Consider the following 121,896-nt stretch of genomic DNA (forward strand, 5'->3'; position numbering starts at 1 on the left):
AAAGCATACCTAAGCAAGACAATAAATGGAACGGAGAAGGTATCAATGAAAAGATTTGACAGATATGACTACACAAAGATGGAAATCCTGCACGACCAGGACACCATAAACAAAGTTTAAAAACAGAAAAATCAATAACAGATAAGGAGAAAATGTTTGCAGCAAACACAGTAAATAAATAAATAATCGTCTACAGTATAGAATTACCACAGTTGATTTTTTCTTTTTAATGGCCAAACATCTTAACAGAAAACAAATAAAAGAAGGTGAAAGTTATGAACAGATTAGAAGAAAAGAAACACGGATCGTGAGCAAATTTGAAATAAGCTCAACCTCATTTAAACTCTAAAGAGACTAAAGTTATTTACAGCAAATTTTAATAAATAGTGGTAATGCAGAAAGAAAGCAGGAGAAAGGGCACTTTACATTACCAAAGTGATTATAAACACCTAAATATAAATAAATAGGTACATAAATACCCAGATATCTAAAATCAGAAATTCTAAGAATCTATCCTCAGAAAATATTAGTGCCAAGATTACAAAGATATGAGCACCAAGAAAAATTTTTTTCCTTCAAAATTGTTTATAATGGCCAAATTAAATAAAATAGATCTTAAATGTACATCATTAATGGGCTGGTTCTAGACATTATGGTAAAGTCACACAATGAAACATGCTAACTCTTACAAATGAAGTGTGTTGACTTAGACACTCTTCAAATTGTATTATTGATGCAAAGGCATTAATGACATTAAGATTACTTTAACTTGATTACTAAACTTGAGACCTGTGACCAAAAAACACATGTAAGCAATCCTTGTGTGCTTTTAAACTTAATTTTTTTACTCTTAGTCACAAAACTAAAAAGTAAGACATGATCATTGTTGCAAAATTAGAAAATACACAAAAAAAGAAAGAAAAAAGATTTTTCATCTCCTGGACTTTCATCTATAGACCTCTTCAAGTCTTACTTTAATGAATATACATACACATGTGCACACAAATTTACTATTTTGAATCCTGATTTTTTTCACTGTAAATATTCTTCACATATACAATTTCTGATAATTACATGACATATTGGGGGAATTTGTCATAGTTTATCTAATCATTCCTTCCATTGTCTGACAGACTTTAATTTTTCACATATATTAGACTATATGTATATGTCATATATATGAAGTTAATTTTTCATATATATTAAAATATATGTGCATAAGCCATATATATTTTGAATATGTGTATATAAGTCATATATATTTTAATATAATGAAAACTTAACATCTCTGTCACAATAGAAGAAACATATATATATATATAAAATCTTTGATAAGATTCTCCATCAAAACACTCTGTTCAATGTGCATCTATAAATACGTCACAATGAATTCCACTCAAGTGCAACTATAGTGCACCAATTTAAAATAATAACCTGAAAAAAAAAAAAACCACTCTGTACGTTTTCCCTGTATGATTTAGGATAAAAGTAATTGAACAACCCGAAAACTGTTTGTTCAAAGCCGAGCTCCGCCACACTGCACGCTGACCAAGAGCAGCCCATGGCTAGCCCATGCCTGGCAGTTGCTACTGAGTGGACAAAACCTCCCAAGCCTTCTTTCAAGCATCAAATTCTGCAGACACGTGTGGTTTCAGCTAATCCTCAGAGGGTGAGATGCCTAAAATGATACTTCCCTGTACAAGGAAGATGGCATTAAACTTAGAAAGTGGATGATTAAATTAAATTGCACCCATACATAACTCAGGTCCCCTTAAACCAGTCATCCGACCTCTCTGAGCACCAATTAACATGCTTGCAAAATGATCTCTTCTGTCCTTCGACAGAGCTGCTGAGAGGACCAGCCAACTAAGTTTTGAGGTTGAGCTTGAACTCTGTACCAAGACAGAGGTTTTACCAAGACGTCTGGCAATAAAACGGAAAAGGAAATGTGTTTGTGCCAGGCGACAGCTCCCTTCAGGAATCAGTGTCATCAGACTCTTAGGCGCACTTATCACTTTATCAACTCTCTGGCACGGACATCTCCACAAAGCCAAGAGTAACCAGAAATGGAACTTTATTCTGAGTCCAAGGGAAACGGGGCTACATTTTTGGAAAGGAAACAAACACCTGTTGTTTTCCTTTGGTCTCAAATATGGTTTGGGGGTTTAACCTATATCTTGTCTTCACATCACACCTTGAGGTTCTGCAGTGGAAACTTTCAGGAGTGGAGGTCCCAACATCCCCATGACCCCATCATTGTGCCCCATTTGTCCAGAGTCGTGAATGTCTGAAAGTGGTTTTGTACCATGTGACCTCACCCCAAGTCACAGATAATTGGTCAGGAAACCAGCCGCTTGCCCAGGCTGGTCCAGAGTATCCCTGCAGGAACTTGTGAGAAGCCGGCCTCACTGCAGACTGAAGCTATAGGCTGAACCCTGTGATGGAATAATAACCTTTCCCATTGGTTATTAAAAGAGGGATGTTTTTGGTATTCCACTGACTTCTGCCCTCACTCAGAGGACAGGATTTACGAGTCGTGGTAAGACTAAAACCATGTTATGTATTTTTGACTTCTCTCTCTCTCGTGACCTCTCTCTCTTCCTTCCCTCCCTTCCTCTCTCTGGTTACTGTCTTTGTGATCAAGCACATAAACAAAGAGTAGACAAATTCACAAAACATTGATGCTTGTCATGAAGAATTTTCTCCCACGTTGCACAGATTTCTAAAAAGATATATAGTGGGCATTCAGATCCACATCCCCCTAGTCTCAACCAGCTGTTTTTTAAATTTTGTAAGCCAACAAAATGAGCTTGTGGTTGAAGAAAGCAGCATGCAGGTGAGGTAGGCAGATCACATCCTAAGCCAACAGCTCGCTGGGACGTCATGGAGAACACGCTGTGGGTAGCTTTTTCTAAACACTGGAAGTAGAGAGAGGATTTTTCTAGCTGCCAACCAGGCAACGAAAGCAGGACCCATGGCAATTCATCCTGTGTCACCAGTGTGAAAAGTCCCCAGTAAATATTTTTAAATAATGATTTTCATAGTTAAATTTACACAGGCATTCTTCCAACCACCCAGCAGCCCCGGCTGAGAAGCTCATCTTGCTGGTAGGCAGGTGGGATTCTCTGAAGAAAGAGAGTAGAAGAAATGAGAGGGGACATCATTCTTGTCCCTTGTGGCTTTCCTACTCCAAGTTCCTGTTGTCCTGAAGTTACATAAGACATTCCAGCAGCCTTATAATAAATTGCCCTTTGTTTTGTTATTGCTAAAGTGGGCTTGAAGGAAGGTCTGATACTTTTTAACCAAAGAAGTCTAAATCCTACTGATAGATATTATTACCCCATTTTTCAATGAGAAAATGGAAAGTCATTGAAATTAAGTAACTTGCCCAAGTTCAGTGGTTTTCCTCCCCAGGTTTGTCTAACTCTGAAGTCCAGGTTCCTCCTGCTGAGCTGAGGCGGGCAGGTTGTGCAGAGCTGGTGGCAGCTGAATCGCCACAGTGCACTGCCTCTGGATCTCCTTGCTCTCTGCAAGAAACCACCTAAGAAGAGAATCCCACTCAGCATCTGTTACTCCAGTACTCTTTTGCCATTCATTGGTCTTTTTATGTTTCTGGTCAGAACTCAAGCTCTGCCACCAGGCACGGCCCTGAAATCTCTGGCTAATGGCAGATCATGAGAGAAGGATTTGGAAGCAAGAGTTCTTATACATACATCTCCTCTCACATCTGAGGCCAGGCAGGGTGCCGGCTGTTCAGCCAGGTATTATTTGTCTGTGTCCTTGGAGATAAACAGCAAGTGGCTAACTTCACCCTGCCCGTCTGCCAAAAACCAACACACTCTATCTTCCCAACCATCTTTTCTCATGCACAGGAATTTCTGAAATGAAGGAAGGGTGTCCTGCCATTGAACAGAATTTATGTATCTGAATTTTATAGATTTTTGTGGAAAGCATAGATCATCCATAATCCTATCATCCTAGCATTACCACTGTTTTAAGAATTTGGTACTTTTTTCTTCCCTGTTCATTTTCTTATTTCTCTAGTTCATGGAAAGCTGTTACCAGAGTATCTGATTTTGCAACACATTCTTTAAACATTGTATCATAACCCCTTTCCACTTTACTGGCATGTGCTTTATGCCCACAAGTTCAAGGACAGGTCAGTTTTAAGACTGCAGTATTACTAGGATGGACATTTGCACACGGTTTCTCACTACCCTGTGTCTACTGTTACTTTCTCCAAAGGCCAATATGCTTATTATCAGGAGCTAAGCCAAGCATCCTCTGGAAGCCAGGACAGGACCTAGGAACAGGATATAACCCATGCACAGTGCTTTGATCCTTGTAAAAGAAATGCAGGGGCATAGGAGGATAGCAATCTGTTCACTGTGCAGAGGCCGCAGACACAGTCTGGGTGCCAGGCCACATCAGCACCAGACATTATCGCCGGGCCATGACCTTGGCTCTCTGCCCCCTTCTGTCTCCTTTGGTCCACTCCATTTCTGATCTAGTTCTTCCCTCCTCCTCACAGACCCTAACTCCTTTACCATCATTTCCTCCTGCTAACACCAGCCAGGAGAAACTTCCAAGCCTCACAACCAGTCACTCCAGTTCTTCCCTCAGCTGGCGCACTGGGGTTCATTTATTCTGTTCCATCAACATTTATCAAACCTCTGCCTTGTGTCCTGTGATGCTCAAAGAACTAGAACTATCAGAGTAAGAATTAGATTTTTTTTAATGACCATTCATACAGTTTACTTTCTAGGGTCGTTCTAATGTACATTTATTTGAAGGTAAGGCTGTTTCCAAATACCACTTTATTATTAAGATGGGGCAAAACTTAGAAGGATGTAAATAGTTGAGGAGAGAAGCTTCTAGGCTCCAAATGGCCAAACTATATATAAACCCTAGCAGAATCAAAAGCCTGCCTCTCCTCTCCTCTCTTCAAGCTCTCTTTCTGTCTCACCGAGTTTATAACACGTCATAGATCTGCTTTAATGAAGGCAGGGTAATGGGGAGTGAATAGGGACTGTTCTTCCTACCTTAGCCCAGAGCTGGGTGAGCTCTTGAAGCAATATGAGTACTCGCCAATAGAAAACCAATCCCATATCCCATTTGTAAATAAGAAAGTGTCAGCTTAAAGAGAGGAATGTAGGGTGATCCAAAAGAGGTTCCAGCATTCACCCAGAATCTGGTCATTATCATTCAAGCTGTCAAAACCTATAGTTCTCTAAGGAGAACTAAACTATTTCAACTATGGGTAGATGGATGGATGGATGGATGAACAGATGGATAAATGAGTGTTTAATCAATGGAGATTAAATTCCAACCTGAGTTTTGGTGGGGTTTCGTTTGCTTACCATTGAGTGGCAAGAGCTTTTTCCTCCATATTTTTTTTGGTGCATTATAATTACACACAATGGTGGGATTCGTTGTTACACATTCTTACATGCTCACAACTTAACAGTATAATTTGGCCAATATCATTCCCCAGGACTTTCCCTTTCCCTGGTCCCTTTCCTCTCTTTTTGGCTTCTCATGAAATTCACCTCTCACCCATCATTTCCTTTTTCCTCTCTAACTTCCACATATGAGAGAAAACACACAACTGTTGACCTTCTGAGTTTGGCTTATTTCACTTAACATAATGTTCTCATGTTTCATCCCTTTTCCTGCAAATGACATAATTTCATTCTTTGTGACTGAATAAAGCTCCATTGTATATACTAAAGGAGAATAAAATTATGGCATCTGCTGGTAAATGGATGGAGTTGGAGAATATCATGCTAAGTAAAATAAGTCAGACACAAAAAAAAACAAAAACCAAATATTTACTCTGATAGGCGAATGCTAATTCACAATAAGCGGGGCAGGAGACACTAGAGAAGAATAGAGTTATATGTACCACATTTTCTTTATCCATTCATTTGTTGATGGACACCTGGGCTGGTTCCAGAGTCTGGCTATTGTGAATTGTGCTACTACAAATATGAGTATGCATGTATCACTATAGTATGACAACTTTATTTCTTTAGGATAAATACTGAGGAGTGGTATAGCTGAGTCATATGGTGGTTCCATTCCTAGTCTTTTGAGGAACCTCTATACTGATTTTCATAGTGGGTTGTACTAATTTACTACCCCATCAACAGTGTGTAAGTATTCCTTTTTCTCTACATCCCCTTCAGCATTGATTACTGTTCGTATTCTCGATGGTTGCCCTTCTAACTGGAATGAAATGAAATCTCAGTGTCGTTTTGACTAAGCTGCAAGAGTTCTGAAAAAACTATGGACACAAATCATTTATCATACATACTTGTTGCAAATATTTTCTTTGAGTCTATGACTTACCTTTTCAATTTGTTCACAGAATCTTTTGAAGAGCAAAGTTTTAAACTTTGATGAAGTTTAATGCATTAGTTTTATGTTTAGTGCCTTCTGTGACCTGTTTAAGAAATCTTTGCTTCCCTCAAAAACATGAAGATTTTCTCCTGATTTTGGATTTTGGGGGGTTTTGTTATTTTGTTTTGTTTTTCTAATTAACTTTTATGGTTTTACTTTCACATTTAGATCTAAGATCTTAGTTCTTTTTAAAATATATATAATACAATACACAGGTTGAGGTTCAATTTTTGCATGCAGATGTATAGTTATTTCAGTATAATTTGTTGTTATTTATTTTTAAGTTAAAATTGTTTAGAAATCAAGCACTGCATGATTCACATTCTTGAAATTTGGTGAGACTCCCTTCATTTCTGCAGACAGGTTTTATCACATGAAACTAATAAATATTCTCCCGTTGTTGGCTGCAATGCTCTCTAAATGTCCTTATGTCAAATTTGTTGATTCTATCATTCAAATTTTGTATATTATTGCTGATTTTTATTCAGCAACTGACTTTTTTATCAGCTACTGACATAAATGTAATAAAAGTTTCCTACGATTGTGGCTCTATTTTTGCTTGATATATTTTGATTCCACATTATTAGGTACACATAAATTTAAAATTTTTAGAACTTTTTGGTAAATTGAACCTTCTATCCATATGAAACATTCTTTGTATCTCTAATTATTTTGTCTTAAGGTCAGTATCTTTTGATCTTTACATAGCTTCATAATTTCTTTTGCTAGAATTCTCATAATAAATATTCCTTTCATACTTTATTCTAATCTTCCCATATTGCTGTGTTTTTGATATGCCTATTGTAACCAGCATAAAGATCAGTCTTCATTCCAAATTTAACAGTCTGTGTCTTTTAATTGAAGTATATAGTCCGTTTACATTTGCTGTAAATACTGATAAACTTAGGCAATTATATTCATTTCCTAGGACTGCCATAACTAGTATGTAAATTGGATGACTTAAACCATAGATATTTGTTTTCTCACAGTTCTCAAGATTAGAAGTCTGAGATCAAGGTGTTGGAAGAGTTGACTTTTCCTAAGGCATCTCTTCTTGGCTTTCAGGTGTCCATCTTCTCCCTGTCTTCCCAAGGTATCTCCTCTGAGTCTCTGTGTTCTGTATCATCTCATTATAGAGAGATATTGGATTAGAGCCCACCACAATAATCACATTTCATCTTTATTACTCCTTTAACGGCCCCACCTGTACATAGCATTGCATTCTTAGATAATGGGAGTTAGAACTTCAACATATGAATTGGGGGGACCAAAATTCAGCCCATAATAGTAGTAAATATGCCATAAACTAGATTAAACTACCATCTACCAAGTGCTTTGCATTTGTTCCACATATACCTTGTTCCCTTTTGTGTCTTTTCTCAACTTGATTGACATTTTTATTATCCATCTTTTTTCTAATAGTTTGAAATTGTACATGCATTGACCATTCTTTCAGAGTTTCCCGGAAATTACAACAGGTACCCTTTGACTTATTAAAGTATAATATTAGTTGATGCTTTTATTCTTTCTGGATAATACAAAAACTTTAGAATACCTTCTATTTATTCCCATTCTTATGTTCTTGTGGGCTTATATTTTAGTTCAAAATATTTTCAACCCCACAATGCATTTTTGTTGCCTATGCACTCAATTTTAATTTCTATTTACTCACATTGTCTCCTAGAAACAAAATTCTCTGCTTCACTTATTTTTCTATCCTTGTGCAACATACAGAAACAGGGGTGTTTATCCTCTAGTGAAATGGGCAGAGGCAGGACAGAAGTTCCAAACCCTTTCTAAAGTTTTAAGAAAGGAAATACAGAAGTCAGATGAAATGTTGGTATCAAGAAGTAAGTCTAGAATGAGGTAGGTTATTAGAATACTCCTTAAAGACATAATTTCCACCCTACAAGATGACACTGGTTAATTTCTATGATGTTTATTTTGCTGTGTTGGTAGAAGAAAGGTTCACAGGAGCACACCAGGGGTGAAGGAAGAGTCTGTAGATGGCATCAGTGGGCTCCACAAGACCCAAAGGATTAGCTGGGTGACATAACAGCAACTGAACTCAGAGATTGATAGACATATGTCATTCCCTAACTGAGGTTCCTGGATTAAAGGAGCCCATAAAATCGGAGCAGAGGCCCAGTAATCACACTAGCGACAGCAGAGCGTGTGTCCTCCATATTTATGAATTCTGAAATGATAAGATTCAGCTTCAAGCATTGTAAATAGTGTCATCCCCGGCTCGCGGGCTTGTGAGAACCTGTCAAGAGCTTGGCAACTTGTGAATATTCAGCCTCAATTAATGTAAATGAGCTGCATGTTGAAGGCAAAAGTATCCCTTCCTTTGCCAACTCCAAACCTTGTGGCTCTTTACCAATAGGATTCTAGTAGTGAAACCAGCAGAGACAGCCGAACGCTGTCTTCCCACCACAAGCATGTGGGAACATTCTGGAAGGGGCCACGCTGCAAGTCTGGTATATTAAAACAAGGGTATCGAGTTTGCTAAATCAGCAACAATTATGGTATGTTCGAGGCAGAACTGCAATGTGAAGGCAGGGAAGGCCAATTCACATCACAGGCTTGGCCTGCCTTCAAGTCTTAAGATCAGTTAAATAAAAGGTCTTTGCCTGTCTTTGGGTTTTTTCCTTCTGCATAAATAAGGACCAAACAAAGGACCTCCTCAAAGATACCTAAAATGAAGAAATATTCAAAAGGTCAACCCTATTCATATAATTATTATTGTAAGTTAACATTTATTCTGTTTTCCAAAGGCCAGGCATTCATTGTATTCAGCTCTTAGTGTGCATTATATTATCTCATTCAAGCATTGCAACAATCCTACCATACACACCCGAATATCCCCATCCAGATTGCTGCAAGGTTGAGTCCCTCACACAAGGTCAACCATACAGAAAGTGCTAGAACCAAAGGTCAAATATGACTTCTTATCCCAAAGTTGGTATCTTTAACCATTATGCGAGGCAGCACAGTATTATGGAAATAATCAAATTAATTACCCCTGTTTTATCTCATCTCACTACAAAGTTCCAAAGGATGTGCACTCAACGGAGGCCACATTTTTCAAATCCATGATCCAGCAAAGTTCCCGCATGTGTTCCATTCTCCCCTGCCTTCTCCCAGTTCCGGATTTCCCACCTCTCCTGACTTCTTGCAGAGACAGAGTCCACCTGAATGGAGAAGGACAAATGTGAGGAATAGCTTTTAGGAGAATAAAACTATCATTAAAATGTGTGCAGGGTACAAAAAGTGTGGAGACACCTGACATCTACATAAATGGTCTGGCAATTCACCTGACTCATTTGTGTAGCAAAATTACTTATTTCAAACATTGATCTTATGGGCCTTTCCTCTATTTTTAACAGTAAAACTATTTTATGCTCATTCCTTCATGAAGAGGAAAAGGGTGTATGTAAAGAAGGAAGTAGAGAAATAAATTATATTCTCCTGGCTCTAATGTTTTAAAAGCCCATGATGTTAGAGGCCTAGAAAGAACTCTCAGCCTAGATGTTTCTTGGAAAATATCTTGAGTAACAGTAAGGCTGTGTAGGAGTCACACAAACAGGAACAAGGAAGTCCATGGTGTTATGCTTAGGCTCATGAGGGAGGGTCAAGATGTCTTATCCAACGTCCATGTAACAGTGTTATGCTCCCAGAATTTAAATATAATCTCAGGAGCAGGAAGAAACCTTAAGTTAGCTAAGGTTAAATTTTTCCACCTTAGTGAAACAGGGGCTTAAAACAAATCAGACTGAATTTCAAAAACACATCCTAAGTTGTTTTTTGGTACACTCAAGCTTCTGGGCTAAGGGTCACACCTGTAAGGGTACAAGGAGGGCACAGAGCACAGACTCCCACCTCCGAGGAACTCTGGGGAAAGGAAGAGGCTCAGGCCCCAAATGTGGGAGATTTCTGGACAGCCAAACAGACCATGCTTCATTGCCGAGTCAGCCCAGATGAAAGGATGATTTGTCTCCTTACGAGCATCCCAGAGCAGGGACGTCAAACAATTTCGAAACACTTCTTAAGGAAAAAGCCAAGATGTTACATAAAGTTCAAAGCCAGTTTACAGTCCAAGGCCCACACCTAACACTGATCCCCTTCCAAATGCATTGGAGCCTTATTTCCCTGGAGACAGAAAGCTATGCTTTTGTGCCCTGGGGACATTGTTCACTTTTCTCTCTGGGAGGAACTAGATATGCTCCAACAACCAAGAAAGGGACAGATCCACAGACGCACCTGTGCTGAATCTGGTCCCCTCTGAGAGCAACATCTGGTTGCACTGCCCTGAGTTTGAATTCTGCTTCACGTACACCCTGGTCTCAGCTGATGCTCGAAGATAAGGCGGGGGAAAGAGCAAGAGAGGTGCATCTTGCATTAGTAAGACGTTCTTGACCTTTCTGTGCAGAGCAGAAACAGCAGCATCTGGGAGCTTGTTAGAAATGCTGGACCTCAGGCCTCCAAGCCAGGTCTGCGTCGTATGACTCTGCATTTGGATTCCCAGGTGATTCAGAAAGCGGATTAAAGCCAGAGAAGCACTGGTCTAGGGAGCCAGTCCCAGGCTTCTGGAAAAATGGAGACCACCTCCATTGCTCCAACAGGAAGAAACCCTCATGGTGAGAGTGCTTTGAGATCAGATGATTGGCAGGGCGGAGAGCAGGCCTGGAGTTAGTTGACAAGTCCAAACTCTGGTGTGTTTATTTTTAGCTACTAACTGGAGCCTTAAGCAATGTGCTCTTTGGACCTCAATTTTCCAAATCCGTGAAATGAGATGATGGTAAAAATGAATTTTAATTCCCAGGGTTGTAAAATGAGCTGAAACAAAATACATAAAACATTTAGAATAGTGTTGGGTGCAATAAACCCTCAATAAATGTTAGCTGTCATTGTTTTTAGAAGGAAAATGTCTTTTTTTTTTTTTTCTTTTTGCTATTGTTTTGTTTTGTCTGAGGTTTTAGTATTTTTGCTGTTGGTGGGGAGATTGTTTCTGGTTTTGTCTTGTCTTGTTGTGCTTTCTGCACTTTGGATATCTCACAGAGAGCTGACGCCATCTTGGCGATTCCCTCTGTGTCCTTCCTTCTTAGGTGTGGAAAGGTAGCGAATGACTGCCTGCCTCTGACAGGCCCATGCTACCTGGTAGGCCAGGGAGCCAGCTGGAGGGAGGAACAGCATGAATGACCCTTTCTCAAACTTGACTGGTTCCTGAGGCATCTTCTTTACTTTCCTTAACCATCTCCATATACACCCTTATGTATTATTTTTATTTAAATCAATGTACAACAAAGGTGTTTTCAAAAGCCACATCCTAAAGCAACAAATGGTATCTACGACCTCGGCAGTTTAACACGCTAGCTATAATCTCTTTCTAATCCTCGTTAAAGTGAAACCATAACTATGGAAACAAATATGTTCACACCTGCATAAAAATGTCACTCTGAACTCCTTAAAGTTTCTCTGTTCCTGGCTTAGCATTTCCTTAGCTCTCGGCTGTGGTTCTAAATGTTTTGACATCAAATCTCTCCCCCCAGGTGACTTGAGCAAACCTTTTGTTCCAGCTTATCCTGCTCAGCTGAGGACCAGAGCCAGCAAGTGACTTGCCCAAGAAAACACAGCCAGTGCAGGAGCAAGAGAAGCTCAGATCCCTGCTTTCCCATAATACTGCCGGCAGAAGTGTCCTCACTCTCCCAGAGAGCACGCAGACAACAGCTGTGTCTATGTATGTCCCTCTTCCTGCCCTCCCTGCTTGGTGACTTTGGTCTTCTTATTGCTTAGATTCCTCTTCCTTTCACATCTAATGCAATTGCTGAATTCATCCAATCATCCCTCAATGTTACCACGTTCATTTTGCAGGTTTCCCCCACCGGGGCCCAAGGCTCTAGGGTCATGGAGCTTTTCTCATATAACCAAAGCAGCAGCTCCATCTTCCTTCCAGCCTGCTTGTCACAAAGCACTTGCCACGCATGAGCCTCGGGAGCTGACACCTTCCTCCCTAAACATTCCAAGCTCCTACAAAACCAAGGTGTGAGCCAGCTCCCATGCAGGACAGTCCCCAGTCTGAGTTTCTCTTCTCCATGTTTTTCTCCTCTGTGAACCATCCCATCCAGTGATTGTCTAGCGATTCTTGACGTTAATTAACATACGAGGAAAGAGAACAATTTAGCAGTATCTGTTCTGTTTCATGGCGGGCATGATAATGTGCTAGGGTGCTGTCTTACCAGCATTCAAGTCAGTTAATATTTTTGGAGGGCTCCGGACAAGCCACAAATGTTAGAAGCTGCAAGGTCACAAAAGTCAGATGTGGCATCTTGTGGCCCTCTCAAAAGAGGTGACCATAGGGTCACCCTGTGAAACAGTGCTCATTATCTGAATTGTGGATTCTCAGTGGGCAATATTGTCCTTCTGGGGCAAAAAAAAAATATGATTCTCAGAGACAAAAATATTTTAGATGTTACAACCCTCCCCAACAAAAGCTCATTCCTTAGTATTTCATTTCTTTCATTGAGGTAAAATTTAATTGTAATTTTAATTAATTTAATTACTTAGTCAATTAATATAATAATAGTTAATAATAATAATAATGGTCAATAATAATTAAGTTTAATTTTTTTTCTTGAAAGGGTAATAACAGCAAAAAAGATGGAGAAGCATTGGTCTAAATGAAATAAGCATCCAAACACACTTCTCCTTTATTCTAGAAACTCTGATTCTAGTATCTATCCTAGAAAGTATCCCTAGAAGAAGCAGAAAAGCAAAGACATTTATAACTGCATCATTGTTTTTAGTAGTAAAACTACCTAAATGTTCACTAAGCACAAATGGTTCAATATGGTGCATCTGTACTGTGAAATACTAAAAGGGATGAGGTAGCTCTGGAAAGGGAGGAGCTGACTTGGGGAGGCTTCCAGGTCGTGTTATCAGCTGTAAAGAGCAATCTGTAGGATTCAGTCTTACCTGAAGAGACTGGTTCCAGGATACCCAAGGAATCTTCTCCTCCCAAAGCCCTTGGATGCTCAAGTATCTTATATAAAATGATGTCTTTGTATATGACCTGCACACATCCTTCCATTACTCTGAATCACCTCTAGAGTACTTATAATGCCGAATACAATATCAGTGTCATGTACCTCTGCCAACAGTGGATATTCTGTATTGTTGAGGGAAAAAAGACAAGAAAAAACTCTACAGTGCTGATGCTTTATTATTTTTTTCCAAATGTCTTCTACCTGCAGTTGACTCTGCAGATGTGAATCCCAGGGCTACCTGGGCTGACTGTATATTCACAACGACATTTATGTTAACACAAACCCACACCAGCTCAAAGAGTTTCTATATGTACATGTGTAGATATAAATACAAAAGGAAGTCAATGGAAAGTCTCACACCAAAGGGACAAACTCAGGTTTCCCTTGAGGATAAAAGGGAATTTGACATTACCTTCAAATCAAGGGCTTTTTATTTCTCTCTTTCTATGGACTTTGTTTTTGGTCTTCTGCACCCAAATAGCCATGAATAATTCATATAAATTAAGAATAATAAATAAATATTTATAAAAAGAAGTCCTACCTTGTCTCCCTAGCATTAGGAAAGATTTCCCCATCTGAAGGAAAAAAAAAAGATTTCTTCTAAAAGACCTGCCACTTGATTTCTAGTGCCACTGGAAGTTCAAGCCTGTGGGCTTCAGATGGATTCAAGATGTATCTTCTTTACCACATTATAGATAAGTGACACAAAGACATGCAGAGTCTTTGAAAAGATAATCTCCTAAGGTCTGAAGTAATAAAGCAATCAAAAAGTAAAGAGCGATGGATTTTACTTCCAAAAAATGAAACACCGGTGGCCGTCACTTCTGGAAGGTGGTTTGCAACATGTACAGAAGTGTTAAGCTTGCTTACCTGTTGACAAGCCATCACAGTCCCAGGAATTACACAGAGATGCTTATTGCTGCTTGCTTCAACATAGAGAGAAGTCAGAAATCTCTTAAAATTTTGTTAATAGAGGATTAGATCTGCTAAATTACAGTAGATATAGAGTAGTTCCTCCTTTATCCTCAGATTATACCTACCAAGACCCCCATGACACTTGTCCAGATACTAATAAACCCTAGCAACAAGCACTGCAGTAGTGTGACAGAGAATCTGATAACAAGACAGCTACCAAGTGACTAACAGCAGGCAGCATCTATGGCATGGATACCCTGGACAGAAGGGTGATCCATATCCTGGCTGGATACAGTGGGACAGCGTGAGATTTCATTGTGATACTCAGAACAGTGTGCACTTTAAAACACATGAATTGTAACTTCTGGAATTTCCCATTTAATATTTTCGGACAGTGGTTGACCTCACGTAACTGAAACCACAGAAAGTTGAACTGCAGCTTGGGGAAAGAGGGATACTGTGTACAAAGAAACCCTCTGCATTCATTCCCAGCGATGATCCACATTTATCGACATGGAAAGAGATCGGTGAAATATTACTGTATTAATAAGTAGTTTAGGGATGCGCACATAGAGAACAATTGGATTTAATTTACACCTATGTGTGTGCCGTGGGGAGGTTCTTGGAGAGGAACTTAGTAAGATATTAACCGAATTTACCAAGTCATTTTGACCTCCTCCTTCTGTACTGTTTTGTACAGAGCACTTGGATGAGTCTGTGATTTCTTACAAAAACAAAATTGCTATTTGAAATAAAAATAACAAGTGTATAACTATAATGAGACAAAACAGAAGAGGGAAAATGAGAGATGAGTTTAGTATTTGGACACAGTGTAACTAACGCACAAAGGGCTCAACATGGAGAATCGGTGGTATAGATCCTAATCCTGGCTCCTCCTAGAAATCCCTCTTTCCTAAACTGTAAAATGGTGATACAATCCCAGAGGTATTTTTGTAAGGATTAGATAACTATGATAACAACAATATCCTTACATCAAGCACACTGATAACCATGGATAAAGAGAAGATCCTAAACGGATTTCAGAGGGGACTTTTACTAACCATGGATAAAGAGAAGATCCTAAACAGATTTCAGAGGGGAACAATAGTTGGAGAAATCGTGATGATATCAACTTCTCAGCCTCAAAAACCTGACGCTAGAAAAACAGTGGAAGAATTCCATGGTTCTTACACGGCCATTACCAATTCCAGAGAAGATGTTTATGTCAAATTATTAAAATACTTCCAAGAGATATAATTTTTAGTGAGCAAGATGCAGAACAGTGTAGATTGTTTTTTTTTTTTTTTAAAGATGGAATGCATAGGTATGCATAGACTCTTCCCGGAAATCATACAGAAACCGGTAAGAATGCTACATGCACCTGTACTATTTGGAATTCTTCGCCGTGATTTTGTCCTGCCTACTCAAATAAAAATGGATGGGGAAAAATTTACATTCAACCTGAGACTAAATCCATAATAAATCACCCAGGAAATAAAAGATATGACATAAAACATGTGTATGATGATTACACCTGCCAGAGTGTCACTGATTCTGAGATGCACTTTTTTCCCACACATTAGCGTCTCTGAAATTAGGCCATGTCCCATCCACAGTGTGTTATCCATCTTGTGATAAATCAGACTGGCAGGAGTGTTTCTTATATAGGGGACATGAAATAGTGGGTGCCTTACAAGTAATAGCACATTAGAGTTTTTGTGACACGTGTATATTTTTATCCACTGGTGCATAACAAATGACCTCACAACTTAAGGTTTAAAACACCGTTGATTATTTCACAGTATCTGTGGGTCAGGAATTCAGGCACAATGTAGACTCTCTCAGTGTCATTCAGATACCAAGTCCAGCTGCCACCTGGGAGGGGTGTCATCTCAAGGTTTGACTTGGGGAGAATCCATTTCCAACTCACTGGCGGTTTGCAGTCTGCTTGGCTGAGAATCCCAGTGCTTTTTGGGCCATTGGCTAAAAGTAAAAGTCATTTCTGTGCCACATGGGCCCCTGCATAGGACAGCTGTCTACCAAACAAGAGAAGACAAAAGAGACAGAAGTCACATTTCTTACATCCCAGTCTCAGAAGTGACATCGTATCCCTTCTCCTGTTTTTCTATCCATTAGCCCTAAGTCCCTAGTTTCAGCTCACACCTCATTACACAAGGACATGGAAATCAGCAGGCAGAGGTCTCCAGAAGTCCTGGTGGAAGCCACACTGCCGTAATGTGCTATGTATATTGACAAAAAATAAAGATTAAAAAGTCCATTTGTCATGTTCTTGGTGCAAAACTGACAGAACGGGAGGAAAAAGCCTGTGTTCATTGTGTCACTAGTTTCAGGCAAATCTACCAGTGTGCTCCCTTGAGGGACTGAGATGAATCCCAGGAACCTTGAGGCCTCTGTCCAGAGCCAGGCCACACTCCCCACACCAACTTAGGGTCAGAAGGAGCAGTGACATCCTCAGTCTGTGGGTGACTCGGGGCAGTCATGGGGACAGTGGGCCACCAACTGCCAAGCATCATGGTTGAAGCCACAATGCCACCTGCCAACCCCTCCCTTGCGTGGATTGTGCTCTCAGATGAGGGCAGAGAGCGCCTGAAATCTTCACACCTTCCAACCTCTTGATCCTCTGCCACAAATCCCTGGCCCTGAGCGAAGCCAACCATTCACTTTCTCTGTTCCTGCTCCCAGGCTGACAAATACTGCTGGAAGAACATTCTAAGATCACGCTCACTGGTTCTGCCACAAGTCAGGTTTCAAAGTCTGAGTTGGGCATAGGCTGAGGCTCCTGCGAGAGAACTTCCTTTCTTGTCTCCCTTCAACAGCAAGAAAATAAGCACCTGTGTGTGTTCAGGCAGATGGTGGATGGATGGATGGATGGGTGGATAAATGGGTGGGTGGATGGATGGGTGGGTGGATGGATGGGTGGGTGGATGGATAGGTGGGTGGGTGGATGAGTGGGTGGATGGATGGATGGATGGATGGATGGATGGGTGGATGGATGGGTGGATGAATGGGTGGGGTGGATGAATGGGTGGGCAGATGGATAGGTGGGTGGATGGGTGGATGGATGGATGGGTGGATGGATGGGTGGGTGGATGAATGGGTGGGTGGATGGATGGGTGGGTGGATGGATGGATGGATGGATGGGTGGGTGGATGGGTGGATGGATAGATGGGTGGGTGGATGGGTGGATGCATGGATGGGTGGATGCATGGATGGGTGGATGAATGGGTGGGGTGGATGAATGGGTTGGTGGATGGATAGGTGGGTGGGTGGATGGATGGATGGGTGGATGGATGGATGGATGGGTAGATGAATGGGTGGGTGGATGGATGGGTGAGTGGATGGATAGGTGGGTGGATGGATGGATGGATGGATAGATAAAATTCTTAACAGAGAATACATAGACTATGTTCCTTGTGATGTACAGAGGTACATTACAATATATCAACATATCTATCAACAGAGATAGAAATAGCTATGTTGAGATAAATATATACATATAAAATAATGTGTCTAGAAATACAATAAATTGCTCAAACACTCCTTATTCTTTCATGAACAAGACTTCCTCTAAACTGTCATTGCTGTGTTTGGAATGTTCCTGCAGGAAACCTTACTGCCTGACTGTTCTTTCATTGTTGCTACCTCTATTCAAACATCCTCCAAAGGTCTTCTTGGACACCCTCAATGCATGGAGGTGCCCCAGGGCAGAGCGGCAAACTCAGAGAGAGTGCTCTGGAATATCTGGAAATCTCCAGGGAAACTCCATGATAGTGGACATCTGCTGGACACTGAGAATCCTGGTTGGAGGTATTTGACAGTTTCAGCATTACGTCACTGCATTCCTTTTGATGACGTTCTGTTTTGGCAAAGTTGGGTTTGGGGTAGCTGATATGATTTTAAAAATAGATAAATAAGCATGGAAATGGTGCCCCATGGAATTTAACGAGGAAAAGGAAATGAGGGTGGCCCTGTTCAATCTGGCTCTTCGTTCGGGGAATTTGTGCAGTACGCCACAGTAACACAGTAAGAAACCTCGGGGTGTAAGAGCCAAGTTAAAATATATTGTCTTTCTATTTATATGCATTTTTAAAATGGTTGCTAAGTTGTTAGGACATGAATACTTATTACGATCTTGGGAGCCAACTGCTTACTACACAGGACTGATTCTTTCCCCTCAGATGCTGTGATGCTTTGGAAGAATAACTAAGACACTGAGGACTCTGGGAACCTGGAGTGTTTAGGAATCTCTGCCCGAGACGCTTTTCTCCAGGGGGATCTGCCTCTGCCCAGCTCTTGAGAATCACCATTGTACTTCGTTGCAACCATTTAAGTAACGAAGCATTTGGAGCCGTGCTCACCATTGTCCCTCCTTGGGGTGGGAGCATCTTCTGTTCATCACTAGCATGACAGAAACAGCATGGCACCCGGAGAGAAATAGGGAGATGCCAAAGCCTGAAAGAGGAAACTGTGGGAATGGACCCCCTGCGCCAAGGAGAGACCTTACAAGCAGCAGCCCCGTGAGCTGTCATGGAACTCCAGACACGGGGAAACTTCTCAGCTGAGGAGACAAACGCCACCCAAAGTGCACACAAAGCCCTGTCCAGAGTCCCAGCCTGCACCTGCCCCTGCTGCTCCCGGGAGGACCTGCTTCTGGGGCCACAGGACTAGAGCTGGTGAGGAGCGGGGCTGAGCAGGAACGGGAAGATGCCCTCAGGCAGTGGCAGGGGTGGGCTGCTCTCTGGGATTCCCCGGAATACCTGGCAACTCATTTGGATGAGGGTCGAGGGCTGGTGGGAACTGGGTGGATGGACTGCAGGCTATGCGAGGACAAGAACCGGGACCACTCTCTTTCGTCCCCAAGTCAGGGCTCATAACACAGCAAATGCTCCTTTCTTGCTTTGGTCTACAAGTGGCTCTCGGTTTCTCTCTAACTCCCTCCTGAGGCAGCACCGATATTTCCAACCCATCAAACTCAACACTTCTCAAAACAAACTCACTGACGTCTCCTCTGTCCTGGAACGTCCTTTAACGTCCCCTTATCCTTGGCGTCTTGTTTTGTTTTGTTTGAGATGGGGTCTTGCTACGTTGCCCAGACTGGTGTCAAGCTCAGGGGTTCCAAAGACAAGGCCGCCTCAGCCTCCCCACCTCAGCCTCCCCAGGGGCTGGAACTACAGCCTGCACTACCATGCCTGCCTCGCCCATGTGCTTGGGGCATTACGCCTGGCATCCAGGAGGTTGAGCCGCATAGAGGTGATGGGTGCCGGCTGTGTCCTCTGCCACGACCTGGGACTCCAGCCTTCACTTCCCCAGGTCCTATCCTCACACTGTCCCGTCTCCGGCATTCCTCTCGGACGCTGCCTGATTCGGGCCTTCCCTTCCTTCATCCCGACCCATCCTACGCGCTGCTCTCTAAACCCAGCTGGTCACTCCTGCGCCCAGAACATTCCCACTGCCTCCCACTGCCTCCCACTGACCGCTGACTTCCTTAGCAGAGCTGGCGGAGGCTCCTGGTGCCGCCGGCCTCCACCTTCAGTTCCTTCCGCTGCCCTCACCGACGCTGAGGACCACCTGCCCTCCCGGGCACATCTATTTCTGCTCCGGGATCAGGACATTTCTCCTCTCTGGTGCTAGACCGTAAGTTCCTGGGATCCTCAGGTTTGTGATTTGCCTTTTTATCCCGCGTCCAACACAGTGCCTGGTCCCTGGATGGGGTACTTGGTTTCGACTCCAGGGGAAGGGCTTCAGTTAGGTTCTACCTCAGGACTCTGCCTTCCTCCAGGACGCCCCGGGGGAAGAGGAGGTGACTTACCTGATCCAGGAATTTGGTAAAGGATGGGCGCCCGTGCTGAGCTCAGCACCCCTGCCCTCTCTTGGAAGAACCAGCCCCTGTAGGAAACCTGTGCTCTCTGGGTGCTCTCCTTTGTTCTTGGCCATCCAGAGGATTCTTGGGACAGGATCCTCTTGCCAGCGAGGCCTCTGGTTTGGATGAGCAATGTCAGTTTGATCCAAGGGACCATGAAGAAGCCCTTTGGCCAGATCCAAGCTGTGCCTCGTGACATAGGGCTTTATGAGTAACAAAGGCAATATTTTTATCTCCATCTGTTTGATTCTTAGGTCTATTTTTTAATTCTTTACCATTAAGCCAGGTTGGAGGGGTGTTGGTTGTTTTTGGGTCATCTGAAAACTTCTCACAGACACTATGTGTGCCCTACATGTGTCTCGATTTAACCTATTTGCATTCTTTTCTGGAGGCCGATTCTCCATTTGCTCAGCCTGAGTAAGACTGAACCCACAAAGCCTTACTTTATAAACAGTGTAACAGTAACGCAGCGTCTTTCAACCCAGAAAAGTTCAACCTGGGATTTGAGAAGCATCATTTGTTATTTGACACACAGCAGGAGGTTAGGCAGAAAAACAAAAATAGATTTTCCATGTCAAATTTCCCTTCATCTGTAAACTCTTCCCATCTCAAGGAAATTTATAGGTTTCTAGCTTTCTTTCCCTTTGGTCATCAAATTTAATTTCCCATGAGTTTTGTTTTTGTTTGTTTGGTTTTTTATTTTTTAGTTACTATTCTAAATTTGTAAAAAGGGTCCCTATTCTTCATGTTCCAATCGCTCAATTTAATGCCCCACTTCTAATTCGTTCTTTTCTTCTACCCTGAACTTCCCTGACTCAGTCAGTTCCGTAGGTGACTAGATCTCCTGCTTCTCCAAGAGCCACTGGGGGATTTTGTGTTTCATTTGAAAACATGTATCGGCTTTTTCTTTTTTTGTTCTTCACTGAAGCTTCTTCTCTAAACACACACCTTTCCCTTCCGCCTCCAGGGCACCCAGGACACAAGTTCTCCATCCTCCTCCATCCCTCCCGTCACTCTCCCGCCTCCCTGCAAACAGTCCGCCCTCTTGGCTCTAAAGAAGCTCTCCTCGTTAGTCTCCAGGACACACAAAAAACTGCCAAAGCTTAACGCCAAATAATAATAATAATAATAATAACCTGATCGATAAATGGGCAAGAGAACTGAACAGGCACTTCACGGAAGAAGAAATACAAATGGCCAACAAATCTATGAAAAAAATGTCCCACATTTCTAGCAATTAGAAAAATTCAAATTAAAACTACATGGAATTTCATCTTACTCCAGTCAGAATGGCAATTATCAACAATACAAGCAACAATTAATGTTGGCGAGGCTGTGGGGAAAGAGGTCCACTCATACATTGCTGGTGGGACTGCAGATTGGTGTAACCACTCTGGAAAGCAGTGTGGAGATTCCTCAGAAAACTTGGAATGGAACCACCATTTGACCCAGCTATCCCACTCCTCAGTATATACCCAGAGGACTTCAAATCAGCATACTATAGTGACATGGTCACCTCAATTTTTATAGCAGCTCAATTCATTATAGCTAAGCTACGGAACCAACCTAGGTGCCCTTCAACAAATGAATAGATGAAGAAAATGTACTATATATACACAACAGAATACTACTCAGCCATAAAAAAGAATGAAATAATGGCATTTGCCAGTAAATGAATGGATCTGGAGACTATCATGCTAAGTGAAATAAGCCAATCCCAAAAACCAAAGGTCAAATGTTCTCTCTGATATGCAAATGCTAACACACAATAAGAGGGGCGGAGAGAATAGAAGTTCATGGGATTAGGCAAAGGGGAAAGAAGGGAAGGGAGGGGGATGGGAATAGGAAAGACAGTAGAATAAATCTGACATCACTTTCCTGTGTTCATATGTGAATACACAACCAGTGTAACTCCACATCAGGTTCAACCACAAGAATGGGAAGTCATACTCCATATATGTATGATATGTCAAAATATAGTCTACGGGCTGGGGTTGTGGCTCAGTGGCAGAGCGCTTGCCTAGCATGTGTGAGGCACTGGGTTTGATCCTCAGCACCGCAAAAAAATAGATAAATAAAATAAAGATATTAATATTATATATATTCTACTGTCATGTATAACTGAAAAGAACAAATTTTAAAAATTTCTCACTCTGTCTGTGCCTCACCTCAAACTACCTTCGCTTTCCACTGCCTGCCCTTGACCATCACAATCCTTAAAACACCACTCCCCTCATCCCACACTTTCCTCCACATCCTGGGACTGCCGCACAGCTCCACGGCCCTCCGCTGCCAACCCAGCCCCTCCACAGAAGGAACTACTCTCAGAGTCCACCAGCGATGTCTTCACCATTGCACTCTCAAGTCTTTTTATTGGGTCCTTGTTCTTTTTGACTTCTTCGCAACATTTGGCCCTGCCAATCACTTTCTGACTCCTAGCTTCTTGTGCTCCTTTCTCTCAGTGCTGAGGTTCAGTCCTGGGCCATGATGGACCCTGGGAAGTGCTTCAGCATTACTAATGGAACAAGCGCCCAGCCCCTCCCATGCACAGCAGACTCTTCCCCTTCGATAATGACCCATGTTCTGGTAAGTGTCTGAGTCTGTTTTCTTTGCTATAACAGAATGCCTGAGATGGGGCGACTTATAAAGAGTAGAGATTTATTTTTGATGGACAGTTCTAGAAGCTGGAGGTCCAAGGTCAGGCAGCTACACATGGTGTGGGCCTCGGGCTGTGTGGTCACATGGCAGGAAAGCAAAGGGTGAGCAGCTGCGTAGAAGGAGGAGCTGGGCTCACCTTGTAACAACCTGCTCCCACGAGAATGGCCCACTAGTGCCTCTGAAGGAGCTCATCACCTCTCAATGCATCCCCACCTTCCAAACTACCACAAGGGCATCAGATTGCAGCATGAGTTTCTGGGGGGACAACCCACGTTCGAAGTACACCAGGCAGGCATATTATCCATTTCTGATCGGTGGTAAGAGATCTCCAGGGGGACCTAAGAAACACTTTACTCCCCAAAAAAGAGGTAGATACTAAGAAAACTATTTCTTCCTGACCCTCCCTTTCTTCTTGGGATGTTGTTACCTAAGAATAAGAAGCATTGAGCTGTGACAATCTTGCCATCAGGAGGCAGAGCCGAGAGCCAAAAAGCCCACAGAGCTCTGACATCAGAGAACTGCCAAGCTGGTCTTGCACCTCCACAAACTTGAACGACAGCAAGTCTGGGTGGAAGTATGCAGGGACTGGCCACCTTTCTGTTACTTGCAGCCAAACACACTGAAGCTTTCCTCCACGGCCCTCTGTCTCAGGCCCTTCCATAGAAAGCATTGTGCTTTCCATGCTGACCTCAACAAAATTCGTATTGCCGAATCTCCCCACCCCCAGCCTCCTCAGGCTCTCCACATTTCCACCTGGATTTCATACCATCAGCCTCACATAACATGTTCACCTCCAGACTCACCAGTTTTCCCCTCAAGTCAACAAACTCTGTGCCGTCTCCATAAAGATGAAGAATCCCTTTGAGATCTGTTAGAAGAATGTGGATTCCAGGAGCTTCGGGTGGGAATGTAATGCAGAAAGGTGAAACAGAATTTAAGATGTATATCTTAACACGGCTTAGCTCTGCCTGGTGTTACGCATTTCACAATAGTAAGTTTAAAACAACCCGGAAAAGACGTGAGGTGCACGGAAAGCGGCCAAAGATAGAGACAAGAGGGAGCAGTCGTCAGACCATGAACCACGCCGCCCTGGAGAGTCGGGCCTCTATGATGTAAAGAGGGGAAGATCTGCAGCTACACGCTGCACCTTCAGGTTCACCCTTTGCATTAACTTCAGCAATGGCCTGCAGGACCGATCAGAGGGTGCAAGACTGAGGTGAGTGAATCAAGATCAAAGCCCTCTAGTTGGAAAATAATGAGGCCCAATGAAGACTCTGCAAGAAGTAACGGGGAGACAGAATTGAAAAGTAAGAGAGAATTTGCCAGACTGTGGGACAGATCAAATAGGGACAGTGAGGGAAAGAGCATAAAAATGAGAGATTTGGGTTGAAAAGGTAGTTAATGGCATAGGAGATCATGTAATTGTTGTGGGTCAACATAATGGAGTAGCCTCCGCTTCCTCTGTAGCAAGGTACAGTCACATGACTCTGTTCCCACCAATGACGTGAAGAGGAATGTGTGAGACTTCTAAGAAAACTACTTCAGCTTGTGTGACTCAAAGGGAGGTAGACTCTCTTTAGTCTTTAACTTTGCTACTTTTATTCTGCCCAGGCCAGGGATGTGCTGGCCAGAGCTCCGACAGCCATTTGGTCGACGTCGTGAGCTTGAAAATGGAAGCCACATGGTAGGGTAGCAGAGCAGTAAGACAGACGGGTCCTGGGTTCCTAATCACTACAGAGCTGCTGTTACCAGCCTTAGACTGAGGACCTCCAGACCTGTTTTACATCAAAACCATTGGTGGAGTTTTAGGTTTTATGCACCAAAGTATAATCCTCACTGATATATCTCATGATTATCCATGCGTAGGTAATGCCTGACACCAAAGATTCCCTCTTCTTAACATGCTTAGTCCTCCCTGGTTTGTTGTTGCTTTGTGTGTGTGTGTCTGTTTTGTTTTAATCTCAGTTGGCCCCAAATAAGGCTATATTCCATCAACATTTCCTCCAAAATACTGTTCATTTCTACCGTCTTCCCATTATGGTTTGAAAGTGGTGACGATCTTCCAGAAAGCATCGGTAGGATAAGGAAAGAAGAATAAGCCCAGATGTTTGCTCAATGCAATGAGCAGATGAAGACAAAGCCACCAAAGAGACCTGGATGGCTACCTGCAGCCACATTCTGCTACATTATAAAATGGCAAGATTGAAACAGCCAGCCAACCGGGAGGACCAAGCACAGGAACTGGAAAAAGAATTGCACCAAGTGGAAAGAACGTGTCAAACTTGGAGATGGGCCACTCCAGGGAGTGTGATTCAAGCAAGGACTGGCTGCCTAGCAGCGGGAAGTGTGAGTGGTGGACAGACAGCTGGAGCTGTCAGCCTCCTCCTGGTCCTCCTCAGCCTCTAAGGCTAGAACTTTCTTGGACTATCCCAAGAATAAGTGAGTAAGGGGAGTGGCAGCCAAGGTCACTTCCTCCTGTGGCAGCCCTTCCAGGGATTGGGGTCTCCTCCCGCAGGCACGTTGCTCCCACGCTGTGGGATCCGCCTCACGGTCGCCTGGCTCCCTCACCCCAGGAAGCCTTTTGCTCTCTTAATTGTAGTTCAGCATCTGCGTGCCGGGGAACTCCCCTAGCACAGGGAATACGAAGGAGTTACACGAGTTAACGTGATTTGATCAAATAAGCATTACATCATTTAATTTCAAAATGAAGAGGTGGGAGGTTAGCAATTTCCTCAACCAACAAAAACTACCAAATACTGTTAATCTCACTCAATGCATTTCTCTCAGTTAACGTGCTTAGTCCTCCCTGGTTTATTGTTGCTTTGTTGTATGTGTGTGTCTGTTTTGTTTTAATCTCAGTTGGCCCCAAATAAGGCTACATTCCATCAACATTTCCTCCAAAATACTGTTCATTTCTACCGTCTTCCCTTTATGGTTTGAATGTGAGGTGTCCCCCAAAGCTCCTGCGTTAATGCAGGAATATTCAGAGGCCAAACGATTACATTATGAGAACCGTGACCCTAATCAATCCTAGTTTGAATGGACTACCTGCTGGTTACTGAAGGCTGGTGGGGCACAGCTGGAGGACATGGGTCTTTCCTGTAGTCCCTTCCCCTCTCTCTTTCTGCTTCCTGGTTACTGTGAGTGGAGGAGCTTCCTCTGCCACACCCTTCCACCATAATGTTCTGCCTCTCCTTGGGCCCAGAGCAATGGAGTCAGCCAACTACAGACCAAACCTCTGAAACCATGAACCAAAATAAACTTTTTCTCCTCTAAGTCATTCTTGTCGGGTATTTTGGTCACAGCAATGAAAACCTAACACACTTTCTTCCCGCGTTTTATATTTGCATTCAAATATTCCATAGGGATAAACAGTAAGTTTGAATCAATAACATCACAAACACAGGAAGTCATTCGAACCCCTGTCTGTGTGTTATCACTACCACACAGATCTGGCTATGTTACGGTATAGAACACAATCATTCCACACAACTCCCTAGGGTCAAGGCTTCATGTGAGAGAATGAACCTAAAGACAGGTACTAAACCTGTTCCCAGGATACAATGCCCAGAGGGATTGTCAATAGAATTCATTGGAAAGATTCTTGTTTCTGAGAATCCAACCGTTTCTTTCATCAAGACAGAGGTTCATTTTACCTTTTTCCCTTTTATGTCAATCATCATTTAGTTCAAATTAATCTCCCCAGAAAAGCACATATAACTGCAAATCTGTTGGCACTTCATTCCTACAAGACAATCACAAAACAAGTAAAAACAAAACAAAACAAACAAAAAAAAATCTGCTCTCCCCAATTCCAGAAAGCCACTATTATTGGTATACTATTACAACTGATGTTCTCTTACAGGGCCCACTCATAGACTAAACCTGGCCTCCCACCCGTTTTTATAAATAAAGTTTTATTGGAACATGGCCATTTCCATTGATTGACATAACCCCTATGGCTGATTTTATCCTACAATGACAGAAATGAGTCAGTGCAACAGAAACAACCCAGCCTACAAAGCCTGAAATATTTACTATGTGGCCCTTAACAGAAGAGATTTTTGTTCTAGTTATAAAAAATCTTTGTGTGCTCTAACATTTCAGGCATATACCCATTTCATGGGCATTTTAACATGTCAACATCACCATTAATAAGTGTCACTCTGAAATCAGACACAGCTTGTTGAAGATCATAGTGCCTGTTGGCCTTTTCCTTCTATTAACAAGTGATTATTATTTTTTAAATTAATCTAATTTTTAAAACAGTGTCTTCTACCTAGATGACACAGAATCTTGAGTCCAAGTTTAGATGTTCAGCCCTGTTATGAGTTTGTGGTTCTGAACGTCAAGCTTCAGAACAATAACGAGAGTGAGTCCCCAAGAGAGACTAGAAATTAAACTCTACAGCCTTAAGAGAAATGAAAGAGACGGTTGTGTCCTGACGCCCATGTTTTCCTTCCTTTCCTCCTCTCTAAATAAAAGAAGATGACAGCCTTTTAAAATGCCTTTCATCCCCAGATCTTTTGACGTCACACATCTTCCTATTTTTAATAGAAAAACATCTTCTAAGAATTCCCCAGTGAATCATAGCAGGGGGAGGAGGCTGCGGTGACAGAGGGCTGCTGGGTGTCCACAGCCCCGTAGGCCAGGGCAGTGGGTAGGTTGACGGGAGGCCCAAACAGTGCCCGGGATGAAACACGCGACACACGATTCACTGGGGAAAGCCAGGGAGAGGTCACAGACCGCCCCAAGGGGAGTCCAGGGGGGCAACAGGCTGACAGAGGGCAACTTTGTCCCTCCAGGGGCTGGCCCAGTGGCACCTGGCCTCCCTCCTGGTGTTTTCTGCAGTGACCGCCAGCTGGACATTTCCTGGCTCCTCCCCACTGTGCCCTCAGTTCCATGCCGGGCCCCACTCAGGGAGGGGTTTCTGTCTTGGGCTGTGGAAGCCAAATCGGCATCAGCATCGGCTCGGGTGGATGGCCAGCATCCCGGGAGCCACTGTCCTGGGGGCTTTCTACGGATACCCTAACTTGCCCTGGTTCCCAGTGGGCATGAAGGAGAGCTGGTGTCCTTCCAGGCAATATGCACCTGGACCTTCCAGACCAGCTTGTGTTCCCAGGCTAGGTTTGCGGGGACAAAATGGGGGCATTTGGGGACATGTGTTTTACCATCCACTTTTTCTTTAAGGACAATATACTGGGAGATTGCAAATGCAATCTGCTGCATTAGACAGAGTGGGGACAGAGAACGAGTCTGCTTGGGTCAAAGACGCCCCAAAGGTAAAGTGTGGATTTCTGGTTACCAGCTGCCCAGTGCCCCACTGTCAGCTGGGAGCTCTTTGAATCTTCCACAGAGTGTAAATGGACAGAGGTCTCTTTTTGAGGATTTCCCCCATCATCTGAGCTTCTTTCTCCTACTCCCTCCTACTCTAAGTGGATAAAATTGCTTGAGTTTTGTGAACCGAGAGTTCAAAAGTATCTTCAAGATGACAAAGTTGTTGCTTGTCAATGGAGTCTCACATTCTTCGTATGTCCAATACTTTTTTACCCTCAGAAGTAGTATAAAGATCTTTGCAGGAAAAGCATTAAAATACTTGCAATTAGGGGTGGAAAAGGGAACAAGAAAACAGATTATCCATAAATCCTACTACCCAAAGAAACCACAAAGAAACCACGATGTTGCTGTTTATTTATATACGCAGGGGTTGGTGGGACTCACCCCTCTTCCCACTCTTCCAAAGATGTGTCCACCCGGAATCCAGTTATGAGTTAGACATTAGACCAAGGAGCTGGTGAGTGAGATGCCAAACTTTTCACAGACATATATGCATAAACGTTTTTAGTGGCTCAAAATAATTGTTATCTTTAACCCACTTTCTTTATTGTTTTAGTCAGCTTTTTTCTGCTGTAACTAAAGGAACCGACCAGCACAGTTGGAAGCCTCCGTGACCCCCTAACTCTGAATTCCTGCAGAACCAGCACCATGTGGTTGACACCAAGGTTTGGTGCCATCTTGAGCAGTAGCCAAGCCTCCAGGGATCCTGGCTATAGCAGCTTCTGAGTGTCTGGGTGGCTGAGCATACCGAAAAAACTTCCTAGGCCCCCTTGTGCAAGAAAAGTGCCCCCCTGGTCTCTTCTCAAGAGAATTTTCACTTTTACTCCCTTGAGCCTGAGACAGATGCGGTCTTGCCAGCTCCTGAGATGCCCTCAGGTCATCTTTGTTTTTGTCTCTGGGCAAAGTTTTTAGCATTTCTTTAGTGGTAGTAAAGTCTTTAACAACTGCAACTTCCTTAGCCCCAGTTTTATTCTGGCCTTTCAAGTCCATGTTTTTCAAATATTTCTGCTCTGCTTTCTGCTCCTGAATATCACAATAAACTTGGTCAAAAGCTGCCAGCAATATCCATGCCACAACCTGAATGCTATGCTATCTAGAAATTTCTTCCGCCAGATGAAGAAGTCCATCACTTTTTAAATCAGCCTCACAGGAAGTCTCAGGACACAGGCAAAATGTTGACAACTTCTCAGCCAGATCATAACAGGAATGGCCTCTAGTCCAATTACCAATATTGTCTTCATTTTCCTCTAAACCCTTTTGAGCCCTCTCTTCACTGTCCACAGTCCTTTTGGCATTCTGGTTTTCTGAACTCCCACCAGAAGCAGCCATTAAGCTCTGCTTACAACAACCTAAAGCATTTCTAGCTTGCACTGCTAAGCATCTCAAAATTCCTCCCACCAATTCCAAAAAGCTCAAAAAGCTTCTGAACCACACGGTTAGTTTAGTCACAGCAAAGATCCCACTTCTTGGTACCAATTTCTGTTCTAGTCAACTTTCTCACGACTGTGACTAAAGGACTTGACCAGCACAATTGTAAAAGAGGAATGGTTTATTTGAGAGCTCATGATTTTAGAGGTCTTAGTCCACAGAAGGGGGGCTCCATTTCTCAGGACTCCAGGTGAGGCAGAGCATCATGGCAGAATGTAGTGGAGGGAAGCTAATTCACTGATCAGGTTAAGACTGTTGCAACCCAATCATTTCTCCTCTGAACCTTCTTCCATTTTCTCACTCATGTGTGGGCTTTTGGGGGGACATCTCACATCCAAACCATAACACCCATCTAATAATGTAAACATATTTCATGACGATAAATAAATACAGCTTTATCTTACAGAAAAACCACTAATTTTCTCAAGCAGTTCTCAATTTTCAAACCCAGAGTTTGTTTCAATTTCTCTTTCTCTACAGAAACAACCATTCTTTATCTCAATGATTGTGTACACCTTTAGTCATTTTCTTAAATTTTTAGAAATGGAATTCAGTGCTCAAAATTTGTTCCAGTTCTCTGCCCACTTTTTTTGTTGTTGTTGTTGTTGTTGTTGTTGTTGTTGTTTTCAGTTGAGGGGGAGGGGACCAGGGATTGAACTCAAGGTCACTCGATCACTGAGCCACATCCCCAGCCCTATTTTGTATTTTATTTAGAGACAGGGTCTCACTGAGTTGCTTAGCACCTCACTTTTGCTGAGACTGGCTTTGAACTTGCGCTCCTCCTGCCTCAGGTTTCTGCCCAGTTCTTAATCTCCCAGTTCCAAATCTGCCCTTCTTTTTTTTTTTTTTTTTTTTTTTTTTTTTTTTTGCGGTGCTGGGGATCGAACCCAGGGCACTCTACCGACTGGGCTGTCTTCCCAGCCCCAAATCTGCCCTCCTTTACCCTGCCTGCTTAAACCATATAGCAGGACCCTGCAGCGCTCCTCCCTGACCAGTTGGCACAGTGACAGGCTTTGTCACTAGAGGGCGCCAGAGGGCAGGAAGACTCCCCTGGGTCCCAGTCCTCCATTTTGTTTCAGCATGGGAGCCCAGCAGCTGTATCCCCAACCACACTCTTGGGCCACACTCCCTCCCGCTTCTACCCTGTGCTGGTTTCCACTGTAGCTGTACCATGGCCACAGGCATCTCTCTCCCCATCCCGTCTACACATCAACATGGCCAGCAGTGGTACACTCATTCTCTACAAAAGGTCTAAATTTAAGCATTGGGTTGGGGTGGGTGCAGCTTCCGGAACGCAGTTCCTTCACTGTCCACTCTTCCTCAGCCTGGATTTGTACTTGTGTTGTTGTTCTTGCAGCTTGCTACTTCTTCTGGATCCCTTAGAGGTGCTTTATCGCTTTCACTAGTTAACCCTTTATTAAATTTTTCCTTTTCCAATAATTGGTATGCTCTCAGTCTCCTGACTGAGCCCTGACTGACACAAAAGCCTACAGCCATTTATATTACCAAATTAACTTCCTGAACCATTGCTCTGATTTAGAACTTCTTCCCCAAGTCTTAACCAATTCTGGATAGTTTCATTCCTTTTTTTTTTTTTTTTTTTTTTGCAATGGAAAGCAAAGAAAAAGCGTCCCTCCTCAATTGCCTTAATTTGTATTTCTCCGATTTATTAGTAGGGTAGACAGACAACGATCTGAGTATGTTTTGCATTGAAAGAAGTCACATCAAAGCAACAATGGTTACTTTTAGGAAAGACAATGGCGTAGAGGAGAGAAGGAAGAGACTGGATTACCGACTCCAAACCCTGTATGTTGTCCAAATATCTTCAAGGGAAAATATTCATGGGTCTTTTGTGTATAATTAAAAATAATTACATCAGGAAAATAAGCAGCCGCTGAGCTCCCTCCAGCTACACACTGCCCTTGTGGTCAGAGCTGTGGCCTTCTGCTGCACTTGGAACCTGGTCATCCCCACCGCAACTCGGGCTACGGCTCCCCAGTGCTCCTGTGTTGAGGCGGCCGGGCCTTCAGAGGCATTTAGGATCATGCAGAGAGTTTTTTTCAGGGAGTCCAGATTAGTTCTGTCTAGCCTGGATGCAGGTTGGCAGAACTGGCTGAGTTAGGGCCAGAGGAGGTTGAACCAGGTGGGTTCAGCTTCCTCAGCTCACTCTCTTGCTTCCCCTCATGCCATGGAGATATGCTCCTTCCTACTTTTCCACCATGCATAGAGGAGCAGGTGGCCCTCACCAGCAGTGAGCCAGAGAGGGACACTGATCATGGATATAGTGTGACCCAAGAGAAACATCTTTCCCTAGGACTCACACCGCCTGGGTAAATGGAGTAAGCTTTGGCAATGGTTTATCCAGACATGATCCTTCAGGCATCAGTGTTGGCCACTGACTTGTCTCTCCAGAACCCCAAAGGGAAATAAAGACTCAGCAGAGGCACCTGTCATGGTAGCTATGGTCCCTGTATTTTCTGGGATAAGAGAGTCACGGTTTCTAATACCTTGTCTCATTGTAAGACCATGTGGAAAGTCAGGAAGTGGACCCTAAGTCCAGATCTTCATTCACGATGTGGCCACACTTCCAGGGAGGAACTTAAGGAGAGCCTAGAGACCGTCAAGTCCATTGCCTTTCCTGGCTACCAGGTGGACGCGGAGGAAGCTGTGAAATGCAGGGCGTGGTCTAGTGCTAGAGAAGAAGAGGCTGGCTAGATCAGCACAGGCTTAGCTATAGGCACTGTCCGGACCTGAGACTACGGATCACCTCTCACTTTTCAACCTTGCCTCCAAATTCAAGAAACAAAAACACCACTAAGAGAGTTAAGATGATCAGTTAATTTTTTTTTTAACGTTTAAAAAATGAGAGTTAAGATGATGTTATTCCACCTGTCCCAACTGCAATGGATAATTCTATGAATCTCGATAAGACAGAATCAAATTCATTTAATGCAACAAATTAGCCAGCTACTCTAGAGGCCGAGGCAGGAGAATCTGAAGTTCGAGGTCAGCCTCAGCAACTTAGTAAAACCCTCTCTAGAAATAAAATTTTTTAAATGCTGGGTGTATAACTCAGTGGTAGAGAGCCCCCTGGGTCCAAATGCCTAGTCCCACAATAAAAAACAAAAACAAAATCAGTTTAACTTAATAAATATTGTATTATCATATTGTACATACTTGAATTTCTTCCAGGCAGCTAACAGAATTCTATTGGGCTGAGCTGCGTAGAGAGGGAGGGAAACAGCAGCTGGTGGACACAGAGCAGATTGTCCTCCGGGTAGAAGGATTGCAGGGGGCAGTGAAATAAGGGAACAAGCATGGTGGGTGGAGTTTGGGGGGTCAGGGCCAGGGGACAGAGGGGGAAGAGGAAGCCACATGTGCAGGACACATAGATGTTCAGAGAGTAGGACTCTCACCTCTCCATCAGAAGTTAGCGAGTGAAGATCTGCGCTCCTTGTCAGGGCTTTCTGGAGCTGAGTCTATTTTAAAAGTTGCATCGATGTTCTGAGACTGAACTTGGAGCCGCAGCAGAGTTATTTGTTTGTGTTATGTTTGTTGAATGTTTGTCTCACCCACTTGCTGTAAATTCGTATCATGGATTCGGAGCTGCCAAGCCACAGCTAAAGTACTTGTAAGACATGATTTTCTAGAGACCCCAAAATGTCTGAGAAGAGCTGGGCTGTCCGGGTAGCGAATGCTGAAACAGGAACACAATATTGTTGTGCCGGCCTGGCAGCTAAAGCCCTCAGGATTTAGCTCGGGCACAGATGCTGCTCAGAGCCATGGAGCCCCGTGGAACTCTTCCCTTTCCAAAATATGGGTCCTACTGGTATTGTTTGCCCTCTATCATATATGTATCTCCTCTAAAAAGAAATAGCCAGGTGCAGTGGCACATGCCTGGAATCCCAGCAGCTCAGGAGGACATAGGAGAATGGCAAGTTCGAAGCCAGCCTCAGCAACTTAGCAAGGCCCTAAGCAACTTAGCAAGATCCTGTCTCAAAATAAAAAGTAAAAAATTTTAAAAAGGGCTGGGTTAATCACCTCTGGGTTCAATCCCGAGTACCTAAATAAATGATAAAAAGAAATAGAGCTTTTTTTCCCCCCTATACTAAAAATTGAACCCAGGGCCTAACACATACCAGACAAGCACTCTACCATGGAGGTACATCCTCAGTCTTTTACTCTTTTAATTTGTATTTTTAAAACAGGGTTTCACTAAATTGCCCAGGTTGGCCACAAACTTGCAATCCTCCTGCCCCGGCCTTCTGAGCGGCTGGGATTTTAGGCATGCACCATCAGGCCCAGATAGGATCAGTTTGTTGACCCTTATTAACCTGCTTCACCTTAACAGAAACACCCCTATCCCATCTCCACTGTCCCTTTAAGAAAATAAAATATGAAAAATGTTTGAGAAGATAGAGACATTTAATCTGATTTAAATATTATACAGTGTATCTGTGTATCAAAATATCACATGGAATTCTATAAACATGTACCATTCTTATTTTTTTAAGTTTCAGTTAATAATTTAAATTTTAGAAAAGAAACTAAACTAGCCCAGAATAAAGGAAATGTTGTAAGTACACAAAAAAATAGAACATGAACAACAGCTGTAGATCAACACCCAAACTGGTCACATTTCAACATCATATGATATAGTCTTCAAATTCTTTTTTTTTTTTTTTTAGTGCTGGGGATTGAACCCAGGGCCTTGTGCTTGCAATGTAAGCACTCTACCAACTGAGTTATATCCCCAGCCCTTCAAATCTTTTTTCTAAGAAATAAATCATTTCAGATTCTCTCACTTTGATCCCCTAGACAACCACAAAGCTGAATCCGCTGCTTGCTATGGACTGAATGTTCGTGTTCCTCTCAATCTTAAATGTTGATGCCAAAATCCCTAAGGAGAGGGTATTTGGAGGTGAGGGTTTTGGGAGGTATTTAGAGCATGATGGTGGAGCCCTCGTGAATAAGATTAGTGCCTCTTAAGGGGATGAAAAGATCAGAGCTCCCTCCCCACCCTGTGAGCGTACAACTAAAGATGGTCATCTGAAAACCAGGGAGAGGTCCCTCACCAGACTCTGGATCTGCCTGCACCTTGATCTTGGACTTTTTAGCCTCCAGAACCGTGAGAAATTTCTTAGTCAGTGGTATATTTGTTATAGCAGCTGAAAGGGACTGAGACGGTGTTCATCATTCTCATGCATACTTTTATAATTTTACTACATATTTATCTATTAATACCAAGAATCATTTTGCCAGCTTTGATGCTTATCTACATAGAACCGTACCACTACACATACTCACATACATACACACATCACATGTAAGTATCATATCCTCATATAGCTTGAGGATGTATCCATGTCAAAAACTAGTTACACTTCTTTCATTTTAACTTCTGCATCCCATTATGTGACCATACCATCATTTATTATTTTGTGGATGAACATCTACTTTCTTTCTGCAATTCCTTGCTATTCTTAGCCAGACAGAGGGAAAAGTTCTTTTGGATGGAAGTATGCATCTTTTTTTTTTTTTTTTTATTTCACTTTTTTTTCACATAGTTAATTGAATACTAATAATGAGGTCAATAAAGTTGATCTCATTTTTTTTTTTTAACATACAGGTCTGTCAGTTATAACACCTGTGTAGACTCCTATGACCACCACCATGAAGATATAGAACAGTTCCTGCACACCAAACTTCCCTAACACAGCTCCCTTGTGGTCACAGCTTGGTCACTGTCCCCATTGCCAGATGACCACCACCATTCTTACATGTCTAGGATATCACATAAATGCAACCATAAACTATGTAACCTTTTGAGGTTATATAGCATAAGGCCTTTAGGCTGTATCCACGCTGCTGTGTCTATCAATATTCTTTTCCTTGTCATTGCTGAGTCATACTCCATTATATGATGTGTGACAGTTTATCTAGGTGCCCATGACAGGACATTATTTCCTATTTTTTCAACTATTAATAAATCTATAAACCCTTACCAGGCAGGCTTTTGTACATACATGAGTTCTCAGTTCATTTGAGTGAATACCGACTGTGGACCACCAGGTCATGTGGTAAGGATGTGTTTATCTTCCAAATTGTCTGCCTCTTTATCAGTTCTCTTTCTGTCGCTGGCTTCTAGTCTAATTCTAATATGGACAGAGAGCATAATTTGTATGGCAATGATTCTTTTACCCTTCTTTAATGCTTGTATTATAACCCTGGTTAATAGTCTATCGTGGTAAACATCGTGAACACTTGGAAATAACATGCATCATGCTGCTTTGAGTGGAGTGTCCCGTACATGTTATTAGGTGTCGTTGGCCAATAGTGTCGCTCAGTTCTTCTACATCACTGCTGACTTTCTGTCCACCTGCTCTATTAATTGCTGAGAAAAGGACCTTGATGACTTCAGCTGTTACATATTGGGATTTGTCCATTTAGTTTCATTAGCCTTACTTCACTACTTTGAAACTCTGTCCTTGAAAATACACACACTTAGGATTATTATGTCTTCTTGGTGGACTGTCCCTGGTCTGTTCGTTGTTCTACAATTTCCTTTTTCCAACATCAATATAATCATCCCATACTTGTTTTGGTCAGTGTTTGCTTAGCATATCCTTTTCTATCCTTTTACTCTTAAGCTACCTGTAGAAATATATACAATCTATTATATTAATATTATAATTATATATAATTACATATACAATAGATATCAATTTCTTGTAGGCAGCATGAATTTTTAATTATTTAAATCATTCTGACAATCTCTGCCATTTTTTATGAGAGCTTTAGAGTTATACATACAAACTCATACATACATGGAATTCAATTTCAGTTCATGAAAATCTCTCTTGATTGGTTTTAGATCATTTACATTTAATGGAATTATTGGTTGCATTTAGGTCTACTGTTTTACAATTTATTTGGTCTGTTCCCCATTTTTTGGTGTTCAATTTCAATATTTATTAAGTTTTTATTATGTCTTAGTTTCTCTGCTTTTAGTGGTTGCTCTGGGGATTATAATATACAAACAATGTTTCTCAGTCTACTTAGCATTAATGTTTTTACCACAGCAAGTGAAATTCAAAATGTTTACCAACATATAGGTCCCTTTATTCTCCACCCTTTACGTTTCAGCAATTATATATGTATGTAGGTACACACACGTGTGCACACACACATAAATAGGTAGAAACTCCATGAGACACACACACACATAAATAGGTAGAAACTCCGTAAGACAAGGCTATAATTTTTTTGCTTTCAATGTTCATATGTATTTTAAAGAAGTTAACAAGAGAGAAATAATCTGTTATGTTTACCCAGCTAATTACAAACAGATATTTGGTTGCTCCTCCCTCATTCCTAATGTTCCAGGTTTCCTCTGGTAGCTTCTGCCTTCCATCTGGAAACTTCTTTAACATTCTTTTAACATTCTCTACTGATAAATTCTCCTCATTTCCTTTCATCTAAAAATGTCCCTATTTCATCTTATTTCTTAAAGAAATAAATGCTGGAAGGGAACTTCGAAATTGTCTAACTCAATGTGCTAATTTGCACATAAGGAAAGTGGAGTCCAGAGACGTTAAACGATCTGTCCCGTGTCATCGTGATAATTAACGATTGGGCCAAGACCACAGTCTGAGCTCCCTCACTCCCAATCCCACACTCATCTTCTTTCTGATCAATGTCCTGCTTTGCTACCTTAATTATTTGGTTTATACTGGGAATAAAGTCGTGCAAAAAGAGCTTGATTATTATACGCTCAGAAAGAAAAAGTAAAATTATCATTTTTTTTAGAACTAAAAGGGACCTTACAGATTATTGACTTTGGTTTTTCATGTTTCAGAGGAGGAAAATGAGGCCCAGAGGAGTTAATTCAGCTTTCCGAAGGAAACTTATTAATAAGTAGAGCTGGAACTTTTTGTAGCAAAATGCCCACCATCCCTAAAGAACAAGCAACGGAGGCGTTTGCTCATACGTGGTCTGTAGTGATGGAGTGTGCTGTGCCAAACACACACCCACACTCGAGTCCCCTCGTGACATTAGGATTACATGTTGGTAACAGTGCCTGCACACTCATCTGCACGGCAATAAAAACTCGGAGGAACATAGATGTTTACATGGCTGTGTTATTTCTCTGCGAGCCTTTTACCTACAACTCCTTGAGTAGCTCCTTTGAGATTCCATTTGGTTTTCTAACCAAATATAATGGTGTCTTATCTGGGGCCAGATTTTATGAATCCAAGTTTTGTTTTGTTTTTGTTTTTGTTTTTTGCGGTGCTGGGAATTTGAACCCAGGGCCTTATGCTTGCAAGGCACGCACTCTACCCACTGAGCTATATCCCCAGACCCAAAATTCTTTTCTTTTTTTTGGTGGTGCCGGGGATTGAACCCAGGACCTTGTGCATGCAAGGCAAGCATTCTACCCACTGAGCTATATCTCCAGCCCCCCAAGTTTTTATTTTAAGTAACACTCTTTCCCAAGCCACTCCAGAGAGGCATAAATGTACGCAGACCCACAAACACCCTTTTTCCTATGGGAATGTGTCAGTTCTCATCTGGACACCCTGCTGTGTGTGACGGCCTGTGAAGATAGGAAAAAGAAGAGAAAAGTGTGCTCATGGAGTTATAGTAGAATGCAGAAAATCAGCCGTGCGACAAAAAGCAACCAGTCGTGTGTTACGCCACATGTGAACAGATGCAAGACAAAAATAGAGCCTAACCTTCACAGACGGAGGAACTCTTGTGTTTAAATGTTGACTCTGTTGTTTTCATGATTTAATTCCTGGATGTAGAGGGCTTGATATTTAGAGAGACTGAAAAGAAACACAGTGCCCTTTGCGCGGGCCCCTCCTCGCGGGCAGGGGTACGCGGGCCCTCATCTGCTCCCTGCACTGCCTCATTCTTTTTCTTAATTGGCTCATAGGTACAGACGAATCTTGTCTCTCTAGTGATTATAAAAGATGCTTGAAGGCAGGGAGTAACTGTGTCGAATATTTCTTCTGTTGTCACCTACAGGGTCCAAAACAATGTCATTTTATGGTAACCAAGAGTTACACCCCTACCGTGTACTAGGTGAGATGCCACAGGGTCGGAGATGGCCGATATCCCTGCCCTGGCTCAGCAAGCATCTCCCAACTAGCTCGGTGCACTGATGAGTGAGCCCTCTCTCCACACTCAGGCAGTGGTGCTCCGTCAGGGGGACCGAGGGTGCAGATTAGCTAGCAAGGGCTGCTGTGGCAAAGCACCACACACTGGGTGCTTAGGCAACAGTAGCTTACTGTCACACAGTCCTAGAGGTTCTTAACCCAAGGTCAAGGTGTTGGCATCGCTGATCTCTTCTCAGGGCTGGCGGGGAGAAGTCCATTCCATGCCTCTTTCCTAGCTGGTAGGAGCACTGGCCCAATTTCTGTCTTCATCTTCACCTCGTGCTCTCCCTGTGTCCTGTCTCTGTGTCCAAATCTCACACACACACACACACACACACACACACACACACACATACCCCTTTTAAGGGCACACTCTACTCCAGTGTGACCTCGTGTTAACTAATTTATATCTGCAATGACCCTATTTCCAAATAAGGTGCCATTCTGAGATATCGGAAGTAAAGATTTTAGCATTCGAACTTGAGCGAGGTTGCAATTCAATGCATAATTCATACAAATAACCAGACACGACACAGCTAAAATAGGGGGACACAGGAGGAGCTATGGGGCCCCTGGGGGGGTCATGGCACTGAGGACAAGCATCAGAGAAAATGGGACCAAAATACTGAGTGGACAATGGATGTTCTCCAGGTGGGGACAGAGGAAGGGACATTGATCATAGGGATGTCTGCGGGAGCATGAACTACAGGGAGAATTTAGAAATGATTATGGGGTGAAGACTTGGGGAGGGTGTCTAAAGAAAGTGGAGATGAGACTGAAAAGGAAGGTCAAAGCCGTGCCCCAGAGAGTGAGTGGCCAAATCCGGAGGCATGAGAAGCTGCAAGGGGACTTTCAATAGGAGAATGTTCTGGTTATTTCTGTATGTTTGAAAGTCTGTGGTGAGAGTATGAGTGGGCACTGAGCGGGGTCATGCTGGAAGCTGAGGCACAACTGAGGGTCTCTTTTGCAAGACGGAGCAAGAAACTATGGGACTCTGGATACACTCAAGAGCAGTAGAAATGGAACCGGGGAAGCTTCCATTGGGAAGCTTTCAAGAAATGATGGGCCCCGAACACGGCAGTTCCGATTAGTTTTAGTGTACTTTGCAAAGATGTGGATGAGGTTGGTGGAAGCCAGGGGCCAAGACGTGGAAGTACAGAGGAAGATTTAGGCAAACCCTCAGAATGGCAGCCTCTGCCTGGCCCATCCTTCCACTCACCTACCCCAACATCATTCACAGACTTCCACATGCAGCGTTCCCCAGACCATCAAAGGGCAGGAATCTCTCGGGATGTTCAGACAATCTCGAAGCAAGTTAGAAATATTATTCCCTAAATTGGAGTCAAACAAGAGTCTTCAAAGGAAGTGGGACACCATGGTTTGGGAAAAGGAGAAGTCATAAGACTTGTGATGTTTTCATGTCCTGTGTCATTGTCAGTGCAGAGGAATGCAAAGCAGTCTGTTATCACAGATAGAGCACCTGAGTGCCTACTATGCACCAGGCACTTGGCATTATTTATTATCACAGATATGGCACCATTGTTCAGTACCTGACCTCTTTATTTATTTTTCTTTTAAATTATTTTATTTTTGTGTAAGCTAAAAGGAAATGTACACCCTGAAATCTCAAAAGACTTTGGTGGCTTCTTAATCTACTGGTCATGAGGCAGTTAGTCTCACCAGAAGTTGCAGAGTTTCTCAGAAATTGAACACCAGTTAAAAATAAATTCTAGGTAAAAAAAAAAAAGAGAGAGAGAGAGAGAGAGAGGTGGTCATTCAGGCCATAGTGTTGTGCTCCTGAAGATGGGCCTTTTCTGGTATCTTCCTTTTCCAGGATCCCTACTTTTGTCCTTCCAGTGAACAATCTGCAACCTCACCGACGGTACCACAGGAGGTAAGAAGATACCATTGCTAGAGCAATCACAAATTTCATGCTTATTTCACAGGAACCAGGGGCTGTTATGAGTCATTTCTATACTTCAACTTACTTAAACCTCATAATAATCCCAGGAGGTAAGTTCTCTTATTATCTTCATTTCCAGATAAGAGGATGGCAACTGGCCACAGGAGACATCCCACTGAACCACAGGGAAAAGAACTCTGGTTCCTCAGGTCTCTGTAAGTCTCAAGCTTGCCACTCCAGCAAGGGAAGGGGAGGCAAATCCCGGCAGAAATGTAACTTTCCCTGAACATTCAAGTTAGGGTCACCGCCCCATCTGATTTACATGTTGCTGTACTCCGGAGTCATGAGATATAGGAGCCAGGAGTTCAGGACTCCCTCCCTCTTCCTCAAAAGGAAAATGGAGGAGTATAAATGACCTCACTGGCCGTCAGGAGAAGGCCTGACTGTGCCCTCCAGGGATTCTTTGGGGTGGACGACTTTCACACCAAGCTAAACTCAGAAGTTCAGAGCGGGGTCATCGGGGACCCCGCCCTCACTCAGTGCAAGAGCCATTTCCTCTTTTTAAAGTACAAGCAGGGTTGGAGTCAAACTCCATCCAAACAGGAAATCACCAAGAGTCTAGGTAAAACCGGTGCCTCCTATTTAAAAGTCAACTTGTTTTATTCGCTAAGTGGGTATTTCCTGAGCACCTACTATGCGCCAGGCAGGTGGCATGTAGTTATGATGAATCTGGTGTGTTCTCTGCGAGAGTATAAGAACACACACACACACACACACACACGCACGCACGCACGCACCTGGCGGAGCTTACGAGAGAAAGGTTTTTAAGGGACTGAAGTCTTTTTTTCTAAAAAAAATAAAAATGGAAATAAAAACCTTCACCCCTACCCACCCGCCTGGCTTGGGTCCCTCAAAATGTGCGGACTGAGCCCTGAGCAAGGAAGGGGGATGGGCGCGAGAAGTGGGTTGGTGACAAGGTGGAAGGGCAGAGCCAGCAGAGGCACCAGGAGTTGGCTGGCGAGCTGCGCCAGAGGCAGGTGCCAGCTGAGAGTGGGCGGAGGTGCGGGCGCCAGGCCAGGCGGGTGGAGGCCCGGGTTACCTCTGCCTCTAGGAGTCCGGGCGCGCAGACAACGCCCCGAGGCGCCCCTGCTTCGCCAACTCCCCGCTCCCGCGCCCGTGCCAGCCGGGGACACGGGCGTCCCCGCCACCCGCAGAAGGAGCCGCAGGAGCAGTCGCGGCCGCCGCCGAGCGCCAGCATCCTCGGGAGAGACGCCCCAGGCTCCGCAGCCGCCTGCTTCGGCCGGCTCTCCGCGCTCTCCCGGCCGTCGCCCCTGCCGGGCCGCCCGGAGCCCTTCACCTGCCGCGCCCCAGGGCTGCGGGCACAGGGCAGAGAAGGCGCGAGCAGCAGGCGCCCAGGAAACCGCTTCCCCGCGTCTCTGCGCGGCGAGAAAAGCCACAGCCGCGAGCCCCGGCGCTCCCTGCTCCGGGTCCCCAAGTTCAGGGCGACACACCTCAAAGGGCGTCTGTCCCGCGCGCTGAGCTCTTCGGCCGCATCGGCCCCAGCGGGCCCCCAGGACTCCGAGCGCCTCCGGTGCCCGCGCCCCAGGCGCCCTCCCGGGTCCCCGGAGACGGCCCGCGCGCCCCGGCTGGGCCATGCCCGGGCTGCGCCGGGACCGCCTGCTGACCCTGCTGCTGCTGGGCGCGCTCTTCTCCGCCGACCTCTACTTCCACCTCTGGCCCCAAGTGCAGCGCCAGCTGCGGCCCCGGGAGCGCCCGCCGGGCTGCCCGTGCTCGGGTCGCGCCTCCTCCGCGGCGTCCGCCGCCTCCTCGAACCCCGGCGCGATCGCGCACAACTTTTCCCAAGCCGGGCTCCGGGTCGAGCAGGACGGCGGCGGCCGCAGCGGCTCGCGCTCTAAGCTGCAGGCCCTCTTCGCCCACCCGCTGTACAACGTCCTGGAGGAGCCGCCTCTCCTCGGGCCCGAGGACTCGCTCCTGGCCAGCCAGGAGGCGCTGCGGTATTACCGGAGGAAGGTGGCCCGCTGGAACAGGTGAGGACCCCGCCCGGGAGACCCGAGCCCCGGCGCGTCAGCCTCGGCCTCCGAGTCTCTCTTTCCGCGCCGCCGGGGCCCTGGGCTGTGGCGACTTCACCCAGCCCTGAAGCCCTGGCACTGGGCTTGGAGTGTGGTCCCCGCCTAGACCCCACCAGCAATTGCGGACCTCAGAGTTCAGGCCCCGAAGTGAGATATCTGTGCGAGAAAAAGTTTCTGGGCAGCAGCGCAACCAAGAAATGCTCTCAGCCACTCCCCTTGAGCTCTCTGTTGTCCGCCGCCTAGCCCCACTCCTGTTCCCCGGTGCCTTCCGCCCCCTTTCTCTTTGTCCTGGTCTGGAAAGCCGCTGCTGGACTTCGGTTTTCCAGAATGAGGTTTCCAAACAGAGCAACTCCAGGTCTGGTTCAAATTCAGCCCTTGCCTCTGCTCTTTGGACAGACCTCGGCACCTTCCAGAAAGCATGTTTACCCCCCCCCCCCCCCCACGACCCACCTCTTTCCCTTTCCATAGTCCTCTGCCCAGTGTCAGAGAGGACAAGAGGTCAGCTGGAGCAGTTCTCTAACACAGCCACCCCACTGTTTTTATTTAAACGGGGCTTGACCCTCTCTGTTGAGTGCTCTTAACCCAAAGCAGTTTACTGTCTTTTTATTATCGTGATGATTTGGGCTAACTTGGATCTGAAGGTTGATGCTTTTGCAGGGGAGAGAAAAAAAAAATCTGCCTTGGATTTTTTTTTTTTTTTTTTAAACCCAAGCAAAATTTAGAGTGGGGGTGGGGTGGGAGGAGGTGGGAGGAGGAGATCCCAAACATATTTAGGATAAATTTAAGAAGGATGTTTTTGTGAGAGGGTAGAAAGTGTTGGAGAAGGCGGAGTGGTCATTGCTGAGATCCCCAGCTAATGGCAGAAAGCCTTTGTATGAGTTCAGGACTGTTCTGAAGTAGGAAACTTGTCTAAATATCACTTGTATCCAGAGTTCACTTTGGCACCACACCCATCTCCTTTCTTAATACAAGAGATTTCAAGATGAAATGTCATCAGTGGTTTTATAGCTCCTCCGGAAGATGAGTAGACCATAAATCTTGGTTGAAACTCAGAGCTAGCCCAATTTAACTGTTTGCTCATTATTCTGTAGAGCTTAAAACTGAAGGGAGACAAAAAGAAAAAAAAAGACCTTCAGAAAGAGGAAGAAATTGAGAGTTATTGGCTGAAATCACCGTGGTGAATTTCAATGGCAACTCTGTGGCTGATGATTTCATATTAGAGAGAAAGCGGTTCTCAATTTCTTTGTTAATTGCATGCAATAAAAAAATGGTCTAAGATTGCTTTTCAGACACTGTCACTTTCAATATTACCTTCAGTTCATCAATAGCATGGGACTCTGGCTCAATGAACTAGGAAATTTTGCCCTTAAAAACATTATCTACACATCTAATACAGATTTGAGAATGAGGGACTCTGGGAAGTCACTGGCTTCTGTAAATGTGGATCGGTGCTCATTTAGTCACATTTCTGTGGCCTTTAACTTCCCTGTGAAACTTCAGTCCTGGAGGAAAGTCCAGGGGAATATTTTGGCAGAAAAGCAAAGCATCTTTCTTGCCAAGCTGTACAGTCAATTTTAAGCTTGATTTTTATACTGGTATATGACACACACGTGCGCGCTTTCTGACCAGAATTGATCTTGATCATTTAACAGGGAATCAATGGGGCCTGGTGACCTTGCTGTATTCAGAGGATGCAGAGTAGTTTTATGTGAATGGTTGAATGTGACAGTTTCCCAAGCAAGATTTGTGGGCTACAGCAGAGGTTCACCTGCATTGACAAATGTGAAATTGACCTCCAGGTAAACTGGCACATGTCTATAATCCCAGCTACTCAGGAGGCTGAGGCAGGAGGATTGCAAGTTCAAGGCCAGCCTGAGCAACTTAGCAAGACCCTGTCTCAAAGTAAAATTTTTAAAAAAGAAAGGAAGTCTGGCTCAGCAGTAGAGTGTCTGGCATGTGCAAGGGCCTGTGTCTAATCCCCAGCACTCGAATAAATAATAAATGTTGAAACTGGACCTCAGAGTCAGAGAACACCCTCCCTTCACCCAAACTGTATTGTAAACATCAACAGGATAATTGTCATAAGCCAATGTGCAGCGACTTAGGCCAGTGTTAAAAATGGAACCGAGAAGATTCATTAGCCAGCGTGAATTTGAACCACACCCAGAGTCCTCTTGTGAGTAGTATGGGTACTACTCCCTTCAGCCAGGGGGTATCCTCACTTCAGGCACAGGACCATGAGGACGTGAGGAAGTGCGGATGAAGTTCAAGCACCTGCTACAGTGTGCAAGGCCAGAGAAGCCACGTGTCCCCCAGCAGACCCATAATCAGAATAGACAGCAAAGGAAGACACAACGGATGGTCTGGCTAATTGTTTTTCTCTTACACAGACAAGCCCTCCTTGTCCGTGTCCCCGACCCCGCCAGTATGTAAAATGCAGTGATTTATAACATATGTGGATGCTTCCATGCCAATAATTACCTAACATTAACTGCCATCCAAAACAAGCACATCAGCAAACTGCCAAGCCAAGAAAGGTGCGAGGGAGAAAAGAAGCCAAATCAGCATTCTTTGCCACTTGCCCGGAAGACACCATTAGTCTAAGTGATTTCTCTTCTTCTCCTTCTTCTTTTTTTTAATTTTTCATTTTTACCGCCACACTAATAAGTTATGGTATGAAGTCGGAAAGTTATCTTTCTACACCTCAAGCTCATTACTAACAGGAGGTGGGTAATGGCTCGTCCCCCACACAGCGTAGGATGGAACTCACCTGCTGTTTTGAATGATTAGATTCCTGATCAATATTTGTTAATTAGATGTCAATATTTAGTTATATTGAAATGCAGAAGACAGCCCTGAGTGCAGGTGGCTGTCCATGAGCTCTCTGGCCCTGAGCGTCCAGCAAACCTGCTTAAGACTCGTTTCCTCGCTCCCTCCTTTCCTTTCCCCCTCAAATGTAACCAAGTGTGGCAAGTCCAAGTTTAAAATGTAATCAGGGAAAGTGTTTCTGTCAGGTCGTCAGCCGCTGATCACAGCAGGTGCGCCAACGCCAGGCTCCATCAGCGCTTCTGGCACCTGTCTGGCATAGCGAAGAGGCAGGAGCACAGGGGAGACGTCATCTTCACTATCCCAGGCCAGGAACTCACAAGCCAGAGTTGTGCCGCTTGGTCCTTAATGGGCAATGATGGCTGCCGGCCTTACCTGGCGCACAGGTAGCAGTTCACACGGTTGCTGTCCTGGCAACCTTAAAGGCTGAGCTTTGGGTTTCTGCCCTGGCCCACAAGCTGCCCCAGCCAGACAACTTCCTTGGACATATCAAAACTAGTCATCTTGGCCTGGCCTTTTGCCTACACATTTTTGGCACGGTTTTTCCTTGGTCTTGAGAGACGAGGTCAAATAGGGTCGTGTCTCCCTTGTGTAGAAAGTCCGGCAGCTACGAGGCAAATGTGGGTTCCCAGCTGTCTGTTTTTCTTCCTCAACATCTTCCCCAGATATCAGCAAGGTGATGCTGTCCTATCAGCAAGGACATGTGCCTGCATGTGTGTCTCCCGCCACCGGAAGCCCCTGCAGCCCCCTCTCCTACCTCTTTGCCATCTCTGGAAGGAAGTCTGGCCCCGAGTCTCTGAAAATCACAGCACAGAGACTGGGCAGCTTTTCAAAAATGACAGTTGTTCAAGGGGAGGAAATTGGCGGAAGTTTTTCTGGGGGAAACTTTGAAAAGATCCAGAAGCTAAGTCAGATAGAGGAGGAGGGTGGAGAGAGAGCCTGGAGAGATGAAAACTGATTTAGCTGGAAATCAGAATCGTGTAGGGGAGGAGTTTTTGAAAGATAAGCCCCTTGCCCCTGTTGCATCCCGACATGAACAGTATCATCTCTTCATTCTCCCTCCCTCCTTCTCTTCTCACTCCACCTTGTAGCTCTTTGCAGTTTTTCTCATGACTGCCCAGGGCATTAGTACTGTAGATTTCTTGTGAGCAGTTCAGCCCACCACAACCAGACTCTTACTTAGGAATGGTGGCCACTTGCCTTTCTTTTAGCAGCCACGGGGCCCAGGCCCTTTTCTGATTCCTCTGCAGAGGTTGTCAGGCTAAGAAAGAAAATGGCCTCCTGCAATTTGAAAATATCACTGAGCCGCCAGCTGTGTGTGTTTAGCAGAGGACTGGGGATCCATTCCCATTCCTCCCAATTAGAGCCTGGCTTGGCGAGTTTTGGAGAAGCTATTATTTTAGTGGTTTCTGAATCCCTGGACTTGTAGCTAGAAGAAACCTCTTCACTCTTCCCAGAACGGAAAGCTCCCTGCAGATAGTTTCTGATGGACAGTCGAAAAGGCCATTCCAGGTTCCTGTTGCTTCATTCCAAACCCTGGGCCTCACTACGCACAGCAAAGACCTGAATCAGGGAGAGGGTCAGTTCTCCTTTCAAGGAAGACAGCACTTCCTGTTCCAGCCAAGAACCAGAGTTTGTCCTGTTGTCCCCAAGACCCAGCAACCTCCTTTCACCCCAACCAAATTCTTATCCATCCCGGGAACCCAAGGGGCTCATTTGTCTCTTGCAAATCCTCCTACCTGAAACTTGCTTGCTATGTGCCAGGTACTTTATGAATACTTGTTCCTTTGGGCCTCGTGGCTTCTACCAGGGTAGGTGCAGAAGGTCACAGAATTCCAAGATGGCGTTCACACACCTCTCCCTGTTATTCGAGCCAGCACTGATGTAGACACTGCTGCAAGGGATTTTCCACCTCCATTGCCCTTGGGAGAGGGAGATTACCTGGTAAGCCTAGTCCAATCACATGCACCCTTAAAACGGAGTGTTCCTGAGCTCATAATGGAACACAAGGAAGCCAGCTAGTCACAGGACAAGAAAGATCTGATGTGCCATTGCTGACTTGAAAGGGAAGGTCCATGTGGCAAGGCCCATGAGTGACCTTAGGAGCTAAGATTATCCCTAACGACAGCCAGCAGAGACACAGAGGTTTCAGTCCTACAACCACAAGGAAGTGAATTCTGCCACCAACGAGAAGAGCTTGGAAGCAGATTTTTCCCCTGGAGACTCCAGATGAGCACTTGACCCCGCCAGCCCCTTTGCTTCAGCCTTTTGAGAGAGTGTGGCCACAGCAAGCCGGGCTTTTGACCTCCAGGCCCATGGGCCAAGGGATGCTAAAGGGATGTTGTTTTAAGCTGTTGGGTTTGTGGCAGTTGGTCACGCCGCAATGGAAAGTGAATTCAGTGCTGCTGTTTACTTTGCTGTGTGGAGGAAACAGAATGAGAAGGTCATACAACTTGCCCAAAGTCAGGCAGCTAGCACACCACAGGCGGGCTCTGTGCTGAGAGGCTCGGCTCTAGAATCCGCGTTCTTATACACCGACTCTGCCACCCAGAATCCCTTGGCGTCGAGAGACAAGCCTCTCCTCTTCTGGAAAGCCTTTTCTGACACCTCCACACACACACATACACACCCACTCTGGTCCCTCTTGGGCTCTATACATCCTTTCCACGTATACCATATTTTTTATGACTCTATCCAGCTATACCTTCATGGAGCCTTGAAAGAGAATGAATGGCCACTTGCTCTTGGCATGAAGAGTCCCCAGCTTGCACATGGTCACCATGATACATCTGTTTCACAGTTTGCCACAGGATAGAGCCAGAAGAATGGCATTCTGAGGAATGCCAAATTGGTGACAGATGATCCAGGCCTTCAGAGCTGTGGGTGAGTGGCCTGTCATCTCCTATGAAAAAGGCCTTGAGCAAAAGCCATTCCAATGATCATCATCCCACCTATAACCTGTCTGCTCCCCCCCATAAAAGTCTGGAGCAAAACCCCTCTGCCGAAACCATCTGAAATTTGCATCCGGGGTGCCCTTCCTATTGCAGCAGCCTGAACAAAGTCAGTTTCAGAAGTGGACAGCGGGGGAGTATAAAGGAAAGTTGGGAAAGGATCTTTGCCCAGATGAGGGAACTTCTTCAGCTTCCTGTGCTTTCTGAGGAAGAGCAACCAAGAAGGCTTGCGCTAAAGAAAAACGGGAAACACAGAGACCTTGACTTAGCCAAAGCAATCCCTGCCCTGCCCATCGGCAGGTGCTGACCTGTATTTTTCTCGTGATTATTCATTAAGCTGGAGGCCGAAGGGAGCCTGCAGATTCTGCTGAAGTAGGCTTGCAGGTGGCTGAGAGCCGAGGGGGGATCCCATTCTAAACAGCTGTGGTTTTCGCAGGGCAGAAGTTACTACCTGTTATTATAGGCGCGCGCACGCACACACACACGCACACACACATACACGCACACGCCTGATGAAAACCACAGTATGGAAAAAGGCTTAGCTCTTTTTGTGCCCTGTCACTTGGCAGAATGTCCTATGGTTGAAATGTGAAATCAGGACAGAACTGAAGTCGGGTGCTTGGGAGAGGCTAGATTCCAGCACTTTCCATTCCTGGAGCCTGGCTTTAGAAGCCAAGCGCTGGGGGCAGCCAGGAGAATTTGGCATGAGCGAGAGGCAAAATGAAATAGGCCCAGAGAAGGGTATATTTTGTTGGATTCACTAGTAATCAACCAGGCCATAAATTTGGGAAGCCCCAGGAAACAGAGCATAGTGAAGGACTATGGTCCCCTTGCAGCCAAGCGCCTGTAATTAAAGTCAGCAAAATATGGAGAAGAGAAACTTAAGAAGTGCAGGTACCCAGGCACGTGACTAATAAGCTGGATCATAAAATTTTTTTTAAAAAAATCTGGTGACCTAGGAAGAGATGGGAGTTTTAAAACTTGGGAGAGACTGATGGACCAGGAAGATGTCCACTAAAGAACAGCAGAGCTACTCAGCCCTTGGAAGCAAACACAGCTCCCACAAACCTGCCTTCCATCGTCAACACCGGGGTCAAGCTCTGTAGGTCATAGGTCAATATCTCGATGATGCTAACCCAAATGAAATCCATACAGAGGAACAGATGATCACTCCCAGCCACGTCACGTGTCCCGCGAGGTTGGTTTTATCAGTTGAAATGGGATTTCTGTCCTTTTGATTCATTTTCCTGCAGTAGCTGAAAAGGCACAAATCCTGCCAGGAACACGTATCTGTTTTCACAGCTCAGTTCATGTTCTTTATTATCCTGGATTAAGGATCATGCATAATGAGCCGTTGCTTATTTCTGCATTCTGTGCTCCCCTGAACACTCAGCGATACTAGAGAAAGTCAGATCAACCAACCCCCAATTCCATGATCACACTAACCTCGTACTAACCAAATTTCACTGGAGGAATTTTTTAAAAACTTTTTATTTGTTCTTTTTAGTTATACATGACAGTAGAATGTATTTTGACATATCAGGCACACATGGAGTATAACTTCCCATTCTTGTGGTCGTGTATTCATACATAAATATAGGAAAGTGATATCTGACTCATTCCACTCTTTCCTATTCCCATCCCCCTCCCTTCCCTTCATTCCCCTTTGTCTAATCCCATGAACTTCTATTCTTCCCTCCCTTCCCCCTGCCTATTGTGAGTCAGCATCCACATTTCAGAGAGAACATTTAGCCTCTGGGTTTTTGGGACTGGCTTATTTCACTTAGCATGGTAGTCTTCAGTTCCATCCATTTACTGGCAAATACCATAAGTTCCATTCTTCTATGTAGCTGAGTAATATTCCATTGTGTATATGCACCACATTTTTTTAATCCATTCATCTGTTGGAGGGCACCTAGATTGGTTCCATACTGTTGTGAATTGAACTGCTATAAACATTGATATAGGCATGTCATTATAGTATGCTGATTTTAAGTCCTTTGGGTATAGGCCAAGGAGTGGGATAGCTGGGTCAAATGGTGGTTCCATTCCCAATTTTCTAAGGAATGCTTCCCAGAGTGGTTGCACCAATTCGTAATCCCACCAGCAATATATGCTGCTGCAGGAATTTTTTAACTGGGCTCATTGAATCCCATTGAGTTCAGGTAAGATCCATACTTCCCTTAAGTTATGCAAAATTTACTTTCTGTACCTGTTCACTTTCCTAGGAAGTAGTTCATTGTATTTGCAAAGTAAACCCTACATTCATGGAGATAATTTGGTTTCTTTTTGTTTGTTTCTGTTTTGTTGATACTAGGGATTGAACTCAGGGTCACTTAACCACTGAGCCACATCCCCAGCCCTTTTTTGTATTTTATTTAGAGACAGGGGGTCTCGCTGAGTTACTAAGTGCCCCGCTAAGTGTTTGAGGCTAACTTTGACTGGCAATCCTCCTGCCTCAGCCTCCCGAGCTCCTGGGATTACAAGCATGCACCGCTGTGCCCAGCTGAGATAGTCTGATGTCACAAGGCAAAAACCCAGCTACACTAGAGTAAGCAGAAATAGGATTCAAGTGACTCAAGCAATGGAACCTCAGAAAGGGCAGAGGGCGGTCCTCTCACAACTGGAAACGGCTTTGGGCTCTGCATCTACTTTCCTTCTCCGTCACCCATCTATCTGCCTGTCTTCATCCCTTCCTGTGACTCCCATCCCAACAGCCCAGGGAGCAGAGGCTTCTTGACCTTCCTCCTTCAGCCTCCTCAGCCTCCCTGCCTCCCAGAAGAGTCAGCCTCAATCCCCTCCTTAAAGCAAGGTGTCACCTCTTCATTTGTTCTCTTTTTCATCTTCTTGTTTATGGATAATGTTTTCTGGAGCCCATGTTTAGAGGTCAAAAGCTGGAAACCGACCCTGCATTTCTTCTACCATAATCCTAATCTTTGCCAAAGCTAACAGACTCTGCGGTTGAATGGGTCAAGTACACAGTATCATCTCCCTCCCATATCAACCAAAATATTCAGAAACAATAATGAGTTATTTCACTCTATCAAGTTCATTAAAACTTGTATTTTAGAAATGTATTTCCAAAAACCATTATTTATCCATTCATCTACAGGGTATTTGTGATAAGGTTAAGTATCTCTCATTTGAAATGCTTGGGACCAGAAATGTTGGGGATTTCAGATTTTTTTTAAATTTTGGAATATTTGCATGCATACTGAGATATCTCAGGGATGGTAACCAATTCAAAACATGAAATATATTTATATTTCATATGCACCTTATACACACCGCCTGAAGTTAATTTTATACAGTGTTGTTAGTGCCCCTAAAATGTTTTGGCCCCGGAGTGTCACATGAGGTCAGGTGTGGAACATTCCACTTGTGACATCTTGTCAACACTCAGAAAGTGGAACTTTGGAGCCTTTTAGATTTTGGATTGTTGTATTAGAGATGTTCTACCTATAATCATTGTTAACCTTAATCCGATGAACAGTCATTTCTACTTCCTAAAGCTCTTTTAAGTCATCTGTAAGGAGTTCACCGGTGAAAGGCTTGGTCTGTACACCAGTAGGAGGTTGATCTGACTGTCCCCAAGGGACAGGATCTGGCCAATTCATATTTTATCATAAACAGCTCCACCGGCTGCCCCAGGTTGGCTCGCCTTCAGTTGTCCACAGCAGACTCTGTATGGTGCCTTGGGAAGGCCTTTGGTAGGAGTCACCCTTGCAGGGACCCTGGAAGCCAAACCCCTCTATGGACTCTCTACTGAAATGCACGAAAGCACCCTCCACACAACTCAGTGGCACCAAAGCAACCAGGAGGAAAATTTGTGTTCTGTGTTTATAATGATTATAATCATTAAGGTATTATAATGATGGGAAATCAAGACTGGCTCTTCTAATATAATCTACTATCAGAAAGTTTAAAATATCATCAAGGATAGACTTTCTGCCAGACTCTTTGGCCCCACCGTCCTGGACCCTTTGGAAGAGAAGACCCCTGGTGAGCTGCGTGCATGGCCCCAGCTGGCTGTCTGAGATGTCCTGCTACCAGGAAGTTGGAAGTCAAGTCTTCAAGCCATGGATCACTTAGCATTTCCTGAGCAACTTCTGAAAAGGGGATTCAGTCATGATATTTATTTCCTAGGGCTGCCATAACAAGTTGCCATTAAAGCCGTTGATGGTGGCTTAAAACAACAGAGGCTTGTTTCCAGGTCCTGGAGGCTGGCAACCTGGTGTCAACAAACCAGTGCTCCCTCCAGTGGCTAGAATCTAGTCTTTGCCTCCCCCAGCTCCTGGTAACCAATGGCATTCCTCGATCCTCCCTCGTCACCTGCCTCCTTCCCTGGCGTCTGGTGTCTGTCTCTCTCCTGTCAGGACAGTTGTCATTGGATTTAGGACCCATCTCAAGATCCTTAACTGACTTGCATCTGCAAAGACCCCTTTTCCAAACAATGACCCATTCCCAGGTTCTGGGGAGCAGATTGGGGACGTGTGATTTGGGGATCACCATTCAGCCCACGATGCCCGCACGTCATTACAGAAACAAAGCCCAGGCAGTAGCCTTTTTTACACAATGTTTTTAATCTTGTAGATAAAAGAGAATCAAAGATTATATGTTAGACAATCTTTTAGATATGTCATAAAATAGTTATGAAATGTTGCAATGTTGAAAATAGTTGGAGAAATTGGGCTGAAAGTAAAAGAAGGATAAAAGATCTTGGGTCCCAGAGTGAGGATTCTGCTGGGCGTGGTGCACACACACAGGCCTGTAATCCCAGCTGCTGGGAGGCTGAGGCAGGAGGATCAAGAGTTCAAACCAGCCTCAGCAAAGTGAGGCTCAATGAGACCCAGTCTCTAAATAAAATACAAAATAGGGCTGGGGATGTGGCTCAGTGGTTGAGTGCCCCTGAGTTCAATCCTGGGTACCCCCAACCCCTCAAAAAAAGAGTGTGGAATGCTTACCACAAAAACCTGCCTGCGTGGGGTTAGCTCTGTTGGGACCCACCTGCTGTGTCTATAAGGTTAAAATCAGCAAGGGGCCCACAAGAATGCAGTGATTCCCAGTGGTGGCTCAGAAAGGAATGTCTTCCTCGGCCTTCCCCCCAGCACCAGAGGGGACCCAGTGTGGTGTAAGGTCTCCCTCCACCACATCCTGAAGGGAGTTTCCCAGCGGGGGCTCTTAGTGCATTCCTCGGCATGGCATAAGCGGAGGGCGCTGTACCCCAGAGCACGTTCATAAAGCCATATCCACACGGGCCCCACACAGCCCAGGCCTGGTACTCACTCACGCCAGACTGCCTCACCTAAGGAAGGAATTAAAGCATTGAGGTTGCAGAGCAGTGGCAGCAGCCGGGTCTCTTGGGCCGCCCTGTGTGGGCCTTGCTTTCACAGCAGGGCTTCTGGTCGACCCTGAGCAACCGTGCATTTAGGATAAAACTCCCTCCCAGCGGCGCCACACTGCGGCTTTCCAGGGTTGCCACTCAGTGCAGAGAAATAGACTTGGCAATTCGCTGAACCTGGAGGCAGCAACAAAAGGCTCTTTATGTAGGTTGTGGAGTCACATGGGGTAGGCTTGTGGACTCAAAGCCACTGACCAGCGCCCAATGGGGAGCCAAAGGTCCAAGGGCCAGCCTGGATTCTTCTCGGATTACACTTTTGGTTCTGCTATGACAAGCTAATCATCAATCATCAATAGGCCGTGGAACATGGCTGCAAATTTGGGGACTGGAAAAATATTCAACTAGATGATAATCAAATGAAGATCATTGGTAAAGCAATCATTGAATGCCTAATTTATCAGCAGCCCCGCCACTGACTGCACTGCTAACTGAACACCCCAGTTAACAGGGAGGTGACATTCTCTTCTTCTATTAGCCGTAAACCCATTAAAAGGTGGGAGAAGTCAGCCAGCCAAGAACAATGAGCTGGGATTTAGAGCCATCGATCGATTGGCAGCCCTTGTTTTTGGCCATCGCAGAGCCAGTGGTCTGTTAAAACCTCCTGTGGTTTGTGATAGTAAAGCCATTTTATCTGCATGCATGAAAAACTGCGTCTCCGCTCTTCACTGGTCACGCAGGAGCCGTTGCGCCCGACCCATCCGGAAGAATGATTTGCTCATGAAGCTATAGATGAATAGGCTGCTGAGTCAGGAGGGTTGCCCCCCACCCAGAGAAGATCAGCCAGCTCCTTCTTGTCCTTTGGGTCTTCCTATCAAGTCCCCCAGCCAGAGCGACTGGCAGGTGCTCTCTCTCCAGGCCCAGCAGGGACCCTAACACCACGTGCTGCCCTCTGCTTTACTGATTTGCTTCATAATAACATCACTAGATCATAAGCCCTGCAGGGACGGTATTGGGTTGACTAAGAACTCAAAACAAATAAATAAGTAAATAAATAAAACGTAACCACGTCCTAATCCCCAGGTGCTGCGACTACGACCTATTTGGGGAGAAGTTCTTTGTTGATATAATTAAACCAAGAAAAACTTAATTGACTCCACTTAGGTTGAGATGAGGAATTATTCAGGTGGTCCCCAAATTCTGCACCAAGTGTCCCCATAAGAGAAAGGCAGAGGAAGATTCGACACAGACAGAAGAGGAGACCAGGTAATGGAGAAGGTCGGGGCTGGCGTGAGGGGACCACAAGCAAAGGGACACCAGCAGCCACCAGAATCTGGAAAGAGCAAAGAATGCACTCTCTCTCAGGGCCCTCAGAAGGAGCACAGCACTGCCCACACCTTGATTTCAAACTCTCGGACTCCAGAGCTGTGAAAGAATACATTTATTTTAAGCTACCAAGTCTGTGGTAATTTGTCGCATCAGCCACAGGACACTAATAGGAGAAAGGAGGCTTGTTTGCCCTGGTATTTAAAATGTAGTATTAGGCACTCAATAAATGTTTGGTAAATGAATGAATAAAAGTGTTTAAACTCTGGGTTTAAATCCTGGCTCTTCCTCGTAAGTACTATGATGCAGGAAGCTTGTTTTCTCAAGCCTCGGTTTCCTGGTCTGTGACGTGGGATACCTACCCAAAGGTGTGGCCAGGAGGTGGAGTCATTTGTAGGTAATGCACCCAACTGGATCCTTCATTCATTTGATGCTGAACCACCAGCAGATGAAGGATCACTAGTTGGTTATTCTCTTATACCCTGTGTTAGTCAGCTTTTCATCACTGTGACGAATAACCTGAGAAAAACAACTTCAAGAAGGATAAACTTATTTTGGCTCATGGTGTCATAGGCATTAGTCTGTGGTTGGTTGACTCCGTTGCTTTGGACCTGAGGTGAGGCAGAACATCATGGCAGAAGGATGTGGTGGAGCAAAGCTGCTCACTTCATGGCAGCCAGGAAGCAGAGAGAGTGAGGAATGAGCCAGAAAAAGATAATAGCCCCCAAGGCCACACCCCCAGTGGCCTACTCCCTCCAACCATGCCCCACTGCCTACAGCTTCCACCATCTCCCACTAGTCCATTTAGTGCCAATGGATTCATCCACTGATTAGCCCTCCTGATCCAACCACTTCCCCAAAGCCCCACCTCTGAACATTGCTTCCTTGGGGGCCAAGCCTTAGCATGAGAGACTTTGGGCAGATACTTCACATCCAAACCATAATAGTCCCATGAGTCCCATGAAACCTATTCACCTCCAGCCCTCTGTGTTTACATTAATGCTCTAGCTGCTGATGGAGAGACGGCATTTGGAAACAGCACCAGTGCTTCCAACCGGGGCATTGCCCTCCCTTGACTTAAATGCAGCTGGTCCTTCCGCACAGAAAGCACGAGTTGGTTTCTCCTCCATCACTTTGATGTCAGATACGTAGTGATTCCAAGTGGGGAGAAAACAGAATGGCATCAGTTTGTAGTCAGTTCATCTGTTTCAGAATACACACACACACACACACACACACACACACACACACACACACACATACACCCCTATTGCAGATTCTAGGAAAGTCTCTTTTTCTTTTCTTGCAACAAAGATGTGTTAAATGGGTTGGTGAGTTGGTGACATGGCTGGCAGCTGACGCTTGTCCAGCACTCTGTGCTCAATGCAGTCTTTACATACTATCTCATTTAATCCTCACAACAACCCCATAAGTAGTTACTGTTGTTATTCTCATATTCAGATAAAGGAAGTGGCTCAGAGAGGCTAGGGTATGCTGGACTCAAGATTCCAACATCAGGTCTTTTTGACTCCAGACCTGAAATTTAACACTGAGTTTAACTTCTTCTTGTGTCTTAAGCCAGGTCCTGGAAACATATATGAGACAAGACTTATGCTCAGGAGGTTTAGAGGTCAGTGCTGCGAGGACAACAGCCCTCCTCGTTATGGTCCAGAGATTAGTGAGGCAGCATCCTTCCAGAACCTTCTATGTTAAGACAGACGGCTGTGGCCTTCCAGAAGGAAGGCAAGTTGGCAATAATATCAGAAGTTTTTAAAATGGCCCAAGTCATGAATCCTTATATGCCATACACAAATTCTTTATTTTTATATGGAAGAATGTTTGGCTTCTTATCATCAGAGGGAAAAATCACTACTGGTGAACTCTCTCACTCATAGTCTGATTTCTCGCTTGGGTTTGATCCCAACGCAGCTGCTTACTAGGAGTACCACCTTGAATGAGTCATTTGGTGCCTACACCTGGCTCCCCTATCTTTAAAATGGCAGTGATAATAATGACCTAATGAGGAGTTCCTGTGAGGGTTAAATGAGTTAAATTCACAACGTGCTTACAACAGTGCAAGATAAGAGCTATGCTATTAACTAGCTTTCCTCCTTATTTGAACCTATAGACCCATTATGGTCTGGTTCCTCTGGAATCTGACTTTTGTTCCCTGGAACAGAAGCCCATGTGCCCCCCCCCCCCACCCCCCTGGGACCGTCCATGATATGCCCCTTCTCACTGCGGCCCCTCTCAGCCTCCTCAGAGCTCAGAAGCCGCACGTCACCATCTGGAGGTCTTACTCAACTTCTGGGCCCAGGGCTGTGGCTCTGTGAGGCAGGATGGGGTCAGCACCCAGTTAGTCCAGGGTAAAAACAAGGGTCCCCTTGCGACATAGCGTGGAGCCAGCTCTGAGAAGAGGAAGCAATTGTATTTTTACCAGAAGAGAAGGAGTGCATGTTGGGAAACCAACCCATTTGGCAAAACCTCACAAAATCTTGGGACAGTCATTGCTTTCTCAATAGCAAACAAATAAACAGGTTCAGCGTTTCCCCTCCCTCCCCGCCACCACCACCAACATCCTGCTCTTTAAGGAAGCACCATCAAAATTCAAGTTAAAATTCTGACAAAGCATCACTTGCTCTGTGGCCACTGGGAAAGAGCAGAAAAGGCTCAGGTCAAAATCCCAGCTTTGAGGCCTTCTTTTTTTACTTACTGTGTTTTACTTTGTGAATCTTTATTTCCTTAATTTGCAGAATTCTGGGGGACTAGAATAAGATAAATCATGGAACAAACCCAGAAAATACCTTTGGATTAAGCTCTGCACACAAGCACATTAATAATATTAAGTAAAAAGACACATCATGAGTGTGTAAGTACCAAGAGGCTGTAACAGAGGCACTACAGCTCAACAAAATCCACATTTCCTTGTGGTGTCCCAGGCCCCTGGCAGTTAGGTGGGGCTGTGTGACCAGCAATAGCCAATGGGATGTCAGCTGATGTGAGGTACATCACTTCCTGTAAAAGCGTTCAGAACCAGTCCTGAACCCTCTGGTTCCTCTCTTTTCTTTCCCCGACCAAGATGGCTACAAGTCAGGATCTTGGTGTGTCCATCAGGCCAGTTCCCTGAGTCACACTGTGGAGCAGAAGCCCTATGACCCTTCATTAGACAAGGAGCATAATTGACAAATAAGCCTAGGTTGTGTTAAGCCACTGAGATTTCAGGATTAATTTGTTACTGTAGTGGAACCTCACCTACCCTGACTAACACAGCAGGTAAATTAGTACAGATGGATTTTGCTCTACTAACTCAAGCATGAAAGAAATATCATGCATATTTATTTTTTCAAAAATCAAATCAAATGGGACTCTGAACCTCCTTTTAGTTTAGATTGCCTGGAAATTCAATCTCAGTCACCACCGGAGTTCCCTTTCCCAAGCCCCCTTAGAATGACCGCCTCTGAGGTCTTGGTAGCCTGACATTGGAAGGGGGCCATCCCCATTCCATCACGGGTCTGGTGCAGGTGGGCGGCTCTGTTGCTTCTGTGTCAAGCTCCAGCACAGGATTTATTTGCTGAGGCTGGATTTCTGGGGCCTAAAATGAGTCTTCCTAGGCATCCATTAGGCATTCTCTATCACCCCAGGTCTTGTCCAGGAAACAGCCAGACACAGACCCCAGCCAACTTTCCTTTCCTAATCTTAAAATCTTCATGCTTCCCCCAAATGTTATGTTTCTTTATGTACTTCCTACTTTCTGCCAAATCCCCCTGCCTGACATACTCCTTCCCTGGGTCTAGACTTTGAAACAAAGAATCCAGGGAAGGAGTGAAGAAACTTGTCCAGAATCATAAGCATCATCTGACACAAGGAAACGGACTCAGCTACCCTCTTAGGACAGGGGTGGGGAAAATTCTGGAAGAACAAAACATCCATTAATAGCTCAATAAATTACCCTACCGTATGGTTGACTGCTCATGCCGAGGAGGAAAATAAGCCAGAAAACCCACAATTATTCTGTTTATAAATCAAGTGGAAATAGTTATACCATTCAAATTAGTACGAACTCACGGGCCAAGGACTTGGAAGAATTTAATGTGGGTGAACCGCAAGGAAATCTGCCTATAAACCATGAAAATATGTGCTCCTAGCCTAACCCTTTTGCAATCGCCTACATTCAAATCCTTATCTCCTCCCAGTGACCATGCCCGAGTCGTAGGGAGGGAGGCAAAGTTCAAACGCTTTTCAAAGCAAAAGTATTAAAAGTGTTCTGGTAAACTATTGATAAGTAGAGGACCCAGGATGTGGATTTTTAAGCCTCCTGAATTTTCTGGGTCCACTCCCAGTACTCAGGAAAATGGTAGCGGAGACTCACGCCCATCCCGTGCTAATGACATCTGCTAATTATGCGTGTACGTGCGTGAGGGCGCTCACACGGGTAAGAGAGAGAGAGACAGAGATGTTTATTTTAGAATCATACAGTTAAAGGGATCAACACTGCATCTTCTGCAAGTAACAGGTGTGTTTGTGTTTTATCAACATGCTTCTTAGGTGGTGTGAGTCTGAAAACTAAATGCCTGCTGACTCAAATTTGTGTGTCTTTTTTTTTTAACAATGAAGTCACTTTTTTAATTTTTGCTGTGCAGAAGATACGGAAGGAGTCTAGGAGGAAGGCTTCCCCGAGGAAGGCTTTTATGCTGTCTATGGAAAATATTAAATTGCATGGAGTCCAAAATCCATCATAGCAATTTTCAGGTTGTCATCAGAGGATTAAGTGCTTAATTTGCTCATGAGTCTGTGGCGCTCGCCCAGGGTTTCTAACCTCAGAGTCACTGACATTGGGGGCCAGATGACTTTCTGTTGTGTGGGTTTGTCCTTCGCATTATAGGATATTTACAGCATCCCTTAGCTTCCTCCATCAACTGTGACAACAGAAGCGTCTCCAGACACTGCCAAATGTCCCCAGGGGTGAAGTCACCCCTCGTTGAGGACCACAGGTCTGCACTGCCAAGTAAACAGTCCTATGAAAAGAAATAGACTGTGTCTTTGAGGTTTCTGCTCTGAATCCTCACTTCACAATTAACTGCTCAGGCTAGTAGTAACATCTCACGTTTCTGAAAACGGGCGCGTGCAACAGAGGATCCAGGGGTATATTGCCCTGTGTTATATACAGAATGGTGTAAGAAAGCCCCTCGGCACAGGAGGCTTGCCTGCGGGACCCCCAACCATCTTGATATGCAGCATCCCCGCTCCCTGCAGCCAGCTTGCAGCTCCTTCCATCCCTACTTCTGTGGCGTCTGTGATTTTTGTAACCATCTTGGTTCTCAGTTCTAGGCCCAGGAATCTGGGAGACATTGGGAGAGGTTTGAAAGTTGCTATGGAGGAAAAGATGGAGGTTTCTCGCTGAAGTCATAGTCCCAGCCCCTGGAAGGTCCCTTCTAGCTTGCCATGATCATCTAGCTCAGTCTGGGGCCATCTAGACTCAGACCTGTCAGGCCATCCAAAATCAGCCGGGACTGAGAAAATGGGTGAATCTGCCACACTGACAAGACCGTGAGAAAAAGAGTCCCATTTTGAGCCATGAGAAACTAGGTTTCCTAACCTTATCTCCCATTTCTGCATCAGCGAAGCAAGCCACTTTATCCAACATTTTCTACAATCCCCTCCATCAGGTGTCCGACAGATGTGTACGGTGAGGCTGTCCCCACCTGAACGGAGTCTCCCCGCAGCATTCATGGTCCTACAAGTCCCTGTCCTGGGGAGAAGGCTGGGACAGGCAGCAAGGCAGCCCGGGCTGGTGACTTCAGCCCCAGGAGCCTGAGTGGGTAAATGATCCTGACGCCATGAGTGTGTAGCGTAGTGGTGAAGAGCTTGTCCTGAAAGCCAGCCTCGCCGGCCAGGTGACCATGAGTAAGACCAGGTCTGCATCTGTGAGATGGCCAACAATGGACCTGCTTCGTAGGGTGTTTGTGAGGAATAATGAATCAATGCAGGCGAAGTGCTTCACAACAGGCCCCGGCCCAGAGCGAGGGCCCCAGAAACGTCATTATGTGTGAGACTGTCGAGGGGGAAGGTCGAGCGTGCTGGGAACAGGTGTGGTGGGCTGGGGGCCGTGGGGAGGGATGATATGACCCCTTGAGTACTTGCTTGTTACCTGTCGTCTTTGTGTCCTTATGGGAGCCGTCTCCCTGACTGGCCGGATCCACTGAAAAAGCTCAGTGTGCAGCCACGTTTCAGAATTTGGGATGGAATGGAGAAGTCAGGACCCCTCTCTAGCCCATCACCACCCACTTCCCCCAGCAACAGTTCCTGGGCCCAGGGATGGTGGCTCTTAGGGGACATTCTTTGAACGTGGTCTCAGGAGCAGCAGCGTCTCCATGCCTGGTAACTGCCAGTAGATGTATGCTTGCCTTCATTCACTACTGCCACCATCACAAATGGCCATAGGCTGGAGGGCTTAAAAACAACAGAAGTTTATTCTTCTACATTTCTGGAAGCCAGAGTCCAAAATCAAAAAAAGTATGACAGGCGTGTTCCCTCCTGAGGCTCTGGGGGAGATTCCATTTCTTGTCTCATCCAGTTTCTGGTGACTCCAGGTATTTCTTGACTATTGTCACTTCATACCTCTCTCTGCCACTCTGTGGTCACATTCCTTCTCTGTCTTCTTCTCTGTACACATCTATTAACTCAGGGGCGCTCTACCACTGAGCCACATCCCCAACTCTATTTATTTTTTATTTTGAGAGAGGGTCTCACCAAGTTGCTAAGTTGCTGAGGCTGACCTGGAACTTGTGATCTTCCTGCGTCACTGGGATTACAGATGTGTGCAACTGTGCCCGGCTTATATGTGTTTAGTTTATGAGGAGGAGGGTATTTGTGATTACATTTAGGGCAAGCCCAGATCATCTGGGATCATCTCACCATCTCAAGATCCTCAACATAATCACATCTTCAAGTCCCTGTGGCCATATAAGACAACATTCACAGTTTCCCAGGATTAGGGCATGATTATCTCTTAGGGAGTCATTATGGAACCTACGTAAGGGCAAGACTAGGGAATGCAAATTAGAGCTCTTGCCCTTACCAGGTAAGCAGAACTCAGGCAAATGGCATATTAAGCAGAAGTTTCAAATAGTTCTTCACAGTCCTCTGTCCCCACATGAGGCACAGAGGTACCTATATCAATGGAGAAATCATAGTAATAATAACCCACATAAGCAGTTATTAATTCATTTTATCCTCACTAAAATCCCCTAACATAGGTACAATTAGTCTACTTTTCAAGTGGGATAAGGTATAGAAAGATTCAATAGTTTGCCCTAGGTCACACAGCTGTGAACGGTCAACCAAACCAGGCTGGGGTACCTGTCCCACCCTCCCTCTCTCTAAATCTGCAGACTCATCACTCATGGGAACTCTGATTTATAGACACAGCAGTTTTTCCCCCATCACCCACTCCTAAAAATCAAGCTGATTCGTGAGCTAGCTGGAGAAGACACCCCTCAGGGTCATCGGCAGATTCCCAAGGGTGTCCTGCCCTTCTCAGCTCTCATCAGGTCCACTGGGTGTTACTGCTCTGACATTCTCTTACTCAGGAACTGGCTGGAGAATCAAGATGGTCCATTAGATAAAGCCCCTGGCTTCACTAAAATAAGGTGCCTGAAAGTGATCTACGAGGTGTTGAGGAAATATATCTGAATCACAAATTGCACAATTGCCTGTCAGAGGCAGATTCACCCCAAAGCTGACAAAGCTTCAGCCCAGGGTCCCTCGCTTTCCCGGAGGGTGCTAGGAGAGCAGAGTGCGGATGGAGAAGTATTTCTGCGAAGTATGAGATCTCAGAAGTAAGGGACCTTACCTGTCGACAAAGGCAATTTGCTGATCTACCTTCTCACTCTAAATAGAGAGCCATACTAAGTCATCATCTTGTACTCTTCCTAAAGATGCCTGCCTATATCACAGGAGCTACAGGTCCCACAGGAAAAACAGAAGAGTGTGAAAGATGGTTTTCCCAAGTTCATCTTGGCCATGAGGGAAGAAAACCAACGCTGAGAAAATGATTTTTCTAAGACCAATGTCAAGGTTAAGAACATTGAAACAGACGTGGACTCAACAGATGCGATATTTAAGTGAAAGCTATAGAAATTCACTATACTGTTTTGTGATTTCCTTTATAACAGAGTACTTCTGGGAATTCATAAAATGAGTAAGACCAACCTTAGGAATTCTACTGTAACAGAAATGGGATTTCTGGTACAATTCCTGCACTCAAGAGATTCCCCCACGCCCAGCCCAACTTTTGACACTGGCGTTCTGGAATGTGATGGTGCTTTCTACAGCAGGAAACTTGTCTGGGCGGCTAATCATCAGTTATTTATAGAGCATTTATTGTGTGCAGAGCACTTTGCCAAATCCCGGGAGGAGGATGCAGAAGAAATCCAAGTTAGATTTTTGCCCTCAAGAAGTTTAGAACTTAGTTAAAAAGAAAATACACAGCTCTGAACCTTTTGCTATTTCTCTTCCAATGTCACATGACCAGTAAACTGAGCTTACAACATGAAGAATTTTGCCTCGGTGCCTAACAGCCCCATTCCCGCCTTCCTGCCCAGAGTCCCCAGGTGACAATGACCGAGGCTCCAGGAAGCTCTGCAGGTCATCCATCCTCACCCAGGTGATGGGGCAGGGGTACCCCATCGCAGCTTGCCACCTGGCTCGGCACCTCCTAGAATTGCTCAGGAATGAACATCTCCAGGAAATAAACTGAGATTCGAGCAATTAAGAAATAGTTTAGGGATTATCACCAAATTCCTCCCTGGGGAATCTCAGTGTGAGTTCTCAAAGCAGAGAGTGTCAGTTCTCATAACAGCTTGGTAGCCAGTGAGTCTAGCAAAATATAAATTCTGCAGCATGCAATTTAAAGAGCTGTGATGGAGAGGACTTGGCATCGTGGCTCTTGGAAAAGAGGTTGAAGCCAGAGGCCAAAGACAAACTAGTTATTTCAACAGAAAGGACAGAATTTATTTCCTAATTTTAACCTAATCAGGTTAGTCCACCCTGAATCAGGAGACCTGGGAGGTTTAAGAGAAGAAACAGTGGAAAAAAGGAAAAATGAGGGGTAAGATTTCTGGATATTTTAATATAGCGAACATCTGATATCCAAAAAGCATGCAAGCCTACTTCTCTTATACGGGTGACTCCAGTAAACCTGTGATTCCCACTAGCCGTTGTTCCAGAAAACTACAGAAGGTAGTTCTCACAGAGCTGTGCATCCACTATGGATGAGATAAGGAGCACATTCCTTCACCCAACTGATTTTTGAGCATCTGTTACATGCCAAATGCTAAGGAGTCAGTGTTAAGCAAAAACAGAAATAGACTCTGCCCTTTGGGTGCCTGGAGTGGATAACCAGAGCCAGTGTGAAACGGTAATGTAGAATGTATGAAGGAGAAATATACCTCACAATGGGACACAGAAATGGGGACATGGGACTTGTCCAGGGACTTCCACAGACTTCCAAGAAACTGAGACTCAGGCTGGCAGGCAGATGAGAAGTGTGTAAGAAGGCAAAGAGGGCAGGGAAGAGTGACCCAGGCTAAGGACAGAGCCTGCTCCCAGCCCCTCATGTGGAGAGGTTACTGCCTTTGTAGTTGAAGTAAAGGAACGGAGTCTGGACCTTGAGTCCACTAGGACTTTCCACCATGAGGGACTTGTTCTGCAATTGCACGGAAGCCACACGTGGCTATATAAGCAGTTCAAATGTGGCTTGCTGTGCTGATGAACCAAATGGTCAATTTCATTTCGTTTTAATGCGTTTCTATGCAAACAGCCACATGCCGTGGCTGGCGGTTATCACATTGCCCAGTCAGGCCCTGCAAGTGACGTTAAAGAAGCTCATCTGTTTGACAGCAGTGGAGAGACAGTGAGCGCTTCAGAGCAGCTGACAGGGTTAGAATTGCATTATTGGAAAAGCCAGCATTCCAGTTATCATAAGAGCTGATTGACAGGATCTCAATGGGCATGTCCAGGTGGGAGGCTCTTGGAGAGGTCCAAGTAACTTAGACTAGGGTGATATGGTGGCTCAGCCCTCCAGATGGATAGTGGTATGCATCAGCATCTCGGTTCCCTTCCAAGCTTGGCACCCATCCTCCAGCTTCAGTATGATTGGCTGCCAGCATCTGAGATGCTGGCCTCACCCTTGGGAAGATCCAGTAGTACCTGGGAGTTTTGTTTTTTACATTTAGGAGAAAAATAGCCATGGCAAAGAAATCCCAGAAACCTTTGGATGTCACCTTATTTGGAAAAGAGAGTCTTTGTAGATGTGATTAAGTTAAGGACCTTGAGATGAAGAGATAATTCTGGATTATCTGGGTCGACGTAAAGAGAGAAGAGGAAGAAGTAAGGCATTCACGGGGGCAGAGATTACTGATGCAGCCCAGGGAACAAGCCCTGGAACTCCTGGAGCTACCAAATGCTGGAAGGAATAAAGAACAGATTCTCCCCATGAGCCTTCAGTAAGTGGGTATTCCTGGCAATACCTAGATTTTGGATTTCTGGCCTCCAGAAGTATGACAACAAATTTCTGTCATTTTAAGCTACTAACTTGGTGGTGATTTATCAGGGTGATACTGAAAGCTCATTCCTTGTCCCCAATGCCGATCCCATAATGAGGACAAAGTTTCGAGAAAAAGGAAAAAGAAGTTTTGTTGATGTGCTATCAAAGGAGAAACACAGGGGATTCCTGTCCCAGAGACTGTGATTCTGTCAGGGTGAACAGGGGACTTTTAAAGAGGTATCTCAAAAGTTACACTCCAGCTGTGCTCTGTCAAGAGTCATAATTCACTTGTAGCCTTGAGTGATAGCTCTTGCTTAGATCCACAGGTGCCAACTCTGAAGTCCAGACTCCTCCATTTCTGTGGTCTGTAAATCAAGAATGGACAACTCAGCCTAGGATTAGAAGAAAGTTAATCATGCGTCCCACCGGGATTAGGGAAGAAGAGAGGGAGAAGGGGAAAAAAAAACTACAGTTTTAAAATAAACCACAGTGGCAGAGCATAAGGGTTGTGTTCAAAGCATGAAATGGACTGGATCCCTGTTTCAATAGTAGACACAGAAAACTAATACACTCCCCCACTACTCCTTCCATCAGGAACAATCATAACCAATGACTGAGCAGAGTCCCCAGGTCCTGGGTCTCAATGTAGGGCAAACTTTTAGGTACAACAAACCCAAGGGTTCCCCTACAGATCAAGACCAAGACTTGGGCTTCACCCAAAATGACACCTTTGTCTGGTTTCTTCCACCTGTCCTGCTTCTCTCTTTCTTATTGGTTGGTCCATGGCATATATTCCTTATAAATCTTGCTCCTAAACCCAAAGCCCAGGGTCAGCTCAGGGGAACGGTGACCTAAGATGGAGACTGGAGGTTGGGGGTACCTCCACTGAGCAAAACCCACAGCTCAGGCCCAGGCTTAGAAGGAAGATCACGAGTCTGGTTTTCAGCATGTTGAACACCAGAGCTTTCAAAACAGGTGTTGTAAAACTGTGACCCAAGCTGGCCCATGACCCCCTGCTTTGGAACACAGCTGTATTGCAACATGCTTCACCCATTCATTTACAAATTGTCTAGGGCTCTTTTTGATGCGGTAGTGACAGAGTTGAATAGTTGAAACAGAGATTATGAGGTCCACCATGGCTGAAATATTTGTTACCTTGTCCTTTAGAGAAATAAGCAGCTGCATATTTGCAGCTACAGCTCCCAGGGCTGGAGGTATAAATCTGTGAGTCCCGTGCATACGAGTGGTAATCAAACCTGTGGGTGTGTGATCGTGGCAGAAGCTAGGCTAGAGCGAGGAAGGGAGAGAAAGTCAGAACAGAGCCTCAGAATTCTAGCATTTCATGATGGAGCCAGAAACACTGAAAGAGAAAGAGAAACCAAGTAGTCAGAGATGCAGGAAGAAAATCAAGAGAGTTCCTTAACTCTTTTAATTTAAAAGACCAGCACGCTGCCCATTCATTTTTAGGTCTTAACACATTGAAAGGCTTTATTTTCTCCTGGAGCATCAACATTTCAAATTGTCCACCAAAAGCAATATGCTACCTCCAGGACATTTGAAGTGACTTTTACACTAAATGTTTTAAAATTTACTTTGTTCTGATGCAGTTAAAAATGTAGAGGTACACTTTGTACCTATGTCACGTTCTTTGCAGAATGACATGGTGATGTTCAAATCGTAGACGGATTACCTGGTCCTCACTAACTCTTCTGCTCCTTACCCCTTCTAACCTGCTCTATCTCATGGCCTTCTCCTATTTAGAAAGTTCTCTTTGTAGACAACTTAAAGTGAAATAGTCTGAAAAAGACCAGATTCGCATAGGAAAAAGTTGATCAATGAGTCCCAAGTTACAGCCAGATAGGAGTAAGAAGCTCTGCTTGCTGTTGCTCAGCGCATGGCTTCAGATAACAATAATGTATTGCATCTTCAAATGCTAGAAGGATTTTGTTTGCTTTCATTATAAAGGAAATGCCAAATGTTTGAGGAGTCACATATGTGTACCCTGATTTGAGCATTACTCAATGTATACGTGAAGCATCACATGGTACCATAAAGATGTATGATTTTTGTTTTTATGTCAGTTTAAAAAACAAATTTAAAGAAAAGAAAAATGAAAACGAAGACCAGTTTTGCCTTGAATTATAAATCACCAAATCCCTGAAATATTTTCTAGCCCCCAATACCAAAAATATATTCAAAACACAGTAGCGGCATATGTTTGGTACAGAGCTCTATTGGAACACGGCGAGTTGAGAGCGTCCAACTTCTTTCCATAATAAATAGAAGTACCTTCTGTGTGCAAAGGTGCTGTGTTCTGTTTTGTAAGGGGTGCAAAGAGAAGACATTGCCTCTGCCCACCGTCTGTTAGAAGGAACCAGAAATGTGCCTAAATCAGTATCGCTCAGAATGTGGCAAGAGCAACCAAAGATAGGGGCTGCATTAGAACAGGAGGGAGCAGGAGAGAAAGATCATATCCAGTTGGAGACTGGAAAAGTTCCAGAAAGAAGCTCCATGCAGTTTGGCCCTGAAGGCAGGGCAGGATTTCTGGAGATAAAAATGTGGATGAAGGCATTCCAGCATGAGGCGGGCAGGGAAGGAGAACGTAGGCAGACGGGGAATGGATGGAGGAAGACTGAAAGGCAGAGAGGTTATCTGGGGACGCTGCAGTAGAGGTTTGGGGTCAGTGCTCTCCGACCTCCTAAGCACTGTGTGGGAGGCTCGTGCTGGAAGCTGGGCTCTGGACAGTTAATTTGGCCCAGTGGTGAGACCCAGAGCGAAGGAGGAAAAAGGCCTTGGGTCACGAATGTCAGTGAAGAGGAGATTCTGGTTTCCAGGTAAGAGGGTTGCAGGGAGGCCCAGGCAATGGAAAGAAGAGGAAAGATCAAGAGGCCGTGCATGGAAAACTACAAGATTTGGAAGCAAAAGGAATCAGAGATGTCTGTGCCCTGCCGCTGGGTAACCTCAGGAACGAAGCGGAAGAGAACACCCGGAGGCCTTGATGTTCCCTCTGGTTCTGTTCCAGCGTCTCCATGGTATCAACCATCAAAAAGTAGGGTTGTATCTGCATTTCCTGGTCCAGTATTATTCCAAAAGGCCTGCCCTCAACCCACAAGGGATATGTAAATACAATAAAAGTATCCATGCCGCAAAACCAAGTGGGGGAGGGGACGTCCATCCCATTCCTTCTATTCACCAAGACAAGGAAACGCAGGCACCAGGAAGGTTTTCACACCCAAAGCCAGGGGGATCGGTGACTGCAAGCTTGGGGAGTCCACCCAAACCTCCGAAAACCTTCCGGGTCCTTCTGAGTCACAGCCGTCTCCTCTCCTCCTCCACGGCACCCGGCTGGTGAGTACCACACCCCAGTGACTCTGCCCTCAGGAACCTGGAAGGAAGCAGGACACAGGTTGGCACCTTGACTCCCATACTCCAGGAAGCACCTGAGGAGCCAGCTTCCTTTTGGCCCATCCAAGCTTCACCCCAGGCTTCCCACCTGTTCCCAAGCCAGCAGATGCCCACTCCTAAGCCCCAAGGCCAGACCCGCCTGGACTTCACTGCTCACGCCTTGAACTTGGCTAACGCTTACCTCGTACACGGAGAAACCACAGACAGGAGACGGCGGACAAGCTACAGCAGGACTCGGAGGTTGGTCGGATGATCTGCGACCTCGCCAATGTGCCGGGACATGCAAATGGCGGTGCTTTAGTGCAACCTGGTGACATAGAGGTTGTTCCCTCGCTTATGGGATATACCAAGGGATTTTTTTTCTGGCTTGCAGCATGGTTGTTTCTATTTACCCCATAGAACCGTGTTTTTGAAAACCTGGTTTCTAGTCTTTATAAATGATAAAAATAATAATTAAATAGCAACCATTCTTGGATGGCTCCCGTTTAGTTGGGTATTAACCGCACTTAATTCTTAGGGCAACACATGGAGGTAGCTACCAGAATCCCCATTTTCCAGAGTAAGGAAACTGAAGCTCCGAGGCCTGAAACCCCTTCGCAACACTAAACCTTGTTCTCAGTCTTCTCATTTGCAAATCGTGGGGAAGAACCTACCTCTGGAGCAGAGGTTGCGGGACCACAGGAGACACTGTGTGTACAGAGACAGCCAGTCCTCAAGGTCCCGCCGCCCGGCAGAGGCAGAGCCAGGCCTGGGTGACACACACCCCGCGTCCCTTCCTGTCACTGCACTCCTAATGAGCTCTTGTTCTAGTCGCTGCCCACCGAAGACGCATTCACCTCATCCCATCAGAGGTCAGACCCGGTCACTGTCATCAAAAATAGACCTCGTGTTCTGCTTTTGTGCTGTTTGTTTTTCATTTGGGAGAGTCGGAGAAAGGTTCCCGCTGGAGACCGGGGTGCTCGAGATGGCCCTGGAAGGAGTTCTGGAAGTCAAGACTGGGAGGGAAATGGACCGGAGTCTCAGAAGCTTCCCACGAAAAAGATGGCGGGAGACTGAGGGTCTGGAGACCCAGGCAGTCTGGAGACCCCCGAAACTCGGGTTTAATGCGGCACCGGCCGACGATGTGGCTGTGGAGCCAGGCAGCTGTCACGTCTGCTTTCACACGAGATGAGATTAGGGAACTGGTTTTGTGGAAGGAAGAAAAAAGAAATCTCTATTAGTTTTGGACCTGGGGAATAAATTTCAGAGAATTACTTAGAACTGTGGGTCCCTGGCCCTCCCCAGGCTGGATGGAAGGGGCCTCTGGAAGGAGAGCTGACGCCGTCTCCCAAACGCCAGCACAAGTGTGGGACACGTCGGGAGTAGGATTTGCATCCCTCCAGGCCACCAGAGGAAGGATGCTCTGTTCAGGTAGCCAGGAAGGCCACACATGAGGGCCGCCTCCAGGAGCCCACAGGGTGCCAATAAGGCCACCCTGCTCCCTCTCTCTTTTTTGGGGGGCTGAGGGGCTACTGGAGATTAAATCCAGGGGTGCTTAACCACTGAGCCACATCCCCAGCCCTTTTTGTATTTTATTTAGAGACAGGGTCTCACTGAGTTGTTAGGGCCTTGCTAAATGACTGAGGCTGGCTTTGAACTGGCGATCCTCCTGCCTCAGCCTCCCAAGTGGCTGGGATTACAGGCATGCGCCACCGCACCCAGCAACCCCTGCCCTCTTGTTCTCGTCCCTCACCTTTTAATTCTTGTCCTTAATGGCAGCAGGAGGAGGCAGGGTTTGTGGCCACGAGTAGCTCCTCTGTTACAGTCTCTTTATAGCTGAGAAACCCAGTGGGGGTGGGGAAACTCTGTAAGTAAAATGAAAAGATAAGCAACCAACAGAAAAATTATTTGCCATTCATAGAGAAAGAGTAATTTTTATAATTGTAGAAAATCAATAGAAAAGAAGATGAACAACTCAGCACAAACATGGTCAAAAGAAAAACGAAGGACTCATGAGCGTATGAAAAGACCTGCAGCCTCACTCCCAGGGAAACAGAGGCAAATGGAAAGCACACTGAGATACCACTTTTCTCCTACTAGATTGAGGAAGATCAAAAAGAACAGTAGGTTTCATGGGAATGGTCTCATGCCATGCCCAGCCCCCGGGGTCAGCGTTGGCCTTGGTGGAGGGCAGTTTGGCAATATCTGTAACGATTAAGAACCTACTTACCTTTTATTATGCTGTGTGCATGTATAAATATACCACAGTGAATTCCACCCTTATGTAGACCTCTAAAGCACCAATCAAAATAAATAAATGAGTGGAAGGAAGACGAGTAGAGGAAGGAGAATAGAGGCAGGAAGGAAGGGAGGGAAAGGAGAGGGGACACCAGGGACAGAAATGGAGAAAAATAAATCTGTGCATGTATGATTTTGTCAAAGTAAGCCCAGGTGTTATGTAAAACTATAATGCACTAATAAAACAAAAAAAGAATGAACCCATCAATTACACTTCTAGGAGTTTATCATGCACATACACCCTCACACTCACATTCAGGAAATATCATGCATATAGGCTAAAGGTCACGCCGTGGCTTGTCATAACAAAAGCCTTTTCTCTCTTTCTTCCTTTCATTCTGGTACCAAGGATTGAACCCAATGCCTCACATATACTAGGCAAGCATTCCACCCCTGGGCTACATCCCCAGCCCTTTGATTTCATTTTATTTTTGAGATAGTCTTACTTAGTTGCCCAGATTGGCCTCAAATTTTAATCCTCCTGCCTCTGCCTCCCTGTAGCTGAGACTTCGGGCATGAAGTCATGTTATCTCTTTTATAACAGTGCTCATCCCAACCATGAGGGCTATACTCCCATGACCTAACCATTTCCCAAAGGCCCAATGTCCTCATGCTATCACCTTGGGGATTTGGTTTCAGTGCGTCAATTTTGTGGGGACAAACATCCAGACCACAGCAGATTAATTATGTGATTTACATATACCAGCATGTTATGCTGCCTTTAAAAAGAATAAAGAGCATGCTGTATACTGAATTGTAAAATTGCCAAACCTACTAACAAAAGGATAAAGCAAGCTTCAGGAGAGTGTGGATTTTATATTATCATACACATAAAATAAAACTGGGAAAAAACAATGAAAAAAAAAAACCTACAACATCAGTGGCCTCTGGAGAGAAGTGGACTCATGGGAACAGAGATGGAAAAATTTCTAAGATTTAAAATTTTGAATCATGTAATTCTATTTTCATTCAAAAACAAACAAGTCAAATATTTTTAAATCCTCTCTTTTCTAAAAGAGCTTCTGCTCCTTGTAGGGAACAAGTTCCAAGGAAAACTCCGAACAGTAAGAGCAGAGGGATTTTGATGTCCCCCCTTAAGGTCACATGACTAATAGCTACGGGTTCATTTTTATTGATGCATCAACTATCAAAACTTTGTGCTTTGATTTTTATAGCATCTACTTTTTCTTTTCCTTTAAAGGTAAGGTTAGCTTAAAGACCAGGATTATCTGGACTGATATTGTGCCTAACTACATAGACATTTATCTTGTATAAATGGATTTTTATATATCCATTTAAAATATAGTGCTATTTATTGTTTTCATATTGATTGCTGTTCTAGGATCCTATTTCTTATTTTCCTTAGCATAACAAGCAGGTTTAAAAAAAAAAAAAAAAGCAGATAATTTCTCTATACGTCCGCCATTTTTATTCCCCATATGTATACAGCTATATCAGAGACCAGACAGAGCTGGAAACCAGTTTTCCCAAGGAAAAAACCAAAAGCTCTGATTTGTAACATTTGCAGTTACCGTGGTGTAAATACTCTGACCACGGCAATTTCTTTGGGGGTTTTTTTGTTTTGTTTTGGACTGGGGATTGAACCCAGGGGCACTTTACCAATGAGCTACATCCCCAACCCTTTTTGATTTTAAGTTACCTGTCCAGCACCTCCTCGTTGGTTGCCCACCCAGAAGCAGAGCATTCAAGAAAAGCTTCTGCAAGAAATCAATTACTCTAGATAGCTCTGCCTTGACCATTAAAAAAAGAAATGGACACAGTGAAACCCATTCTTCCCTCTCCATGCCCTGACCCCCAAAGAGAGGTGACCCTGACTCTGGCAAGGGCAGAATAGCAAACCAGAGAGTCATGTGTCCCCACCCAACAATAAATGTGAATGTTTTAAGAAGCAGTACAAACCAGTCCAGAATTTATACTCAATGTGCCACTTGTATTTTTTTTTTTTTTAATTTGGATGCTGTGTCCGCAGCTGGTGGTTATAACTAGAATCCATTAGGTATCAGCTCCACTTAAGAAAAACCCACCTCCTCCCCAGGCCTCTCCCCAAACCCGGCTCAGCCAGCATAATTGTTTTTCTTCTCCTTCCCTCCCGAGTTCTGTGCTGCTCCAGTTCAGGGTGACTAACTTGGCTAAGGACTCTCCACTCTTTACGGCAAATTCCCAAGAGAGTTTTGTAGTCACATAACCTCAGCTTCCAAGTAGCCCTGGGAAGCAGAGCTTGGCCAGACTATTTGTTAAAAATAAAAATAAATGCTAATAAAGTCAAGAAAAGTTGGCTGGTGGTCTGCAGACCTGGTCAGGAATTCACCCTTTTCCTTGATTTTTTTCATAAAATTCTCTCTCTCTCTGCAGACGTTTAAAATTGGTCATTTTAAATAATTAGATGAACAGTAAAAGCTGCTTCTTTGCCTGGGTGGGGAGGGGGCAGCTGGACTCACGGGCCTGCCGTTGACCTTCAGGGGCTGGGTAAGTGCCAGTCCTCCTTGAGGGAGAGAAGGCTCAGCCATCTTTCCTTCTACTGCTTTTGGAGACCAAAATCTTAAAATAGCAGATGGCTCCTTTGCTTGCCCTGTCCCCTTGTTTATATATGACCCCAGAGTCACCTGTGGGGGAGGGGGTCATAATATTTGATTATGTTGACAAGGCTTGCTTTGCAATTGCTGCAACAGAAAGGGGCAGATAACACACGCTGGCTGTGGGCTTCTGTGGCTGGTTTGCCCAGGTAGGATATTTTTAAATTTGAGTCCACATTGTTTTTTAAAGGAAGTTTCAAATTCTGATCAAAATCTGGGGTTCCAGCTCCTGTTGAAAACTCAGGAAAATGCTTCGTGAGAAAAAGCCCTTGCTTTGTACACAGCTCTAGCTCTAAAATACAGATCAGCGTCCAGCTGGCAACAAGTGCTTGATGAATGGATGAATGAAGTCAGGGCCTGATTGCTGGGAGCCTAAGCTTGGTGGAGGCTGTGCCCCTTCAGGGGGAGGGAGTGCTCTCCAGTAGGACCCACTCCCCACCCCTCCCTGTTGCCTTCAGCCTGTATTCTTCACCATTTATGCTCCCTGCCTGGCTCTGGGAGGCATTTAAATCTGTGATCTTCTCTCCATGATGACTCTGCAATCTACCTCTCTCTCTTGCTAAATGGCCCTGGAGAACACAGAAATATAAATTCTATCCAGAAATTGATGAATCCCTTTCGTGACCAAATAACACTCTAAAACTTAATTATAGAAATAGTTTTCTGCATAAAAGAAAAATATTAAGTAGAAGCCAGGCAGGGTGGTGCATGCCTGTAATCCCAGTGGCTTGGGAGGCTGAGGCAGGAGGATCGTAATTCCAGGCCAGCCTCAGCAACTTAGTAAGACCCTGTCTCAAAATACAAAACCAAAAGGGCTGGAGATTGTGGCTCAGTAGTTAAGGGTGTTTAATTAATATATCTTAATTAAATATATATATATATATATAAGATATATATATGTGTGTCATCTTAATATATATATATGTAACTTTGGGTATTAAATAAGAACACGCTTAAAATAAAAGTGTTTGGTTTTTCAGCCTCTTCGTGAACAAAATATGTATAGTACTATGTGCAGATTGCCACAAACTTGGAGATTTAAAGAAATACCCCATTTATTCTTTAGGTCGGAAGTGCAGGACAGCAGAACACGTTCTCTGCTAGGGTCTCAGAAGACCAAAATTAAGGTCTTGGTTGGCTGTATTCTCATTTGGAGCTCGGGGGTCCTCCCTCGGGCTCAGCCCTGTTGGTAGACTTCAGCTCCTTGCAGTTGCTGGACTGGTACCATGTTTTCTTGCTGGCCATCAGCCACGGAGCAGTCTCAGCTCCTCTGGCCGCTCCTTGGTCCTTGCTCTTGGCTCACCATCTTCAAGGCCAACAACAGTGTGTCAGATCTTTCTAATGTTCCGTCATTTCTCTGCCTTCTCCTTCTGCTACCAGCCAGAGAAGACCTCTGCTTTTAAGGGTTCAGTGGTTAGTTCAGGCCCAGCTGGATAATCTCCCCACATTCCACTGTGCTGGGAACACAGCGCAATCATGGGCGTGAGAGCTCCTCACAGCCAGAGGTTCCGGGGATGAGGTCATGGAGCCTTGGAAGCCAATTTTAGAATTCACAGTTTTTTAGGAATATGAGATGCAATTTCCCCCAAATTATTCAATCTTCCATTACATTAGTAGAAAGAAAGCATCTATAACCCGAGCAGTGATCACCCTATTCTCTGCCCCGGGCGATCCACGGCCCAGGTATTGCATTTTGTTCTGGATGTCAGAAATTGGAGGGCAGTGAATAAATATAACTCAGTCCTCACAAGCTGCTATAACACAATACGATGGTCTGAGTGACTTCTAAACATTTGTCTCAGTCCTGAAGACTGAAATTTCCAAGATCAGGTTGATCCATGGGTCAGAGAGGGCTGCTGAGATATCTGACTGAAGCTGAAAGACTGAAGCCAAATTTGTAAGAAACCCACGAAAACCACGCTGGACACGGGAATTGACATAAGAGGGTTTAGTAAGCAAACAGAGTGTCTCCCTGCAGGGTAAGAGAGAAAATGAGAGGAAAAGAGAAAGGGCACCTGCTAGAAAGACTGGAAAAGCGAGGAGGAGAGAGAAAGCAGGAGAAAAGATGGCAGCGGAGCTATCCTTAAGCAGTTGAACTTCCCGGGCTAACAGGGAACCAATAACGGAGAAGGATACTTACAGGCTGACTGATGAACCAATAGCTAGCTAGGATGTTCACAGACTGACAGTAGCTGGGAGGCGGGGAAATGGCTGCAGCGGAAAGGGCAGGGAGAGCAGCTTTCAGACTGACAAGCTAGGTTGTGATGCAGCGTACAGGGCAAGGGAGCAGCTTTGTATTACAAAATTCCTTGTGGCGGTTCCATGATCTGGTGTCTGATGAGGTCTCTTTTCCAAGCCGACTTCCTTTTAGAACGTTACATGGCCGAAGATACAAGTGATCTCTCTGGACTCTTTAATAATGTCACTAATCTGATTCAGGAGGTCCCATCCTTCAAGACCTGATCACCTCCCAAAGACTCCCCACCCTGACGCTAGCAGAATGGGGAGGGGGTTTTGACCCATGAATTTGAGAAGGACATGAACACTCAGTCCCTTGCAATAACTAAGATCACGAATAAACTAAGACTCAACCCCCAGGTCTGTGAAGGGAATCAGAAACTTAGCCTTAAGAGGAAAGATGCCAGGCCAGGGAGATAGCTCAGTCGGTAGAGTGCTTGCCTTACAAGCACAAGGCCCTGGATTCGAACCCCAGCACCGCAAAAAAAAAAAAAAAAAAAAAAAAAAAAAAGAGGGAAAGATGCCAAAGCCATATGGGAACTATCTTTGAATATCATAAATGGTGTAATATAAGAAGGGAATCCTAACTCTGGAGGGTAAAATCAAAGAACCAGCCTGGATATGGCATGTCCCTTCATAGGAGCCAGTCCAGGACAAGAGCCAACTCCTCAGAAGGAAGGGAAGCTGGGTCCATAGTCTCTTACGTTCTTTCCAGCACTGAGGTCATTGCTCAAGGATGGCCTCATGATTTTCTTTTCAATTGCTTCTGGAAGTCCAAATTCTCTGCCTCTATCTCCTCTACCTGGGGCATTTGTGTTCGCCCTCAATCATGACGTCAAAAGCCACAGTTTGAAATTTAGCTCCACCAAGTCTTCCTTCCCATGGCCTGTTTTCAGAATCAAGTTTGAGTAATTAAGCAAAAGGCTGAAAGAAAGGAAGAAATGGTTGTCCCAGGAAGTCTCGGATTATTCAAACACCCAGGTCCAGGGCCAAAGGAGTGTTCTCTCTAGGAATGACCACTGGGGTAAGACCTGGAAAGAAGAGATAAAAACCAATGATAAATAGAAGGAAAAAACACAGGCAGGGGATAGGTGACCGATTTGTGATGGTGCCATCAAATTAGGTCCAAGGATAGACAGCAGAGGGTCCTAGATACCAATGAGAATAAAACAGGAGGAACAAGGATAATGAAACAGACTCGTGGTTAGAAATTCAGTGGAAGAACCTGGTCTTGATAAGATGGTAAAGCTTCCAGGGTGTGAAGCAGGGAGTCTGGCGTAGCCCTGGGTGGGAAGGCAACTTGCAGAAGGTCAAATAGACTGTGAGTTTGAAAAATCAAAAACGAAGGTGGGGAGGTGGGGGTGTGGCTCAGTGGTAGAGCACATGCCTAGCTTGCTAGAGGACCTGGTTCCTTCCCCAGCACCACACAGAACAAAACACAAAGGTGGTCATGGAGAGCCAAAGGGGTGCAGGTGCAAAAACCTCATCACCAAAGACTCAGGAAACCCGCAGCTGACACCAACAAGCTGGAGATCCAGTCTCTGAACAGTGACACCCTATGAAACCAAGTCTGGCTAATTGAAAGGTGGGTTCCTGGGTCACAGGGTGCTGGTGAGAAGTCAGATAGAAACTGGAAGATGGAAGCCAAACCCCATTGTGTATCATTTCCCTCCATGAAGACTGAATCCAGAAGGTGTGCAATAATCCAGTAAGTGACGTGGTACACAAACCCAAAGAGTAGGGGCAAGAGGTGGCAGGTAACTAGGTTTCCAATGACCAGGGTGACTTGTCCCTGGCAGCTCAAAGGTCTAATGGAAACAGAATTTGCAATTGCCTCTTATGTATAAAAGATAATGAGGGACTCCTTCTTTGTCTCTGCAACCTCCCTTTGAACTGAGGAGTTACCTGTGCACGTAGAGAAAGCATAGATAGGTGTCTCACAGGCAGCTCTTGGCACCTCTACCTGCATCACTCTGCTCCTCACCCTCCCTGGCTAAAGAAGTGCTCTACTACCTAGGCCAAGAAAGGGACTAGGCACTCCTCCTCATCAAAGGAAGCCCACTCAGTCAGGCATGGCAGAGCATGCCTGTAATCCCGGTGGCTCGGGAGGCTGAGGCAGGAAGATTGCGAGTTCAAAGTCAGCCTCAGCAATTTAGGGAGTTCCAAAGCAACTTAGCAAGATCCTGTCTCAAAAAAATTAAAAAGGGCTGGGGATGTGGTTCAGAGGTCAAGCACCTGAATTCAAACCCCCGTACCAAAAAAAAAAAAAAAAATGAAGTCAAATTCCATATTTCTTTTTGAGAAATACCCTCGCCATTTCTAAAATAACAGAAATCACTAGCTGCTCAAAGCTTGTTCACAGGCTAAGCAAGCTGGAAGTTCAGAATTAAAATGCGTCCTGCTATGGCCCGGGAGAGTCCAGGTTCCTGTGCCCCCAGAATTCCTGTGCTGCAGCCTGACCCCCGAGTGTTGGCACTTGGAGGCGATGCCTTCTGTTTTGCTCCAGCTATTTCACAGACATACAGTATGTCTCTAAATGGAAGCACCCTGTTGTTTACTTTTTTCTTTTTATCCTTGCAAAACAAAGGCTACCAAGAAGGACGATCAATAAATGGCTAATTAATTCTTCTTTTCCTTAATGCCCTATTGATTTATCCAACGCAGCTTCCAGCCCCGCCTGGAAGAGGGTCCTTCCCTCTCTTTCCTTTTATGCTCACCAATTACCTTCTCCCCTCCCTCCCGACTTCCTAGGACACAAAGTATCCGGAGATGGAAGGTACAGACTTTTTCACCGGAAAGGGCGCAGGGGTGTGTCCCTTGAGATCCCAGGTCATGTGAGGCCCCTCATTCCTCTGCCTTAACAATCTGCCTTTTTCCTTCACAGAACCTGTGGTGGGGTCTAAGTCAGTGACCTTGTGCACCGTCTGTTTCACCAACTGGACTGCAGGCTCTCTGAGGACGAGGAGCGAGGGTGGGGGCTCTTTGCTCCCCAGGGCATCCTGAGCACAGCGGGAAGCCTGGCCGTAGGTGCTGCACACACTTGTTGATTGAATGGGGACGGAGCGTCCAGAGAAGCGTTCCAGTGAGGTCCCGGGTTCTTCTCCCTCCACTTTGAGAACATAACCAAAAATGCTCCTGTGGCTCTTTCAGACGACACAAGATGTACAAGGAGCAGATGAACCTCACCTCCCTGGACCCCCCGCTGCAGCTCCGACTGGAGGCCAGCTGGGTCCAGTTCCACCTGGGGATCAACCGCCACGGGCTGTACCCCAGATCCAGCCCTTTGGTCAGCAAGCTCCTGAACGACATGAGGCACTTTCCCACCATCAGTGCCGGTGAGGGCCTTGGGGGGGCAGGAGCCACTGACCTTCTCCCAGAGGGGCTGGATTAAGCCCTCTCGGGCAGGGACCCGGGGTGGGATATTACAGGGTGGCCACTGTCACACGATAGACAAGTTAATAGGTAGAACAACACTTTCCTTTTGAAGGATATCTTATGACCGTGACCTCATCACCACCCCATAACGGAGGTGTAAGACTGTGTTCTGGTCGCTTCATAAGGAAGGGCGATGCTGCTGTTTATCGAGCGTTCCTTTTGAACCAGGCAAGGCATTCTCTCCTCTGCTGTGAGCTGATGGCACGGACGTTATCATTTCCACTTTACAGGTGGGAAAACTGAGGCTCAGAGAGGTTAAGACACCTGACCGGGGGATTCAGTGCTGGAGCTAGGAGTCAAACACGGGTCTTCTCACCCCACGTCTGTGCCCTCAAGCACTGTGACAGGCTATGTGACACAGCAGATTATTAGCAGAGACAAACTCAGACTGGGTCTGCCGGCCGGCTGTGGAGGGATGACGCACTAGAGACGACGGAGCCTGGGGAAACCGCAGCCCCCTGGGCTCTGGGAGATCCCTTCTGAACCGGCCGCTGCTGCACTGAGGGTCCAGGAACATGGCTGCAAGTTCTCACTGCCCTTCTTTGCAGATTACAGCCAGGACGAGAAGGCTTTGCTGGGGGCGTGTGACTGCACCCAGAGTAAGTTCCTGTCCCTGCTTCCACCCAGCCCCCTCCCTGTCACAGCTGCAAGAACCCCAGCGTCCATTCCAATGCGGGTGTCCCTGCCTAATCCTCAGAGGTCAGCATTTCTCCCCGCTCACCCACAGAAAGAAAGGCATTGGAGAAGAACCCTGCTGTAGGCTCTGACTGACCCGGATGCGGGCCAGGGACAGGCTTCACTGGCATCACTGGGGAACTTGTAAGAAAAACAGGATCTCCGCTTCCATTCTGATTTCCTGAATCAGAATGCGAATTCTAACAAAATCCTCAAAAAGATTTGAGGGCGTTTTCAAATCTAAGAGGGCATCGTGTGGGACAGTGGTTCATGGTGCTGGGAACACATTAGACTCACTGGGGAAATTTTAAAAAGTGCTGTTGCTCAGTCTCCACCTCCCAAGGTTTGGGTTCAGCTACAGAGGGTGAGGCCCAGGCATTTTGTTTTTTAAATGCTCCAGGTGATTCTAACGCAGCCCCGGTTGGGACCACTGGGGTAAATGATTGACGGGATGGAAAAGCTAGGAGGGCAGCAGACTCTCCCTCTGCCTGGTCACTGAACCTTGGGCCAGCCACCTCTGGCCATAAGTGACCTCATCCACTTACCTCAACTTGATGAGCTCGCATCAGACATTTCTCCACGTGACACCATGTGTCAAAGGTTAGGTGTTTATAGAGCCCCAGGCTTCCCTTTTCTTTAAGCATCTGCCCTTTGCCATTGTATAGAACACCAACTGAGGGAGGGAGTCGCTGTCCCAACCCTCAGGGGCAGGCAGCAGGGCTGGGCCAGAAGGGGGCAGGTGAGGTGAGGCAGGCTACAACTCAAGGAAGCAGGTGCCCCTGAACCGGAGGCACCTGGATTTGCCGAACCCCAGCCCCGCCCAGCAGAGAGTCTTAAATAGAAAGGGATGCAGATAAACTGAGTCTAAGATAATGTAACAGATGGCATGGTCAGAATCCACAAGGGTGCAGTTGAAACAAAGGAAAGGATCGGTTCCTCTTAGGAAAACCTTTTTTTGGGGTTTTCACTTGTATCTTTCTGGGGAACCCTGATCCATGCTCCACTGAGTTTACCCTGCAGGCCTGGAAAGCAAATACCGGTCCTTAAGGTCTCATTAAATAAAAGAGAAGAAATTGGCTGGGCCTGTGGAGTGGAACAGCCCAAGCCCTGACCTCAGGCCCAGGAAGCGTCCTTCACTTGCCCTTCCACCCTTCACAGTTGTGAAGCCCAGCGGCGTCCACCTGAAGCTGGTGCTGAGGTTCTCCGACTTCGGCAAGGCCATGTTCAAACCCATGAGGTAAGTGGAGTCTTTCCCACCGCTGCACCCTGTGCAACAGCTGGGTGGGTGGGTGGGGTGCTTGGACTAAAAAGTAGTAAAAGTATTCTAACGCTAGGCATGGTGTGGCCCACCCTTAATCCCAGTGACTTCAGAAGCTGAGGCAGGAGGATCGCAAGTTCAAGGCCAGCCTCAGCAACTTGGCGAGACCCAGTCTCAAAATTTAAAAAAAAATAAAAAGGGACGAGGATGTAGTTCAGTGGTAGAGCACCCTCGGGTTCAATCTCCAGTACTGCCAAAAAGATAAAAAGAGACCTAATATCTTTGTACCAGTGATTGGGAGACTGTGTTTTGGACATCCTACCCAAAGCGTGTAATTCTTTTTTGTGAGAATAATAGCAACTACAACAGTAAGAGCTAGTCTTCACAGTCCTTGCTAGCATCTGCGCCACATACTCCACACAAACTGTGTCTGTGGATCGTCAACCTCCTCATGAGCCGTTATGATGTCCATGGTAAGGTGAAGACTCTGAGGCCACAAGAGGCCGGCTCATCCCCAGCGGCAATGGTGGACCCAGGCAGCAGAACTGCTGGGTTCACTCTCTCCTGCTGTAATGGGTCCCTGCTTTCCTCCAGTGCTAGCACCCTCTTTGGGATGTCAAAAAGTTTGCAGATCTCTACATGACAATACTCACTTTTTGTTTTTTTTTTTTTTTTGCAGTGGGTGTGATGAACCCCGGGGCCTCTTACAGGCTCTGCAAGAGCTCTACTGTGGAGTTACATCCCCGACCCTACAATGCTTGTTTTGAATGAAAAATTAGACAATCTAGGAAGGCTACTATAAAGTCAGTTACACATTCATATATATATGTATATGATAATATATATATATATCATATATATGATTTTATTTAATTTTCATATTGGAGATTGAATCCAAGGGCATTTCTACTCCTGAACTAATTCCCCAGTCCTTTATATTTTTTTATTTGGAGACTGGAGAGTCTCACTAAGTTGTCCCAGTTGGCCTTGAACTTGCCATCCTCCTATCTCAGCCTCCAGAATCATTGGGATTATAGGTGAGCACCACCATACCCAACTACTTTCATTTATATTTTGTTCCTAAAACAGTAACTTACAGCCAGGCCCGGTGGTGCTCACCTATAATCCCAGTAACTCAGGAGGCTGAGACAGGAATATTACAAGTTTCAGGCCAACCTGGACAACTTATTCTTTTAAATCTCAAAATATAAAAATAAAAGGGCTGGGAATGTAGCTCAGGGGTGCAGTGCCCCTGGCTTCAATACTTACCACCAACTTAAAAAAAAAACCAGAAAATGTACATGCCTCTGAATTTCATATATATTGGTGAAATAATCCACATCTAGTCTTCAGGCATAATTTGGTGTGTGAATGGGTTTCTGGCCGCCACGATGCTGCAGGCTGGGGTCTCCTAAAGTGGGACTCTAATGCCTTAGCCTAGTGAATTGCTCCCCCTGGAGATGCAACATTTAAGAGAGAATGGCCCCAAGAGGGACTCTCATTACCCAAGTCACATGTTTTCCAAAATGCACTGTATTCCAGTGGAATCCACATAGACTGACCAGGGTTCCATACCTTCAGCCAGGTAAGGACAGTCCTCATGGGCAGTCTAGTCGCTTGTTCTAGAGGCAGGGCCTAGTGAAATGTGTACCAGGTAACGGGTCTTCGTTCCTGACCTGAGGGACCAAGGCGCCCCCTCAGGAAGGGACTTAGAGTAGATCAGCTGCCCTCGGGAGCCTTCAACAACTCTGATGCCCAAAGTCCCAGGCTGGACTGGCTCTGGGGCTTACCCATGACCCTAAGGCCCCGGCAACCTTGAGAGGCCTGCTTATAAGGAGATTCCCCCATTTTTCCTATGTGGAAATGCAAAAACCTAGTTGTCTGGTCAATTTACATATATAACTTTTCAGAGATGTATATGAACCAATTGAATATCTGCTTATATTTTTTGATTTAAAAAAATCTATCATAGAAAACAATATATAGGGCTGGGGTTGTAGCTTGGTGCCAGAGCCCTTGCCTAGCATGTGTGAGGTACTGGGTTGGATCCTTAGCTGCATAGAAATAAATAAAACAAATAAAATGAAAGCATTATGTCCATCTACAACTACAAAATTTTTTTAAATGTTAAAAAAAAATATATAAATACATTTAGAAATATTGCTCCCCCTGCCCGCAACTCTCATGTTCCACTTGCCAAGAATTCTTGGTGTTGGTCAACATCATCACAAAGCCAAGTTTAGGTCCGTGTTAACCCTGTAGTTAAGTCTTTTCCCCTCTCCTCCCCCATGACCCCCAACGACCTTTTTAACCAGTTGTCAGGCTGCAAAACCAGCTCGGAGTGACATCATCAGCTCAAACAAAATTAAGTCATTGAGAGGGGCCCCATCACTTGAGAAACTACCAGATGGAAACTTGAATATGGAAAGTGTCCTTTCCCAAGGGACAGTTTCCAGAAGGCTCTTATATTCAGGCATATACAGTACTGACATTAATAAATTCATTCCCTTTCATTTTATTTTTAGGAAATGGATTCTCATGTTGCCTAGGCCACGAGTGAAGTGCTGGCTGATAGTTTTGAATCATTGTCTCAGTTACTCATGCACATTTACGGTGTTCTCATGAAAGAGCACAGGTTAGAGAGAAGCAACTCAGGGCACACTGATGCGGAAACGCAAGGCGCTGATGGGAAGCACAGACATCTGCCAATTCACAGATCCCAGATCCATAAGTCGCATTCTTGGAGGAAAAGCTCTGTATGGTGCGTTAGGATGTCTCTAGGTTTTAAAAATGAGAAACCTAATGTGAAGTGGAAAAATTCCACATTCAATTTTCATATTCAGGGGAGAAAAACTATTTGAACTACAGTGTTACATCGGTAGGAAAATGAAGGAACATAAGGAAGAACCTACAACCCCTTTTCTGCCCATGAGAAACAAACACAGAAATTGTTCAAATTAACCAGCTTCCTGAACTCCCTGAAATTAATACGAAAATTTTCACTATTCAGTGATAGGAGCAGTTTTACCTATTCTTATGCCATAAACAAACATTCATCTACAATTTTATAAAATGTACTCCAAAATTAAATACTGTGGGCTAGGGATATAGCTCAGTTGGTAGAGTGCTTGCTTGCCCTGCAAGCACAAGGCCCTGGGTTCAATCCCCAGCACTGAAAACAAAAAAAAAAAAAAAAAAAAAAAAAAAAAAAAATTTAAATACTGTATCATTTTTAAATGCATTTTTTAAAAACCATGCATTTTCCCATAAGTAATTTAAACCAAAAAGCATTTTTCCCTTATTAAAGAGGGATAGCAGGAATTTTTCTTTGGATAATATGCATTCTAAATATAAAGGTGATTTTTTAAAAATGCATATGTTCAATATATTGCACAATAAGAAGTATACTCAGGCTTCTCAAAATGAGGGAAGCATTCACATCAAGTAAAAGTGGTTTTTCAAATTTTAAATCATTTCTAACTCAGGCCATACAAGGAAGCAATGATGTTTTAGAACATCCCAAATCAGAGACCACATGTTCTTATGGATGGAATTAGGAAGTAATGGGAGACCAGGGCCAGGGACCGTCATCTGGTGCAGAATGTGGTGATGCTCATGAGAAGGGTCAGGCCAGGCGTGGAGCTGTCCTGGAGACGTGGTGGCACTTTCTGAAATAGAACCTCTCTTTGGGGCAGCCTCTGGCTGCAGCTCTTGAGACTAGCCTGTGTGTTTTGGCAGCGTGTACAGAACCCTTTTGGACATAGGCTGGTTACCTAGGGCTATGTCTGCGACATCACATTTCTTTACATTGTTGATGTTTTTGCTGCCTTCAGAACAGTTCACGCGGTGGACATAAAACTACTGGAAGATCCCCGTTCTTCCATGTTTGTTAGCATCAAGGCAGAGTCGATCTAGCAGCCAGAGGTCACCCCATGATGCCCTGGTGATCAGGAGGCATTTCCTGAACAAGCACACCAGCAGGCCCCAGCCCTCTGAGCCAGGTTGCCGCTTTTCAGGAATCCCTTAGAGAGTTTAATGTGTACATCACTCAATGTCCTCTTCACCTGTCTCCCGCAATCCCATGGCTGGGCCCATTCTCCTGACCCACCTGAGTTTCTCTCAGGGGACTGTCCCATGTGTTTCTCCCAACCACCCCAAGATCCAGAACTTCTAGCTGTTCAAACCTCAATCATACTATCCTTGTCTAGGGAGCTTTCCATGACCAAGTTCTCTGGGTCACACCCACCTTTCTTAATCCTGGGGCATCTGGGTCTGCCCTGCCTCTGGTTCTGCTAATAGGTCCTCTCTCCTCTTTCAACACTTTCAGAAGAATGTCTGTATTTCTTCTTCACATCTGTTGGATTTTTAAAGAATCAGACACTGTTGTCAAAGCTTAAGTGGGAAACTTGATGTCGATGGCGCCTGCAGGACCGTGTCTTCCAGAAGCCTGACTTCCTACCTTGCCCATCTCTTCCTAGCCCAGGAAGCCATTGACCATTCCTGAGTTGTGGCTCCATCATGCGTGTATATATGAAAAGCTCGAAAGCACGTTCCTCCTCCTCTTCCTCTCAGCCCTGTCCTCAGGCTCCCAGCTGAAGTCTGAGTCCAGGGCGTGATTCCCTTCTTCCTTCTAGACAGCAGCGAGATGAGGAGACGCCTGCAGACTTCTTCTATTTCATTGACTTTCAGAGACACAACGCTGAGATCGCAGCTTTCCATCTGGACAGGTAAGTCTGACCCCTGAAGGTAATGTCCACTACAAGGGCCAGTTGCCCAGGAGAGAACACTGGAAAGACCCTTCGGGGACTCTCTGGCATTTGATCCTTCTGGCTGTTCGTCTTTTCCATACCTGAGTGTGGTGCCTTTAAACTCGATACTCCACCCCACCCCATAGTCTTTAACATAATGAAACAAACAATTTATAAAGAAAACTAACTCTGCCGTGCTGCTCATGTTGCCATCTTGGGCTTGACTCTGCCCTTTGCTCTAGTTACCTGACCCCAAAATGAGAACGAGTCGTAAGGTGGCCATAGTAGAAGATAAAGCACATTCCTAAACGTTCAGGTTCCTATTTGCTCAGTCACTGCTACTCCGAGTGTGGGCTGCGGATTTGCATCGTGGGCACCACCCAGGAGCTTTTTAGACATGCAAAATCTCAGCTTCACCCAAGATCCACAAAATCAGAATCTACCCTTGAAAGAGATTCCCAAGTGATTGGCACGCACACCCAAGTCGAGAAGCACCAGAGCAGAACACAGCTTGGATGGTAGAAGGGTTTGCCCAGGAGGCTTGATGGAACAAGGGTTCCTTCTCCATCCTTCGATAGTGACCCTGGTCGCTGTCAGCTCAGCACAGACCACAGAGACACCCTCAGCTGCTGCACTGCAGGATATGGTCAGGAACACCAGACAACTTCTAACATGTTCTGGCCTGGGGAAAAGACTCCTCCCCATTCCCTGACCATCCCTCAGATCTAAACTGGACTCCCTCTTTCAGGATTCTGGACTTTCGACGGGTGCCGCCAACAGTGGGGAGGCTAGTGAATGTCACCAAGGAAATCCTAGAGGTCACCAAGAATGAAATCCTGCAGAGTGTTTTCTTTGTCTCTCCAGGTAGTGTGCTGGCCAGAGCCTGTGGTGTACGTGGTAAAGCAGGAGCCCACTGTCCTGTTCACGGGGGTATGGCTCCTTGCCACCCGCACTGCCATTACTGGGGTGGGCGGATGCTGCCGTCAGACTCTCCCATCCTGGTCGGCTTCAGCATTAGCATGAGATGGACCGTGAGTGGGGAAAGGTGGTGTGCAAGCTGCTGATAAGCCCGTGTGGTTGCTAAACCCACAGCGCTGACCTCCCTGGAGTCAGAGGTCATCCATTCAGGGCAACAAAGAATGTCCCAGTCATATGGATGGGATGCAGAGAGACTGGATCCACACTTTCTCTGCTCAGAGACATTGGGAGTTGGTGCCCATGATGCTCCGTTCAGTAGCTGCTCTGTCCAGAAAGGGCAGTTTGCTTCTTCCACCTTTTCCCAAGCCGGGGTTCAGGGTTTCCCATCTAATCCTAAGGGATTTCTTGGGCAGGATGATGGCACACCTCCAAGTCCTCCTCTTACGCTCCTCTCTCCTTCCCCGCCGCCCCAGCCAGCAACGTGTGCTTCTTTGCCAAGTGTCTGTACATGTGCAAGACCGAGTACGCAGTCTGTGGCAACCCGCACCTGCTGGAGGGCTCCCTCTCTGCCTTCCTGCCGTCCCTCAACCTGGCCCCCCGGCTGTCGGTGCCCAACCCCTGGATCCGCTCCTACACACTGGCAGGAAAAGAGGAGTGAGTTGGCCCCTGGCGGCAAATGCCCTGTCTGTGGCCCTGCAGTCCCGTCCTCGAGAGTTGTCACTGTTGGACCCCAAAAGCTTCCTCAGTTCTCCTCTGCCTCATTTCATCTTGATCCCTGACCAGCTGGCCTGGGTCTGTTCTCTCTCTTCCTTCATTTGTTAGGTGATGAAGAGCCTGTTAGGTGCTAGGGGACACAGGGGACATAGGCTGTCCCTCAGGAGGCTTCTTGGGTGGACAATCAGCCAGACGAAAGTGCTCCTCTAATGGAGAAGCATATGAGGAGCCACGGAGGACGCCAGTTATCCTGAGGAAACCCCCGGGGCCCAGAGCCTCCTGGCGTACCCCCGGGCCCAGGGTCTCCCTGGCACGTAGCAGCACTGAGGCCATCTTCAGGCCACCCTGAGTGTGGCGGTCAGAGAAGCAATGGCAGAACTTCTGGAGGACACAAGTGACGGGTCATAAGGGACTTTGTGAAGGTTGAGAGGCAGAGGGTACACGGTAGGCAGGGGCACAAGTGTGACAAGCAGGACGAGGTGGCCATGGCGGGTTGTGAAGAGTACAGGAACCCTGGAGGACTGATGAGAGCGATGCTGAGGAAGCAGGCACTCCCTTTCCCCTCCTGCCCCGGTCTCCTCTCTGGCACGTGGTACCCCAGCCATCAGCTTAGCTCCCGGCAGAGTGAGTGACTCTGCACCTTTTACCAGGTGCAATCTACGGACTCCCTTCCCATGTCCTTGGCCAGGGTCCTCCTGCAAGTCCACCGCCTCCGCCCGGCACCCTGAGATGTTGCCCCCAGTCCAGGGCAGGGCCGGGAGGCAGGGATTTGGGAGCAGGTGAAGGTGGGGGAGGGCCCAACACCTTGCCATCTTGGCTTTTCCAGCCCCAGGACTTCTTCTCACCCCCAGGTGGGAGCTCAACCCCCTTTACTGTGACGCTGTGAGACAGATCTACCCCTACAACAGCAGCAACCGGCTCCTCAACATCATCGACATGGCCATCTTTGACTTCTTGATAGGTAGGCCCCCACGCTCAGGGCACTGGCAGACGTGGCCGTGACCTTTGCACAGAGCTATATCCTGGTTCATGAGGACTGAATAACCCTGCGCTTCCCAGCCTCAAAAGTGGCAAAGGTCCAAGAGGACATGAGTTAACAGGTGCTCTCTTCAAAGACCTGGAGTTGAAGGGGACCCTGCCACAAGGCCCGAGTGGGCGGGTGTCAGACTTGACCTTACATGTTCCCTGCACCCAGTGAGGGGACAGCAGGTAGGAAGGCGAGAAAGCACACGACGTATAGCAGCAGGAGGGCCGAAGGCAAGGTCCTAGCCATAGCAGGACAGCAGAGTAACAGGCGGCCATGGCACAGGAGCTTAGATGCAAGCAAAGAGACAGAGGGCTGGCTGTCACTCCCTTCAGGGAGTTTGTTTACTCTCAGCTGGGGGTGCCTGGGCTGAAAAAGCCATTCAGCATGGGCAAGAGGGACGAGTGCACAGTTCAGGGCACACTAGAACCCCTGGGCGGAAGTGGGCAGAGAAAGGGGAGGAAGCATGGGAAAGGCCAGCTGAGGCCCCGATCCAGACTCCTGTACTGGACGACTGACAGGCCTCTACTCCTGGAAAGAACTGGGGTCAGAAGCTCCTGGTCCCCCGACCTGCCAGCCTCTCCCTTTTACAGGAAACATGGACCGTCACCATTATGAGATGTTCACCAAATTCGGGGAGGATGGGTTCCTTATTCATCTCGACAATGCCAGAGGGTAAGTGTTCCTGCCAGCTCTAGCTCTTTCCTCTCCAGCTGCTCCAAGGAAACCAGAGGCCCCAGGGAGGGCCTGCACAGTCACGCCCACCTCCAGGTGGCTGCGTTTCCCACTTGCCCTTGATTCTCTGCCCGCCTAAGAGCACTCCAGTGAATCAGGCTGAGGCTCTCCGTGCTTCTCTTACTAGTGGGTCCATCTTGCAGGCAGAGAATGAGGCTTCTCCTCAGAGGCTGCTAGCTGGGTATGAAGGAAGGAGGGGTTGCAGGGGTCCAACCAGGAGAGGGAGCTGGGGAGGCGCTGCTGTGATTCCTGGCTTCTTACCCCTCCCACGGATTTAAAAGGGAGGAAACAAAGTCCCAAGGGAATGAGCAGACGCTGCTCACTGACGCCCACTGACGCCCGTCTTTCCCTAGGTTCGGACGACACTCCCACGACGAGATCTCCATCCTCTCGCCTCTCTCCCAGTGCTGCATGTAAGTTTCCATGCAGCAGGTGCCAAGGGCAGGTGGCCATTGGGACAGTTCGTCCTGCTTGCCACTGAGCTCTGAAGGCCTTCATCAGTTTTCATGGTCTAGGACGTGGGCAGGTAAAATGAGGTGAATTGCCTCATTTCTTAGACAATTACCACATCTACTCCAGCAACATCTCACTTTTTTCATCCTTCAGCGTAAGATGAATTCAGACGTAATCTTTTAAACCTTCCAGTTGCCAACTGTAATCTCTAACCCACTTAAATCACCCACTTTTCAGGGACTGATAATCTTTGATATTAAGAATCATACCTCTGCTTTGTCCAGGAGTCAGATAAGCTCATAACTATTACTGTTTCATCACCATCTAAGCAAAGTCCTGATTAGAGTCCCCTTTTATCAGTCTGTGTCCAGAGTTTGGTTCGCCCAGCCACCTCTTCCCTGGAGGGTGTCTAACCTACTTCCAGGCCTCTCTGGCATCTTAGCCAGGCTTGTGAAACTGTCCACCTGCTCAGCAACAGCATCCAGAGCTAATTATAAATACGTGGTTCACATCAAACAAAACCATCCCGATTGTTTCCAGTGGGCAACTCAGAATACGAATATTCTTAATCAACTTCTTAGATTAACTCCAACATGTCTCCCTTTTTGCTTCCTTCTTCCCTCCTGGGCAGGACAGGCAATAGCTGCTTATGACAAAAGTAAGATAATTAAGTTGCCTGCACAGAAGTCCAAGTCAGAATCCTACATAAAAGGAAATCAAAATCCCGAAGCCAAGATGGTCCCGACCCATTTTCATTTCTCTGATTTTAGAATCTGAGAAACAGTTAGCAAGACACATCTTGGAGGCTAGCTCTTGAAATGGCAGGCAGCTTCATCATTTCACTTACTGGAAGCTTCTCCCATCAGTTTTAAATCTCTGTAAAAATCTTTTAAATCTCTGTAAAAAAGGGTCACTTCAGTTTTGATTCCTTTAGCGACCTCAGTGCAGATATGTATGGTCCAGCATCAGTAGGGACCATCACCATTATTAGAGTTCCAGTAGCTGGTCAGGCTGTTGACCAAAAGGCAAATGGGCAAAGGCGGTCACCTTTTCTTCATTCCTTTTTTGTGCAGTTTTCATTAAACGTGCTTGAGAAGGCACTGGGGGTGAAGGCTCTAAGAACATCAGCTGCGACAGCTATTCTGGGGAAAGGGCAGGCACAGGCAAGATATCTCCTTTACCCTGACTTATTTGGCTCCTGTGACTCTGCCTTTTCAGGATCAAAAAGAAAACACTCTTGCACCTGCAGCTGCTGGCCCAGGCCAACTACAGACTCAGTGACGTGATGCGGGAGTCTCTACTAGAGGACCAGCTGACCCCAGTCCTCACAGAACCCCACCTCCTGGCCCTGGACCGCAGACTCCAAATCGTCCTCAAGACAGTGAAGGAGTGCACAGAGGCACATGGAGAGCAGCGTGTCATCGCCGACATCCCAGCACAGCAATCGGTCCTGGACTCTGGCCAGGCTAACCTGACAAGCTAAGGGCTGGAGAGGCAACTTTCAGAAAGCACAGCTGGAGCCAGCGGTGGACTCTGCAGTACAGACCACTGCTTCCTTACTTCCCCCTCCTAATGCTGGAGGGCAAGTCTCACGCTCAGGAAGAGGCAGGGCATGTTTTGAAACAGCAGGTGGGATCCACTGACCTTGCTCTACAAGATCACCTCTACAGTGAATTGCCTTGGCTCCTCTTTCCCAGAAAGCTCTAGCTCCCTCAAGGCCACAGACTATCTTCCCAGTGCACTGGCAACCTGAACATGACTCACATGTGGAAGGTTTGTAAGTCCTGTTCCCAGGAAAGTTTTAACTGTACCACATCAAATAAAAGAACAAGTGGATACCTGTCCTTTAAGTCCTTATTCTATCTACAAGTAAAGGATAATTCCCAGCCCAGATTATCTTGCATATCTCAAACAGCTTCAAAATCTACAAATAATTCAGTCTCAAACTGGTTCAAACTAGACTTCACAATTTCTACTTATATTTCAGTCACTGTCCCTACTGAGCGGTAACTTCTCAGAATATTATCACAAAAAAATGCAAATAAAATAGGAATTTGCTCTAAACACACGAAAAGAGATGTTTCAGTGTGACAGTATTAAATACCAACTGAAAAAACAATGTCAAAATCAGCAGGCAGTAACAACAGGAGGAATTCTAATGGAGGGAAAGTAGGGGAGGTCTTCAAGGTCAGGACAGCACATGGGTCAGGCCTAACGGGGTCTAGAGAAAGGCCTGGAGAAAGGAAGGACAAAGACCAGGGCCTGCCGGACCACAATTCTCCTCCGATGTCCCAGAATTGTGGCCTATGAGACCCCAAAAGGAGCAGGGGGCTATCTGGAGAGATGAGGTCCTCTGGATACCTTCTCCTCTCGTCTTAACTCAGAAATAACTACTGAGTTTCTGTCCCACACCTGCTTTAAAGGACAGTAGGGATTCCCTGTCTCTTCCATTTCTCCCTACTGACTTGTTGACATCTCAAACTCTAGAACTGGAGATGTGTTTATTCCAGAATTAATAACTGAAACCACAAATAACAATGTATTCATTCTACAGAATGGTTAGTCAACAAGCAAAAATAAATGATTTCATCTTATCCACTTCTCTACTGATAAAGGTTAATAAAAGGGTGAGGGGAGTAGAGAACAAGGTCAGGAACTAGAAATGTCATCCAAGATTGCAATATCCAAAGACAGCCCAAGGAGAAAGGATAACAGGTACCTCTGACCTACCCTGGTACCCAATACCGGTACATTGCCCCTGAGCCTTGTGGTTCCCTAAAAGATCACTATGGTTCACCCCAAGTCCACCCACATTACAGAGACACAGAGGCTTCCGGTCCTCCCAAACATACACATAACCTCCAACCCCTCAAGAAAGAGAACTAAGGCTCAGAGAATAAACCACCCGATCCAATGGTTTAGACCTGTCCCAATGGGTTCTTTCCACTGTAATACAAAAACCCAACCGAGTTACAACCAATTTATGTTATGTTTGCTGTAGAAAAGAGAAAAATAGCTTCCTAACAGAGGAACCTTAATCCCAGAGACTGCCTCACATGGGGTGGCTGAATGTAGCACAGGACTTCCCACTTCATCAGCTGTTTCTCCCACTTCAAGTCATTTTTTTCCCTGAGGAGGGACCAGGAAATCACCCACAAAGGAATGCGTGAAAATAATCAGGTAAAGACATTCAAAGAAAGGCACAAAAGGGTTGGGATTTCCAAACCACAGAACCTCAGGAAGGTGAGTTTCAGCTCCATCCAACCAGCTACTGCTATGACAGCAAGCTAGTTTTTGAAGAGTATATGATATTGTGATCTACTATTCAAAATGAAAGTAACAGAACTAAATTTGACCATGATGAGGACCTATATGCCTTATTATTCACTCTTTAACATTCTATTGTCTTTTTAACAAAATTATGATGATTCATCAAATGGTATTAAAAATGTCCTCACAGTACTGATTAGTATTCCTTAATGTTAGAAGGCTGTCATGTTTTTTTAGAAACTAGTGAGCCCATCCAACTTGTTCATTTTCAACCGCTGCTCAAGTTACCATAAACTATTCTATGAAAACATTCCCTGTCACCTCTGACAGCAAACAGAAGAATGAAATATGGCCGTACAGTACAGAACTTGGTGATGCAGGGGCTGGAGCACCTCTGCAGCCTTCTCAAAAACCAGAACAATTTGAGTCTGAAGACCACAAACCCGTCAATTCTCTTGGTGTCCTATAAAGTTGTCTTGGACATAAATTAGCAAATACTGAAATTCTTCATTGCTCTACCACGATAGGTTTCTAGAGTTTATGTTCACTTTGTTTTCAACCCATCAACAAGCAATCTTGTTTTCTTGTTCAAGACCCCATATTTTAGTCTGCGGATCTCTTAACGCTGCATTCATGGCCACCAGTAACCGACTCAGGCCTGAACAAAGCTTATCTAATATGCGTACTTTCTACCTAAGACACAGCACAGCCTTCTTGCACCTAGGCACCTGGTTGGTTAGCCCAGCAAGACTATGGGCCTTTCCAAATAGGAAAATCATCAACAAAAAGCACAAAACTGCAAAGTGGCAATAAGAAGACAATAAATAAATAAACAAACAAACAAAAACCACATTCACAGTGTGACAGCTGAAACAAAAATGCTGAGTGTCCCCTTGTTCACCTCAGGGTGGGAGAACATTCACTGGAGACTCCAGCTCTTCACTGCTCTGTGCAAGTCCTCAAAATGACTGCAAAAGCACTCTGGGTACAGTGGGGGGTTACAAATATATTTAGAAGTAGGCAAATTTGCAAATACAAAATCCATAAATGATGAGGAACAACTCATTTGAGATTAAGATGATAAAAAAGTTCTCCATCTAGTGGCAACTTCTAGAAGCACAGACCTACTTAGACAAAATTGGCAGAACTTTCATTCACAAATCAGTGATTTTAGTTTCATGTGGAGTCATGAAGCCAAGAGTTCTGAAGTTATGTCAAACAAATTTCAGCAATGTACATCACAATGCTGGTTTCTACACTAAAACCCCACAGTGTGAGGTGAGAGAGATTGATTCCCCCTTTACTTCATATAAATACAGCCTTTACTGATAGTTATTTCGACAGATATCTTCAAGGGCAAATTCTGTGGTTATCTAGCCATTGTTCATTCCCTAAATGTTGTTTCAGCCCATACAAAAATACATTTCCAGGTTCTAATCAAAGTTATAAAAAAAAAAAAAAAAAAAAAAAAAACTGGCCCAGCTATTAGTTGTTAGACATAAAGCAAAATTTAAAACAAAAACAATCTGACATCATGCTACTTCAATTTTAAAACATCAACACTTAATGTGTTAAATAAAAAGTGAGTCAACATGGGCTACTGTTTAAAAGGGAGAATGAAACTATAACAAGAACAATACCCAGGCAAACTTTCTTTAGTTCTACTCTGTTGTGATGCAGCAAGTTTCAACCCCAGTGGGCTGGAGGGAGTACTGAACTTGCACAAAGAGCCCAGGTTACAAAGTAGCACATACTACAGAATGTTCTTCTGGGGCTGAGGAGGTAGCTCAGCAGTAGAGTACTTGTCTATATGTGGTGAGGCTGCGAGTTCAATCAGAAGGACCACAAAAAATAATTAAAAGATTGAGTTCCTGAGTGTGTTAGCTTAAAAAAGTTTTTCTAGCACACCTCCAACTTCAATGGATGTGAAGAGATTAGCATCATTATACTAATAAGTACGACTTAATCATCTCACTCCTCAAAAATCCAAGCAATAAGTATTAAGCATGTTCTATAAAACATCTCTAAGCAACTGCATATTTAAATTCAAACCAATGACATGCTAATCCAAAAAAGGTGTTTTGCTCTTAGTTATGGGAAAGTTCCAAGGCCAAAAACCAATCTATCCTCAACAAACAGGAAATCTTCAATTTCTGTTTGGATCTTCTCCTTCCATAACTTGGCAGGTAATTCGGCAACATCTCTGCTATCATTTAGGCAAATCCATTCTTTGACAAACTGAATTGGAAAGCATGGAAAATAAACATCTTACTTTTTAAAAATAATGATCCCATAATTCACTTCCTCTTCTCATTCTCACCCACCAGAAAAGGAGACTTTGGGAAGGAAAGAAAAGGAAGAAAAAAAAGGAGAAAGCGAAGAAAAACTGATTCATTTAAGAATTTAAATTATTTCATCTCTTTTATTACTTGACCTACTGTTATGACAATCTATAACAAAAAGAATAGCATGTATGAGCACACACAGTATCATCAGACAGGTAACCAGGAGGCAAGACGAAACGGTCCTTTGGCCATCTATACTTCTAGAGCAGTAGATCTCATAAATCCACTCACCAAATTCAGAAGTAATGACTCCTAAAACCCTGAATATCAACCACAACAAAATTATGCCAACTGTGATTTCTCACAGACACTTAGATTGCACAAAGATAAAGCTTTAAATGTGAAAATTTTTCAATTCAGATTTATCTTCAAATGTCTAATCAAAAACTACAAAAGGGAGTAAACAGCAAGCCAAATGATTTGAGTAAAACTCATTGAGAAAGCAGTATCCATACCTAAATATACATGAACATGATTATGTACATATAAGAAACTGATTTTATGGCATTCTACATAATTCATTTAAGTACATTTCTGACTTTTAAACAAAGATCAAAATCAAGCTTTAAGCTAATAACATAATTTTATTTTTAGTTTTTTAAGTATAAAAAAGATAGCTAAACAAAGTACAGAGCAGAAAACCCTCATTTAATATAGATTTTGGAAATTAAAAAATTTTAACAAGGTGGCTTTCTATCCCACACTAACATGTAAATAAAATTTCCCAGATTTATCTTCCAAAGTTAGTAACAACCTAAAATCTGCAAAAAAATCTATCATGTCCAATTTAAATTACCTGGGAATAGGAGAAAGGATTATTAATCAGAACCAGTTGCACACAGATGGAAAAATGCTTGCAGTCACTCCCAAATATTACCCTACGATATACATAAATCACAATGAAAATAAAAGTGCCTACATTATGGAACTGTGAAATTTTGTTTAAAAAAATCATAATAAAAATAAACCATTGGGTATCATTGGAATATTATAACACATAAGGCAGGAAAATACTGAGTTACAGGTAAGACTCAAAACACAAGGTGACTTTAAAAAATAAAATAAAAGGCTGCCAGAGAAATACAGGACAGACAGGAAAGCAGGTCTTCCAGCAGGATGGCCTTTTAGACACACACACAGACACATCCCATCCCATCCCATCCCATCCCATCCCATCCCACCCCACCCCACCCCACCCTACTTTACCCCACCCCACCAGAAGTTCTAGCCAACATAAAAAGGGGGGAAACGTTAAACCGAAGTACAAAACTTATTCCTAAACCTCATGCCTCAATGAATTTAGTGGGGGATAATTCTCCACACTGAATTTGTCCACCTGGTTCCTCCCTTTAACATCACTTTCATTTTTCCGTGTGACATTTACTCCACCTGTATCTACTCTCAGCAAATCCAATCTCCTGGAATCAGTCTACTGAACACAGGAGATCATACTGGAGTCAAATGAAGAACATATATAAACTGAAAGCTCTAAGTATAGACCTCAAATTCTTATTTCCAATTCAGCATCTGATGTCAGTATTTGGCACTGGTTGGATAAATAAATCTGTGAGCTGAGGCAGATGTAGTTCAATCACAACCCAGTACTTGTAGTCTATGATTTGGTTTCAAAATTGAAAGGCTGGTACAGATAGCCACACCTAAGAATATTTCAGAGTTGGAGAAGAAACAGTTAACAAGATACAAACAAAACCAGGAAAATTAGCTTGGCAAACAAAAATTCAGGTAAAGGGTTCAGGTATGAACCAACCATATCCATCTGATAATTAGCAAAAATGGGCATTCTTTCACCCTTAAACTAGTTTTAATTACAGGCAGATATCGTTCTACTCTACTAAGGTTTCTCTATATCCATTTTTCCTAATCCTTAGAGCTTAATGAGAAACCATTTATTCAATAAAGAAATACAACATATATGGCCACAGTCTACATATGCTTGACTGGAAAATTATGTCACTTACAAAAAAAAATCTTGCACTGTTACATCATTACTCTATGGTAATTCATTGGTGCTGGGATCTGCCCTCACCAAAAAGCATGGCACTCACTGCCCAGTTTGAACACTAACACTGCACAGAGAGAAGCAGCAACAGCAAAGTCCATAGAACTCTTTCTATTTATTTGTGTGTGAGCATTCAGTTAATGCTCCAAATTCAGAACGGTGCAATAAAAGCAACTTTTAATATAAAGAGACAAGAAGCTGCGATGCCAATGGCCACTTGGCGCTGCAATTAGGGAAAATTAAGCAGTCTGCATAAGTGAAGCATGAACCGGGAAAAGGAGAAAAGGGAGGCACAGGAGGCAGGTTTCAGACAGACAGTGACACAAAACTGTTGTACTGCTGGATGTTTCGTTTGAGGATATCTGAGCACGGGCCAAGGACACGTTCAAATCGAGGTCGATCCAGCTTCACACACTTCAAGGGGCCACGTGCAACCACTGTGGCAGCACGAGGACGATTCATCAGCAGTGCAATCTCACCTGGGAGAGGGAAAAGAAGGGAAGAGCAGGTTAGCTTCTACAGAAAAGAACTTCCTTAATAAAGCACACTTCTGAGAAAGGAAACAAAGATTTTGTTTTCCATTAACTTAAAAAAGGATGCGCATCTGTATGTCAAAAAAAAAATTGTCAGTAAGAGGTATGAGACAATTAATTACTCTATTATTAACTGAGTAAAGATCAAAATTTCACACCGTTTCTCTGAGAGTCAAGACTACAATTTTAAAAGTTCAGAAGAAGAAAAGACAAAATTATGAAAAGACTGCATGTCTCACTGAAAGGTAACTTAAACTACTTATTGTGAAGGAATCCAACATACCAAAATAATCAGAAGGCCCCAGTCTTCCCACTTCAACAAATTCTTCATTTTCTGACCGACGTTGCAGCACAGCAGCTGACCCCTACAATACAATCACCAAAAAGCTAAGCAAATGCATCTAACCCAGAGTGGCATCTTAAACACCCAATGCAATTTACCTATGTTGCAAAACAGAGGGGAGAAAAGGATTTAGGGGTTACTTCAACTCATCTGTATTCATAAGGTAAAAGATGACTAAAAAGTGAGTCACCACAGGAACTTTGACTTCTATTTAACCATTATTCCCTGCTTAGAGCAAGGTTCTTATCAAACTAAAATAAGAGTTCAGACTCTGGCAAACTGCAGATTAGCAAACTGTAGACAGAGGGCCAAACCCAAACTCGCTCATTTTGTAAATAGGATTTTTTTGGAATGCCATATCCACTCATTTACATTTCTATGGCTGCTTTTGCACCATGACAACAGAGTTGAGCCTCTGAATCTATTGGATCTGCCTGGCAGGCAAGATTAACAGCTATACATTTCCCAGATGGTGAAGACACAAAACAGTAACTTTAGGAATTTTAATAAATTGATCCTTCTTTGTCAAATAGCCCAAACAGTTGCATTTTAACCACCCAGAATCATCAGTTTGAAACACTAAAGGGTTAAGTTTTGAGTTTTTTTGTTTTTTTCTTTGGCTTGCATGGTAAAGAACAATTTGGGTAACCCTGGATTTGGACATGCCACTCAAGTCTTGGGCCATTCCAGAATTTGACTCAAACTCTTTTAAAATGCAGTGGCATATCAGAAATCAAATAACTGCATTTCAAAATAAAAAATAATTTTTTTAAATGATCTTCAGTCTGGGCTAGTTAGGCCTTGCAAACCACAATGAAATCATACACAACTTTATTTTTTGCAGTGCTGGGGATGGAACCCAGGGTCTCACAGATGCTACGGGAGCACTCTACCATTGGGCTACATCTCCAGCCCCAAAAGATAAATTTTAAATAAAACTACCTGGTATTCTTAGAATTCAAAAGTATAAACCAGTTTCCCTTTTATAGCGTACAACTTGGTAGGAAATCAAATGCAGAGTTCTTTACCTCTAAAATAATGAAGAACTCATCCCCTGGTTCTCCCTGCACCACAATCTTCTGCCCATCTTCAAACTGGACTGGTTCCAATGCATCAGCTACAGTGAGACGTTCCCACTTGTCCAAAGACTCTGAAAGACAAGAATCAAAATATTTCTATATTATTTGGTGTTGCTAAATTTTGAGAAACAAAAACAAAGTGTACAGATATTCAACCAAATATCCATGCCCATTCAACAACATGACAATGACATATGTCTTCAACTGCCTCTAGTCTCAGCAGGATTCTCAATACCTGCAGGTGGCACTCAGGTCCTTACTTTAGTGACCAGATTAATTTATATCGACAATGTACCAAATGGCAAAGGAATAAGAAAATGTGACCATAAAGCAGTTCTTCATACTGCCATCAATGCAAATCAAACTCATAATAGCAGTACCCAAATAAGTTTCACTATCCATAATTTTCCAAAGTTCAAGAAAATAACATCCATTTAAATACTTAGTTGTATTTGTTTATGAAACTAACAAGGGTAACCAGAAAATAACTTTTATTTGCAAAGGTCAAACTAATATCCAAGACAAGAAGTAAATATAACTATTTTAGAGGTCAAATAAGGAGGGAAAAAAAGTCAAATCTCTAACAAAACAATGGCAAAATCACCACTGCCTTTCCTTTAGAATAGGTTCTAACATCTCCAATTCTGCCTAACAAAACTCATGTTAGCAGCTCCAATTAACCTGTTTCACTCTGAATTTCCAATCTGTCATGTTTTCAGAGGATGCCAACAAATGATACCTCATATTTCCACAATGCAAATGCCTTCCAGGAAACAGATTTCAGACCAATAAGCTCAATAACAACAACAAAGGAAGTCAGAGTGGGAATAACTAATGTTCACATTCAGAAGGAAGGCACTTTCAGCCTTTCTATTTAGGAGGAAAGAGCAAAAATTCTTATTTTCTGAAAGCTTTTCCAGTGTCCAATCATTTCTAGTTAAGGAGTTTGTCATATATTAGCAAATTCAACACACGTTAGACTTCAACTTAGTCAAATCTTCATCACAATTAAATAAAAGTCCCATTTGCCTTTCATTTCTACGAGCAAACAAAAACATGAGTTAACTAGATTACTTTTTGTGAAATATAATAGGTTCTGCTAAATATTTGACAGTACTCCAGGCAATTTTCCAAAACTCACCTAAAATAGACACTTTACTAAGGAACTCTTCATACATCTTTCTCTTTCTCAGTGTGCTTCCCTATTTAAAAAATAAAAAAAAAAAAGTCATATCTCCAAAACATGTCATCACACAATGCTATGGAATAATATTAAGTTTAAAATATACTAAAAAGAAAGTCAAAGCTTGCTGCTGTTGCCTCTTGATGTATGACCATTTCTCTTTATTATGAAAACATTAAGTGTTCAGTTACATTAAAAAACTCAAAAAGCTCTTCATAGCTTGCTCCTAAAAGCCACAGGAGGTACACAGCACCAACAAGTAATGAAATGTCAAGTCAGCAAGTTTTGTTCTCCCAAAACAACCAAGTAACATGAGAGATTATATCTGACTACACTCCCAGCCCAGAATCCTTCCCCATAACCCCAGTCTTGTAAACTATAAGTATAGTCCCAAAACTTAATCAAGTTGTCATATCTTTAAAATTTGTTAAATATATCTGGGGGAAAGAGGGGAGGAAACACACTGTGCTCTATAATAAATTTTCCTTACAGCGTAAATTGCGTTAGCCCCACCACCCCCACCTGTCAAAAGACATATACACCTACACACATAAATATGTACGTGTATATACATAAATACAAACACACAGTCTGTCCTCCATATTACCCACAGGTACTGCACCCATGGATTCAAAAACTACAGACTGAAAATCATGTCTGTATCAGAATTATTTGTCAATATTCCCTAAATGATACAGTAGAACAATTATTCACACAGCTTTTACTGTGCATTAGGTGTTAATCTAGAGATGATTTAGAGTGTTTACAGGGTGTGCATGCTATATGCAAACACTATGCCATTTTATAAAAGGTACTTGAGTATTCATGGATTCTGGTATCCACAGTGGGGACATAAAAACACAAAAAGTATACTGCAAAGTACATGTACATATCCCAAACATACAAAAAAAATTTCTAAGTACACAAGACTGCAAATTTTCAAATGGCCAGATGAACACCACAGAAATTGAAGAAAGCTATTTAGAACAGTCAATGCCATTAGCTGGAACTTAACTACCCAAACTACAAACTTATCAAAGTTCTCAAAAATTCTGACTATATCAGCAGACTGTCCCAATGGTTTTTTTAGTTTGTTGACTCCTCAAACAAGAAGAGACATTTCACACACATTACTGATAACCAGCTTTCAGTTTAAAGAAGCTACTTATTTCTGAATGGCTTTTAATAACTTCATGTATTTCAAAGCAGCCAATCTGTGGTGGGTAAGATAGGTAAATCAAGAAGCATCTGTTGGCAAATGGGCAGATTTCCACATATGAGCAGACCATTATATATGCACAACATTCTGTATCCCATGTTATTTCTGGTCTTAATTTATTTTTGTTCTAAAATATCACTGCCTTGAAAAGTATAATGAATAATGCTAAACTGGGATTAATACAAAACATTCAATCATTAGAAGAAAAGAACAACTCATTTCTAACCTGGTGACAGTATTCAAACATTAGTTACATAGATCAGAACTCTAAATCACACTCCAAAATCCATCATTTCTTACCATAAGGATTCTTCTATAGCTGTCTCGGTCAATACCCCACAGTTTCACATTTGTCTTTGCTTTGACAGTGGCTGCTCTAGGTGTTCCATAAATCAAAGCAAGTTCTCCAAAGCTCCCTCCTTCCCCAACACTGGTTGCCCATTCATTGTTAACATAGACCTAAAAATGCAAATGACATCAAGTTTTCTCCATACAGACAAACGCGTTAGAACTTTTAGACCTTTTTAAAAGATCAGAAACCTGAACTTACTTTTAAAAACAGAATATTTTATGTTCTCAGAACACAGTGCAGCAAAATAGTGGACCTCTGACAATGAGTTAAATGAGCTATTATCTGATATGAAAAGGTACTTCATAGAGGGATGATGAAATAAGGTGACTCAAGCACTGATACCAATGACACACATTTGCTGAGTACTCGGCTGAGCACTGTACTAAGCATTTTACTTACATTAGGGCACGGAATTTTCTAACAAACCTACAGGTTCAATGCTTTTTTATTGTAAAGAAAACTTACGGAATTAAGAAAGCTCGTTAAGTTTTATAGCTAATGAACAGCACTAGACTCCCTTACATTTGTCTACCCTTCCACAGCATACACAACTTCTTAATTATGAACTGGACAGAAGTCATGAACTGCACGTCTAATTAGAAAAATTACTCTTAAAAAGTTACTGTGTCGAGCTGGGGTTGTAGCTCAGTGGTACAGCACTTGCCTAGCATGTGTGAGGCACTGGGCTCCATCCTCAGCACCACATAAAAATAAATAAAATAAAGGTCCACTGACAACTAAAAAATATTTTTTAAAAGTTACTGTGTCAAAAAATACTTGGTAAAAGGTAATGGAATATAACATACATGGGCTATATTAGCCCTTAATATTCACTATGCTCAGTGCTTAAAAGTATTAAAAATCAATGCATTGATTTCTAGGGAAACATTATCAACATAGTTTTGCTATTATTTAATCTTACATCCATCTCTCCTTGATCAATCACATAGAAGTTATCCCCTTCATCACCTAAAACAGAGTAAAAGAGAATCATATTCCAAATTAAAAAAACAAATTGAAACAATCAAATTAATATTAAAATAAACTCATTTTACAATAAGGCTATGAGAAAACAATATATTAAACATAACACATCTTTAAGAAAAAAATTCAGCAACATAGAAGCCACAAAATTGAAAGTCACAGAACTGATCAATTTTTTTAGTCATCTCATGGTGAAAAATACCTTCTAAAAAGGAAACTATAAAAAGCCACGTATGTGTACAAAGTTATTAACTTCGATGGCATCTATAATATCACAAGAAACAACCCAAAGAATTAACAGAAAATATCAGACTGTCATGAAATGGAAAAATATATAGTTTATGAAGACCCAGGAAAATGTCAAGAATAAATTAGAAAAAAGGGAGAAGGTGCCCAAAAGATTAGATTCATTTTAATCTTTGGGTAAAACAGTAAGAATCTGTAGGAGGCACAAAACCTATATAGCCCAGAATATATGGGCTATATTCTGAAGAATGTAGGTGGCTTTGTTCATTTTTTACTTTAAAAGAGTCTAATAATCAATATAAAGGACACATGAGATATATATTGTTCTAAAATTCCATATGACATTCAAAATAAAAAAGCATTATCCTTTAAGTTATATAAATAAAATGTCAGAAATATTAATAATTAGGCTTAGGGAAAATTTTCTTTATAGCTTAAATTTTTATCAAAAAAAAAAAAAAAAGGATACAGAAAAATTTTAAAGTGTATCAGAGGGAAAAATGGTAGGAACAAAGAGGGGAACCAACTCAAAATAAACAAAACCAATTCTCCAGTCTCGCCTACCCTCCCATAACGATACTGCATATCACATAAACAGCAGTCCTTACCTTGCTGAATAACTGTCTCTCCAGCAATAAAAGAAACTGGAAACATGGCATCAAAAATATCACTGCAAAAGAGAAAAGTCCTTGTGTAAGATTTCACAGGTCTCTTCCCTGATTTTGAATGTTAATTGTTAGAATTAAAGCTCCCAGATTTTCAGCCCTGATTGTCCTTTAGCCTTAAACTTAAAAGGATAACAGTTCGGGACTATACCCTTGTTGAAAAAAATACTCTAACAAAAGAAGTTTTACCTACCTTCTCTCATTATCATCAAGATGTGAAAATAGCACATTCTTTTCAATGGCTTTAGCTAAAGCAGCCATTGTCTTATAATCTTTTGGTATAACCTAGAAATGAAGGACAAATAATTCCATAAACCAAAACCATTTCATGCTTGCAACTTATATTTCAATTAAATGTCAAGTCACATTACAATATTAAAACAAGACTGTTTTGAGTTAAATATTTTCACTATGGATAAATTCTTATTATCTTTGATTCACAAAGTACTCGACAAATATTGACTATTTAATTCCCTTGCCTACAGCCAGACTTGGACTTAAAGGCCAATACTTGGTTCCTAGTTAAAAACTAAACAAACCAAAGCCACCTTGACCAAGGACATTATTCTAAGACAAAAGTATCTTAATCATTTTTAAAACTACGGTCATGTAGAATTACTAGTTTCACAAGGCCCAAGCACATGGGATTTTTCCACTGAAGAAAACAGTATAACTCAAAATGGCTGACTGGCTCTGAGAAAGAGCAGATTAGGACAAATGAAGCTTGGAGGACACAAGGTTAAAAACCAACATGAATTATAGAGTATTGAAAAATGGAGACCATGATTCAAGAGAAAAAGGAATAGCTCTTGATTCAACTGCATGGAAATGATCAACGCTTAAATGCAATTATTCCCTGGATTATAATGATCATTAGTTATTTCCTCTGACAGCAAGCTATTACAGAAACCTGTTCTCTGGTACCAAAGATCTGTATTTTTGTCAATAACTGTTCAAAATAGTACGTGCACTCCTCAAAAGAAACTAGAGGACCAAGTGGGCCCCAAAAACATTTCCCTAATGTTAGAGATCAAAACTACCTTTCTAACATAAGACGCAGCATCTTCCTCCGTGTAGACTTCAGCGCTAATAGCGCCACGTCGCCGCCGACCCTTAACCACTGGATTGGGGGGAGGAGGAGAGATTTCCTCCTCCCTTGAGTCTGTGCGGGTGCCTGCTTTCTGCAGATTCTGAATCTGTTTTGCCTCCTCCTAAAAGAAATGAAAGGTTTTTAAATGAGATGCTTCAGCATGTAAAGTTGGTATTCTTATAATCCAATGACAGTTCATCTCAGTCACATCAAGTCTCTTCTTGTACCAATGTAAGTTAAGGGGAAATGGTCAATTCCAAATAGGAAAAAAAATAAAATAAAATTTAAAAAGAAAAACTTTCCAGAGACTGTTTCTCAGATGATAATAGATGGTATGGCTTTATTAATGAACACAAGCCATATGTTCAAGGACATATATAAGTAAAAAATTAGATATCCATTATAATAATGTATTGAAATTAATGATTCATGATGCACATAAAAGCAATATGTCAGAAAACAAAATCCTGGGAATGAGGTTCCTGGTTACCTACAGCAAACAGCAAGAACTTCCCTTTCCAAGCATGTTATCCAATAACAACAATTCTGGCACACCAAAGTAACCCAAGAATGTCTAGACTACTATTTCATTAATTCAGCATTTTCTGGATCTGCCACACCACATCCTATACAAAGCAATGGGATACACAAACAAATTGGAGAGGGTCCTGAGACTGCACAATTCACATTCTAGCCTGGGTCCCAGATATAAACAAATGATGAGGATGTGATATAAACAAGAATTTAAATAAGAACCAGTAGTGACACTCCTCCAGCAGAGCTAGAAGCACTCTTCATTATCAGGGTTTATACTTGAAGTTAAAACAAAAAAATAAAAAGGTTACTGCTTGTAAAAACTATTACTTACTGAACCAATTCATATAAAAACTAAAATCAACAAAAATTATTTTTTCGAACCTAGAGCTTTAAAAAGAAATTTCTCTCAGAAAAGAATGAATTATTATGCCTGAAATAAAAGGGAAAAAGAATGTTATCTTCTACTTTCTCATTCATTTGACCCATTCTACATTTTTCTAAACCGTCTCACAAATTCTAAACAAACTTTGCATTTGATGATTATTATAGGAAAAATTTTGATTTAAAAAAAGTGATATCCATTTTTTGGGTTTTATTTTCTTGTTTGTTGTTGTTTTTCTGCATAGTCCTCACCCCAGCTTTCGGCATCAAATACAAGAATTCTAAATGTGCAGCAAGCAAAATCCAGAACCATATTCATGAAAAGGTTAGTAGTGTTTGTTTCTATTAGTAGAGTCATGCCTGATTTTTATTTTATTATTTTTTTTTTTTAGAGCAAAATTTTATCTTTATTCGTCTCACTTCTCTGGATTTTCTAATTTTCAGAGGGAAAAAAAAAACCTTAATATTTTTGTATATAATTACAAATGTATTTACCTTTTAACTCAGTAATCTAATAATTCTGCTTCCAGAAATTTATTCTAACATATGCATGTGTGAGAAATGATACATATATTATTTGTCTGATTAGTGTTTTTAAGAGTGAAACACGCAAATAACCAAAATAGTTATCAGTAGGGATGGTTAAATATAGTATACGTTAGTGGATTGTCACATGTGTTAGAAAGGATACTCTTTTTTATGTAAGGATTTGTCTGTAAATGCCATATATTATCTCTAGAATACTGGCCACATCCAAGAGAGGCAAGGGTGTGAGGAGGAGACCTCTTATTGCTATGCCTTTTTTATCTACAGAATTTTGAACTATGTGTGAAAATGTGACCTAATTTTTTTTTAAAAAACTCACTCCATTTTCATTCTGGAACATCCAGTAATTAATAAGGCTTTCCTATTCCATATTAACATATAACCATGAAACTCAGGTCTCCCCCAAGTATAAAGTTTAAGAGTATAAATGAAAACACAAATTCAATCTCCCCAAATGTATCATTGGCATTACACAAAAGTTTAATGAAAAAATTCACCAAGAATATCTTATTAGGACTGTACTCTACTTAAATAAATTTTTAAGATAATTCTGAAGTACCAAAAACAATTTGATTTTAGCACTACCTCAGATTCTAGTGAGTCTATAAAATAGCAATCTGAATATAACCTATTTTGACAAGTCACAGCCATTACTGGGATCCTCAGTTTCTAGTATGTACTATGATATAATTTCATACCCTTACTCTTGCTGTTATTCAGATCTTTAGCTTATTAAAACAAAAAATAAAAAAAAAACTCCTAGCCTACTTTGTTTAATCATGTTGACTCTCCTGCATTAAATTCTGCATCATGTTCTGAATTCCAACCACTTAATGTTTTCACAACTATTTGTTTTCTCCCTGCCCTTGCCATTCTTCTCTGTAGATTTAAGTAAATTTGCCACCCACTGACTTGAGCCATATGACTTGCTTCTGTCATGGAATGTAAGTGGACATGCCATAGCATGCATGCTAATGTGGTTTGGCTCAGTTTGAGCTTCTGTCCCTTCTCTGCCTTTAGAGAAGAATGCCCTATATAGTAACTGCTTCCACTCAGTCCCAGAACAAAATACATGAAATAAAGAAGACAAAATAGGCTGAGCCCTAAAGAGCTACATATGACCAATAGTCTGTTGTAGTAAACCACTGAAATTTGGGGATTACATGTTGATGCAGCAAAAGCTGGTCACTACATTTTATGACCACAACCAAGTTTTAACTGCTGCTTCTGTAAAATGGTGATAATCACATAAATCACACATTTATGATAATGAATATCTATGTATGTAAAATGTTTCACAGTACCTGGCATACAGGAGGCCCTCAAAAGGCAATAGCTATTATAATTCCTCTTATCGAAAAGATAGGAAAGTTCTATAATGAATACAAACATGAAAGAGAACTCAAATTCCAGACAACAGTCTGAATAAAAATGCAGAAACTTTCAGCAGGCCAAACTGGGGTTTGGGGTACATTTCTTATGAAGTAGTTGAAGATCCCAAAAACATAACTCCTGGGTTAACTGGGAAGGAGGTAAAGAGAATGTGACAAGTATTTTAGGACATAGAAATTAACATGATGTATGGAAAAACAGTCTGTTAAAAAGTCAAAAATAAAAAAAATAAAAAAAAAAAAGGAAAAATCTAGTTACTTGAAAGTCTAGGAAAATATATTTAACCCTGGGTAAAGGAGTATGTTAGTAAAGAAAGACCTCTGAGTTATAGAAAGAAATGTGTTATGAGGCAACTTTTATTAAGAGATTTTTTTAAAAGGTCAATACATATTAAATCTAAAAATCTGTAAAGAAAGTACCCTAAAAAATTCTTGCTTTCCTCCTCCTTGGTTAGTCCTTAATACAGACTTTGAAACTAGCACCACACATTCAACACTCCCTAAAAAAAGATACACACTTAATGTCTCACTAACTTAATCCCCTCATTTCATGATTTCTATTGATGTCCAAAGAAGAGGGATCACCTTACAATGACCCATTTCAGAACCAGATCTCCAGGAACGCACTTGACTTCAAAATAGGGAACATTTGTGACCTGGCTCTATAGTACTTTCATTATTTGGAAACTGCTTAAATAAGAGAAAACCAGAATTTCTACTACAATTTCAAGATAGCAAGGCTACACTCATAGTGACTAGTCAGCAGCTGTTTTTTTTTTTTTCTAATTATTCTAATCACAGTATTAAATATCAACTTTAATAGTTTTTAAGGAGTGTAGAAAATACTTGCTTACTGGAACTAACCAAACATGTTTTAAATCTTAAAACATGAATTATGCTGGTAAAAAAAAAAAAAATACCAAAGGGAAAATAAAGCAAATATTTCTATTATACAATAAGATAATTATATATAGAAAAAAATGCCAATTGGTTTATGATCCTTATGAACCACTTTCAAAACTTCAATATTCACAAGAAAACCTGTAAATCTATCCCACTGACCTATAGAAGCAAATTGAATAAAATCCTCAAAACATCTGGTGATCCAGACTTTTTCATTCACCATCTTGAAGAAAGTGAACTGAAGCACTGTCCTTGACACAAAGTTATTATTTTGCTAAGAAAAGCATCTACATAAACATAGGATACAATAACACACACAAGAATAATAACTCTATTATTTTTCCAGAAAAACAAGTCCTAACCAAAACTACAAAAGGACTAAAATTTTGACAACCTTCCATCTTGTAACTGCACTCTAGTTAATTCATCTAAGACATACTCTATAGTAAACCAGACTTCACTAATTCAAAATTTCTGATGTGTCAATTACAAACTAAAATCAACTGTTTTATTACACAAGTTCTAAAATGTGGGATAAGGTTTATTAAGGTTACCTGCTTAATAAAAGAAAAGTATCCACTGCTTTCAAGTACTTCAGAATTTCTCAAGTCATAACAATTGCTGTACTACAGATTGGTTCTGTTATAGTCAGTTTTATGTACTAATTAAAACCAAGTTACAAGAAACTAAGTTTGGAAACCCTTTATTATTCAAATAAACTTAGCACACAGATGCATTTTCTGATTAAATTCTACTGGTTATGAATTTAAAAATTACCACAAATGTCTTCACTGCATTTCGTAATTTTAGACAGAATTCCTTTCCTTCCAAAAGGTGCAAATCTGCAACATTCTAAAGCATTATATTTAACAATTGTTATACTCATCACATCATCTCCCCAAATTTATTTTTACCTTCTCCAATTTCTCAAAGTACTCCCTCAGGAATGCCATGGGTCTCTCAGGTCGAGCAGTACACAACTGCACAATAGAATCCTTGAGCAGTGCCTGAATGTTGTGCTTCTGCACATAGAGTTCACATTCCCGGAGACTGCGCTCCTCCTCACTGGCGGTACTACCAGACGCCATGGTTCTCTGCAACAAAAAGCACACATATGCTTGGGTAAACAATGAAGCACAAACACCACTTTGGCCTCTGACATTAAATTCATCAGGTAACGATTCATAGGAACTTTTTTTCCTTACTAGATTGTTTTTAAACAGAGAAACAGGGAATTGAGCACAGGGACTCGTGCACAAAACATGTACAGAATTTGCATTCTTCCAAATAAATATTTCATTTAGTTACTGCTATAGCATCTGGGCTCTATAGGCAACAATGAAAGGCAATATCCACATGCTCCCAGGGGGAGGTATGAGCCACTATCCCTGTAGAGGCAGGCTGCTGAGAAGCCAGGCCCTTCAGGGAATTTCATTCAGTTCTCTCCCTGCAAAGAAATCATGATGACGTGGGAAATGTGTCAATAGTAAACAGGACAGAGAATTACAAGGGCACTTGAGTCAGCTCTAAGTGAAAACAAGGAAGCACAATAAAGAACATCTGATAATGGCCTTATGGTAGCTCCCATCTAGTTCCTATCCCATGGAGAAATGTCCTGATGTCACACAGCAAACCACTAGAGCAAAGGATCTGATTAACTATTAGTGTAATCAAATTTTTTAAAACACAGAAGGAACTTCAGATGGGTTTTTAAAGCAGCCCTTTCATTCTAGAATATTTTACCAGATTCCAGTCCTAAATAATGCCCTTTAGCAGTGGTAAAAAGGGGAAAATCATTAGTTGGGGGTAAAAAATTCTTACCACGTAAACTACAAAAGATTTGGACAGAAAACTGTCAAAACGTTTTCTTCATCTGGATAAGAAAATGTAAAAACATTTAAGTTTCAAGTTTACATGATGATTCAATATATAACTGCATTTAATGGATTTCAGAGGGTTCAATTTGCCTGGATGTCAAGAAACAGAAATATAATAACGAGCAGGTAACCTTACCCTAGAATTAAAAACAGTAATTTAACAGTGTCATTCACATACTGTTTTCCTTCCAACTACTAATCATGAAGCAATTAAGACTGTTCCTCTCTACTCTGCAACTAAATTCAATACCATCAGACTTTTCAAATTATGATGCACAGAAAACAACCAAGATAAAACTATAAGTTTAAAAGAAATACCAGATGAAGAGCTTTGGAAAGTGTCAGTGTTATTCATTTTGTTCTGACAACTTACGTGATAAGTCATTACAAGGAGACTAATTAACAGACCATGAGAAAGTTTGTAGCTCCAGAACAAGCATACAATTTAGAAGCCATGGGAAAAGAATCATGCTGCTACTTCAAAAATAAACACACACACAAAAGTTTACTTACTATAGGATATATTTAATGCTGGTCACTTTTTCAGATCAAGAGAGGAAAATCCACTTCAGTAGAATTTTCTGCTTTTCAAATAATACTGAAGGCCACCAAGAACAATCAGATCTCTCACACTTGAAAGTAGTCTGATTTCAGCAATATTAATACACACACTCAAGTCAACAGAAAAAATCATTCTAAGATCAGGTCTTGGCTGGTAAAAATGGCAGAACTGTGCCTTAGAAGCGAAAATATTTTTGATTGAAACAAACCAATGTTTATCGCCAAGCCCAAAATGAAGATCCTGGTGACCACAGTACATGAACAAAAGTTGGCCCAAGATTAATACGGTGGCCCTGTGACCTCTGAATAACCAAATTCCAAGGCCTTAAAACAGATTTCATCGGATATATCTGGATTCATTCTGTATTTGTACTTATTTGTCCAAGAGCCCACCCACTTAGTTTCTTCCCTTCCCCCCAAATTATTTAACCACTTCAGAACTGTCACTGTCACAACCTCCGCTTCTAAGAAAATACCCAGATGTTTCTGTAGGAAAGTCGACTGAGATGAAATTCTGCTTCGGAAGGATCACGTTCAAGGAAACATTTAAAAGGCTGGGAGGCCGCGCCGACCCGGGGCGCACGCCCGAGGCCTGCCGGGCAGCACCTCGGGTCAGCCCGGGGAAGGGCGAGCTTGCTCCCCGCGGCTCTCCCGCACCCCCAGCGCGGCGGGCGGCGGGCCTGCGGGGGTTGACAGGCACCGCGTATTTTCGAGAGGACAGCAGAGTGCCCTTCACTCACTGAGGCCACGGTCATGACCATGAAACCAAGGCAGTGGACCCCGCGCCCTAGGCCAGTGCGCAGGTCTCCGCGAGAGCCAGGGGGCCTGGGGCTGCGGGGTCGGGAACCGAAGGGCAGTGGGAGGGACAAAGGGAACCCGAGGAGCCAGACCCAGCTCACGGCGCGGGGGTGCGGGAAGCTGACGCTGGAAATGGCTAGCAGGGAAGGGTGGACACGAGAATTCCTGCCGGGCCTCGAGAGCGGCCGAAACCGGCGGGGAAAACGATGGCGGATTCTGGTAAAAACCGAGCTGTTGTCCTTCAGGAAATGGGGGAGGGCGAGCGAGGAGGCCGCGGCGCGCGGGGGCGGGGACGGCAGGGCCGCCCAGGGCCCGGGCCGAGCGCGGCCGAGGCGGGAGGGCGGGGACCGGACGCCCGGCACCGGAGCGGACGCCCGGACCTAGGGGCTGCGGAGCGGGGGCCGGGGGCGCGGCCTGAGGCCGGCCGGGAGGCGCCGGGGCCGGGGAGGGGCAGGGGGTGCGGCCGTCCCCCTGCAGGTCGCTCCCCGTGACGCCATCTTGGATCAGTCCAGCGCCCCCAAACGCGCGGCGGAGCGGCGAGGCTCACCGCGCCAGGGCCCCCGGCCGACCCCACTCACCAGAGACGCGCGGCGGCGGACGCGGGACTGCAGGTGCTAGACTGCGGCGGTGCCCGGCTCCCTCAGCGCTTCGCTCGAAGCCCGGCTCCACTCTGCGATAGCGGCGCGGCGGCGGCTCCACCGGAAACGACCGGCCGCAGCCAATCAGCGCTCGGCTGCTGACGTCAATGCGCCTCGCTTTGGCCAGGGCCGTCGCCTAGGCAACCTTAAAGGCGCCGGGGCCGCAGTTCCTCCCCCGCCCCTCTTGAAAGGACCCTCGCCCTTCGTCACCCCGGAATCGTTCTCCTTCGGCGGTTCCTTCCACCTTATCTCGTCCCTGGGCCGTGGCTCCTTCCTCACTCCCGACTCCTTACCCCCTCTCTCTGGCCCGGTGCGTCTTTCCTCCCTTTCACCTGCCCTGCCTACCTGTCCCTCTCGCAGGGTCTCTGGTCCGCTGTGTCCTTTCTCCCGCTCTCCGCTCCCCGCTCGGCCGTCGGGCGCTGCGCTCTCTTCTCCTCTCCGCTCTCCTGCGAGCCTCCCTCCTTCCCACTCTCACTCCTGCCTCCCTCGACGCCTCTGCCTTTTCTCCCTCTCTTCAACCCCTCCCCACGGCCGACCCACGTGGGGCGTCTCGGATGACAGGTGGGCGACTCCGCCCCGGGCCCAGCAGGGGGAGGGCGCCGCGCCCGGCGGGCCGGCCCGGGAGATTCCTGCCGTCTCCAGGCCCCGGAGGAGGCGGCGGCCCGGGCGGACTGGCAGCAGCTGCGCCACGGGCCGAGTGCGGACGGATGCGCGGGATGCGCCCCGCCAGCCGCGCATCCTGTGCGGGGCCTGCCCTTGGCTCGGGCCTGTCATCCGGTCCAGCACATGCGCCCGGCCAGGGCTCTGCTGGGCTCTGCTGGGCTCTGCTGTGGCCAGTGGGGGCCACACCGCCCCGCAGGGCTCGAGACACGGGAAAAGACTTTGCCCGGGTCCAGGAGGAGGCCCGAGTCCTGATAGAACCCGAAGTGCCCCTGCCAGCATGCCCGGCCCGAGGGCGAGGAGGTCGGAGTGTGCGCTTGGACACAAACGCTGTGGCCACAGCTGGAAATCTCAGCTGCCAGCAAACCTGCCGGCAAAATTCATAGACACACTTTACTCCTTCAGCCATTTTTATTTTCCATGAGAATTTCTGCCGGTGAATGAAGAAAAGGAAAACCAGGGACACTTTAGACAAAGTCGCTAAATGAATAAAGAAGGCCCTTGCGGACACATATATAAGTGTTTGGGAGCTGTTATTTTCACATGGTATGTAGGTCTAGGGATGTGTGTGTAAAATACTTGATGGATGGATTTAACACAATATCCAAAAAACTAAAATATCTCAATTTTATTATCCATTCTAGGTTGAGATATTTGTCAATAGTGTGTGAAGTATTATTTAAATTAATTTCAACTTTTTGAAAATTTTTTAATATAGCTGTTAGAAATTTTCAAATGACATAGGTGCTCCCATTATGTCTTCTTCCTAAATGCCCTATGCTATAAGGGTCCTGTTTATTTGACTGTTTTTTTCTTTGTTGTAGTCATGACTGTCCCCTGCTTTCTGATGGTCACAGGAAGCATGGGTAATATCAGAAGGGCCTGGGAGAAGGGAGTCGCTTCTTTCACTGACCCCCCAACCTGTTGACCATTGGCCTTTCTCCAGGGATGAGTGGAATGGAGGATTAAAGACAGAGCCTCAGTCATATAGGATTTCACTGTTGTCAGTACAAAGAAGGACTGATCAACTGAACCCTCAGCTGGCAAGCAGGAGGGGAAATTTGATAGCATTGAGCAGACCCAGTCATGTTCTAGGAAGAAAACATTGCTGTGAGATAAATCCGAGTTTGTTTCAGGCTCTGCCATCTCCGGTAATTGACTTAATCTCCGTGAGCCTCAGTTTCCTCTGTCGTTAGAGGATATACAAGGCTGTGTTAATTAACTAATAAAAATAATAACAGCGCTTATTAATAGCTCTTACCATGTTCCAGGCCCTGTTAGTAGTACTTTAGACACAATAATTTAATTCTTGTAATAATTCTACAATAAGGCGTTTGTGTTATTTCTACAGAAAAAACAATCAGACAAAAAGTTAAGTGACTTACCCCAGGCCCACAGCAAGTGTGGCTCAAACCCAGGCAATGATCTTAAATCCCTCTCCTTTAAAGCTCAGATGGGATCCATTTAATAAATGTTATTTTGCTTCTCACTTCTCTCCTTCCTAAAGAGCTACTCAAACTACAAGGTTAAGTCTGAGTGATATTGTGTCCCACAAATTCATGTTACCTTTCTAAGAGAGTTAAGTCACTTAGAAGAAGGAAACGAGTGAGCGAGTGACATTGAGCCCAGTGCTTTGAGTGACAGCTGCTTCCTTGCTAAGACCTGGCTGTGTGTCCCCATTCAGCTGCATGCAGGCATCAGTCCAGACACGCTGTTTCCTGGAGCAGTGCATTCAACCTTGTTCTCGCTGCCAAATCCTCATATGCTGGGGCTTTAGAAGACAAAAAGGGAAATGGGCAGTAGATCGTTGAGCCTAGGGAGAGCTCACTGAGACAGCTGTTCCGAAGAACCGAACAGCCCCAGTGCTTTCCAAATAGTGCAAATGTTCTTCCAGGGCCACGGTGCCGCTGTGAGAATACCAACTTGTAAATTACATTTCAGAAACGACAGTTGTTCCGCTGTAGTTTCTACCCAGTCTCCCATCTCCAGAGGCCTTCTGCCCTTGATTCAAAGGTCTGTTGGCCTCTCCTTTGGTCCACGTTCTTGAGAAATTCAATAAAATAAATGTCTAGAGTAGTGGGGTTATAATTAAATATTTTCTCTCAGACAAAATTTTATAATTACTATTACAATGTATGTGAAACCACAGCCAAAAAAAAAAAAAGTTAAAAGCAGTGATACATTCAATAAGAAGAGAGGGAGGAGGAAGAAGACAACAACTGAAATATAAAAGAATGGAATACTTCGGAGGCCCATTCCATTTCTTAATGTTCCTTATGTTTAAAGTTTCCACTGGCTAAATGCAGATCCATGTATTCCAAATTTCCAAGGGGAACTTTTTAGACTATCACTACCTAATTGTGGGAGTGCACTGATCTGAGTACTTATGCTTCCTAGGGGACCCAAAGCTGTGGTTTCAAACGTAACCCAATTCCAGCAAATTGTGTTAGTCAGGGTTCAGAGAAATAGAACCAGCAAGAAACGTATATATAGAGAGATTTATTTTAAGGAACTGGCTCACCCAACTGTGGGAGCTGGCAAGTCTAAAATCTACAGGGCAGGTGCGAGAGAGGCCATCAGGATAGACCCACGAAAAAGCTGATGATGCAGTCTCAAGTCCAAGATGGAACTCTTTCTCCACGGGGAACCTCAGTCTTTTAAGATCTTCAACCACTGTGATGAGGCATGCTTACAATATGGAAGTTCCATATTGCTTTACTCAAAGTCTAATAATTTGAATGCTAATAATATCTAAAAAATACTTTCACAGTAAAGACTGGTGTTTGAGCAAAAACTACATACCATGACCCAGCCAAGCTGACAGAAAATCAGCCATCACCAGCATGTAACCAGTTGAGTCCAAATATTTATTTGTATGAATCTCTTCTAAACCATTCTTCCTTTGAATACCAAACTCCTCTGCCTGTGCTACTTTTAGCAAATGCTAGTCCTCTGTCAGAGGGAGGCTTTAAAAAAAAAAAATAACAATATGCCAGGTATGGTGGTAGATGCCTGTAAATTCAGCAGCTTGGGAGATCGAGTCAGGAGGATGTCAAGTTCAAAGCCAGCCTCAGCAACTTAGCAGGGCCTAAACAACTTAACGAGAACCTCTCTCAAAATAAAAAAAAAAAAATAAAAAATAGAAAGGAATGGGGATATTGCTCAGTGTTAAGTGGCCCTGGGATCAATCCCTGGTGTCGAAAAGAAAAGAAAGAAAATAGTGATGTGCCGATCACCCAGGTACATCTGTTAAGTGTGTCTTGGTTGGTAAACTGTTGGATAGGATCTAAAACTTCCTTTGTTTCTGACAAACTGACAAAGTCAACACATCTTGTTAATTTCCCTGTCCACACTTTACTACCCAGGTATCTATACCTCTTCCAGGAATTCTTAAGTTTATTTTCCTCTGAGGGAGGGTTAGTCATGGTCCCCTTTGAGAATTTCATGAAAACGGTGGTCTCTCTCCCCAGAATATAGGTCCCAATAGACATACACATACATTTTATTCTACTTAAGGAGATCAGAGATCCTGAAACCCATTCATATGTGGCCTCCAGTTTCAGAATTCCTTAAAAATGGATCCTGATCATCCATACAGCAGCTACCAGGTGCCAGGGACGCAGAAATGAATAAGACGTGGCCTCCCTCTTTAAAGCTCCTAGTCTGAAGAGACCAGATGGAACACGGGTGTTTTCAGGAGAGGCCAAACCAAGAAGGCAGGAGTTAGGAAACTCACTGAAGAGCCATCTAACTCCACCGTGGGGTGGGGAGTTTAGGTAGAGTAAACTGACAGTCTGAAGAAAACGTGGATTTTTGGAGAGATGTTTTTCAGAATGGCTTAAGGAGAAGACGGAAGATGAGGATGAGGTAAGTCCTTGCTGAGGAGTAAACGGTGACCTCATGTGTGCACTGGCTTAGACCAGAGTCAGCACATTTTTTTTTTTTTTTTTTTTTTTTTTTTTTTCCTGTGAAGAGCTAACTAGTAAATTAGGCTTTGCAAGCCATTGGTCACAGTTGTGACTACTCAACTTGGCCATCGTAGCACAAAACCCTGGACCACATGTAAATAAATCGGTATGAATGTGTTCTAATAAACATTGATGAAAGCTGAAATTTGAAATGGGTATGATTATTTTTAATCCACAATTTTTTGAGCAATTTTAGTTTGACCAAAAAAAAAAAAAAAAAAAAAAAAAAAGACATCTCCACCACACCTGTACACATTAGTCTCCCTTTTTTTTTAACGTCTTCCATTAGTGTGGTACCCTTGTTACATTTCATGCCTTGTCATTAACTGAAGCCCATAGTTTCCATTAGGGTCACTCCGTGGTGTTCACTCCATGGATTTTGATACAATGACACTGATACCCACCGTTGTAGCATCCTATGGAAGAATTCTACTGCTGCAAATATCCCCTGTGCTTCTGTCCATGTCTCACTCTGAGATCCTAACAACTGTCAATCTTCTGTCACCATACTTTGCCTCTTTGACAATGTCACAAAGTTGGACTCACAATAGGAAACCTTTCCAGATTGCCTTCTGTCACTAGTGACACACATTTAAGTTTCTTCCTCGTCTTTTCTTGACTGGATAGCTAATTTCCTTTTGTCACTAACAGTCCATTGTACGGTATGCTCCAGTTTATTCATGTGTTTCCAAGTTGGGGCAAATAATGAATAAAGCTGTGGTACAGGTCTTTGTGAGGAGATAAGTCTTCAACTCCGCTGGGTAAATACCAAGAAGCACAATTGCTGGGTCATATGGTGAGACTCCATTGGGTTTTGGAAGAAACTGACAAACTATCTTCCAAATTAACTGTGCCACCATCCATGAACGGGAGCTCCTGTTGTTCCTTGTCCTTGTTACCATTGGGTGCCACGGAAGCATTTGATCTTAGTCACCACAGTGGTGCACACTGGTTTCTCGTTGTTTGAATTTACGATCCCCTAACGTTGTATTCTGTTAAGAATCTTTTCATATGCTTATTCATTGCTGCCTATATATCTTCTCTGGGGAAATGTTTATGAAGGTATTTGGGGTATTTTTTAAACAGAGTTGCTTATATTCTTGTTGAACTTTATGCGTTCTTGGCATATTTTAGATAAAATTCATATAACTGTAACATGTCACGTTCTTTGACTTTTTTTTTTTCTAACCACCGAAAACCAGAGAACCATTCATAATTTTTGGACTGCACAAAATCAGATGATGGACCAGATTTCAACCTGTGATCCGAAGCTTGCCAAGTCCTGCTCAGAAGTTTCCATTTTCTTCTTCTGGCTGTTGAGGATCCTGGGAAAGTTCTCAAGCAAGGAAGAGGTCTGGCCAAGGGCACACTCTTTTCACTGTGATTGTACTGAAGCAAGGACAGGAGCAGGGAGCGTGAGGGAGCCTGGAGCCAAGGGGTCCTTGCAGTGAGCCCTGTGAGGGGTGATAGGGCTTAAACTCCGGAAGTTCTGATGCAGGTGAATGGCACCCGGCAGACTGGAGAGAGCAGAAGGAAATGGGAGTGACGGAATCTAGGGATTGATGTGGAGGAGAAGGACTGGAGGCTGGGACCTAGATTTCTGACTCAGACAGTGAATTGACGCTGCGGCCATTCCCTGATCCAGAGAGTGTGGGAGGAGCAGCCAGAGTGGCCGAGATTCAGTTTGGAATGTGTTGAACCTGAGAGGCTGCAGGAAATCCACCGGCAGCTGGCCAGGTGCTTGCCGGTTGGAAGTCTGAGAGAGCTAAGGGGTTCAAACCCATCAGCTTATTAGTTACAAAGCCACGAGAGTGGGTGAAATCCCTCCTGATACAGAGAGAAGAAATGAGAAGAAAAACGGCCAAGTGCAGAACCACATGAAGGGCCAATCATGAGAGGAGAGAGGGAGGCAGAGACCCAGCAGGAACATTCAGAAAGCAGGCAACAGACCAGAGTACCGGGGGGCGGAGAGGTGAAGAGAAACCAGTGAATTGAAGAGACAGATGCTGCAGAGAGAAATGAAGAGCCAGAGCAATTCACAGCACAGATGGGATGCCAAAAACCAAGATGGCCCTTCTGATCTGCCGTCACGGAAGAATGTGACACGACCGCATTTACACCGACCAACCAGTAAGAGATCAGAGGAAAAAATAACCACGAAGCCATCAAGCCGCTTGCTGTTCATCTGAAACTTATATCGGAAGACACAGGGGAAATAGAGAGAGCGTCAGGCCAGGCTGTTTCCATTAACCTCCTTTTGACCCCTGTCATCTGGAGTGGATCTTCAAGAATGTCCTCTTCCAAGCACTTCTCAGTGTGGCTTTTGACATTGTCCCCAACTGACTCAGTCCCCACCGTGGTTTCAGACCTTTCCAGAAGTTCTGTGAGTTGCTCAATATGTTCCCAATACATTTCTGTCTTACCTAAGTTGTCTAGTGTTTGGTTTTTTGCTTTTGATAAGAACTGCAGTCTCTTATCTTATCCTGGAAAATAATACGATTAAAAAAAAAAAAAATCTCTGGGCTCATGTTCAAATAATTAAGAAATAACCAGTTAGTTAATATTTGGTCTTCTTGTCATCCAAGAAGGAAAGAATGACCACGCTCAGTCAGTCAAGTGTCACAGTGGTAGCTGGGTACAGTGGCACACGCCTGTAATGCCAGAGGCTCAGGAGGCTGAAGCAGGAGGATCAAGAGTTCAAAGCCAGCCTCAGCAACTTAGTGAGGCGCTAAACAACTCAGTGAGACCCTGTCTCTAAATAAAATACAAAAAAGGACTGGAGATGTGGCTCCATGGTCGAGTGCCCCTGAGTTCAATCCCTGGTACCAAAACAAAAACAGTCAAGAAGTCACAGTGGTGTACCAAGCCTGGGCTGGCTCACTTCCACCAGCCTGATCTGATCCTCGCATGCCTAACAGTGGCAGCCCAGGGCAGGGAGCTCTGATCAGTGGTAAACACTGTTTCCTATAGGGGTCATCTCAAGTGTAGAGGGCCTGCACAGACATTCTCCTCTGTAAACCAAAGAAAAGTATAGAAAAATTTTCAACCCTACACTGAGAAATCCTATATGTTTTTTCCAACTTGGAATTGATGCAAGTCTTGTCTCCCCCTGGCCTTGGTTTCTGAACCTAGGGACACTTGACTACTAAGCTAATATCCCCAGTCCTTTTTATTTTTTGAATTTTGAGACAGGTTCTCACTAAGTTGTTGAAGGTCTTGCTGAGTTGCTGAGGCTGGCCCTGACCTTGCAATCCTCCCACCCCAGCCTCCAGAATCCCTGGGATGACAGGCGGGCCCCAGGGCGACTGACTGACAACAGTCTTAATAATGGTCATTGGTGAGTCTTAGTAAACAGCTCTTACAGCTGGCCCCTCTGGACTGAATTCTGGCTTGCTGTCCCAGCACTACCTGCTCCTAGATTTGGATCCCAGGATAGAATTTGATGCCTGGTTTCTGAAAGTTTTCTCATCCCTTGATGCTCTTCCCTCCCTACCCCAGCCCCACCCCCCACGACACACTGATCTCTGCACTGAGTTTGGCATTCTGAATTTGAAGTATTTCTTGTCTTCCCCATTTTTCCTAGTTGGAAGTATAAAGCGTTCTCATTCTGGGCAAAGCCCGAGTTTCTGAAGCACACTTAAAACTTAAGACCCATTCAGTAGGACCATGGGTATTGTTGGTTACCAACCAGGGTGGCGCCACCCAGTGGCAAAAGTGTAAACAGATCTTCTCATTTGCTCTGGCTTTGAAATTACAGTTGTCCCTCCACAGCATCTGGGGGTTGGTTTCAGGATTCCCTCCGATACTAAACCCGTGGATGTTCAAGTCTCTCATATAAAATGGTGCCTTTTTTTGTTTGTTTGTTTGTTTCAGATAAACTATCCACATCCTCCCATATCCAAACATTCTCCAACTTAAACTGGTTTGGTTTATGATTTTTCTACCTTCATATAGGTTTATGGGGTATTCAATGCATTTCAACTTATGATATATTCTTTTTTTAATTTATTTTTATTGTAAACAAA

At 44.1% G+C, this 121,896-nt stretch overlaps 2 protein-coding genes across 3 annotated transcripts; one reads left to right on the forward strand and one right to left on the reverse strand.

The window, feature by feature from the left end:
* Positions 1-39,405: 39,405 nt before the first annotated feature.
* FAM20A (FAM20A golgi associated secretory pathway pseudokinase) lies at positions 39,406-94,397 on the forward strand. Its single transcript, XM_079131984.1, has 11 exons — positions 39,406-42,779; positions 79,473-79,657; positions 80,306-80,356; positions 81,591-81,669; positions 86,325-86,417; positions 87,187-87,302; positions 87,830-88,010; positions 88,922-89,031; positions 89,688-89,769; positions 90,183-90,242; positions 91,501-94,397. Exons 1-11 carry the CDS (start codon positions 42,385-42,387, stop codon positions 91,763-91,765), a joined length of 1,617 nt encoding a protein of 538 aa, XP_078988110.1. The 5' UTR covers positions 39,406-42,384; the 3' UTR covers positions 91,766-94,397.
* A 3,616-nt stretch (positions 94,398-98,013) lies between these two features.
* Positions 98,014-113,789, reverse strand: PRKAR1A (protein kinase cAMP-dependent type I regulatory subunit alpha). Of its 2 annotated transcripts, XM_079131995.1 has the most exons (12): positions 113,589-113,786; positions 113,184-113,388; positions 110,284-110,463; positions 105,562-105,732; positions 104,715-104,806; positions 104,465-104,526; positions 103,549-103,595; positions 102,575-102,733; positions 101,014-101,074; positions 99,822-99,943; positions 98,734-98,815; positions 98,014-98,396 (listed from the first exon to the last, which is right to left on the reverse strand). In XM_079131995.1, the coding sequence occupies exons 3-12, from the start codon at positions 110,455-110,457 to the stop codon at positions 98,224-98,226; spliced, it is 1,143 nt and encodes a 380-aa protein (XP_078988121.1). In that variant the 5' UTR covers positions 110,458-110,463; positions 113,184-113,388; positions 113,589-113,786; the 3' UTR covers positions 98,014-98,223. The 2 variants fall into 2 exon arrangements, with proteins under 2 accessions (XP_078988121.1, XP_078988122.1); XM_079131996.1 differs by lacking the exon at positions 113,184-113,388 and having other exon boundaries at positions 113,589-113,789.
* Positions 113,790-121,896: the final 8,107 nt, after the last annotated feature.

This window comes from Sciurus vulgaris (genome assembly GCF_902686455.1).
Source record: "Sciurus vulgaris genome assembly, chromosome: 3".
NCBI classification, from domain to species: Eukaryota; Metazoa; Chordata; class Mammalia; order Rodentia; family Sciuridae; genus Sciurus; species Sciurus vulgaris.

Coding starts and splice junctions, on each gene's coding strand:
- PRKAR1A (XM_079131996.1), bottom strand. CDS start 110,457: ATGGCGTCTGGTAGTACCGCCAGTGAGGAGGAGCGCAGTCTCCGGGAA. Junction 104,527..104,714: donor CTTGATGATAATGAGAGAAG/GTAGGTAAAACT, acceptor TCTCTTTTGCAG/TGATATTTTTGATGCCATGT. Junction 99,944..101,013: donor TAGTAAAGTGTCTATTTTAG/GTGAGTTTTGGA, acceptor CTTGTCTTTCAG/AGTCTTTGGACAAGTGGGAA.
- FAM20A (XM_079131984.1), top strand. CDS start 42,385: ATGCCCGGGCTGCGCCGGGACCGCCTGCTGACCCTGCTGCTGCTGGGC. Junction 87,303..87,829: donor TGTTTTCTTTGTCTCTCCAG/GTAGTGTGCTGG, acceptor CCGCCGCCCCAG/CCAGCAACGTGTGCTTCTTT. Junction 89,770..90,182: donor CATCTCGACAATGCCAGAGG/GTAAGTGTTCCT, acceptor GTCTTTCCCTAG/GTTCGGACGACACTCCCACG.